Source organism: Drosophila subobscura, chromosome U (assembly GCF_008121235.1).
Source record: "Drosophila subobscura isolate 14011-0131.10 chromosome U, UCBerk_Dsub_1.0, whole genome shotgun sequence".
NCBI classification, from domain to species: domain Eukaryota; kingdom Metazoa; phylum Arthropoda; class Insecta; order Diptera; family Drosophilidae; genus Drosophila; species Drosophila subobscura.
The window spans coordinates 10,781,052-10,923,414 of NC_048534.1; the positions used below are offsets into that span (position 1 = coordinate 10,781,052).

Sequence of the window (142,363 nt, forward strand, 5' to 3'; positions counted from 1 at the left end):
TATTTTATTTTCCTTTGTTTCGGTGCATTTTATTTTTAATGCTGCCCGTAGACTGCTGGTGGTGAGCGCGCGCACATTTATGTGCAAACTTTTGCTTAAAAGTTTAATTTTAAAAATGCATTTCCACGACAGAAAACAAAGAGCAGAAAAGAGGGGACAGCAGCAAAAAGAATAAAAATACATATATCTGATAAATTGACTTTCTTTGCTGCTAGTTTTGCCAGCAAGCAATTCAATTCGTTTTCCAACCGTCTTCAGCAGACTGGATTTAATTGCGAGACAGTGGCACGGCATTTAATTGTTCTGTTGTTAGGCAAAGATATAGAAATAAAGTCTGCAACCAGAAGAATGTCTGATTCGATCTCAAGGTGCAGCTGCCAATTTTCCAGCTGTCATATAAAATTCAAGCTGCCGCCGCATCATGGCCCACGCTTTTTAACACTTTGCCGAAATATGGTTTACGACCCAACCGTGTCTAATAAAACTGATGTGTCTGGGAGCCATAAAGCCCACAGTCAGAGCCAGGATACAGTTCCAGATTAATCTTAAGGAGAGGAGAGAGAGGAGAGAGCAGAGAGGAGCGAGAAAAGAGGCAGCCAACTTGTTGAAGTGTTTATTGTCTAGAATCCCGCGGCGTCGGCATCCGAATACATAAAACATTTCCCTTATTTTTCGTGTATAAAACATACTCAGACGTGGGCTGAAAGGCGTGGTCTTATCTAAACAAACAAAAAGTTGCAGGGTGGTGGGATATTTTGGGCGGAAAAGGACTCCTTCCAGTTATTAGATATTTTCTCCATAGATACGCAGGAATCAAAGCAATTCCTTTCAACACCGTAAATATTTCACAAGCTATTTTACATTTTATTTCAGCAATGGAAAAGACCAAAGCAACGAGGAAATCTTTGGGTCGCGCCTCGCGCGCTTCGAAGAAGAAATCTTCCTCGTCCACAATGAGCAACAAAAGCTCCACCGTGGACGCCTTGGTGCAGCCAAAGCCGAAGCCGAAGCCGAAGCCACCGCGGGTCTTCCTCTATATCCAGCTGAACGAAATTAGCATGCTGCCAGAGTCGCGGCATCCGCTGGAACTGCACTTGTACCATGCCAAGAATACGCTGCAGAAGATGCAGGAGCGCTACACAACGGAGACGATTATCCACCAGCACGAGTTCGACCTGCAGAAGCCCGTCTTTGCCATGGGTGTGATGCAGGACGACATCGAGGATATGAATGCGTTTAGCGATAATCCCTTGGTGATCACACTTTACCGACGGGTGCCCAGGCTTCCGAAGAGCGCGGCGCAGCAGCTGTCGAAGCCAACCGATGCCTCGACTGGGACACCACAGCCAGACTTGATTGGGGATTCCATAGACACGACATTAGCCGAAGCCGAGGTCAGTCCGGCTACTCAAAACCACCCAGAGGGTCCACCTGGCGAGTTAATGTTGGATGAGGGTGACGGTGAGGAGGGAGGCTTTGCGGAGGAGCATTTAGAGCTGCTCTCCCGCGGTCACTGCGATCTGTTGCAGCTGTTCCAGCGGCGCCGCTTCATCAGCGACATCAGCGTCTATCTGTATCCGGAGCTGCAAGGCGCACCCGACGGCAAGCTGACCACCTGCACCATCTGGCACATGTACTCCATTCTGCCCATCCTCAAGGACTTCAATTTCACCAATCTGGCATTCGTGACACTCGAGTCCATCTACAATGTGCCTGAGCAGCTGCACGACAAGGCCTCCGAGCTGGGTCTCAGCATATCCTTCCGCTCCCGAGAGCCCAACGATCAGGCTGTGCACCAGTTGGTGCCCTTCTGCAGCTTCTACGGCTTTGGGTCGGAGGTCATCAGCGAACAGAACACGAGCATTGTGTGGGAGAACATCAAGCGGGATATCAATCCCTTCCAAAACTTCAGCTTCAATCAAATGGACACCAATATCCGCGTAAAGCTGCCGCGCGTGTTCCGCCTGGTGCTGTGGGAGAAGGATGTCGACTTTAGGAGCAACGCCATCGATATTTTCTCTGACCTGGCGCTCATCAACAACTCCATGCACCGCTATGTGCTCAACGAAGAGATGCGCCACCTCCTTGAGGCTGCTGTTGTCCACAATAGCTACGAATTGCTGCTGCAACTGTACCAGGAGACGCCGTCCAATGTCCTGTACGAGGGTGTGATTAATCCAAGCATCTTTGGTTATCCAAATGGTAAGTATTTAAGGTTTTAGTTGAGCAGACTTACAGCTGAATTTCCTTTACTTCTTCCAGTCAATTACTGCCGCTTTGCCAGTACTCTGCAGCCCTTTTCGAGTGGCTCTAAAATGCAATCAGCACTGCGGAGCAGCCTTGATGTGGGTCCCATGTTTGCCACTGTCAAGATCTGCTTCTTTCAGTCGATTGCCCAACGCAATGAGAACCTGGACAAGTACAACGAGAACCTGCTCAAGAGAGCCAAGCTGCTGCGCTGCTTCGACAACACGTTCCTCAACGAGCCCGAGGACGATGCGAATCTGATACTGGAACTTTATCGCGCCTTTGACGATCTCATAGCGGACATGATTGCGTTCATTGTGAAGCGCAACTTGAAGAACATTGCGCAGGGGCAGGACTACTTCTGCTGTCAGCTGGCGAATCTCAGCAATCTGATGCTCAAAATTTGCGGCTGTGACTTCAACATTCGCATGCCAACCAAGACGAACATTGAGTTCAGGGTGGGTTCCAGACTTGAGCAGGAATTTCAATGATTATGTATCCCCTTTAGGCGATGCTGACCCACATGTACAAGGAGCTAATGGAGCGCATCGAGAAGATTTTGACCGCCTGCAGTTGGGAGAGTGTCTGCAATTGTGTGGTCAACTTTGAGTACGAGCAGCTGCACATGATGCACCTCATGGAGGAGCTGCGTCTCATGTGCCTCATCGGGGAGCACTGCCTGGGCGCGCAGATCTTCGAAGACCTCAGGGACAACAACTCCCATCCGCTGCTCTTCAATTTCTACAACTTTCTGAACAACCTGGAGAACTCCAAGTTCAAGCAGGCCTCGAGATATTTTAAAAACCCCACAGGCGGTGGCTGGGTTGGCGAATACTTTCCGTGAGTCAAAACCAACATAAAAAGTGGAGTTAATCCTGAGAGAAGTATCTGCCCCACCAGTTCCCTGGGCAAGCTGTACATTGACTATATGTTGGAGCTGAAATCGGAGGACGAGGAGGTCTCTGCCCAGGCATATGCCAATATGATCGAGAGTCTGCGGGTATTTGTGAGCAAGAACAGCCTGGACCTGGACGCCTATGTTCTGCTCTACTGCCACTACAAGAGGAACGACTATTTGCCGGGCATGGAGTTTACCCGCTTGAGGTTCGAGAATCTCTATTCGGTGCCGCGCAAGAATCTCGCTGGCACCCCGGTCTCACTCTTCGAGCTCTTCCTGCCCGAGGACTTTGAGCTGAGCACCATGAGTACCATGATGAACCTGAACTTCTATCCGGTCTTCACGACGTTTGCTCGAATGGGTGCCTATGGCTTTGCCGAGGTTGTCTTCAGCGACATCCAGCACTGTTTCACCGCAATTGAAGTTTATTTAGTGACGACAACGCTGAAGATTCTTCAGGGGAAAATAGACAACGACTTCAGTGTGCTCTCCTTTCCCACAAATGAAACTGAAACTGGAAAGTTGATGGTGAGATTTGCAGGAGATATTTTGTCACGAAATTCGCATTAACAAACCCATTCCCAGCGCTTTTATCAGGCCCACATCAATGGCAATGCGGAGTACTCTCGTGGACGCTTCGACGAGGCCATGCTCTACTTTAAGGAGCTGCTAACCATGGATGGAGAAGAGGAGCATGAACACTTTAAGGTCAGCTTCATGCGGCTGGCCCACCTGGCCTTCGATCGAGGGGAATATGAGCTGGCCCAGCAGGCCTACGACATGTGTCCGCCCCACTGCAAAAAGATGAACTTCCTCCTCAATTATGGCCAGGGTTTGACCCTCTACTATGTAAGATATGAACAGGCTGTAAAGTGCAATAAGTTCTTTGACTCTAGAGTATTTTATAGCTGAATCGGCTGGAGGATGCCATTGAGTATCTGGCTCGCTGCACCGAGGTGCAAGTTTTTGTGCCCGATGTCTGGGGCTATCTGGCCATCATTAATTTGCGTTTGGGTCGCAACAAGAGTGCGCTGGACTGTTGGAAAATGGCCAAAATGGTAGGTCTCTGATGTCACATAAACATTGAAAATATTAATCAATATTCTGTTAGTACCCGGAGCTGTTCCTCCACGATCGCATCTATGAGGAGCTGGACAAGATAAAATATTCGGACGTGCATCTGTTGGTCGACGATGATGGCAATCCCGCCGAGCCGATGGAGGAAAGGGACTTTAATGTTCTGTAAAGACACCTCCAAAGACGCTAAATACACAATCTGAAGCCGGGCTAACATATTTTCCAAGACGTCAGAGCGGTCCTAAGCAAACAGAGAGAATCTGTCACGCCTTTCATCAAGATTTAGCCACATTTGTCACTCATATAGACAGAGGCCTGCATTAGTATAAATTAACTTTATGCATATGCATATATGAAAGGCTAACAAGGTATTTGGAGCCCCGCTCCGCTGTCCCCCGCTCTGTGGCGGATGGGCGGGCAGTTCGCTTGTCAAAATTGTGGCCGCAGAGCCGCAGCGGCGGCTGCCATGTGAATATGCTAACAACAACAATGCATTTTTGGCCAAGGGCAAACCCAGCCACAGCAACAGCAATACCAACAGAAACAAAAACAAAAACAGAAACAAGTGAGATACGTAGTTAAACCCTTTTGGCCAACACTCGACCCATGACAGGTGTTTGCTTTTGAGTTTCGCGCCAGAGTCTAGAGAATTTTGCAGCTAGTTTGTTGTGCAAATAATATAACTCTGATTGGAACACGTTTAATACGTGAGTTTAGCCATCGATTGATGCTTTGTGTTCTATGTTTTACCTTTGTCGAAAGAGCATCGTTCTGTCGTTATTTGTGCGCTTTTTGTCCCCTGTTGTTGTTTACCTCGCAGCGAGTGCTCCAAAATCCGCTTTGACAGCTCGCCTGTCAGCTGAACTCAAGCCTTCCCCCAGGTCCGAGGCACACACTCGTGTGTGTGTTTGCTGTGCCGTGTAGGTGTGGCCGTGGAGTGCTGTACACTTTTTTGCTTGTCTTGTTGGGGAGCCTCAACTACATATGCTAATGACGAGGCTGCCTGTCCAACCGTCCGTACCTGAGACTGGGAGACTGGGCGACTGGGCGACTGGTAGCCTGTTGGCCAGCCACTCAGCTGGGGCTTTTGAGCTAGTTTAAGGCCAACTCTCGGCTGCTGAGCACACATTGGCTTCATCAAAATGAAATTTGTGAGCAAACAGCCACAGAGCCGAGCCGGGGCACTCATAAGGTGAATGAAGTAGGCAAAAGGCATGGCTGGGACACATGCTGGTAATGTTTTAAGACGGCCTTAAAGTGCGTTCGAGCTGGGGCACCATGGAAATCAGGGCAAGGGAAGGGCCAGGCTGTTGTCGCCTCTGATGCAACAAAATCAATTAGACACATGCATTTACATACACTCCGATTGGGGAGGCTCTCCCCTGCCTCCTACACACAGCAATTGCAATTTAATGTGCTGCCTCTGCTGTGCTAATGATAATGTTGTTATGTGCCTATTATGCTCGTTGTTTGTGGGCTCTGTTTTGTTGTCTGTGGGGGGCTCTGGTCTGGTCGGGGCTCGGCTCGGCCCAGAGCACATGTCATTACCATTTGCACTATGGCAAAGCTGGTCGGTGTCTGACAGCACTCAAAGTGATGCAGTCTCTGGCGCACAAATGAATTTAAAGCCCAACCGAAACAAGACCAAAACTGATGAACAAAACCAGCAGCAGCAGCAGCAGCGGCAGCAGCGGCAGAGCCTGGCTTCTCTACTGAATTTTATATGCCACGTTATGGCCACATTCCCGGGCAAGGCCGAATGCCATGGATCAGCCTTGGCACTAACCTGAAGTTATTTCTAATCAAATGATGCCATGGACAGGCTAATATGCAAATACCTTGTGCCCTGTAAGCTGCTCAGATGCAAAGCAGCTCAAACCTAATACCGAAATAGCTTAAGCCCGCACCCACATTACCGCACAGAGCTTCAGAGCCAGCGAATAGTGCGCCATGTGGAAAAAGTTGTGGATAAAAAAACTACAACATCTGCCGTATGCCGGTCTCAAAAGCATGCAGGAGATTTTCCCTGGAATTAAGTTGGCAAAGAGCTAACGTGAAATTTACACCAAAATGAATTCTGAATAGGCATCCAGAAGGGGGGGGAGGCGGCATGTGTGTGACATGAAAATTTCATTTGAAATTGAATATGAAAAAAGCTGGGGCCCGTGCGAGTCGCTGCGACAGCTGCTGCAATTGACAATTATTATTATTGTCAGTGCGAATGAAAAGCCGCCATGGGGCCAGTGGCAACCCGGCCCCATGACGTGGTGGCATGCGGAGAGGAGTTTGGTATTCATATGACACCCATGTAGCTCATAACCAAGAGCCGAAAATGCCTCGACATCCGTCGCCTTCAATAAAATTCAATGGCCGCATTAAAATCATTTAAATTCTATTGTTTTGTTGGGGTTTGTGTACCCTCTCAAAGGGTTGTTAGGGCAATGCAAATGCAGAGAAGTGAAAGAATATTTAGTCATTCCCATAACCACAAAGATCCGTTCTTTATACCTTAAGTGATTCATCGATGTTTGAAGGTATTTAAAGCTGCGACTTTTGTGCGTTTCTCTGTTTGATTTTTGCTTTTTACTTTGCTTTTCGGATTTGCATTTATTTTCTTTACGACTGTCAACCGCACACTTCGCGGGCGCCACTCACCCTTTACGCGATGCGCAGCCAAAGAGAACCGCAAAAAGAGAACGCCCAAAGAGAGTGCACACACAAAGAGCGAGGGAGAGCGAGAGAGAGACACGCTCGGGGGGGCGACAAATGCCGCATAAGCTGTTTTCGTTTGCGGATTTGGGCGATATCAGCAAATGCATATTTAATGGCCTCCCGATCAAGTTGATACGCCCCGCCTTGAACAATTCCCGTCGGCGATTAATGCAGCTTGAATGGCAGGCGGTGCTTTAATTTTTGGGTAATGTTTATTGAATGTGATTTAAATAATCTCTGGGATGAAAATAACTAATGCAACTAACTGAAGTGTTTCCCTGCTTGCATAAATCCACAGAAATATATCGGATGTGCCAGCTCCAACTAAATTCTTTGCAAACTTTGGACTGGTATCTGTTGAGGAAAATGTTCTCCCGTGTTCTTCAACTGCTGATAAACTTTGGTGGCATCTTCAGAAATACTTGCGGAATATATTCGTTCCTGTCACTTCAAAATCATAACTGCCAAAAGTGCTGCGTGCCCCTCCAGCTCCCCTCCGTTCGTTAACACACACCTGTGACCCAGGTGGCCCCGACATGTTCCAGTGTTTGCAAATTCTCAGCTTCAGAAGCGCGAGAAACAGACGCGTTGGGAGCGCACGGCACGCAGATGGAGATGCCTGGATGATGCCTGGATGGGGGGGAAAGGGTTCTTGGTTTCTGCCAAGGATCTGTCTTGTTTGCATAATGCCAGGCAGTCAACACCCCAACCCCACACACCGTTCGAAGAAGAAAAGAAACGTCACGAGCGGTAGCGGTTTTTATTTCACAATTTCATACGTTGTCCTCCGAAAAAGCAAGTATTTTCTGCTGACAGCAGCTCGAAATCGTTTTGAGGAGGAGAAGCTACGGAAAAGGATTTCGGCTTTTGTCGCGTTGATTTGTTTGTTGATTTGCGTAAGTGTCGCCCGGGTGTGCCCTGTCGAGCTGAGAGACGGAAGTAAATCCCTTTCAAAGGCGATGTGGATGAACTTTATGGGCAAGTTTGTCATTTGTCGTTTGTCGTTTGTCGCATTTATAAATTATTTAAAGTGGCATCACGCCAGTGTACGCGATTGGCTCAGTGTGTGTGTGTGCATTGACCTCATGACCTCAAAAGCATTGCCACAGAGATGAGCGCTGGCCGGCAGCACCAACTGACATGGCAGCACCATAAACAGTGGCTAAACAAGGTGCTTAAATTATGCCACAAGATCCGAGAGCGGGCTGTAAATAACAAGCTGCCCCCACACCACGTCCCTCCACCGCGTCCCTCTCCGTGCATTCATATTTATGGCTGTCCATCTGTGTGGCCCAACCCTTGGCACCCATCCCACAGCTGCTGCTCTGTTGACAAGGCCATGCGTCGCCTGCCACACAGAACCGTAGCCACTGCCCCAATGGCCCACTGCTCTCTGTGTCTGTGTGTCCCTTCTGGTTGTTGCTGCTGGCTTGTTGCTAGTTGTTGGTCTCATGCCTGGCTGACTTTGGTTTTGAGAAATCAACGCGTAAATGTACATACATATGGGATGTGTGTGCTTGTGGGTCGCCATATTTGTTGGCGTGCTTGTGGTTGCTCAGCGCTACTCAGCTGCCTTCTGTTTGCCCACACATATATGAATATCAGCGGGCAGCGTTTAACTTTTGATGTACAGCGACACTCTCTCAGCTATTTATGAGTGGAAACCATAGAGAAGTCCGCTCTGCAAAGCTCAGAAGTATCTGCAAGATCTTAACATCTTTAGACTCTTCCCAGCTTGCCCCCTGCCTGCCTTCAGCATCACCGATAAATCCTCTCCGCCATCAACTTTCGACTTGAGCAAAAGTTCAATAAGTTCTGTCTGTGTGTGACACCGTCTGAGCCGCAGCTGTAAATGGATGTCGACTTCCTTCCTGTGGCACAAAACGATTTTAATTAAAAACGGATTCGGATTCGGATTCGGAATTGGCATCGACGATTTCCGTACATTTAATTGCGTGCGGCTGCAACTTTGTTTGCATTTTCTGTAAGCCATTCAACGTGTCTTTGGTGTAGAGGTTCACACACTCTCCAAGCAATAGCTGTCAGGTTGTAAACGGCAACAAGCACCAAGAGAGAGAGACAGAGACAGAGAGAGACAGAGAGAGAGAGAGAGGCCCGGAGCAATGGTGGCAGAGATAAAAAATAATAAAAATTCATAAATGAATGCTTGAGCGCATCTTGACACACGGAAGTTAGCCACCGGATGTGGATGTATGTGTGTACATATATTTATGTATGTCTGAGTGTGCTTGTGCGCTTGTGTGGGTTGGTTTTTTGTTGCTGCCACTTGAGCACAATTGCTCTTGTCAGTGCTTGCATCTGTGTGTGTGTCACAAGCCGAAAGGCAAACGCCCTGCTTGGACGTTGGCAGTTCCGGCTTTAAGGTCATCATCCGTTCATAGGTATTTACTCTATGCTCGGACATACTTTGACATACCGAAATATTTGTGACCATTTTTGTGCGAATTGAATTGAATTGAATTCCCTGGAAAGATGTCCGCAAGCATTCCCCCAAGTACGAGCACTCGACAATGGAATTGTTTATATGAGAACTTCAGCATTACAATTTATGAGGACACAGACACACTCCCACACGGACCCGAGCGACTGCTCGACCGCCTGACACATCCTTTATCCCTTTCCGTTCTGTGGGGCAGCAATGAGGCAATAATAAACAGTTTCCGTCACTTGTCTGACATATCTACAAGGCGCAATCAGCAGTAGCTCTCGCCTGTGTAATGATATGTACAAAAGCTTGACCAAACATTAACCCTTTTCGGTTGTGTGTGTTTGTGTGTGTGTTGAGTGGACAAATAGAAAGCGTTTGTGCTGCGGTATTGCTTGATTAATTTCCGGTCAAATGGCTCTGGACACTAATGACTGTTTAATGTTACTATTTACACTTTATTGATTCGCACATATCTGATTGTGTTTGTGTCAGCATAATCGAGGCATTATGTCAAGCTGTCGTGGCCAGACATTAAATTAGCTATCTGCACGGCACTTAAAGCCGGCGCGTGTACTCCGTGCACTTTCCTGGAGCTGCCACACAAAAGAAATTAACCAAGTTGACAGCCCAGCAGCGGCCTTTTAACGTGAAAGCGCTGCAACGAATTTATGCAGCATTTTTCTCTATTTCCCAGCGCTTCTTGATTGTTTTTCCTATTTTTTTTGTTGCTGGCTGTTGTTGTTGCAACAGCAAGAGGAAACTGGGAAAAGTGGTTTGCATTTTGCCTAATGCGACGTTGCATGAAAACGAAAACAGCAACGTAAACAGAAAATAAAATAAGAATTACTTTTAAGGCTAATAAACGACTATCCGATGCTCTGGAGAATGCCAAATATGAAGTGTGATAGCATCAGGTTTATGGTTGCCAATGAACACTTTAAAAACATTCAGAGAAATCATTCCCGAGTGCTCGCTGGTAATCCAAAACGAAGCTGCAACTCAAGAGTTCTCTGAGGAAGTTTCAGACTGTGCTTTAAAGAATTATAACTGAAGGTTTATTGCTGTGTCTATATACCCTTGTGGCTGGTGTATCGGCAAGTCGGAAAATACTTCTAGCAAAAGCGAATATTTTGCATTTTGCATATGCAGAAACACAGACGCTTTGGACTTGACTGGCCCCTGGGGGCTACGGGTCCCCGGACCGGCCCGGACCGGACCTGTCACAAAATTTGCAGCCAGACAGAGCGCAACTTTTGCACTGGCGGCTGTGTGCAATCCCAGCAGGGGTATATGAGTTATTTTAGAAGGTATGCCCGGGACAGAAGAGGAATGTTGCTACCAACTTTGACCGGAGATGTGTCCCCGCTGCAACGAGGGCCCATGTGGATGAGGGTCCTCTGTGGTCGGACGTCGGAGTAGTCACAGCCATTATTTTCTAGCATTATCTCATCATATTTTGGACGTTGCATTTGTGGTTGCAAAATGGCAAGAATTTCCACAGAAAACATGCAAATAAACGTTTGCCGACAAGAGTGAGAGTCCATCCCGATGCTGTTTATGGCAGAGGGAAAGAGAAATGCCAGCTAATTCACAGAAAGTGCTCAAGAATTATGCTTTGACTGCGGGTCGCTATGGCTTATCCCTCAGCAACAGTCCCTCCATGCATAGTTCATCATGTGCCGAGTGAATTTTGGTTTCCATATCACGTATTTTATTACATCGTTATTCATGATATTGGCTCCGGGGGCTCAGGCCGAGCCACTCACCCAGCGCTCGGAATATTCAAAATGCAGTTGGATAGATTTGCCCGCCATAAAGAACACATTAAGTGGCTCAAGTTATCCCGCAGCAGCCGACTGGGATCACACAATTAAATTGATTTCTACGGGCTCCACGACGAGCATGTGTGGGCCTTATGGTCATGTGCGATAAAGCCAATTTGAGTGAATTGAAAAGCGAGCATGCAGCCGGAACTGTTGCAGAATTGGCAGCATAAATTGTGTATGCATAAATGATGTGGCAAATTTATATGCTTCTGCCGCCGAACAGCATCCTCTTTGGGACGAAACATTTGAGGCATTTCGAGAGTAAAAAGTTCTGCCCCCAAAATAGCTTCCTCTGAACTCCTTATGAACTATTCGCTTTGTGCAGAGATATCCCGGTGATTCCCCCCGGCAGCCTATCGCTCTCTCTGGGTGCTTCTGTTTGTGCTCGTGCTGACTTTGCAAACCCCAAAATCCCCGACTGCATAAAACTTCATATCGGAATACCAAAGCAAATATTTATTCTCCATGTGTGCGCCAGGAAACTCTCAACGAAACTCAAGTCGGGCCACACCTCAGCAGGGAAACTAAAACGACAAACAGAGCAACACTCAAGGCAGGGCTCTCGACAATGAGGTACTCTGGAATTTATATGCTTATAGCTCTTCTTCTGATGCGGAGAATCTCTATCTCTGCAGCCCCCAAGCACACCGAATACCCTTTCACATGCAGACTAACCCCAGTCTAAGGCAATTATTTCTGGCATTTTAATAAACAACAAGAGGCGGGCACCACAAAAATATGCTGCAAAATATTCTAATAAACATTTTCAAGTGTTTTGAATACTCGTTTAGAAGTTTTCATACATTGCGGCGTATGCGTAATGGAATCAAAGCCATTACGAAAACTTTCCCACCAGAACTAGACTTTATGCCAAATGTTAATAATTCTGCTGAAAGTTTCAAAGGTTCTGCAAAGGCATTTGCATTTCTTATGCAGTTTGTGGCATATTTCTATTAATTACAAGTACCAAGCCATATTTTCATACACATTAATGAGCTTTTTGCGCACCCTCGTAAATGCCTTGCTGTGGGCCTAATTTCGAATTTTTACACTTGAAGTTTTCCCTGCAATTGCAGCGCATTTGGCGACGAAACCAACACAGAAAAATAAGATTGTGAAGTGCTAAAATTAAAGCAACAGCAGCTAATTACAGGGCGACCTAATTTTGTGCGAGAGCTCGGGGAAAAAGAAGGCAAAATGGGTGCTGGATGGGGCCAATAAATGGCAACGAGGCCAAGCACCTCCCGAAAACAAACACGGAGCCACGGGGAAATGTAACATTCGCTCCCATTCCAACTTGCAACTTCCTCTGGCGCTCTCTGTTGCACACACAGTCTGGGCTTTGCAATTGTAGCTGTGTGCTTGTTTTTTGCTAATTAGCGAATAACCGTGTTTAGATTGCCAACACTCATGCCGGCGAAAAGAAATAACAGACGCCGGCAAATTAATTGCCAAACAAGTGAGTGCAGAGTTGGCAACTGGAAATTGCCGCCACTGGAAACGGTGCAAATGGTGAAAGTGGTTGAGACCCAGACCCGGGCCTAATGTCCGCCAAACAAAAACACAAACCAAAGCCGATGCGAGGGTTCCTACAACGATGGGAACTGGCACTGCCAGAGAGGCAGTAGAACATTTCTCTCACCCCTCGATGCGCTGCATCACGCACTTTTGCAGCAGTGCAACGGAAAGAAAGAAAGGTCCTGACCCCCGGGCAACAGACGCGGCAACTGACGACAGCCGCTGCGAAGGTGACGCTGCCACAGCTGCGCTTAGTTAATTAGTTTAGCAGCATGTCGGGCCGCCCCTGTGTATCTGTATCTGTATCTGTATCTGCTGACACTGAATACGAGTGAGTGGAAGGCAACTCCACTCTTTGTCATTTCAGGCCACTGCAAATGGGATGGGAACGCGGACTGGGTTTGGCATTGTCAATGGAGTTGCGCGTGTTTGCTGTTTGTGGTTGATCAGCAGCATGTCAGAGTTGTTGGCTCTCTGGCGCTGTTTGCCCATATCCTGTGCCCAGTGGGACTAAGGCTTCAATTACAGACGAGAGCCTCCGCCAGCTGCTGTTTAAAATCGCTTAGCTGGCAATGGACTTCGCGCGGGATTTGTTTGCAGTGTCGCGTGGACCAATGCTAATGAGTAACGCCATCAGGCAAGGGCACAGCTATGGGATTTTCTTTGAGCGAAATAGTGGATAATTGTGGGACAGCAAGTGGGAAAGATTTCCTGGGTTTTTGTATGCTGCAAAATTTAATTTCACTTCTTAAAGCCCAATAATATCGGCATCAGCCGCCAGCAGTACAACGGCAAACAGGGACAGCCGGAGAAAGTGTGAAACTTTTATGTTGTTTGCTAAGATACAGCCTTAAGGCCCTCTGGTTGCTTGGTCAAGACATGCCCACACACACACACACACACACACTGCCACACAGCTGGGAGCCGCAGCCCGGAGAGCCAACAAAGTTGGGACCATTCCCTGGGGTGTATTTTCAAGTGAGGAGCGAAACTTTTGCCCATCGCCCACTGAGTAAGCATTAAAAATTGATGAGTTCTTAATTTGCGTTGCGCTGCCGCTGCCGCTGCCGCTGCCATATTGAAAATAGATTAAGTTCTATTATTTGCAGTCATGATGTGGATTGGCACGGACACTTGGAACTGGAACTGACTGGCGCCTCGAGTGCCCGGCACAAGGAAGTGTTTTGCATTGCCCGTTGGCTGTTTGTTGCCCTTATAAACGTCATCATTAATCATGCTGACAAGGGGCTGCTTGGATTTTCACTCCGATTTTCTATCCCTTTGCCAATATCTGTGCGCCGAAACCCTATTTCGATTGCTGCAGCTTCGGTTGCCAGGGTCCGCGGCAATTTTGTTGCCTTTTGCGTTCGGTTTGTTTGTATAATTTATGTGCCTAACTGATGCGCAGGCCAGCTGTCCATAGCCAAACTCTTTGTACACCTCTCAATGAGGAAATTGTGAGAATGGATGGCAACTAGGCAAAGGGCGAGAAGTCATGGATGGACTAGCGGCCCACTTTTAATTGATTCAAAAATAGATCTTCTGCTGACGAGGTATCCCCTAGTCCACTCTCCCTTCAACACTTTATTTGCGCAGAGCGGAAGGCACAGCCATGTACAATTTTCAAGTTATTTATGTTCGGCGCGGACTCTAATTGCAATTTCCGCGCAGTCGCGAAATGTTGCAAAATGTATGGAGGCTCTGGCTAAAACCCAATAATATTTGCCACCCACACGACAAACACCAGCGCACAGTGGAATTATTGGACAAATTTTGCAATGGCGATGGGACATCCGAAATGGTAACAGCCGCAGTGTTGGACCTTTGTCAGCAGGTAAAATTTATTTATGGTAATTTCATCAAACTGGAGACCGTCGGCACTTGAATGGCTGGCAAATATAATAAGAGCGGGCAAACAGCATGTCGAAAAATGTGCAGAAGGTAAATTTGACAGATTGCTCTGCGGCCAGCCCTGATTTTGTCCCCAAAATAACTACACACACACGAGAATGGCATTTGGTATTCTATTTAATGATGCACAGAGGCAGTTGATTTGATTTGCCGCTCATCGGGCGACGGAGTTCATTTTTGGAAAATTTAATTAACAATTTTGTATCGCTTTTATTGAGTGCACAGCCAGGCGGGTAATTATAATGGGGCACCGCGGGACGTGCAGCATCGATTGTTGCGTTTTTGTTTTCATTACACAAAACCTTTTCGTAATTAGCTTGGCTCGTATTTAAATTTTCAAAATTAATTAGTGCGGCTTTTTTCTACGTATTCATAATGCTGCGCTGAAAGCCGCTGTGTCTCCTGTTTTCAGGCTGTGAAAATTATGAACAGCTTATTTCAGCACGGCCATTAATAATTTTATTTACTTTGCTACTGCCGCCGCCGCCGCTGCTGCTGTCCTGTCCATTATTTATGAAGAGCCGCTGGACATGTGCTAAAATATTAATTTAATGTTCAGTGTAGTTAAATATATTTAAATGTTTCTGATTAATCTCTGATTCCTTTGACAGAGATACGCGAACTTTAATTGTTGAAAATGCCATTCCATAAATGCTGATGGTGGGCTGCATCAGACGTTGGTTTACTGATTTGTTCCATTGATAGACTATAATTCGACAGATTTGAAAGCTTTATTATAAGTTAAAGTATATTTTAGGGATATTAATAAATATGTTGAAGCATGAAAACGGTTCAGCATTAGCTGGAAAAGCGAGAAAAGGCAGCAGTAACCCAGACATGCGGCTATTTACTTTTCTGACCATTTAAATACGCAACACTCAGCCCGTCATCGATGTCACAAGTCCCCTGCCATATGAAACATTTCCTAATTAGACAGCTCTGCACATCCTTTGCCCTGGCACACACACTCACACACTCACACACACACACACTCACTCACATATCTGCAGGATACCACCCACACACACACCCAAATTGGAATGAACGTCGAAAACTTTCAACGCCACAGTGAGGCATTGCGTATGGTTTAAGCCTTATTTATTTGCGGCCATAAATAACGCTTAACGCATCTAAATCTTGAACTTTGTGCGAATGCGATGAGAGAGAGGGAGAGAGGGAGGGAGTGGGGCGACCAGAGAGTTGTTTACCCGGACTAAGGCTAACTCGACATGGCTTAAACGGCTGCCGCCCCAAATTCAAAAGCCAAAAGTTAGAAGACAATACCAAAATTGTAGGTATTTCTTTTTTCGAGATTTATGAGCGTCCCTTTTCTGCGCTCCCTCGAAGGGTAACGCAACGCTTTATAAAATGCTTTAAAGTTAACATCGAATCGTGGCAGATTCTTTTATACCCCGTATGTAACGCACAGAAGGAAACGTATCTATATTCTTGATCAGCATCAATAGCCGAGTCGATTAAGCCATGGCTGTCCGTCTGTCCGTCCGTCCGTCCGTCTTGTTTGTCGGCTAGTTCTCAGAGACCATAAAAGCTAGAGCCACCAAATTTTGGCACCAAACTTCTGTATGCTCACGCTGTTACAAGTGTATTTAAAAAATGAGCCACGCCCCCTTCCGCCCCCGAAAAAGGATGAAAACCTCCCAAATCTACAAAGAAGATTCAAGAAAACTAAAAACGCCATTCCGTAGGAATTGACCATATCTATCAGATCACCAAATTTGGATCCGATTAGATCATTATTATGGCCACAATGAAGAAATTAATTTGCAGTGGCCAAACCCACCCCGTCCCGCAGCTTATATTTGTTTTTTGCACATTCTCTCATTCTCACTCTGCTTCGCGCAGTGCCGCGTCGCTGCCTCTGACACGTCTCTTGCTCTGCCTCTGCCGCGTCTCTGCCTCTGCCGCGTCTCTGCCCTGACTCTGCAGTGTGTTGCTCTAGGGGAGGGTGGCGAGCTAAAGGAGCGTGTTGGACGGGGGAAGTGTTGCTGATGTAGATGACAGATGAAGAAAAAATGTAAAATTTGACAAATAACCGCTAAGGTGCAGATGTAGTACTGAGTGCCGGGTATAACAGTTGTGACGCGTAAGAAGCGTCTCACACGTCCCTTCTCGTTTTTTCTTAAGCGTGTCAAAGTTTTCTTTTTATTTCGTGTGTTTTCTGTTGATCTTTTGCCATATTTTATAGTTGTTGCAATTGCTGTGGTGGAACATAACAAATCAAACAGGGAGCGACAAGTGAGTTGTGTGACTCGAAGGTTGAATACGCTTTCAACGGGCTGCTATGATATAATGTTAAAGTATTTCTAGAAGCGCGAAGAATCTGCTTATGCGATAATTCCTTCTCCTTTTCATGCAAACTCTTGGCTAGCCTTCATTCTGGGCAGAACACACCAAGTGCTGCCCTGCCTTGTCTGTCATGTTGTTCTGGCTGACTGAAGGCTTACAGCTGCCAAGCAAAAACTTGTGTCCTGTCTGCCCACTCCGTGCCGATATCCCACGCACCCAGACACACACATTGGCCTGGCAAATGTCAGTTTTGGCACCTACTCTTGCTTTGTTCAACTTTCTTTTTTCCGGTGTTGCGTGAGTGAATATTTTTGTTTGGCAACGCAAAACTCTGGCGAGCGATAGTAGGAGAGAGGGAGAGGGAGATGCAGAGACCTGGCAGGATGGCCAAAAGCTTTCACACACTTTTCCCCGGGCGTTGTGGATTTTGCTTACGAATTAACATATAAATTGATTTTTCGCACAGGCAAAGTGTTGAGCTTTTGTGAATTGACAATTCGGGGTCGAAAAAGTGTGTATTTAAATTTGCTTGTTCTTTAAAAATAAACATGCGATAACTTAGATAAAAGCACACAGCGATGGTCCGGCTGCAGTTACACAAAAAATATTTACAATTAAATTGGTTTGCCGATACAAAACAATATCAGGCATAAGCATCAGGCCTGGCTGAAGCTCCTTGGCCAGTAAATCCTTTCAGCGCTGAGGCTTGTGCTAGAGCCCTTAACTGGGTCAACCGGAACTTATATAAATTACGATGCCCTCAGCCCACCCGGAAAAGAGGGAAGGGAAGTAATGCCAGCCGCATGCCGTGCTTGGACTTATTATGGTGCAGATAAAGCTGCAATGGTTATCTCTCGAATAACCACAAAATCCATTTAAATTATTCAACAAAGACTCGCAATAAGCAAACAAAGGCTTAGGTAACGCCTTGAGCTCCGGCCTGCGCCAGAGCCCAGTGAAAGTTTCTGGCCAAGTTAATTACACTTAAGCCGCATGGAGAAATCAACGTGCGAGCGAGTGTTTGGAGCAGAAACCCGTTTGGTTATTCGGTGATTTGTGTTTGGAAAATACTCAAAGGTTCCACACACTCGGTGGAAGGGTCGAAGCATGGCAAAAGCAACTTAAATTGATTAAATAATGTACAATGCGAAATGGAACTGGATTTCAAGCACCGAATACTCGTAGCTTCAACCACAAGCAAGCCTTCTCTCGCTTGTCAGTTGGACGTGTGACTATTAAATATTTTGGCAAATATTTAAGTCCAATCACCAGGCCAAAGGAACAGGAGCTGGTGTAGCAACAGCTGACAAAATTATTCTAATTGCCAGTCAATGGACGTTGCCTGGCAAAACAAATTTAAAATTCCATCAATTTGGCAAAATAGTCGAAGAACTTGAGGCCTTGAAGGTAGAGCCATGGCATCCGAATCAAATTATCCTAAAGACGTTGACATTGCTCTTTGTGCTAAAACTTTTCCCAGTAGTCCTTTGTTCGTTTCATTTGCTGCAGTCACAGAATTGATTTGTCAAGCAGCCACATTAAAAATTGACAACTAGACAAATGCGAGCTGAAGCTGCCCGTGTACGACTCCCACCAACCCACATCAGTCGCTGGATATTTTTGTGCCAGCTGCCGGACAGAACAGAACAGAACAGTGGCTCTGTTTATTGTCAATATTTTATGAGTTTGAATTAATTTGAAGACATTTCTGCAGCTGCCCGATGCGTATCCAGGCACGTTTCGGGCTCTCTGTCCGTTGTTTGTCATCCAAGTTTTGCAGTTTGACATATTTCAGAGTCTCCTTTTTGCTGTTGGAGGGCCGGCCACTCGAAGTTTTTTGTGTCCTGTTATTAGTTATGCAAATTAATGTGCGTGCATGCGTGAATGCGAATATTTAATTTCAACTTTACTACGAATGTGTGACAGCTGATGGAGATGCCCAAAATGAAGCCAGTTCCCAGTTCTCGTTCTCTTTTGTGTGCCAACTATTTTTATACCCGGTACTCGAAGAGTCAGTAGGGTATATTGTAAACAGTGCTATGAAACCGCAATTAATTTTTCAGTCGCCAAGTAACTAAAATTAATTGCGGTTTAATAGCATCCAGCTTTTGACACAGTGAAAACAACATGGAAACCAGTTACCTTCTACTGACTTCTGTTCGCCTGGTACTTGGTCTGAAAATTTTCCAGTTTTCGGCCATTTCAGTGAAGCAATTTCAAAAGTTCACAGTGGCGTCCCAACACAGATCGGCCAATTCTCGAACTACGCTATTTTAGTTCCAGAAATGACCGTCTTCATCGCGTGGGCGCCACTGTGCAAAGAGGTGACTGTCAAAATTTGACAAAAATAACAGGAGAGATTTGTTTTGTTGTTTTCTCCTTTATTTGTAGTCCGTCCAGGATGTGCCACGCCCCTCGTGATCTTCACAATGTCCTGGATCCTTTGCGACCAGTTCGGGTGCAAGGACGTTAAGGATAATGCCATTTTCACGTTGTTTTTTCTTTTTAATCTCTACAAGGCTATAGCTCAGCTGTTTCCTGTCGAAAAAGGACATGTCACGCCTCCTCGGGATCGGGAAAATGTCCCGGATTACTTCGGGTGCTAGGACATTAAGGATAATGCCATTTGAATATTGTTTTTCTATATAATCCCCTTCAACGCTATAACGCGGCTGTTTCCTGTCGGATCAGGACATGGCATGCCTCCTGGCGAAGGTACGAGTCTCCTGTATCGCTTGAGTCCATCAAGGACCACAAGGACTGCAGGATATGGCTGTCCTACGCTATTTTTTAATTGGGAACTTTTCAGCCAGAAAGTATGCTATACTTTTGAGAACAAAAGCAGCCCCCAAAAGATACTTCAGTTTATTGGCCTCTGCCCCTGACACGTCTCTGCCGCTGCCTCTGCCACGACTCTGCCCTGACTCTGCAGTGTGTGTTTCTAGGGGAGGGTGGCGAGCTAAAGGAGCGTGTTGGACGGGGGAAGTGTTGCTGATGTAGATGACAGATGAAGAAAAAACGTAAAATTTGACAAATAACCGCTAAGTTGCAGATGTAGTACTGAGTGCCGGGTATAAAAGTTGTGACGCGTAAGAAGCGTCTCACACGTCCCTTCTCGTTTTTGCTAGTCTTTTTCCACTTGAAATTTGAAACTGAAGCAGTTCTGACTAATGTGAGTCCGTCTGTTGCCAAAATTATAGTGAAAGTTGAAAGTATTCCAAGTTTTAATTCGATTGCATTTAATATTTAATCAAGCGTAGTCAGCGCTCTCTCTTAATCGCCTTGGCCCAATGACCGACAAAGTTATCCACGAATCACCTTGAACACGGCTTAATTCATGTGAAATTAGAGCAACAAATGCATAATTCTGATTTGCCTTCCTCCGGCCATAAACCACACACACGGATGGCAGAGTATCAGTCTGCTGGGGTGGCAGCTTTTATTTTATGCACAGTCACTTCCGAGCTGCACGCCAAAATTGTATAACAAACATTAAGTTTGGTTAATAACTTTATAAGAAATATCCACCATGTGTAGACATCGAACGACTTGGGCAAACATCCGCAGCGATAGATATGTTTATGCCCCCACATTCGACATGTTCTTGGGCGGAAGGGACAGAGAGATCTCTGTGATGGAGAGCTAAGACAGTTGGGTGGAGTTTGGCATAAAATAGAATTGAAATAACCATACGATAAGCTCAATTTGTGCGCAGCTTTAGTGGCGCATTAGCCATACATAAGGCAGAGATAGACGCCTCCATATTTGTGCGTTGATGTGCGTCACTTCCGCTTGTAATTGTAGCTACAATGTCACAATCACCAGACCATATAAGCGAAGCCAAACAACCAGCAAGAGACGGAAGGAGTCTGTGGCAAATGCCACTGCCACTGCCACAGACACACTCGCACATAAACAACCCACACAGCCACGAGCACACACTCGCAGTGCTGGGTGCGGAGTTGGCTTTGTGTGCGCTTTTAAGTGGCTCTGCGTCTTGCCCACTCGGCTGCTCCACCACCAAAGTGAAACTTAGAGAAGGTACAGTGGAAAAAGTACGGCAAATTGGGCACAAAATGTAGCGACTAGTGCCCAAAGTGGAATTCTGGGTGCGCGTCCCACTGTGCATGCCATGATATCCTCTGCCGACAGTCCTCGTTCCTACACGTACTTGCTACTTTGTAAGTAGCCACACCAAACAGGCAAAGGCAAGGCACATCAGACACACAAATACGAGCCCCCAAAGACACTCCCCATGCGAGTGCGTGCGAGTGTGCGTGTGTGTGTGTGTGTTTGGGGGGGGTGGGGGCACTCTTATGCTTCTACTTGGATTCTGCATTGCCTTGGCAATATTTACAAGTCACTTGTTTTTATGCCTACATTAATTATGCGCGCCTCTGACTTTGGTTTTTGGTCGTGGCCGGAGCCGGAGCCGGAGCTTGGTGCTTGTCTTTGATTTCGATGCCGTTGCCACAATTTCTGCTTGGATTTGGTCTCGTGTTTCGTGCTTCCTCGCGCTCTCTGCTGCTGTCAGCGATGTGGCTGCTTGCTACATGGCAGCCCTTTCTTGCTCTTTTTTTGTGCAGCTCACACCCACGCTGAGGCTCATATTTTGCTCGGCTTAAGTCGCCTCTGGGCATGGGCTTAGGGCGCTTCCAATCAATTTCGACACTCATGTGGTGCCGGCTGCTTTAAACCTTGCTTTTAATTGCTGTGCGTTTAAGAGAGTCTCTCGCCTGAGGGGAGCTATCTGTTCGACTGCTGCTGCTGCTGCTGCTGCTGCTGCTCATAAATGTCAGGTCGAGGTAACAACTGGCTGCATTAACTGACCCAGTTGTGCTTCCCTTTTGGCACTCGCTCCTCGTTTTCCTTTTGCGCCTTTTAATGACATTATTGCGCACTGGAACGTATAATGCGCCAGTGTGAGTTGTGCTCTGCCTCTGCCCCTGCCTCTGCCTCTGACGCTTCTCTTTGAGCTGTGGCCTTGCCTGGCTGTCGATCTGGTTGTACGACTGCTGTGCTCATTTTGGGCAGACAACTGCGTACGCGTGATGAGTGCGAAAGTTGTGCGTCTTGAGGCACTCGACCTTGTGGCGCAACGAGTTGATTCCTTCGAGGCACAAGAGACCATTGTTTTAGAGGAACTCAGGAGAGAGCACACAGCATATGCACGCCCACACCTTAAAGGTATTTTTGAGGCATTTTATGAATATTTAACTCTCCCTCATTTCAGTTTATATTGCCATAAGCAACGTGACAAAAAAGTACTTTTAACTAAACATTTTCTGTCAATATTCGCTTTGCGAACAGCAGCCTCATTTATCGTCCTTTTTTCTAATTTATCTCAATTAATTTTTCTTGCATTTTTTGCCCTGTCCCACCTGGCATTCCACTTGAATATTTTGCATTATTTAGCCAGCAGAAAAACGGCTCCAGCGCTTTTGCACACTCCTCGAAATGGATAATAAAGGGCGGCATAATTTGGTTTTTATTAAATTCTTCAGTTTAATGCGTTTTATTCGGTTTAATTTCCACTTATCCTTTTTACACTTTGCCTCTGCTATTATCATAATGCATTTTAATTGCAATTTAACTTAGAAAATAAATTAATAACTAGATTGTTTGTTTTTCCTTTGGTTGCTCGTCTGTTGGATTCTCTCTTTTGTTTGTTAAATGTTTTGTGTCCTTTACTGCCTTCTCATACAATATTTTAATTTATTCATACATATATGTTTTGCATTGCCTAACAACTAACTTAGTTCATAACTTTCCACTCCTTTTTTTTTGCATTTTATGTAATAGAATATTTAAAATTATTTTTACCTTTTGGGCAGCTGCCAGAGGCCTGCCAGCAAATTCCGTTGTTAAATATTTCTTTGTGTGTTTCTTGTGTCGAGATTTAAACAATTTTTACTGCTTTTGTCTAGGCTAAAATGTATTTATTTTTGCTGCTCTTCTGTTTTCTAAATGTAGTTTCTGTTGCTATATTCCTTAAGGTGCCAACTAGCTCTTTTGGTGTAAATAAAACTTAACCACTTATGCGGAGTTCCTTCCTCTGTGAGTGAGTGAGTGAGTGTTGGGGGAGAGTGTGGGGTTTGCCGAGTCCTTAGATCTAATGATTTATTTATGCAATTTACAATATTCCATACTGTGCTTAAATGATTGCTTTCTTCTCCTCCCCGTCTTTCCCTCTCATATGCTGTTTTTGTATTGCTAATTGTTTTTTTCCTTTCCCCTTCGGCATTGACTGGATCTGTTTTGTGTGGGAAAGCCTTTGTGTGCCGGGAATTAGAATAGTTTTTGCCTCAAACGATTCTAGAACTACATTTACACACAAGTCGCGAACTGTCTTTGGGTTTTAGCCTATATTTAGTTAGTTCTTACCTAGTTAGACACGTTGTTTAAGTACTAATTTACGTTATCTACTGTAGATGTTACCCGGAAACACTTGCCTCACTGCTGCTCGTCCTCTCTTGATATACCGAAACTCAGGATTGAACATTCAAGATGTGTTTGTCTTTGGGGCAGGGATTCGGGCAGGAAAAGTTTCTCAAGACTTTGGCTTAGTAGAAAATAAACGTCATAAATTATTTAAATGCAACATTGGGGGCGGATGTGGCCCAAATTAAAATTTCATAAACTAGAGCACACTACAAAGGGGGAACCCTTAATGCCACTCGCGATTTTCGGTGCGGAACACTCGACTTGCCCCGAAGCAGGCTCGGACTTCCTGGGTCCCACTCGAGCCAAAAGGCTCCCAGTCGGAGCTGAGTTCAAGTCCTTTGTGTCAGGTGTCGCCATGGTGAAAACACATGCCACTTGCCTCTGAAGTGTGGCACCGACTTAGAGCTGCCACTGGAATGGGGGTGGCCATTGTGCGGGTTGGCACTCCGGCCGAGTCAATTGTCAACGAGGACCCGGAGGAGGAGAATGGAGGATGAACAACTCAATCGACAAGCCAACAGACCCACAAACACTCCACATGTCTAGTCGTAGGCCCTGTATTTCTTTCTAAGCTTCTACGACTCCCTCCTCCTCTGTCTCTTTGGGGTTTTTGCACCATTTTTCTCTGCTTTATATGGCTTGTGTCGGCGTCGAGGCAGCAGAGAGAAAGATGCTGAAAACTTTATATTAAATGAAAAAGTTTTTCAATTACATCAGCGGAAATAAAACGCTGGCAGGCACTGGCACTCGAGGCAAACAAACAAACGGCGACAAGAGCCTTTTGTTTAGAGGCTCGTCTTTGTTTTTCGGCTTATTAGGTTAGGCCCCTCCACTGGCCCATTGTTCCATGCTTCAACCTAATCTGGGCTGCCACTGAATGCTGCTCGAACACACTGCCCGAAAGTACCCAAAATAATCTAGAACTCATCCATTTCGCATAGAAAATTCAATAGAAATTTCGAGCTTTTGCCACACTTTTGCGGTCTCTACATGTTGTGGGATATTGAAACATCTTGCTTTGGGTCTGAGTATTCAACCTTCGGTTTGCCTGTGCTTTGGGTTTTCTTTACTTGGTTTCGCATTGCTGGCTGTGCCAATTATTAGGTTAAACTTGGGTCTGCCTTTTGTTTGCTTCCTTTGCGGAGGAGTCGATGGATACACACGGAGTAGGAAAGGAAAAACAGAATCTAAGGCTAGAAAAAAAGAGTAGGGCAGAGTAAGCCAAGTCTTGGGGAGAGTTCTAGGTATATGTTTGTATGTTTGTGTGTATCTATGTGTATGTTATCAGCGTGCCTATTTACAGAGCCACTGAATCGTCTAAGGCAGCATCAGCTTGCGACGGGCCCCCGTTGGGGGGGCCTTGTCAAATGTCGCTCGTCTCCTGGCCATCGCCCACGTAGCCCTCGTCGGGGCTGTCTGCCAGGGGACCGTTCAAGTGCTTCAGCTTCGAGGTGTCTCCACTGGCGCTCTCCTCCGCGGCAGCCGCGTCTGGGGGCGTCGCGGCACTGCCACTCGCACTGGCCCCTGCTTCGGAGGACGCTTTCTCCGGACGCGGCGAGGACATGGCCTCGCTCTCGTCCAGCTCTGGAATGGTGCCAGTCCCTGTGGAGGTCGATGCTGTGGCAGTGGCTGCTGCTGCTGCTGCTGCTGGCGGCGGTGGTTGAGGCGGTGGTGGTTGTGCTTGGGCTTGGGCTTGGGCTTGGGGTGTGGGCGAGATGGCTGCCTGGGTGGGTGACTGGGCGTAGCGATAGCCGGGCAGGCAGCTGGGCCACTGCTGGAACGGAGCCGGCAGCATCGATAGATCGCTCTTATAGCCCTCCGGGGGAGAGGGGAACTGCTGCTGCTGCTGCTGCTGCTGGAGCTGCATCTGCTGCTGCTGCGGATAGCCCTCGGCGGTGAATCGTACATTGGGCATCTGGTACTTCTCATAGCTGACGGGGCCCCGCTGGATGAACTCCGCCTCGAGGCTGTAGCGGAGACTCGAGTTGGGTGCGGCTGCGCCCTGGAACTGCTGCTGCTTGTGCAGCCGATTGTGTGGCAGCGTTCGATAAAAGTTTGCGGCAGGCTGCGGCCCAGCTGGCTGCAGCTGCTGCTGCTGCTGTTGCTGCTGCTGCTGCTGCTGCTGGGGCGATTGCTGCACCAAGTGGGCGCTGCTGTAGTCGTAGGCGAAGCCATCCTGGCCCAAGAAGCAAACCGGATTCAAGTGGACATCGACTTGGTGGGGCGCTGGCTGATGGCTGCCCGCCATCACCGACTTGAGTTGCATGCCCCGCGGCAGCGTGGTCATGGCCTGTGTGAAGCGTCCCATCAGTGGGTGCGCGTGCGGATGCTGGTGGGGATGGGGATGGGGGTGGGGATGCGCTGCGGCCAGCTGGTAGCAGCCCTCGTACTGCCCACAGTCGCTGGACGTCTCGTAGTCCCCGGTGCCGTCCAGGGAGACGGCTGTCTTCAGCTTGTGCTTCACGCTCTCCGCATCGTTGACCAGATCGGGGTTCTTCTCCTGGTAGTTGCGCAGGGAGGCGGGTGGCGAGCAATAGGCGGCCGCCAGGCCATGCCCGTTGCTCAGCAGAAGTGGCGGTGAACCCGCTCCACTGCCCATCAGATTGACATTCAGCTGGAGCTGCTGCTGGCCCGCATTGGGTGTGGCATACAGCAGCAGATTCTGCTTCATTTGTCCGCCCAGGATGATGCCACCGCCAGCTGCTCCATTGGTGGCCTTTGTCGGAGTCATCGTGTCCCCCAGATGCATGCCCGAGTTCCCGTTCATGCTGTCGCCGCCATCGTTGAGGATCGAGGCGCACTTCATCATGCCCATGCCCGAGTCCTGGGTGCTGCCCGTGGAGGAGTCTGTGCCGCCAGCAATGCTCGTCACCTGGTCGCACTTCTTGCGCTGCTTGGCCGGCTCCGAGGTGCGCTTGCACTTGACCACAATGGTGCAGAGGAGCACCACAAAGATGATGCCGCCGCCGGCGCTGCTGGCCACAATGTAGTTCATGTAGTCGCGCGGAAAGGACACCTCGTTGACGACCGGCGGCTCCTTGATGATCACGCGGAGCGTGTAGTTGCTGAAGGTGGTGCCGGCAATGTTCTGGCCCACGCACGAGAAGGTGCCATTGTCCTCGGCTCCCACGTTGTAGATGAAGATCTCGCTGCGCTTCTCCTCGGCCCCGCTGCTGCCGATGCTCTCGTCGATGTAGTAGAACATGTGCAGGTTGTCCATCAGGCTGTCGTTGCTCATCACCTGGCCGTTGAAGAGCCACAGGACCTTCGGCTCCGGAATGGCACGCACCAGGCAGGTGATGGACATGTTGCGACCCTCGCTGACCTCCGTGTAGCTCGACTGCGGACTCACCTCGGGCAGGCAGGCCAGCTGCTCCCGCTGCAGGCCCTTGATGACCTGGCCCTTGAGCCGGGCCGGCTCCATGCACTTGGGCTCCTCGGCCAGCGGAGTGTTGTAGTTGACCAGCCAGGCGTGGATGTCCAGCAGGCGGCAGTCGCAGTTCCAGCGGTTGCTGTGCAGGCTGATGCCGTGCAGGGACTTGGGCAGGATGTGGTTGCCCTGGATGAAGCCGATGCGATTGCCGTCGAGCCGCAGCCACTCCAGATTGTCCATGCCCACGAAGGCCTCGTTCTCGATGCGCTCCACCTGGCAGTTGGACAGCTCCAGGGTGGTCAGGAAGGACAAGTGGCGGAAGGCCGAGGTCTTCAGCTCCCTGATGGGATTCCCGCTCAGCGAGAGGCGCATCAGGGAGCTGTAGTCCTGGAACGTCTCGCTCGGCACATGCTGCAGCGCATTCTCGCTCAGGTCCAGCTCCACGAGATTCGTCAGCCCCCGGAACGCCTTCTCGTGGATGCGTATCAGCTGATTCCGGGACAGATAGATCTTCTGCAGGTTCAGCAGATCCATGCGCAGGAAGCGCTCCGACTGCAGCACCTGCAGCGAGTTGCCACTGAAGTTCAGCACTTGTGTGCCCGGATCCATGCCCTCCGGAATGCTGGCCAGCTGCTGGCCACCGCACTCCACCGTCTGCTTGCCGCCCTTCCACTTGCAGATGCAAACCTCCGGCGGACAACCGGCGATGATGCTCACCAGTGGCAGGAGTAGCAGCAGCACCATCAAAGGAGCAGACATTTTCGTTCCCTCTTTCGCTTCTTTTGGGTTTAAATTTCCTTAGGTTTTTCCTTGCAAATTTTTCAAGTGTTTTCTGTGCCGCTCAGCCGGTCACGTCTGCCTGTCAAATTATGGAATGGCAGTTGCTCCGCCAATATGATTAGCACTTTCTGCTCTGTCGCAGTTGCTTTAGTATAGCGCTGATCGGACTCTTGTCACGTCCTCCAGCCACTCCGTCGCTCACGCGCTCGCTCTACTCGACGAGTGTCGCCGCTCTGTTGCATGGCCCGCATTGTGGCTGGGCCGCCATTATAATCAGAGTGATGCTCATCATTGTCCTGTCCTTGTCACTTTTGTCATGGCTGCCACTTCTACTTCCCCTGCCGCTGCTTATACTCCTTGCCTTTTGTATTAATTTCATAAAAATGCCAGCCTCTTGATTTTTCCCCTGACAGCGCACAGAAGTAGGCAACGCCTTTCGCTATTGTCGCCTCGTGCGGCTTTCTGCCTTCTGTCTTGTGGTTTTTCCTTTCTTCTGTCTGCTTTGCGCCTTTCTGCTCTGTTCGTTCTCCTTTCTATCTTCCTTTGAGCCCGTCTCCGATGGCAACGTTGTTTCACTGCTGGCCAAGAAAGGCTTTTTATGTCCTTAACGAAATGGTAATGTAATGCATTTCCTGTTCCTGTTCGTGTCGCTGGCACACTGCAAGAAAGTTAAAGAGACCATAAAGGTGGCATTAGTTGGTGGGTAAATTGTAAATATATTTATAATTATCTGCCTGCAAATCCATCACTCCAAAGCCTTAAATTTAATGCACAAATCGATGAAGCCATGGATGGATTTATCTCATGTTTTTGTTCGCTATAAATGGTAAATAATATCGCTGATTATCTGTGTGACATAGAGGCATAAATTGCAGTGTGATCAGGTAATTAATTCCCGATAATAAAGCCATTCGATTGGCTGCCAGTCTGTATTTGGGAATACTTTTTGTCCTGCAATGCCACACATTGATATGACGGATATGCAAATACTCTCGTGTGCAAGGATCTCCCGGTGAAAGGATAATGACATGACACAGTAAAAACTGCGTGGGCCTTGTCGTTGCCTTAATTGGTTGTTATTGCATTGTAATCCCAATTATTTGTCTGCCCATTTGGGTCAGCTCGTTATATTTCGCCTTGTCCTTATTATTCGCTTATTATTCATATGCCTCAAAGTGTCATTCGGCCACAGACAGCTGTGGGCGGCAGTGGTCTTTAAATTGCCCAGGGCCGGGGCAGGACATTTGTATTTGTCGAAATTAATCAAAGGACATTAGGCAGGCCGAGTGAAAAACAAAAGACATGCCCGAACCAGTGACAGGAGGAAAGGAAGCGATGGCAATAAACAGTTGAGAATGTCGGGCATAAATCATGCAACACATTGCATTGTCCGGACAGAGCCTCTAGTTAAATAGAAAATAAATTACAGTAAAATTAAGTTAAATGCAAGTTTATTGTGCGGCCCAACGCCGGCTGGCCAAATACAATACCATAAAACAAAAGCCCCGCCAGATCTGCGTAACCAAAGCCTCGGACCGAAGCGAATAAAAAAGACTCCAGCATCTGACGCGCCCTTCATTAGCCATCAGCCACGGTGGCAGTCCGCCGCCCACCGACTGACAGGCTGAATGGCTAGAATTTCGCTGGGGAAAATCTTTGAACAACAGTCTGGCGCCAAATGCAAATGCGTAATGGATACTCGCATACTTTGGCCAGCAAATTGACTTGATTTGCTGCCACGGGTCCATTGTCGTTGGCCGAGCACCTGCAGAGCTGCCTCCTGGGAACGGAGACATTATTAATAAGCAAACATTAATCATTGCGAGGGCATTTTCTATGGCCTAATGCTGCCGCAGCTGCGTTGCTTCTTCCCCAAAATGTTTGGTGCTCAACATGTAATGGAAGCCGAGATTGAGATTGTAAGTGAATGCCCGGACAGGTGAGTCTGGGCAAGTCTGCCCAAGTCCCTAACTTATAGGAATTGAACAATGTTAATAAGGGAAATGTAAGAGCATGTGCTATGGTTTTGCTTAACAAGAATTGATTAAAATCAAACTAGCCATTAGAAGGTTTATTATTATGAAAATAATTTGACAACAATGGACAGAAATTGTCATACAAAAGGAGACTTCAGATTGCTTATTCCTATTTCAATTAAGTGCTGCTGATCTCCAGCTGCTTTTCTATAATTATTTGCAATATTCTTCGCAGTTTATAAAGGATTGAAATGTTTTCAAATCTCTTTTAAATGTTCATCTCAATGCCCACAAAAAGCAATCTGCCACTCAATGCTATTTGTCATTTCTTATGGATTTTTCATTACTTTTCCTACTAATTGGAGACCTCCTGCTATATTCTGTGAATTTAAGTTTAATTCTTCAGACTTTACGTTTGCAGAGAGCATTTTTTAATTAAATTTTGAGCAATATTCCAGTGCAGAACTTTTACGGAATGAAAGACGAAATATTCTCATTGGGTTGGCTTGTCAGCAAAACATTTTTTGACATTTTCATTTGTCAGTTATGAAGCAGACAGCCAGAGAGATAGATGTACGTAGATGTGTGGAGTATCTGTGTGCGCACATTTGTTATATCCTTATCACAAAATGATTTGACAGTCGAGACCAAGAGGCATTTGAACTGGCCTCCCTCTCCATGCAACATTTCCCATTTTTCCGCTTTCTCTCTGTCTCTCCTTTCCCTTTTTTTCGGTATCTATCTCGCTTTTCGTTGCTGGCCGCCTGTCTGGCAGTTTTTCTATTTTGTGTGATTTAATAAGATGACAAGGAAGCCTTGGGCCAGTTGAGAGATTTGTTCAAGCTCTGCTGGCGCTGGCGCTGCTTCTGGTGCTAAAATTATTCGAGCAGGCAGCCTCTGCAAATAGATAAATATTTATTTTATTTTTGCACATGTCCCAACATTGACACGTCCCCTAAACTGCTGTCATTGGACATCATTTCCATTTCATTCCATTGCCCCACCTCCAGCCAAATCAATAGGCATTTACCCCCCGTAAACCTTTCTCCCTGACAATTTCATAAGAAATTCATCATGCCATTAGGGTTGTCTCAATCCCTTCGGAATTTTGCAGCTACAACCCATAGATTTTGATTGAAATGTGCATGGATGGGGGCCAAGTACTTGGAAGCGCAAAACACGCCAATTTATTCGCCATCAAACGGCAAGATTTGCACTTTCTGTGACGTCAAAGTAAATGCTTAAGCACTGTCGCGGTTTTATGGCCGCCACCTAATAAGCCCAAACTTAATTAAAAACTTATCAACGGCCACGCCAAGCGGCAGTTTGGCAGGCATTTCAGTTGCCTTTGGCAACGCTCAGACCACAAGGGCAAGTGCTGGTCTCGTTGTGGTAATATTTTCTATAAATTGCCCTAAATTGAATAACAACCAAAAGCGCAGCTCTCGTTTTTTAAAGCTTTCCTCTTGCGTGCTTCGCTGGCGAGCGGATTTAGTCATGCAGTTCGGGGGAGCTTCAAAGTGGCGCTACGAACATGTCATAACATGTGAAAATTACAATTTACATCACAACTTAAGCGACGTTCCCTGGCACAGACTCTTGTCCCGGCTGGGCGCTTTCTGCCGCCTTCTTGTTGGCAGGCCGAGCACTAAATTTGGCACATTGCCGTGCATATTCTGGCCGGGCCAAAGCCAGTGAGTCGACGACAACAATTCGCTCAGGTGCAGCCGCAGTGGCGACAACACACGGCCGGACACGGGCTGGGAAACGGGCAGCGACGAGCAGCATTTTGTTGTAAAATGCATACATTTTTTACAACCTGCCTGAGCAGCAACCAAAATCGCAGCAATGGTCATAAAACTTATACCTCGCCCTACGAATTACGAGCCCGCAACCAGCCGCAGCGAGTGGGGGCACGCCCGGGCGTGGCAGCAAATAAAATTACGCATGCAAAGGCAAAGTGAAATATGCATCAGAAATAAGCTGCAGCTGAGTCCGAAAGGTGCAAAAAAATGCCACAATTTATGGCGAAAAAAAAGGCCAAGACAGAGGTAACAAATCGAGTGGCTGGACTTTGAGGTACTCTGTGGAATGTGAAGTCAGTCCATCTCTGACAGAGACAGGTAATTTATCATATGATTTATTTTTGTAATACCCAAAAATATTCCCTTTATCCTTAATTAATTCCAACAGTTTCTTCCAGGGTACTCCCGCTTCGGTTTGTCATTGAGGAAATGCTCCTCCACTACGCCCTGCGACTTCTGCCTTCATGTTAATTTCCACTTTACGCTTGCCAAAGCAAACACAAATACAAATATGAATATGTAACAAGAGTTGGGCGAAATTTCACTTAAAATATTTGTATTTTTTTTTGAAAACTTTGCCAGCTGGCGCTGAAAGCTTTAAGAGCCCCACGCCCTGCGAGCAGCGCATAAAAAAATCAACTAATTTTCATTTTATGCTGAGAATATTTTTAATTCAAGTGCGCCAGACACGCACACGCCCACGCCCACACTAACAGCCTCTAAAATTTTAATAGCTCACACATTATAAACGCAAATAAACGCCAGCCCAAGGACTCGTCTCGGGCCAGGCCCCGCGGCTCCTTACATTCCTTTTGAGCACTTGGAACCCGCTGCCAGTGAGCATTTCGATGTGGCATGCCTCTGGTGCCGGTTGCCGGTTGCTGGTTGCTGTACAATACATTTGCCTAGCAGCTTAAGCTGTTTGTGGCATGTGCACTTAGAGGCACTGAACGGCGGAGACCGACACGAGCTGGCGCGGAAGGGGGGGAAGCCACAAGTTTTCCCAACGTCCAGCGCACACTTAAGGGGATTTCTCTTCACTTTTTTTGCCTTCCTTTTCTGATTTGCCCACACTTGCAGAGAGTACTTTGATTTTTGCTACAGGAAAGTTGCTGATTTTGTCTGCAGAAAGTTAGCCACAAGAAGTTCCTTTTAATTATGATATGGAAACGGCCAAAGAAGCAAGTCTGGCTGAGAAAACCTTTATTAATGCTAAGAAAAATCCCTGCAGATATAGATAAACTGTAGCTAGAAGAGTATCTAGAGCTTCGGCTATCAAATGTGGAACCCCTTTGCTCCTGCAGCTTAAAGGCACTAAAGTTGCACAAAATTAAGCATACTTCCCGGCTCTCAGCATCATATTATGCTTATCATTATGTTTATGCCACGACCATGAGTATATGTTAGCCCCTAATGTTGTTGCCTTTCTCCTGGCCACAGCTGCTCTCCCGAAAAGTTCATTTTCCCCTGTCTAAGGAGCCGTGAGGTGAAACTTCCATGGCAACGGAGGTGTCGCTGGGTAGAGAAAATCCTGACATTGCGCAAACTTCTTAATTGCTTTTCAAGTTTCGCAAATATTTCGCAAAAAAAAGCAGCTTCGATCTCGAACTAATTTACCGTGGAGACAATATTTCGTGCTGCTTTATAAATGTTTATTAATAATATATCAATAAATAAGAGCAGCGAGCACTTTCGCTTGTTTATTAGCTTTTTACATCCCCTTTTTGTGTGCAGATTAATTGCCTTTTAATATAAGCCAAAACTTTTCCAGGCACAACAGCTGCCAAGGGGCAACATTTTTGCATAGAATTGAACGAAATTTGTTTTCCATTTTGCTGCTCCCAACGAATATTGACCGCTCGAATAAGTTGTTCACGAAAGTTTCAAAGTTGCGGAAACAGAACTGAATTATTTTGCTGATTTTTTCGGTGTAATTTTGCTCAAGTTATTTCATTTCAAAAGTTTTGCCTACACAAAAGGTTTGGCTGCCAAAAGGTTTGCTTTTATGAATGGAAAAGACCAAAATACATTTAATTTCTTACAAACAATTGGCATATAAGCATTGTTCTTGGTTAATGCTTGAACCCTTCACATATGATTGATAAAGCTTATTTTTCTTATGCCCACAAAAACCTTTTCCCCACGGCTTTCATCTCTTTTTTGTCTGTCATTTTATTGCCTTTGCGTAATGTTTAATTATACTCGAGCTGATGATATCCTGATAGCTTTTCCCTGCCTCTTCTTTGGCGCATAAACATAACGCAGTTTATATTTTATTTATTTTCTCCCCTTTTTTGCGGAGGAACAACAAAAAGAAAACCCAATCATAAAACCCTGCCGAAGCGCAGCGTCTGCCAAACGGTTTTATGACATTCCCTCTGCCCTGGGACGCCCCCGCCGCCACTCCCACACACATGCGGCTGTGCGGGGTAATTTGCCATAAAAAATTGGAGCACAGGCTCGTATTTGTGCAATTTCACAGAAATTGTCAATTTGCACTCCCCCAAAGTCTAAGCCGGAATGGCGTCTGATGGTGACGAGCAGTGCGGGGAGGCCCGAGTGGGCGCCCGCGCGGGGTCTAAGTAGATAAGAAAGGAGCCACTGGGACTCCTCGGGAGTCGGGCACGCAAATACGCGTTGATATTTTTATGTGTCTGCGTGCATTGGAGAATCGACTGTTGGCATTTAACGCTGCAAACTCTACCGCATTTATGTGCTCTGCTTCGGCCCAGACTTTATTTGATTTTCATTTAATTTCACACACTGGCACCGCCTTCAAAATTGGCATAACAATTACCCCGGCGAAGGGGCAGTGGGCGTGGGAGGACGCAGGAGTGGTCCCGACTCCGGCACTGGCTTCGGCACGGGATATTTGCTATCTGCAATGCACTAACAATGGCCGCCTCAATGGCACGTAATTGCAGTGCACACAGGCGCACCACGCACAGTGGGACAAACTGATGATAAAGTGGTGGGAATTGCATTTGCTCGTCTGTCTATAACGTTTACACTATTTTGTTGTGGATTGTTATTGGATGGCAAAAATAAATGTAGCCACAAAACGACAACTTCGCTCCACAGTGCCGGCAACTACTGTGCTCTATGGCAACATATCCTTGCAACTAGCGCTTCCGTTTCCGTGCGTCAAGGGGAAGACTCTGGCACTCGCTCTTGTGCCTTTGGCCGGGCCTCTGCCTGCTGCTGCTGTTCCTGCTGCTTCTCTTGCTGTTGTGGATGCCACTTCAGACCGCCTTTGTTGTCGCTTGCCGTGTGAATGAGTGCAATTAGCAGTGCCACTTGCTCTCAACGATGCCGTTTTGTTTGCTGTCCGGCCGGCACTGATCTGCGCCGAGAGTTGCATTAAAAATTAATTGTCCCCTGTCTGTGGCAGCGTCTCTGCGAGTATTCTTGCAGCTCTCCACATTGACATTGTTTCGGGTCGCGATTGTGCAGCACAAAAGTCGATTAAACAACGAAATTTGTTGTCCGTTGTCTTGGAAGTGCTCGCTTCACATCATCAAAACTTCATCCAACGAGCTGACTCCACTTTTACTTGTAATTTGGTTTGCTCTTAACGAATCCAGAAATATGGCTAAGGTTGAGCTTCGGTGAATCTTTGTTTGCAGGCCAGTCAGAGTTCGGCCCAGCCTTCGCCATGTATTGGGATTTGCTAGGCTTGAGCAGTTTTTGATTAAAATTACATTTGTGGCGCGCCTTTGAAGTGTCCGGCTGCCTGGAGCTCAACAGTCTCGAGAGGGTCAATATTTTGCCAGCTTAGGAAAGGGCAGGCAGATGAGCCGCAAGAAAAATGGGAGTGGGAAGAGGGAGCATTTCCACCCAACTCGTGGCTGGTCACGTTCTGCCTTCGCTGCCTTCGCTCCGTTTCCTGTTTGTCTTTCTACCTTTTTGGTTTTTCGTTGTGTGGTGGTCTTTGGGCCACGTTGAGGTCCTGATGGATTGTTTGACTAATTAATTTTGCTACAAAATTTCACAAATTGCATTGGTCCGGTCCGGGCCGGGCCAAAGTTATTAAATTTTTAATGGCTGCTTAAAGGGCCGCAGGCGCTTTATGTGTTTTTATTTTCCAACGGCCAGCTGTTTAGCATTTAAAGTGATTTTAATTTGGATTTTCCCTTAATGCTATTATGTTCTCCCTGCCCCAATTCCCTCTGCCCCACTCGCTGTCTTCTGTTGCTCCATTCTTTTGGCTCTCAATTATTTAGCCATTGACAATTAGAGACTTTGGCAGCTGCTGTCGCATCTAATGCGATTTCGCCTCATTATTCTGTACAATTGTTCAGTTTCCGTCGATTTTCCAAGAGCATTCAATTTGATTCATTGAGTTCTTTGGCACCATTTTCGCTCAGCTCCTTAGCACGTGAAGAGGGCACAGCCCTCTCTTCTCTTCAGAGAATAAATTCTATTCCGAATAAACGAATAGTTCTAAAAATCCAATTAAATAGTTCCAGTTTACAAATACATTCTTAAACAATTTTGCAATTTGAATGGAAAGTTCCACAACAATTTGCAGTTTCCCCAAAGACTGTCGCCAGCCCCTTTGATCTTTTGCGAACGGTTGTGTTTTCGTTTAAATTCGGTCCGCCTGAGTGCAGCGGGGAAAATCCACTGAACCAAAGGGCAGGCGCCCAAGAGGGACAGAGGCTCGAAAGCAAAATATCTGAGGACCTGCCCGTCCCCGTGGACAGGCGAAAACCTGAAGGACGGAAACCTAGTCGGTCCCAAAGTCAACTGTTTGATCTGTGCCCCGAGAGCGCATTGTCAGACCGGCGACTAATTAGCGCTAATTCCGTATGCCTTGTGCCATATGTTCCCTGGCCTTTCCTCCACTGTTATGCTGGCCCAAGTTGCACATGCGTTTAATTAGGCGACAATCTGCTCAGCTGTCAGCTGAGAATTGGAGACGAGAGACTGCTGTCGATTGACTGCGAAAGATTCAGTTGATGAACTTCTATCTGATGTTTCCAGATAGCTCCACAAATTTGTCACATTTTGCCATTTGAAATGGATTTGTTCCAGTGTTAAAATAATCAGGGAGGGACATGGCTCTATGATGCTGCTGTAACTGTTGGTGCAGACCTCACAGAGCAAGTGCCAAAGAACGGTTGGTACTCCCAGCAATTAGCAGCAAAATAAGTCAAATCTGAGCAACAATTGATGTACATTTTTGAACACTTCTTGCAGCGAAATGGTGTCGACATGGACCTCTTGTTATTTGGCGGCAATCATTTGCTTTGCATTGGTCTGCAGTGTGAGCACAGGGGCTCCCGCTCCCTTCCATTGTCCACCTTGGCCAAGATGTACATACCTTAAAAAGTGCTGCCAGCGTGCACAGAATCGAATGAGATCGCAGTTGGTTTCGCTGCAAGACAGAGAATATTATCCAAAAACGAAGCCAAAGTATGCCCAACGCAGATGAATTTCTGGCGGCTTTGCCACTGAGATCTGCTCCTGCTCTCTGATATTTTTATTAAAGCGAAGATTTGTGCAACAAAAATTGTTGTTTGTATCGCGTAACGAAACGGCTGTGAAGCTGAACAATCGCGTTGCAAAGTGGAACAAACTGATCCACTGGCAATCCATTTTGCTTCACGTTTGGGCATTTCATTTACTACAAATAATGCTAAGAAATGTTTTCGAACTGGAAGTGCTTGCTTATTGCGTTGGTTGTGTTTTTCGCATTGATCCCTCCTCATTCAGGCATGGACGAATTTCTGTGGAAGTTGTGCCCGCCCTGGCCGAAGTGTCACAGGTTAAGTAAATGCTGCCAGCGCACGGGGCGCTTGGGAATCAGATCTGTAGAATCCAAACGAACAATAAACTTTACTTAACTTTTGCATAAGCATAACGGGAGGGTTGGATGCCAGGTACCAGCTGCTGTTGTCCGACAACAATCTGTCCCCCGACAGGCAGTTGCCTGCCCCAAAATTTGAGTTTATGCATGCAAGTGCCTGCGGTCTGGACGGGTTTTGGCCTAGCATAACAGTTACGCTGGAGGGACTGTTTCTGTTCCTGTGCTAATTGTGGCGCATGTAGCTTGCAGCTTCCAGCATCCGACATTGTGTTGTGTACATGTGCGACTATGTGGCAGACTGGCAGCTAATTTTTGCTAGCTGTCAGCGCTCTTCATATAAATCTTTCAAAGTCAACAGCATTGCACCCACGTGGCACATCAATTCGCGTGCTTGTCTGTCGCACGCACTCTCTCCCAGTGTCGCATCCATCATTTTGCAATCGTCAGCGGTGTCACCGCATGCAACGTCGCTTATCGCTCAGCTCTGTAATGATGGCAGCAGACCCCAAAGTGTACCCATGTACACATGTACCATGTACCCATGTACCATCCATCTGCACGAGCTTCTGTTGTACATTTTTCATAACGCAATTCATGTTATTCATGTGCCAGCGACGGGACTTCTCACCCCCCAAAATCATCCAAAGGGCAAAATGCGGCACAGTGGGTAAAGATTGGTTTTTTTTCGAACTAAGAATATTGTTTGAAAGATTTTTAATCCTTTGCATTCCACTGGGAAAATCATTAATTTAAGGCACAATCTTTTTTGTTTAACGATTCGATATTTTGGGACATTAATAGCTCATGCTGCTCCACTGTGCGCTGTCATAAAAATTGTCTCATTAATCATCACACGACGCGCTGAAGCTGCAGCTCTTTCTTCTGCTGTCTCTTTTGGGGCGTTCGTGTTCGGCTGCTATTTCTGTGCTGTTTGCAGGAAACATGGACTTAGTGTGAGAATCCAGCGAGCAATTAAATTGGCTCCCCTCTGGCGCAGCATCGATGCAGTTCCATGCCCGCTCTTGACTGAAACGGGCAAGTGCAGGGAGCATAAATCAAAGGAGCGCGCCTTCCCCCCCCCCAAAACCAGACGATGGAAATGGCAGTTTTATTTTTATATTCCATCCATGGACGTGGCATTATAAATTGTCTGTGCCGCATTTAAAATAGCAACTAATTAATTTATTTTTTCACGCCATGGCCGGGAAGTGCGCATTAATAAACAATTAAGTCGTTTTAATTGCAGTTTGCCTTGTGGATTATAAATTGCCGAGTGAAAATCAACCACCCAACATCCCACCCAGCATCCATAATGAGCGAGGGGCGAGGACTGGTTCTCCTCAGCTTCGGAGCCAACTAAAATTCGTTTATTATTGATCAGTCTCGGCCATAAGCTGCTTAACTTGGCCTCGTGCTCGCTCCCCAGAGCGGGCTCCAGCGTCAGGTGTTCTTTTGGCAGGCACTTGGGCGGTTCCTGGAAAATGTTTTCTGCTCTTTTGGCTAATCCAAAAATCCGCACATGGCACGAGCATAGACTTGGTAATTAAATTTGTGATGCATTCATAATGGAAAGCCCGACCAGAAGCTTGTAAACATGTTCTAAAAGTATCGAAAATTGCCGCCATCTAGTCTTTGTCTTTGTACAAATTCAAATTTCAAAGGCTCCTTTCTGTGAAATGAAATTTTCCACTTGTAAACTTTTGCCTATGCCGAAGGTTTGGAGTAATTTTCAAGGAAAGGTTCTTGGAAATATAATTCATTTGCTGAGCATCCATTTACATACCTTTCTGGAGTTTAGCTTCAGTTGAAGAAGATCTGCAAGGAGACAGAGAAATAACTCATTTTAATATTATAATTAATGCAGTGAAAAGTCTCGCTCAATTTTCGCAGAATACTCGAGCTCCAGGCGAGGCTGACACTCCATTTGCTTCCCCAGAAGCTTCCTCTCGCTGTCATCTGGGCAAAGTTAATATGTAAGGACACGTTAAGCAGGCTTGAATGATGTGTATCAAGGACGAAGGGGAGAAAAACTACCAACTGTGTCAGCAGAAAATGAAAGAACAGAAGGAACAGTGCTCAATGCAATGTCTGAGCAAAAAGGGGAACAAGGCCGAAAGGAAAACAAAAACCAAATGGGAATGACGATAGACATTGAACACGAAAAGGGAAACTGGAGCGAAGACATTAGCCTCGAATGACAGCAGCAAGAGAAACAAGATAGACACTTGCCTTATATCCGTATGCTGGCATCCCACATTCCGTAACCATCGATGGCAGCGGCAGCATGCAACCGAAAGGCGTCGAAAGTGCGTGCAGCAAATTGAGGCAAGCTCGGTGCACAAATGCCAATTGACAGACAGATGTACGAATGCTTTCAATGGAAATTCTGGCATAGAAATTCTGGGATTTCTAAACAAGCAGAAAAGCAGAAAATAAAGGAAAAAAGTTCCAATAAAATGGAGGAACTTTCTTGGTTTAAAATACATTTTTAAAGCATTTTATCAATTCATTTATTAGCTGCTGAATGCTGTCTTTAATATAGTTCTTGGCGTGCACACAGCGTTCAAGAAGAGAATCCAACATCGTCACCGTGAGCTCATTTCAGGCTTTATGTTCAGCCTTAGTCGGAGCCTGAGCCTGAGCCAGAGCCTGAGCCGGAGTCTAGTAAGCAATCTGTAACATGTTGCCCGTTTGAGTTGTTCTATTGAAAAGCGTTTTTCTGGCGCAAGGACAGATGGCCTGCTCTGGGCCTGGCCTACATCCCCAGATTCATCACTCACTCACTTAGCCAGCGCGCTGCCTCAGAGGCTGAGGATCGAGTGGGTGGCGAGATGGTGTGGCTGTGGCCAAAGACGATGCTCCTTCGTCATCATCGTCTTCTTCTTGTTGGGCAAATACACCATTGCCAGCCGCCATCTGGCAGAGGGCTTTTATTTCCCATTTCTAGCAGAGTCCTAAGTGCAGAAGAGGAAAGGAGAGAGAGAGAGAGAGCGAAATGCCTTTCATGCCTTTGCCTTTAGTTTAAATATTTATGCAGGCGCGGGCATTTTATGAGAAATATTTCGCAATTGCTTCTAAAGGCGGCTCTCAAGTATTTTGCTTTTATTATTATTGAAATCCGGGGCCTAGGCTAAAAAACGAACTTATGGTAAGTATTTTCTTCATCTGCTGCTGCTGCTGCTTGCACTTTGGCCTGGCCTGGCCTGGATATCTATAGGATTCGCCTTGAAGCTATTGCCTTTGATTCCGAATGCAACGATAAATCTCCACTGATGGCATAATAATCATTTGGGGCTATGCAAATTGATTGGGAATTGAAACAGGGAAACTGACACCATCGTTCAATTAAATCATTGTGGCTGCCGTTCCACATCCGAAACGAAATCCACTTGTACAAATTGTACGCACTTCCAGACAACATCCAGCACACACACAGTGCGACTGCCACTGTTCGTGGTAGGGCAATTTTTCAAAAGATAAAATCAAGACCAAACAAATCAAATCAAATGCAGACAGACACAAACAGATCCACAGACAACACAATGGAAACTACAAGCAACAAAACGTGTAACAGCAAACAGGGAAAGTAAATTAATAGAAAACAATAACCATTCCCTTTATTATTATTACTGCAGTGAGACTTCCAAGTGGGTCTCTGGATTCGAATTTGTTTTTCTTTTCTTTTCTTTTTTGTTACCCTCACAGAGAGTACTTGCATTTTGATGTGCAGAAACGTTTGCATACTCGAAATAGATTTATTCCGTGGCGGAAGCCAACTAATAAATGTTATTATAGAACACATCACCATTTGCTAGTAAGAAATTAGTTTTATCCACCGCTTAGTGAGGGAATTGCCTGCGAGGGTATGCAGAGTTTCGGCAGTTTCTTTCTTGTTTTTGCTGCTGGTAAATGCCCAAGTTTTGCTTGGGTGATGTGGGTGTCTGTGCATGTGATTTACACAACGGTATGTTGGTGAAATACAAATCATGTTGAGCGCATTCGGCCTTGCCACACAAACACAGCTCCCCAGTGTGCCCCCTGCCTAATGGCTGATATCTGGGGGGAGTATCTGAGGTTTTGTCCTGCCAAATGCTAGAGTGTTTCTCTTTTTTATAAACTCCCTGCAACAACAGCAGCACGCACACCTGCCCAAACGTACACCAAGAAATCAGGCAGGACTACAAAAAAAAGAGAGAGAAAAAGTAAAGTGGGATAAAAGTCTCACAAGGAAAACTTTTGCCAGGTGTTTGCCGGTGTGTGTGCGTGTGTTCTGTATCTGTGTGTGTGTGTGTGTGTGTGTGTGCAAGTGTTTTTGTGGCATTACGTGCATTGCATGTCGAATGTTGGTAACAAAGTCTAGAAAAACATCAAACACAAACATCTAGCTGCGGCAACTTTATCTAAAGTACAATGTTGTTCCCTCAGCTCTTTGGTAACTGTAGCCCCAAAGCAGTTTCATGTTGTAATACCCTACGCAAAGGGTACTATGATTTGGTGTGGATGCAGCCAAAGAGAATATTGTCCAAGGGTACCCAAAGGTCGACCCCATCCTTTTCTCTTCTTGGTTTTCCAGCCCGAAAGTGGGAGTCCCACATCGTGTGAGCTCTTTATCATTTCTTGTTGTTTTGGCCAAGAACTCACCTGCTTTAAGCCGAAAGCGAAACTGTTGTTGCTCGCCCCATCTCATGTTGGTATTTTTGCTATCGAATTGTATTTACTTATCCCCCCACGGCCCCGTTCGTGTCGTGTGTTTGGCCGCCTTGCAAATGGCACACCAATGATTTTTAATGCGATTTCAAACAAAATAAAAATAAACTTAAAAAGCATTACATGAAGCAGTGCGCCCATCGATGTAGTGTGTGTGGAGCCATTCGAGCGGCTTTGGCCTGACAGGGCAACCTTTTTTAAGTGGCTCTCTGGCTGCCCGGCCCATGGAAGTGGCCCGCATTCGGTTTCGGTTTCGGTTTCGCTTTCAGCTTTTTTTCGGGCTGGGTCTCGCTCCTGAGATAATGTTCTCGATGCCCGTGTGGACGTGGGTGCCTGGAGAGTGACTTTATTTAATGCCATTAACGCAAATTGAAAGTTTTACGCTTTTAAGCCGCTTCTCCCTGGCCCTGGTCGTTGCCGTTGCATGCGCAATTGACTTTTTTGGGTCTCTGATTCGTAATGCGTTCTTTATGACATTTCGTCGGATAGAACTGGAAAGCGAATTCCTGCACATATAAAGGATTTGCCGTAGAGCCATTCATTGGGTTGTATAATTCACTTTTGCCTCACTCATTATCCTGCCCCACGCAGTGTGTGCTCGGAATAAGCCAAATCCCATCACGAGCCGCCTGCGTAATTGTGTTGCCAGCGAGACATCTGCAGTGGGCCAAAAATAGTGAAACTAGCTCAGCCCATTCACATTTTCTATAGCCTCTCCATGGCTGACAGCCGCCAAGGACGCGGCTAGAGCTTTATTGCCAACACTTTGTCGCCGCTTGAAGCGCAGGCGACAGTGGCAACCCATTACAACTACTTAGGGCATGTAAATAACCCAGAAATAAGCCAAGGCGAGCGATGAGCAGGTAGCCAGCACACCCGCTAGAACAGAGACCCACTCCAGCCGCCCCCCCAGCCTGTGAAGCATTAACATAATCGTTATGGTTATGCGCGACGTGTGCATAATGCCCGAAGCAGGGAAGAGAGGGACAGAGAGAGAGAGAGCGAGAAGAGCTCCCAGACAGCGACAGCGACAGCGACAGCGACACAAGGATAAGGAATAAAAAAATAAACTATGTTAAGTGCGCCGACATTGTGATATATAGTTAGCTCCACCCTTTGCAGGGCAACAGCTACTGCTGCTTTTTCGGAGCTATTCACTTGTTGGGATTATATTTTTTTCTAAGTAAATTACACTGAGAAAATGCTGCAGATTCTACAGAGTTTTAGCTTAGAAAAATACTTTCTTTTAAGGTTTGTTTTTTTCGCATGTTATAGAGACAATTATTTGGTTTTCCTTTAAGCGAAATTGAGCTCATAAAATAATTATTTCTTTGCACGATTGCGGGTTTCCGCTTCAAGCTAATGGTGCTATAAATCTCCTTTCTAGTTGCACTTTCTTTTACTTGTACTTGTACTTGTTGGGCTTTAAAGTTGCCGACTCCCGTCGAGCATTTTTGGAGGCCATTTGCCATGTAGCAGGTGGCATACTTTTCGGTAACACTGTAGCATACCACTAGCAAACAAACAAAAATACAAAATACGCGTAGCCCACTCCACACGGACACATACTCGCATATGTGGGCTGGGTTTTGCCAACTGCGATCCCTAGACAAAACGCCAAAACGAGCAAGGGCGAATTCGCGTCACGGCGAATTCCAAACACGAGAGCAAACGCAAAGAGAAAACAAAAGAGAGTGAATTAAGAGCAAGAGCGGACAACCGATCGGCGAGAGAGCGCCTTCGACGTAACAGGTTGTGTGCGAGAACCAGACGACGAACGACGCAGAAATCTAATTCTTGTCCCGTTATACCAGATTTAATCACTTATTCCCCTTTACTTATAAACAATAAACATAAACCCCCACATATGTATATGCATATAATAAATTATAAGAGCACACAGACACTCCTCTGGAAATCCAGACGAAATGAGCAGTCAACCTTGGAATAGTAGAAGAAAATGCGAACTTAAGATAGAGAAAGAGAGCCAGAGCTTAGTCTGTAAGATGCTTAAGATTCCACGTGCATAACTTATAAAGTAAAAATTAAAATTCCAATTGCAAACGGCAATAATAAAACATTTTTAAGTGCTGCGCCTGCGTCTGCACACATTGCCGGACCCAAAGGTGGCGCAGGTCAGGTCAGGCACAGTGGAGCAAAAGACTTTATGTTAAGCAAAAAAAAAAGGAAGAGCAGAAGTAGCTGAAGAAAATGCCGAGCAGTCAATCTTCCAATACAGCAAGAGCCAAAAATAAAAACTCTTAAGCCACAGCAGAGCATCTTTTGAAGCCACATCCTTCCACTGTGCGGCAGCATTGGTGTTCCCTCTACGTATACTGTACATATGTGTGTGCGTATTTCTGGGTGTGTCTCCGCCAGACCCACACATACATTTCCAGAAGATTATTAAAAATTTCGCCCAAGAGGCATCCATCAGTTATGAGACTCACCCGCCGCGACACTACGCGACTCATTTCAATGAGCTCTGGAGCAGACTTTCGGTTGCGGTGTGCAGCACCCTGTGACGCATATTCTTGCCAAAATGGTGCCTCTTTTGCCGCTCTCCCTCCCTCCCGCTCTCTCAGGGGCTCTGGCTGTAGAGCTTTCGGGCCGCCACATCATGTAATTGGCATTCCGCACACTGACCGAAATGAAAATGCTACGTGCTTTCATTTCACGTTACGACAGTCGGCAGTCGGCAGTCGGCAGCCGGATAAGTCAGCAGAACGCTCCATTGACCACCGATGGGAAAGGAGAACTTCTTGCCCGAAAGTTGCCGTTGTCCTTTCATCGTGGCACCCAAAAACGAAGCTTATTTGCCGTGGTTGGAGCCCCCTCTCTTCATTCGTTTTAATTTTTTACGTTGCGGGCATACCGAGAGACTGGCAGAGGGAGAGAGTAGGAAAGAGATTCGGTGATTCTTAAAGTCAATCACATTGCACGAGGACATCAAACATCAAACAGTCGACAAAGGCTCTCGAGATGATGGCAAATATTTACTTGGCCCGCATCCCGTATGCCTCGCGGGCCTAAAAGGGTGCGGTTGGAGCTCCCACGAAAATGGATACGCATATTGAACACCTTCTGGCATCACTCCCATCCGCAGAACTCTTTCACTTGCGTTTTATGTGCATATTGAAAATACATACGGAACAATTTCATTTAATTCCGATTTTTTCTTTGAATACTTTTGCGTGTCGCCTGCCGCTGACAGTCGGCAAATTTCGTTGTCAACCTCATGCATCTTTCAATGGTTTGTGCTCGTATTTATTTGCTGATAGGTTTTCCAGCCATCTGCTGAGATAACCGATTGAATGTTTGTTTAAGTGGGTCACCAAATGGCTGAAGTTTCCTTTTAAAGAAATCATGGAGAGGCGCCTGAACTCTGGCTTTGTGCAAACAATGATTTATGTGCCATATAATCCCTGGTCTCTGCTGCCTTGGTGTTACTCTTACCCACCAATTTATAAGCACCCAAAATACTTGTAAATTTCTGTGGGCTGTATGCTGCCACTCAGTTCTTAGCCATCAAATTTATGAGCACTCGTCACACTAACTCATAAAAACCGCCGTCTATAAAGGGGAAATTTTAAAACGCTGCCGTTATCCGGACAAGGATGGATACACGAGACAACACTTTGCATGTGAAAGGGCTTTGTGGTGGAGCTGGAAGCCCGCAGCCACCGATGAGATTTATGTACTCTAAAGCTTAGACCGAGCTCTGGCCTGTGTTTTGTGGTAAACAGCCAGTCCTGCCGCCAAATCCTGCCACGCACTTGAGCCAGCCGCCTGCCCGAGGACTTGTCGCTATTTATTCTACTAAAAACGCAATAATATATCATCTACAGTTTATCATTGCTACGACGCCAGACCGAAATTATTATCCAGCGAATTTATTGCCTTACAATAAACGCAAAGTGCATGTGTGTGTGGCTCTCCCTCTCTCTCAGTCTGTGAATTCCTCTCTATTTGTGTTTGCGTCTGAGAGAGGGAATCACTCTTTGTGAGCGGCAGGAGCCTGGCAGAGCTCCAGAAAATACAACATTTTGAACGTAAACTGTTTTGACGATGCCTCAAAACACACACAGAAAAGGGAAGCTTCAAATTATATTGGGAATAAAAGATACCCTGGGATGGCTGCAGCATTAAATGTGTCAAAGATCCAGGCATTCACAGGAATAAACATCGATTCAGATATTAAATCGCATAAAGAATTTGTAAGCCTTATGGGATCCCACCTCAACCAAAACTGAACCTACCCCACTTACCCTAGGTCCTTCGGGTGAGGCAAAAGATATACAGGACCATGGCAGGCATTTGTAATAAAATTGCTGGCATGTTTGCTCACCCATCTCTCACTCGTGTATCTCTGCAGGCCGAGCTCAGTCTGCTGCGAGTATGTTTTCAGTCGGGACACAGGCACATTTCTGGGCTTATATATTCATGGCAATCTCGAGAGCTGTCACAGACTGACTCTGTTCTGGGCCCAGTCGAAGCGCGCATATTTTTTACTATTAGCCAAAAGCAAAAGCACAAAATTTGTCAGCCAAAATCAAATTGCTCGTCCTGTCAACTTTTTTGCGTAACAATTTGCTCCCTCTCCTGCGAGTTGTATTTTTTCGCAACGAGACAAATAGCAGAAGTTTTGCTAAATTGTCAGCTGCTGTTGGCCTCATTCCTCTAGTCTCCACCTCTCCCACATTTAGCCATGCTCTCCATTATATTTGTACCCTTTTTTCAGCATATATTTTTACGACAAGCAGCGCCCAACACACATCATGTTTTTGTCCCAGGGCCTCTCGTCAGATGCTAGTTTCCTTCTGGCAACTGTTTGTCCAAATTGCCACACATTTTGTGCATAAATGACAAATGCCTTTGATGGCATAAAATATGACTTTGAAAATTGTTTTGTAGCAAATAAAACTGGGCGTTGGCATGACTATGAATGAATGACTGAGTGCTCTGGCTTGGCTGTACATCATGCATCAAAGTGGAGTGGCGGCATTGAGTGTGAATCGTTTTGATTGCCGAGAGTCCTCCCGAACTAATAGAAAATGATTTATTTGGATATACGTATGTAGGTTCTACTATTCATTTGATCGATTACGGGCTGCTTATTGCAGAAAGAAACTACAGAAAGTCACTACACAAATTTACAACTTTCAGGCAACAATTTACACGAAAACCTGTCGGCGGCATTCCAGTTGAAGTCGCAGAACTTTCAGGGCCGAAACAGACTAAAGTCTGTGGCAACTTTCGAAATAAATTAATTGCCGCTTTCGCCTAAAAGTTTGCCCAATGCTAACAATTCTGCAACTCCACCAAATGCTGCCTTTTACACAAAACTTTCACTTACAAGCGACGCCATATTGGCGGCACAACTCTAACTTTGCGACGAGTACAATGACACTGGGAATGTGTGTATCTAAAGGGTTGGAAGTGTCAGACCACTTTCCGTGGAAAACTAATCAACTTTTCGGCACATTTCCATCAGTATCAATGTCAGTTCTCACTTGACACTGATATCAATTTCCCTCACTCACACACGAGCTGGAGAGCCTGCAATTTGCGCGTTTCTCAATTAGCTGACGATTGACTTGTCAAAACATCAATTATCACTGACACTCGTCGAATGCTTCACCCCCCAAATGCCACACATGATGGCTGGAGAAAGCCATTTGCATTTACAAGTCGAAATGTGAGTTTCTTGTTTTCGAAGCCCCCAACTCCACGCCCTCTCTAAAGCAGTTTCTCTCCCCGTATTTTGCATATCGAATGCTCGCATAAACATGGCCAATAAATGGGCGCGTTAAATATTTAATTGGCATAATGCTAATCATTCAATGGATGGCAAAATTCATTAGCAGCCACTGCTCCACATCTGTCGGCAGTCGAACCCTCGGAAACCTCAAAACCCCACCAAGAACCCCGTCAAAGCGGGAAAAACCATCCCATAAAAGAAGAGAACTACAAACCCCGCGCCACAATGTGGCGCACGTGCGTCTGCCGCACCCTTCCTCCTGTCAGCTGATGCTGCTGCCCCTGTTACTCTGCTGCTGCTGCTGCTGCTGCTGCTGCTCTGCTGGTAAGCAAACATTACACAATTTTGATTGTATTTCCGTTCCGTATACGCAGCAAGGCAGGATACAACAGGAAAGAGAGGGGAGCGGCGACAGCAACCGGAAGTTTCGCTTATTTCCGTTTGTTTACCTGTACGCTGTGCCTTGATTAAATGTCAGGTTACCGGGGGGCTTCGGGGCCTCAGCTTATGTAAGAGTCCACGAACGAGCAGCATTGCTGGCTTTGGCTCTGGCTTTGGCTTTGCGGTGCCCCAAGCTCAGCCACAGCTGAAAGTTGAATATTTTCAGTGGCTGAATACAATTTGCACCTTATTTTGCTGCTTCTTTTTGGGACTGCTAATGCGCATACGTCAGCGTAATCTTATTAACAACGAAAGCATTCTAATGATGCCAAACACTAAATGTCTCTTAGCCGGGCAAACGAACACGACAAGGCACATCATTTAGGGTTTAAGCAAGGAGCCAGCATCTGGGGATCAGTCGGATTAGAAGCGGTTTAGTGTGGGTTTTTTGTGTGTAGAGGGAAACAATCGCGAAAGATTTATGTGAGTGCATCTGTCCCTTTTTGGAGATATAATTTAAGTACTTTCTATAAGTTTTAGAATGAACTAACATTAACATATGCAACTAGTTCTCGCCCGACTACTGTCACGACAATTGCAACTGTAAGCCTGGCGTACAAATGCTTAAAGTGTCGCGGACGCCTTAAATTGCCTGTTACCGGACACGGACACGGACACGGACACAGATCCAAACACATTCCCGTGCTCAATGCCGGACACGAGCGCGACCAAACCGCGACTGCAGCTAATTAATTGCCCGCAATTTGCCGGCGCTTGCTAAGGAAAATGAAAATTTGCTCCGCCATTTTGTGGGTCAACAACAATGGCGTTCAATTGTTGTTGCTGTCTGCCTGCCTGCCTGTCTGTTGTTGCTGCCGGCCCATGCTCTGGCATAATTTATGTTCCCAAAAAATGCTCGCACATAACTGCCTTATTTACTTATTTTCTTACATCATTTTAGGGTTTTTTTCGCCACGAAAGTGTTTTATTTACCGACACAAAATGTATTTACATGTCTGCTCGGGGCATTTGCATAATTGTTAAACAAACAGTTGCACAATGCACAAACATGTCTGTAAATACGCTGGGCATTAGCCAAATTGAGAAATGACACAAAATTGTGCGAATTTGTTATAATTTCTGGGTGCTTAAATCAATTTTAGATTTATTTAAGATTTATTCCCATTTTTTCTGCTTATTGAAAGAACCTTTAATGTCCATTTACTCGCTGCTTATTAAATTACTGTTGCAATCTATTAAAGATTTAACTTATCGCAGCTCTAAATCAATAAGTCCATTTATTAGCCCCTACCAATACATAGATAGACACACAGATGCACACGCACACTCGTGCACATAAAAAGCCATTCAAGCGTTTCATAATGATATGAGAAAAAGAAGAGCGTCGAGAGCTGGGAAAAAGTAGCTGGCCCAACACATTGCCTCAACTCATTTTCGCATAAAAGGACGCCAATGTGTCGGGGCTGGCAAAAGGCCAAAAATGGTGTGCACACACACACACATACACACACACACACTCATACACACTCGTGTGCTTAGCGCTCTCTCTTGGCCTTCTTGCTATATAGAGCCATTGGTACATGGCAAACAATAAATGTACGAGAGAATGCTGCCAGCACGAGAGACCAACTAAATTATCAGTAATATTGGAGCAGCAGGATAACGCTGTGTGTGTGTGTGTGTGTGTGTTTGTGTGGGCGTGGCAAATAAACACATCAGCTAAAATGCTTTTTACTTAAATTAACACAACGCCGAGCAGCTTGGCTCGGTTTTTGGACTAAGCGGTCTGCACCCAACTAACGGCAAGTCATTAACTTTCATGTGTGCCCGCTGCATATTGTCGGCAGTCTACTAAACGAAATACATTGAAAAACTGCCACAGCAAGAAAATCAATGTGGCTACAAGTCAATGAAAAATGCAGAGAATAACGACTTTGGGATGCTCTAACGCGGCGAGAAATGAGCAAAATCAAATGGAATTTTATTTAGATATTTTAGCAATTTTTGCGGCAGTAAGAAATTGTATTGCTCTCATATCTCCAGCTCATTTATGGCCAAATTTGGACACTAACTTATTGAAAATGCCAAAATAAAGAACTATTTCCCACAGATATTTTTAGGAGTGAATAAAAAATCGTAGAAAAAATGTTGGCAATGATTTTTCCGCGTAGAGACATTCAATTTTGTACCTACAAACATTTAGGCAGTTTTTATTTATCATCAAATTAATTTAGATTTTATTTCCATGCGAAAATTGTAACGTTCACAAATCTTCCTCCCCTCTGAAATTACCTTCCCAGCTATGAAACTGAGATTCGACTAAGAACTGGATTGGTTATGCAGGCGCACATCAATAATTGAATTTGGCCACATTTTTGGATGGCATATAAAATTCCAGCTACGTGCAGTGCGTGGCGCACACACAGAATTACGTAATGGCATCATAATACCCAACTCGCTAGGGTATAGCAGAGGCAGAGGCAGAGCTTCAGCTGCGCCCCAATCCTTCCTCACTTCTGCAGGCTCCTGCCTGCCAAGGCATACTTAAGCAATCGAGGCAAATGTTTTATCGTCACTTTGCCACACGCACACACACACATATAAGTGTGTCTATATACTCACACTGTACATATATGTATAGATACATAGGTCTATATATGTGTGTGTGTGTGTGGCATACAAAATGGCGCCAGTTGCCTTGTGCCTTTGGGCTCTGCATCTCTCGGTTCGCCTCAATCTCAATCGTCAGAAATGTCTATCAACGCACGAATGAGGGGAGTGGGAGTGGGAGTGGGAGTGTGGGGGCGAAATGGCAGAAAAGGGATTGGCATTGAGGGTGCAAAGATACGGCCAAAGACAAGCAAAAACTAAACAGAAATGCCAAATACTTATTGTTCCGAGGAAAATGTTTAATAACGTCCCAAGACCTCTCTCCTCTGGCATTACGCATACGACCAGTTGTAGCATTGTAAATTTAATAAAGCTGTTCGTAAGCTCAAGGGTGCGGGTGGAAATCAAGAAGCCAGCAATTATTTGGTTACGCAATTACCACAGCAACACAACCAGTCAGGTTCAATAGGCTTAAATAATTCTCCCTCCGTCCTCGCCCTCGCAAAACAAACAAATAAATTCAATGCCAAAGGAGGCAACAACTTTCCGGCCCAAAAACACAAACACAAATAGTGAAAGTTTACAAAATGATACTGAGGCCGCCACTCGAGGGCCGGAATGACTGATGGAGTGGGGTCTTACGTGGGACTGGGACTGGGGCTGGGGCTTCAAGTCAAAGCAACAAAAGCCGCCTTCTAAATTGCCACAAAATTTATGATTATTGTTTTATATAAACAGCAAATGCGCGAAAATAAAGCTGGTTGAATGGCGGAATGGGCATTGAAGTTCTAGTTGGGGGCAGAGTTTCAATGAACAATGAATGTCGGTACAGAGAAACACAGAAATGCCTTTGTTCTCTTGGTGATGCCCAGACGAAAAGCGAAATAAATAAATGAGTTTGTCTGCGCCACTTCAAAGAGCAACAAAATCAAACTGTTCAATGGCCGCAAAAATGTTGCCAGCTCCACACAATGGTGGGAATTTTCATTGGAAAAGTGCAGAGAGCGCACTCGCATTGAAATCATTTTATTTTGGCGGTTTGCCCACGGAAACTAAACAAATTTCAAATAAAATAATAACACAATAAAGGATACCCAACATACACGAACTATTTGTATTTATTTATTGTTTATTCACTTGTCACCAGATGATTTATGCCAACATTTGTGTTGCCCTGCAGCGGATTAAGCCATCCAGGCCATGGCCACGGAACGGAACGGCAACTCAATCACAAACACTTTAAAAGAATTTATATTTATTGCTGATCAGATCAACGCAGCCCCAATGTGTCCATCAAAATATGTGAATAAATAAAGCATAAACTGCATTTTACATTAAATCAATTCGCGTTGACTTGCTGGCCACAAAAAGCGGCACAAAGTTCCATCAATCAAATGCAAGACACGAGCAGAAATGGCACAAAAAACAGCGTTCAAGCACAATACTGCACATGGGTTTATACATTTAATTAAAATGGTCTGCCACCAGACAGTATTCGTCAAAGTGATTGGCCTCGGCAGCGGCTTAGGGAACTTAAGTAAATGAAATGTTATGGCTGCGGATGGGTTGAGTGGGCTAAGCTGGAAAGCCGGCAAACCTCAACGACAACGGTCCTTAAAACTCCACACAAACCGAAGCGCAATAAATACCAACACCCAGGCGCGGGTGTGTCTGCGGGCGCATGCTGGAATTTGCATATTTTAAATTACTAGTGGGGGTCTCTGGGCTGCGATTGCTTTTGGGGTTGACAATGGCAGCGATGCCAAGACAACTCCAATTTATATGTAATTTGTTGGAAGTTTATATGAAACGGTAGTACCCCTGAGCCACACACACACACACATAATTGCACTCATAAAATGCCAAGAGCCTGGGCTGGTCTTGCCTCGATGTTTATGTCAGACCAGGAATACCCATTGATAGCGAGGGTATGCCCGAAAGTGCGAGTGAAGTTGAAACTAAATTGAGGGAAAAGCAAACAAAATGAATTACATTTTGGCCTTCAAATATTTTCCAGTTATTTGTGGTCTTTGCCCACATTCGATGGCATCCCTGGGTCGATCATTTGGGAAGCTCAGGAAGTGCCAGCCCACATATCCTAATGCGCACAGACATGGGTAGCGGGCAAACAAACAAATTATGTGCTCATTTGAATACACATTCTAATGCGAATCACGTTGACAAAAATTCATTGATGCGTGCAGGATACGCACACACATCAAGGATATACGGATGAGGATACCTTGACTTTCGAACCGTACGGCATCCAATCAGCCGTGGCACTCAGGATGGGGAAGGCAGTGTGGGTCGGGCTAGGCAATGGCAAATTGTCTCCACCTCGGACGCTGACAAGGACATATTTATAAAGCGCTCATTGCGAGCTAAACACATAGTGGGACACCCACCGAGAGGGTGCCCCAATACCCAGTTAATCTACCAGGACATGCTGCAATGTGTAGAAAATTAAATGTGCTACGGCTCCAGCTCCCAGCCAGAGTTTTTCTTCGTATCTCGGGACGTGTGTGTGTGCCTCGTGTGTGTGTGATGTAAATGCAAACTAAATATGTACCAACGCCAGAGCCATACGCATTAAGTCGATTGCTTCAAGGACTTTCTCGCGCGCTCCAGGTTTGCGGGGGAGATTCCATGGTGCTTTGTCATTCACACCCTGTTACCCAGTCCCTCAGAGCTCCATTCCTCATTGTCTGCTCGATTCCCGCTCGCTTTTGCTGTTTCCTGAAGTGTAAACGAGTGGCAGATGAAACTCTACCATCCTTGGGCATGGTGCGGGGATCTCTACCACCATCTCCACCTGGCCATGCATGTGCTGGGTAGGCTTTTTAATAAGCAATTTATTTTTAGCTTAACAACGCTGCGCCCTCGTCCCCGTCCTCATATAATGAAATACGCGGTGCCTAAGCGGCAGCTTACAATTCACTTGCAAAGATTCACTTCCCCAGTCACTGCCGCACTCCCCGGCAGTGCCGCGGCTCGGCGTGTTTGCCAGCGATAATTAATTTTTTGGCCTACCCCAAGCAGGAAGCTAAGACCATGAGTTTGTACCCGCATTAAAAGGAAATTAAAATGTTGCCATTCTTGCCCCTGGCCTCCTCCACCCCGCCAAACAGCACCCGCACAGGCGGCCACATGTAATGAGCTTTTGGAGACAACTCGACCTCGACACTGCCTCAGCACGGGTGGCTGAGGTGGGCATAATGATGAGGACATCGCATCAAAGGGCACAAATGGAGCTGCACTTGAAATTTAAAGAAATATTCGAAAGAAGCATCAGTTCACTGAGCTGCTTGGAGGGAAAACAAACCTATTTTGGGTGAAGGAAAATAGCTGAAAAATAATCCAGAACAAAATAATTGTGTGGCATCCATCGCCACTTGTCCGAAGCGTTTGTAAAAACAGTGCTTTACTTTCATACGGCCACAAATGGCTGGCTGGGATGGCAGCACTTCAAGCCTACTCGTAAATCAATTTCGTTTTTATTGCGAATGCCGTTTGTCAGTGGCCATTTTTATGTCGTTCAGTTAATAAACCCCTCACCCTCACCCTCACCCCCACAAACACAAAAAACACCAAACAAACGGCCAAAAAACTCTCGGCTTTACTTTTGGCACCGCAAGCGCATAAATATTGTTTTAAAACCTCCATGAAATATGGCACACGATTTTGACGAGTCGGCGGCCGTATGTGGCTGTGTCCGCCATATAACATTTATAAATAAATAAACAAAAGTTAATAATGAATAAATAAAGCCAGACACAAGCACAAAGGAAAAACAATTTAAGCAAAAATTGAAAACTTACTTCAAAGCCAGGGCGCTGCTTTTGATTTGCATATTTAATTTGATTTGCATACAAAAACGTGAAAAACAGCAACGAAATACAGGATGAATTCACCTTAACCTTTGACTTTGCATGGGGGGCATCAGTGAACCAAAAGAAACGAGGGAAAAGCAGCACGGATTTAATGTGAGTTTCGCTGTAAACTTGATGGCAGGAACAGAATCTTTAAACGGTTGTAGACTACAGCCACAGATTCTCCTCAAGTGTTTGCAATCTTTTGGAGGGTATTCCAAAGTCGTTGCCCTGCTGGAACTTCTCTTAAAGCCTCAACTACATACCTTTTTATCGTTTTAATCATCCACGGCTTAAATGTCCGCCAGAAACCTGTAAAAAAGATGGAAAGAGACAATGGCATGAAAAAACGCACAGAAAGGGTTTCCATATTAGAAATGTATTCAACTTTTTGTGCCCTTTTGTTTTGTTGCTCGCTCTTTTTTTTGGATTTTAATACAAAATGGCTTTGGCTGGAAAATGTTGTTGGGGAATATGTAAATATGTGCTGGCTGCTGTTGGTGCCTTCACAGCAGCATGCTCGGAATTTAAATTTGTAGCTAAGCCTCGAAAAATGTGCCTTGGACTCGTCTCGATTGGAGAAAAAAACGCCTGACCCTTTTTATGCGAGGTACGACTTGTGAAGAGAGGCATGTTGGGGTCCTAGAGATGAATGTAACAGCAGGCAGAAGCATTTTCGATAGTGCAAAATATATTTTTGATCGGAGAAGCCTTGGAGATAACAAGCAGCTGTCTACAGGTTCACATTTCTTGTGTTGCCTGGGTATCCTTCAGTCGAAATATCATATTCAAATATGCTTTGTCTCCGTGTATGTGATGTATCTTCGGTGACACAGGCACAGAGCAGAGCTCGACTGGGATAACAATAAAATTAAATATTCTATTTAATGGCGCCGTAGTATGCCAGCCGCGTCGCAAAACTTTTCCCTGGCTGTCCTCGAAACTTGATGCATTCCTCCACGGACAAGGGCGTAGTTTGTCGCAAAGATTTTCGATGCTTCCTCGAACTTTCTTTGGCGACTGAATTCATGACTTTTACTTCATGCATGGCTCCATGTTTTGTATTCATATTCGTGTCCATAAAAATGCTGTAGGCATTCCCTTTGTTTGGAAATACCAAAACAAAGGTTAAATTGCACTCGCATTATTACAATTCTGATTGTCAGTTTGTGGGCCTGGGGGCCCCCTTGGATGAACCCAAAACCAGCCACGTCTCTGTCCTCGCCAGAAGCAGGCAAATAAAACAGATTTTATTGACGCTCGCTCCTTGGCATCCCTTTTGTTTCGTATTCTAATTTTTGGTCCGAAATTTTGCCTTTTTTTCGGGCTACGCAAAGACTTATCTACTCGGCGTTGGATGGGGCTTATGTTCTGCTTCTGGTTGGGTCTGCAACGCAATTTGGTGTTTCACATAAATTAAGCAGATAATATAAATTAGATGGGATCGAGTGTGCTTCTGTGATCAGATACGGGGGCGGGCTTTGGCGGGGCAGGCAAGTTGAAGTAAAAATCGATGACACAAATAATGCCTCAATTAAGCTGGGAAAAGCGTTTCTGCCGCGCCAGCAGCGGTTGCTGGAAAAAATGTAAGCAGCAAAGCATAATGAAAAACAAGCAGCAATATTTCCCCGATGCTTCAATTCCTGCCCCATCATATTCTCCACTCAATAGATATTTAATACTCAACAGAATATTTGTTGTTTGCCCCGTCCACCCCCTGGGTAACCGCAACCCAGCGTTGGCAAACAGAGTCTCAACTTTTTCCTTCCTTCGTCCTTTGTAATGAGTGGGGGGGCTCGGTCGGGGGAGTGATGAGGTCTGGAAGGCTCAACATTTGTTTATGCCATATTTTGGTGTATATTTTTTAGCTTTTGTACACTTTGTTGATGGTTTTTTTAGCACCCTATTAAACGTCTTCGTGGGTAGATCGGAATTGAGGAAATATCATGGGAAATAATCAAATAAAAATAGAGAATAAATTTGAATATATTTTCCAATAAAACATCCAGTCAGATCAAAGTCATAAAACAATAACCAATAATACTTTTGCTTCAAAACCATGGAAGTGCGTTTCAAAATACCCTTTAAGGAGTATCCCTTAGTCGATATTTTCAACCCCCCAGCTGGAGGCAAAGTTTGAAAGGCGTTCGCGCCCTTGCAGCACTTACAACTCACTTGGGGTGGGGTTGGGTTGGGTTTTGCATTGGTTTGGGGTTGCCTGGCTCCTGCTTCCTGGTTGAGTGGGTCGAGCGGGCTAGGCGGCATGTCCCCCATGGCCTCCATGCCCACACCCCGGGCCAGAGGGCAGGCATAATTGCGCCTCGTCTGAGGCACGCAAAATGAAAATATTTGAAGCTGCGAACTTCTCAAGTGTAAAAAATTTAATTTCCAAATGTAGGTTTAACGAACGGAAATTGCTTTCGCTCTCCGCCGAAGATGGAGTAAGCCCTGGCCGTTGTCGGCGCTTGGCTTTCCCCTCAAAATAATGCGGAGCCAGCCGAAAAAAAGAGAGAGAAGCGCCTAAAAAATGTATCTCATTTGGGCTTTCAGTTTACAATTTGTTTTTGCCAACTTTCTGATTGGGCCCAACAGGAAGAGAATGAAATGATTTAATATTTTACATAGTACAAGCGCCTCGCTGCTGCCCTTCCCCCCGACTGGCAGACTGGCAGACTGGCCGCGTAATTGCAATTGATTCGCCGAGCACTTTGCACGCCAATTTGCTGCTGGTCACGGCCAGTTTGAGTGGGAATGTGGTCAAGGTTCGTGGCAGGAAGCCAATGAGGCTGGGCACTAGACTGAGGCTTTGATCTTTGCATTTGGAAACCATATTAGCACCTCAGCAATTACTTTTTATAGCGAAGAAAACAGCCAAAAATAATTATAGAATTTTCGCTGCTTTTTCTACGCCATAAATTATTCCAATTCTTGATGTGAAAATGCTTTTCCTCTCTACAAACCTCTGCCCAAGGTTAATCCATCAACTTTGAGGCAACTTTGACTTATTAAGCAGCAACCTCCAGCTCCTATTCGGACCCTTGGCCAAAGTCAGAGTGCAGTTTGTTAAATTTTGGATAAATGCAGAAAGGTTGGGCGGCAGCACTCTCAGAACTTTATCATGCAAAACGGCTGACCAAAAGTGTGCAGCATAAAACACACTCCACACAATTCTCCTCCTCAAACACACACATTCAATATGGAAGAACTTTTAGAAAGCAGAACTTGTTGGCAAATTTCTCGAATTTATTCAGAAATAGAAGCCAAAGCTCGATAATCCGCCCGGCCAGTATATAGAAACATTAATAACATTAGCCGGGGAAATGCAAAACAAACTAATCAAAGTTTTGGCCCAGGATCCAACCGAAACGCAAAACAAATTGCTTTATTTTCTAATTCTCGTAGAAGGCATTGGCCGGAGTTTGCTTCCAAAGCGTGAGAGCAGGGGAAAAAAAAAAAAATCGAAAATCAATTTCTGTTAATGTATCTGTTCATGGCACTGGCAGGCGACGCCCACACTAGACGCCCCTTTCGTGCGTTTCCTGGCCATAGCATATTTTTGCATAAAGTTTATGCAAACATTTTTTACTCGAAACCCGCATAAATTATGGCACATTCCCCCCTGACTGTGGCTCCGGCTTCGGGCTCGGCCCCGGTTCGGTGCCCTAATAAACCCTATCTGGAGGATGTCTGAGGCTGGGCGAGTAAGTGGCCCGGTTGCCGCTGCCAGCTTTGCTTATTTTGCATGTCATTTGCGTCTGAGCACTCTCCGGCACAGATATATTGTATGCTGCTCCGGCAGCAGCCCACCAGGCTAACTTTCACAGTTTGTTTCCATTTTGTGTGCGGCAAATAAATCTTCCGTATTTATAGTTGCGACCATGGCAGAAGGGGAAATTTTATACCAAAACACCTAAGTACAGGACAGTCTGAAACTACCAGTTTCTAGATAAATTTCTAACAAATATTACTGCAAAACAAACCCAGAATCTGTGGACGTGCATCGCTGTTAATCTGCACTTAAAAATCCCATCCAATCCCAGCCACGCCAAGAGGCAAAATGGGGCTCCTAATCGGCTGTTAAAAATATTTTAAATTCGATTTTTGGAAGCTTTGACCAGTTCCAGATAATGTTAGCATGGAGGAGCTGTCAAAATTGTTTGATTGTACCGAAGAAACTTCTCCAGGTGGAAATATCAGTGGCAGAAATTCTCTAAGAATATTCCAAGAGATTCTTTGGAAGCAGAGCGCATGTTTTGCATTGTTATCCATTAGTTAGCTGGAATTATTCATCGTTTCCGCTGAAGAGCCAGGGTTTATGTTTTTTTTTGTGATATCCCCTGCCAATATTTTGAGACGTTTTTCCACTGAAGTTGGTCTTCGGGTTGCCTTTCTTTGTTTGGCGGCCGTACTGTGCAGACAAATTTCTGCGCTGTTCTTCTATTGTTTACTCGGTTCAGAGTGCGTCGTTCCAGCAGCCTGAACTCTCATAGCTGCTTCCGGTTCCGTTTCCGGCTTTGTTTTCGTTTCGTTTCGTTTCGCTCGCTCACGCACAAGGTTTCCGCTGCCGTAGATGCGGCAGCAGGACCTCCCTGCACCTCAGGGCTAGCCAGTCGGTGCTCCACATTTGGTGTTTATTTTATTGTACACTTGCTGCCGGCATCTCCGCCGAGCCGTGAACTGTGTGGCGTGTCATCATCGGCATCATCAGCCTCAGAATCACCATCATCATCGCCATCGCCATCGCCATTTCCATTGCCGTTGCCATTCGCCCCATCATTGGCCTTGCCATATGGGAGCTGAAATTTGCTCAGAGCCCATAGACACGAGATGGGAAGGAGTGGCAGAACGAGCCCCCGGTGCTGATGTCTGATGTGCAGGTTGTTATTGTCTTCTGGTTGCTTTTTAACGTGTGCCTTTCGTGTTATTTACTTAACAATTTGCTGAATAATTTAAACACCTTTTTGCGCCCAGATGTGGCGAGAGCAGTCAGAGTGGGCATATTAGGCTTTGGCGCACAAAAAGCATGAACTAATATTAATATATGAATTCAAAACTGAGTTCTCTAGTAACAAATAAATAAATAATTGACTAGTTAATGCAGATAAGCCATAAAAACAGTTGAGGAAGTTTTAAATATTATCAAAATGTTTTTTCGAAACTTTTCTAGAAATCTTTTGAAGCTTCCACACATTTTGTTGTTCTGCTAAATGACACTTTTGGGCACTGCTAAGTATCACCCAGTCGAACCAATTTTAATTGTCTTTCATATACTTTTGCCACATTTTTTCCTGTTGCCGCTTCGTTTCCTGTTTGTTCCGTTCCTTTCCGTCCAGCCCCAGCCCAGACGCCCCGTCAATGGGCGTTGAATTATGAGCCTGACTTTCCTTTTCGTGGTTGAAGGAGGCCGAGTGGGGCGGAAAAAGGGAAACTTTCACGTGTATGTGAGTGGGTGGAAACTATCACAGAGATGCTCTTCAACTTGTGTGTGTTTACTTTGTCGAGTCTTTGACTGACATTTAATGCGGTTATCAGGCGTACATATATGTACATATTTTTATACATAGTATCTCTGTGTCAGTACGGGTGTGTGTGTGTTGTGTTTGACTGTGTTGATAATGTGCATAATAAGCCTTAATTAATGTTAAATAATGAATTTTCTCATTTACACGCCGTCAGCGCTGAAAAGGCAACAGCCTTCGGCATATTCTCTGGCGCCGTGTTTCCATTTTAATTCCTTGTCGTCGAGGCAGACACACGACTTCTGTGGGCTGCCAAATATTTACAGGTGAACCCCATGGCCCCCTCCAAAATTGCAGACGTCACTGCGGAGGGTTGTTTGGGGCCTGGGCTTACGGTTTGGCAACCCCTTTGTTGTGGTCGATCCACCTTTTTTCTGCAAATTGACCAAAGCCGCAACACAAACATTTAAAAAATCTGCAAGTTTTACTTCTGGGCAGCTTGTGTGTTCGGTAATTAAATTGCCTTATCAAAAGGTTTTAATCAGAGTGGCTGGGCGGACCTGCGAAGCATTTGACATTCGTAATTAACAAGACTTTAATTGAATGTTTAACAAATGAATGACAGATAATTAAGGGATGGATATATGTATCCGTCTTAAAGGTAATTTATGCTCTTCTAGGGTAAAAGTCAGACAATAAATGTTAGTTTTGTGTCCAGTAAAAAAGGGAAAATGTGAGCAGTGAATAAATCAATTACTAATAAGCATTAGCAAGAATGGATGTACTTTTGCCATGCCCCAAAGACTAACTCCTGTAACTCCCTACATTCCCTCTCAATTCCTTACACACCTGGGTAACAAAAGTTTGGCCCGCCACAACTTTATTCCCCAGGAATTACTATTCCCCCAGTGAACCCAATCTTCACCCTTAAACTTTGCCAAGCAAAACCCTTTAAATCGAGCACTTTTATTTATTCACAAGCATTTAACTTAATTATACAAGCAACTTGCCCGCACAACGAATTTCGACTCGGGGTCGAAGCAAAACATTGAACTTATCCCAAGATGGCAACGGGAAATGGAAATGGAAATGGAAAAGGGACAATGCTGGAGCATATAAAAAGTTCAAACTGTCAGAACTTTGACAGCAATATTGTTGAGTTTGGTGTACAACAAGAAGGAATAACTAAAACAGTGCAGAAATTAGAAACAACATACCGAAAATGTCCAAGGAAACTTTCCCCCGATGCGATCAACTTTTTCCGGCTGCTGTTTAGCTGGTGGAAAATCAATGCCGGAATATTTTATCCTTTTTTATGTGCCGAGCAGGAGGCAATCGAATATCTATACATATAAATGCACGTATATATATATTACACCGAGACACTGATATAATGTGGAGGCCATGGGAACAAAATCTAACTGAGAGACACCAAAAAAATTTGTTGCCCAACTCAGCGTTTCTCTCTCTCTCTCTTTCTTTCTTTCTTTCTTTCGTTTGTTGTTGTTGTTGTTTTTTGTTGTTATTTGGTTGTTAGAGTTGTTGTAGTTGATTAGCCCGACTGATTCTGTGGATTTTTATTATATGTTTTGCGTTTGTGCTTTTTTTTATGCGGTTTTTATGGGCGCCGATTTGATTGCATTTTGTTTCTGGGCATTGAATAGAATTTTTTCCTGTTTTAGTGGCACTTTCGTTGACAGCCCTTGAGGCAATTATTTCAGTATTTTGTTGTTGTTGCATGCACCGGAAAGTGCTTCAAGTAATTTTTCGTAATATTTTGTGTTTGTCTTCGCCAACTTTCAACGGGTTCCTTTTGGGAGGGAGGCGTGTGTTATTTTTTAATATTTGTCCCCCATTTTGGGGATGCTGCCGCTTGGTGGGTGTTCCGCCCTCTGAGTGGCATGTCAATCAAAATCAATCAAAATGTTCTTTCACTTGACGACGAGTGCTGTCACTGTCACTGTCGCTGCCGCTGGAGGTAGAGGTGGAGGTGGAGCTGTAGCTGGCGCTGGGGCACTTGCCACGTTTACGCGCTCGTTAGCGTTTACACATGTTGTTGCACGTTGCTCGCGGTGTTTCCTCAATTTGCGGCAAATGGATTTTTCGTTATTCGCTGCTCAGCTCTCACTACTTTCCCGGCACACACACACACACAGCCACACACCGAGGACACCCACACACCACTCCACTCCACTCAGAGCCGGGACTGCTCTGGCGAGCGACGACACCGGAGCGCGTTTTAGTTATCCTAACAAAATGCTCATTGAGGCACGTAGCAGCAGCTCCTGCAGATCCTGTTCCACACTCACACTAACACTCGCACTGAAATCCGCACCCACACACCCGTACACACGCCCGTACACTCGTTGCACGCTTAGCAGCTTCCTGGGGGCCTGACCTACTGGCCGCTTTGTACGGCAACCATTTTGCATCGGCCCGCCTGGGCTTTGCCTTACGCTACTTAATTTGTGTGGTCAACTTTTTGCACGGCGCAAGCATGAAAGTGCATTGGGTTTGGGCTGAATCGCTGCTCGCACTGCACGACGCCCGCACACAGACTCCGTCCGGCGGTGTGTGCTGCTTGGAGAGAGGGTGGAACGTGGCGCCCGGCTGTGTCTGTCGGTTACGGCGTCAATTTTGAGACTGGCTGTGCCCCGCAACGCTCGGACGAGTTTCAGCAGCCAGGCGGCGTCAGCGGTCGTTGCCCAACTTCGGCTCGCCGAAAACTGTTATACAAAGAGAAAGAGCGCGTCCGATGCACACGCAGAGACGCCGTTGAGAGAGCGCAGCTGAGGAAGAGAGAGAGAGAGAGAGAAAGTGAGAGAGCGAAGCAGTGCGCCACGAGAGAGCGTGTTTCGAATTTGGTTTTTACTTTTAGTCCGGTTTATCCGTTTCGGGCTATGCGATGCACGATAATGTGGGACCTGTAAAGTGCATAATAAGTGGGATTTATCGAATGTAAATTGAATTGAAAAGACATAAAACGTAGTGTGAAAGTATCTATAGACATAATTATTAACTATTTATTTATTATATTAAGTAGATATTAATTCCAATAGTGGATTCATTCATTAAACTTAAGACACTTTGTGCACCAATCAAAGAAAATAACTCTAAAACATATTCAAATATTTTCCAAAACAAATTCATTCCAAGTTCCTGCACTTCTGTGTCCCCCTCCCACATTCATTGCCGTTGCTTTGTTGTCTATCTTGCTATTTGGATAAGCACTATCAATGCTTTTGGTTGTTTACCTGCAGCTTCCGCTTCCACCACTCCGCTTACTCCCACCACTCCTAGCGGTATAAGAGTTTGCCCAACTGTTCCCAGAAATATCCCGCCATTGCTCTCTTTCAGCGGATATAACAGCTGCACGCGACAATGCTAATCTCTCAGTGAGTCGGCGCCGCACTCGAACCCAACCTCAACTCGCAGCTGACTGGGGAAGTCGTTTAGAAGTCGAACTTTACCACGGACTCAATCCTGAAACTGGCAAAAATGAAGCTGCAGCTAGATGTTGGACAGATATCAGAGGCCACGCCGATCTCCTCCGGCCAACCCAAACCAGAATGTCTGATGTCAAGCAGAGTCCTCCCCTGAGGCGGAGAGAAAAAACCATTTTTTGGCAAAAACCAAAGACAAGAAAAATGCGAGACAAAGGATGGTTATGGCTGCGGGAGAGTATCGTGTCCCCTCCCCACTGGCAGGCCAACAGCGAAAAGTATCGATTCGGTTCGATTGTTGCCGGCCGCCCACAGCGACTTGTATATTGCTTTATAAGCAGCTTCTGTCTTCAGTCCAAAGGCACCTCCGCTGGCCCCGTCCCCCTCCACCAACATTTGGCCGAGGCCCTGCGGTTGCTTATTTGGCTGCTTTAGTTTTCGCAGTCAAGTCCTTTTCCTGTTCCTTTTCCTTTGCCCGAATGAAAATTTTGCATTTTGCGCTGTTTTTCTTGCTTGTTGTCGCCCCACTCCACGGTGAAATGAGTAAATAACCAATGAAGCAGATAGAAATGTTTATTGTTATTCCTTGGCACAAAAAACCTCCCGAGTGCCCCGGCGGCCATTCAAATCAATTCTAGAGGCGCACAGCAGCAGCTTGTATTTGGAGCTGTTTCTGTTTCTATTTCTACTTTCTGCTCTCGCTGTTCCATCTTTACTTAAAGGACAAGATGGTCGCTGCTGGAAGTACACGACTCATTGCACATTATGAATGCTGGACACTGCAGCGCTGAAGCCACCGCCCTAACAATTATTGTCGCTAAGTACACGCGCACCTTGGGCCGGAACATGGCTGCTCCTGCTTGTGCCGCATAGTTTGCGTCGCATTAAAACTATTTAAGTTCTTAATGCCCTAACAGCGATGATCTTGTGCCTGGCATATAAATTACTGCACAGCCTTTGCATTAACGCAACTTCAAAGGCTCTAGGAGCGCCTCCCAGCGCCCTGCCGCACGTTCTGGCCGTCAAGCCGGAGAACGCCGAGCAGAGCGAAGCTCCTAGATGTTGAGCACTTTGGCAAAGTTTTTACTTGGCTCGTTGGCAATTTTTACTTTGTTGCTTCACAGGGATTTATGTTTAATCGGCCAAAGGTTACATCCACTCAGATGGCACACAAACGCAGACACACGCAGGGCTAAGCGGGGTTTTCTTTTACCATTATCGAAAGACAGCGAGAGGGAGTCGCGTTGAGTGGAAATTATTTGGGACCTTGCATATCACCCATGACATAGTTGAATGGTTTCCCCCCCCGTTCAACCCATTCAACTTTACGCAGAGATTCCTCAAAGTTCAGCCAAGTTTCTCACAGATTGTTGAACCGCTAATGGCTGGGTTTATACTCTTAAGATCTTCAAAGAGTTGTTGAAAGTTCCTTGGAACGCGTTGACTTTATGGGTTGCCAGGGAGAAGGATCTGAGGGCTAGCAGGAGAATGAATATTGTTGATAAATCTCTGGGAACAGATCCTAAATATAATTGTTACTCAATGCTGAGCTAAATCAGATAAACGATTTGCAATTTAAGTTCCAGCTTGTTTCTATGCATTTTCAGGAGCTGTTCCTAGACCCCACCAATTAAGTGACGACAACAACTGCAACTGCATTTGCCGAATGCCCATCATGATGTTCATTAGTCTGTTACTGACCCTCCTGTTTACTTGGATAAACTGCAGCAATTGTCCCCTGCACCGTCCTTCCCAGGTACGGTCAATAAGGCGACGTTCCGTGGAATTTAATTGAAGGACTGGCAGCGACATCCCCGAGGTTGGTGTCCACCAATCTATGTTAATTAAAGTCGCCCCGGGCCATGATCTGCCATGCAACTTTCAGATATATATACCCATGGCATAGAGTCCTCTTGGAGGCGACTAAGAGACGCCTTCGACGTGCACCATACCTTTGGGCGCAGTTCTTTGATTTGTGTCTAGACGAAGGAGCGCGTGTCGCCGCTGCAAAAAGTAGACAAGAGCCAGAGAGAAGCCCTTGGCTTTGGGGAAATTCGTAGTTTATTAGATGCTCTTTGCTGTCGCTCTGTCTGTCTGTATCTATCCGCGTTTGTGTCTATGTCCTTTGTGTTTGTTGCCTTTGCCACGCTGGCAGAATTTTAATTTCCGCCAGGCGCGTGTGGCACGTGGCCGCACTGTCAAGGAAGTCGCTGGCCCGAATTGACAAAGCCAAAAGGCGCCTTTTGAATTACAGCCAAGTGGCAGGTCCTTTGTGCCGACGCACCGTAGGCGTTCCGCCATCAACTTGTCCTCTCTGTCTCTGTAATTATGGCCCCTGCTCTAATTAAAAGTCAAAATAGTTGACCTTGCCGCTTGGCCCCAACTGCGTGGCAAAAAGTTGCGCAAAAACTTGCTAATATTCATGGAAATAGTTGGCGCTGTTTTTTATTGATTTCTTCTGACGCATTGAAGCGTTCAATGCACTTTAAATATTTGCTCAAATATGGCCACCCCTTTCCCCAGCAACATTCCCTTCGCTTCAGTTCGATTCGATTCGATTCTGTTCTGTTCTGTTGCCCCTTTTTAATGCTATTGTTGTGCAACTTTTGTACAAAATATTTGACGCCCCACAATTTCCTGGAAAAATCTGCATCTACATCCACATCTACATCTTTTTTGCACCATTTTGGTTGCTCCTGTTTAGACGGAAAGACCCGCAGACAGAGAGTCCGACACACACAAGCAAACACATTTATGAGAACGGCTATTGGCATGGAGCCATGGCCCAAAGCCTTCGTGATGCAGTTGGCTCTTTTGCTTTCTTTTTCCCCATTCGGCATTTGCAGCTTTTGTTTCGATGCGCAGGCACAGCGGACACATTTCTATTACCAAAACTTTGTGTGTACTCTACAGGGATATGAAAATGTATATAAATCGGTCGCCATACCCAAGAGTTAACGTAAAGTACTGCAGGCGCAATGAGAGGCTTTGCAGGAAGATTCCAGACTTCCAGGCATGAAATTGCCTTTGATCTGGGATGGGACGAATCAGAAATTAGCTTCGATAAATGTATGCAAAATTAATGCAAATATTCTATTTGTTTCTTTAGCTTAGATTTGTTTTTAATATTTGTTTCTTTTTGGAATCAAAAGTTTGCCATAAATAAAAAGATTTCCATTTCCTGTTCTTTTCCGAGATTTTATCTTGTATCTGGCCCTTGGTCTTGCATCTAAATATAAGAACTCATGTTCCATTTGCAATTCCACAATAGAGCAGTGGCCATTCGTTGCTGTTTGGCATTCGAAGATTCTTCCAAATTAATACTTAAAATGCGCTGCGTTGTCAGGCTGGGATTTGTCTGGCTGCACTGCCTGCCAAATGGGAAAAATGTTCGCTCCGCCGATTCCATTTTGGCACGGATTGCATAACAAATGCTCGAGGATTGGGCATGGGAATGCCAATGCGAATGGAATCATAGCCGGCTTTGGCAGTTGCCAAAGTTTGAAGCTGGCCAAAAGGTGCCAGATCTAACTGGTTTAATGTGAAAATGCTCGCAATTAAAGAAACATCATGTGAGCACATCTAGCTGAGAAATGTGTGCAGGATGCTTCAGAAAATGAATCATCTCAATGGAGTATTCAGACAAGAAGATGCCTCAAGTGGCGGGAGCATGCAGGTGGCACTTGAGCTGGTTTGGCAACTCGGAATATAAACTGAAGTAGGCAATTAGCAGCCCTTTAACGGGAACGCATAAAGGCCAGGTTAAATAGCTCAGGAAAGTGCTCGGAGTTCTGGCTAATTGCAGGCCATTGAGGCTGAAGCAGCAGCGGGGCCGAGCTGGTTAAAAACTTTGCACATTTGGAACGGAACGGTAGTCGAGTGGCCAACAATAAGGCCAAACAACATTTCAATGACTGGCACACATTTGAGGTCTACAGATAGGCACACACTCGAGCCGAGATATAATCTGAAGATGTTCACAAGAGTGCCACAACTGCCAAAAAGACATGAAGGTTAATTGCGTTGCACTATGGCTCGGGGCAGAGCATTGTATCTTGTATCTTGTATCTTGTATCTGCATTTGAGCATCTCCCATATGAGCTCTCTGGCATGTGTGCGGTTGTGGAAAATAAATTACATTTGTGCTGGCTGCCAAGAAAATTGAAAAATTCTGCTTGGCTGGCATGCATTTGGCCTGCAGCCGCAACCAGTCACAGTTTTCCAGTCACACAAAAACTGTCGCCCTGAGAGCTGCTGCTGCTGCTGCTGCTGCCTCCTCTATATGTTTCAGCATTCACCTTAATGCATACATGAATCGACTGTGAGGGAAAGTGCCACTTTCAGCTGGCCTGGGCCACAGCTTCTGCATAATTCGAAATGTATTTGCAGTGTCTGTGCGACAGTTTTCCATTCGCCAGTCTTTGACACAAACTATTTTACACAAAGCAATTAAAACAATAAAACAAAAATGGCAACATTTTTGCCAGCACATAAATACACTTGAAGTTGCAGTTTTGTGTGCAGACTTAGGCGGGAATTTAGGACTGCCAAGTCCTCTCAAGAAGGATGCTTCCTGCCCTCACATTTGGTTGTTGTTCTTAATGCCTGTTGGAATTGTTGCTGCATTTGAAAAGTGTTGAGCGAAGTTTTGGCTACTAAGCTTAAGCCTTTATTTTATGTTTTATTTAGGAAAAAAACTGAAAGCCGCAAGGAGAATTTGTGCATTGAATTTTGTGTAAGAATTTCCTTTGGTGGAATGCATTTTGATGGAGTGCTTGAATGCCTTTTTCCTGTTTGTACTTTAAGCTGCTTTCAATCCCAAAATGGAGTTGAGTGAAGCACTTTTTCATCCGGCTTTCGCACCTTGCGAAATGATTGTATCGCCGTGGCTGTTAATCGATTCTCGAGCATTGCACAAAGTGTTGCTCTTTGCCACGTGTCTGGCCACTGCAATGTGGCTCGAAAATAAAATGCATTGTTTTTTAAGCACCTGCCGTGCATTGCACATGCAGCACTATAATTTATACTTAACACTGGCAATTTCTTTGCTGCTCTCACGACTCGGGCGGGTTCGTTAAGGGCTGCGGCGGTGCACGTCGCTTTATTGGCCATTCTTGGGGCAACTATTCCGCACTTTGCAGAAACTTTTGATGCCACTTTTATCTGGCGCCGCGTAAATATTCGTTAAAAGTTGAAATTTAATTTTATACCCTTGGCAATGCTGGGCGCCTCTCTGCTGCAAGTCCGCGCTCTTTCGTCAAGTGCAACGCCGGCGATGGTGCGAAAAATCAGCCAAATAAATTTCACTTGCACCTAGGACCTAGGACGGGGCGTCTCACAGCTCAAGCCCTGCATCAAGACCCTGGGTTCCGGCTGCTTGTTAGCATTAAATTTATGTCTCAACATAAATAAAGCTTTTCTAAACAGTTTACGCGCTACGTGTACACTCTCCCGGTGCCCCGTGAGCAATGTGAGAATGTGAGCTGCGGATCCTCATCCTCATTCTCATCCTCATCCGGACCCGGATTAGTTCGTTCAACCGGCGCATCTTCATTTGGCTGGCTCTTCGGGGCCCTGCAATTGAATACGAGATTACGTCGTTTAGATAATTTCATTGAGATAAATTCAAAGCAGCTGTAATGGCATTTAATATTTATTATTATTACTATTATTATTAATCCGCATGCGCAGGACTCTGCCCGCCTTGGACCCTGGATTTCTTTCCGCATTCTGGGCTCGCTCGGTCCCTTCTTTCTTTGTCTAGGAAGTTGTCGTCGTCATCGGTTCAATGACTTCATCTCTGGCAGAATAGCTTTCCATTATTGATGTCTTTGTCTCGTTTATGTGTCAACAACAAGCGAGTTCGCATAAGCAGAAATTTCATTATGTTTCCCATAAAAATTGCTCGGCCTTGGATAATGATCCAGGCCGGGACAGAAATCAATTCTTTCATTACTTTTCCAGGGCAACCAAGAGATGGAAAAACTTTTGCCATATTCGTTCATCTCGGTTTAATTCGACATTAAGTTCTGTTCAAGTTTCGTTTCGTATTTTGTTTACAACCAACAGAATGATGATTGATGGAAATTTCATATGATACATGAACGATTTTCTGGCAAGTACCAAATGGTGGAAATGGAAATCAGGGGAAGCCAATGGATACAGGGAAAGTATTCCCCTGCCGCCCACAAATCTATTTCAATCCTGAGCACAGTCGTAACTTTTTTTATGATAAAACTTCATCTGGAAAATTGTAATTCCCAAAAATGTCCCTTATTATGGCACTCCATTTGAAGTTAATTACGGCCCGGCCACATGCCGTGTTTATCATTTTGAGAAATTGTCATAATTGATTGTCATTTTGCGAGGCAGTCTAATGGCAGAAGCCACGCCACTCAGGTCTTCAAAAAGTTGCTGCCATTACCATTTTCCATTTCCATTTCCATTTCCATTAGCAATTTTGCAGCAGTAATCGCAAACGTATTTCAGAGTCATTTCAGATGTCAGAGCATCAGCTTTTTTTTCTTTTGGACCCAGCTAATTAATATTGGAAATGGAAAACAAGCGGGGGGGAACGTGTTTCGGCTGTCAAAACTTGTGCAATTTATATTAAATTACGATCGAGTGAAAATCAATTAGAGAACGTTGCATAAAAGCGGCTGGCCACAATTTCCATTCTTTTGCCTCTACAATTTGTTTCCATTTCGTACTCTCCGCCTTTTGTTGTGTATTAGTGGTGGAGCCCCAATGAATGGCAGGGGCCACGGTCGAGGGCGAGTTGTGGTAAATTATTTGGCGCTGTTCTAGGTGCAAAGCAAAGCGGTTCCAAGTGCAAAATATTTTTATAATTTACAGTTGACAGCCACAACAGCAGCAGCAGCAGCAACAATGAGGCAAAATGTTTCGAAGAAGCTGCCACAACGCGCCGCTCAGCTCAGCTCTGCTCTGCTCCTCTCCCCTCAGCTCCGCTCTCCGCGGCTCAGCGAACAAAATAAATAGTTGTGCAGGTGGTGTTAATTGAAAAACTTTTACAACACTAATTAAAAGTTTCTAAACAAAATGGCATGGCTATGCCGGGCTCTTGGGATTATGTGTACGAGGCTGTAAGTCGCCCAAGAGCTAACCCTCCACCGCCAGGCTCCGTCGCGGAATGTATCGGTAGCAAATGTTGTTGTTGCTGTTGCTGTTGCTCCGATTCGTTGTTCGTATTTTTGTTTCCTTATTGAGCAAATTATGTGAAATGTCGAATGTGACAAGCCAAATCGATTGTGGATTGCCCCGCACGGGGTGTGAGATAATTAAAAGAGCAAAGCAATACTCGTACATTATTGATTGGGTGAGACAAAGTGCCATTCTCCCCATTCTTTACGATTGATGATTGAAGACGGTTTGCGTTTGATGGAGATTCATGTACTATTTAATGATTAGTTTTGTGTACTCAAGGGATGAATATTTTCATGAAACTTAATTACAAGAAAAGGATAATTTTAATAGGAACTAAAATTGGATAGAAGATTATGTGTAGATTATATAAATTATTTGGATATTTACCTGCGGTCCCCAGACTCTCATTTGCTCAGTCTAATTGTACTTTGTTAAGCTAAGAAAGAGAGCTGAGAAGCTTCGAAGAAACAGTTAGATGAGTCATTAGGTGCAGAGATTTTGTGCCGGGGGACAGCAGTTCCAGCCTAACTAAGCGCAGACGGGCCGAATTGCCCGTTCCCCAATGCAAGCAAAAGCGACAGATCGAAAAAGCGATAAGGAAGGTGAAGCAGAGGCGAGATTCACGCCTGGCCCGCTATTCGTTTGTCAGCAAGTGACCGAATATGTGCGTACGTATGTATGTATGTATGTACATATGCGTCGACAGAGCAGGGCAGCGACGCGTCGCTGCGACTTCAGCGCGAGAGAGCGACAGCAAAGCAGAGGCAGCAGAGGCAAGAAAGAAAGGCGCGAGATAAAGAGACAAAAGAACGCTTGCACATACATATGTACATATGTATGTATGCATGTACATATGCCTGTACTTAGATGAGAATTTGGTACAGTGGGCAGCATACTCAACAAAAATAATATTTGTGTACTTAAAAGGGAAATATTTCCCTTGTAAACCCGTCGTACCTGTCGTACTATTTATATAAATAAACTAAAATAAATTAAATGCATTTCATTAATAGGTTACCATGCCTAAATTTCTAAAGTTCGTTCGCTCAAATTCCTTAAAATAACTTAAGCTCATTTCCTTCACACACATTTTCGTGCACCTTATTCTTGCTCATTTGCCAACCCAAAACTGCAAAATCAGAAGAACAAGCAGAGAGCATTAGCCAGCAAAGAAAAAGAAACATAAACAAGGAGAAACACGAAGAGAAACTCCAAGTGTTTGTCGACAATGCGTTTAATTTCCTCAACATCTTCCTGCACTTGCCACAGTTCCTGCTTGGCTCCGACTGTGGCCGTCACTTTCTGGCTGGGTTGTCATATTTTCCCTGGGCGACTCCGTCAGCTCCGCCCCGAACTGACCAGATGAAAATGAAACGACAGAAAGCGAGAATGAAGTACGGAAAATATTTTATTTCAAGCGGCAGCCAGCCATTGTCCAGTGTCCAAAAAGGAGCAGCCGCGTTTCAAGTTGAAAATAACTGAAATGTCTTGAAGCAAGTGACTGTTGGTTGGTGCTGGCCGCGCTGACAGGCGTTGAGTCATGCCGGAAGTCTGGGGCAATAATAGAAAACACACCCAATTTACCTAAAAAATAATTCACTGGGCGCAGCATGGGGCAGCACCTGGCTGTGGCTCCGCTCTCAGTCCGCTTCCTGCGTGTCCTGAGAGCTGTGTGAACATTTTTACCTTTTTCCCCCTGCTGTCTCGCTGGTTTGTCAACTTTTGTTGTGGCGCGTGCAAGTCAGAACAAAAAGAGAGGCTGAAAACAATTCAAGACATTTTTATTTTCCATGCAGAAGCGAGGATAGCGCAGGTGTATGCACGAATCTCTGGTGTTCCAAGCCACCGAAGGTTAATTGAAGGTATAGGATTGCAGGACATCAGCAAGTCGTAGCCCATGCTGAACATTTCGTTATTTATTCCAGGCTAGTGCTAGCTTCACAGGGGAGTACCTGAGCGCTTTGAAGAACATTTCCATGCCGCTCGAACTTGAAATGATAAGCTAGGTAATGGCCAGCCGTTTGGCCGGAAATGACTTAGTGTTTGCTAGGAAATTAAGCGACAGGAAACGCAAGGACGCACCACACCAGCGAGCGGAAGGAGGTGTAATGAATTTAATTGAAAAGTTCGTATATGAGTGCGGACCTCCGTCATCATGTTTGGGGGAAATGTCAGGCCATTGTTCAAAGGCCCCAAAAGTGGCTAAACTGCCCAACAGCAAATGGCGGGCACGCGCCACAAATTGCCGCACAGGGCCACAAATCGCGTTGAATAGACCGCAGGGAGTGCTCTTTTTTCGGGGGTTGTGTTGTTTTGTTTTCCAAATTACCCAACAAAAGTGTTCAATAATAATTGCTCGGACCAAACAAACAAATAATTCTGCAAGTATTATAATTAATTAACGAGCCCCGGCGATGACAGTTACATGGGGAGATCAAACAGCACAAAGCGAGAGAGACAAAGAGTCCTTCGGCAGCGTTAGGGTCGTGTGTTAGATAAATGTTTTTTCCGATAGTTCCCTCGAGTGCCGTTGAACATGTGCGATAAATGGGGACGCTGCCTGCCACTGGGGACGAAAATACATTTGTGTTAATAATAGACATTGGCAGTGTCATTTTTCATGCACGAAAGTTGGAGTCTGGCGGAGCGACAGCCTCTGGCTGAAAAATTGAGCCATGAAACCTCGCAAGCTCTCAGTTTTTGTTGTTTTGTCTGAATAGGTAAATGATGGTGAGATAAATTATACGATTTATGAGTATCACAGCACTCGCAGGCATATTTATGCATGATAATCTATAAAATAACGAAAAACATAACTCAGGCAGGAGTCAAGAGGTGCAGAATCATAGAAATATGGCTACAAGTGGCAAATTGTGCTCATTGCATGATGTGTACGAAGGTAATTGAAGCTCATCACCAACTCAAGAGCGAACGCTTAGACTAGAGCAAAAATAAAGAGCAAAGCAAGACGAGAACTCGCCGGGCACGAGCATAAATTTGGCCATAAAAGAGCATTTAAGATAAGCTTGCATTTATGGTCGTTAAAACTCGAAATGCCATTTAAGCGGAGAGTCGCAAACAGCATGACTTCGCAGACGCGGGATGCCAGGTTGCAACGGATGCGCCAAGTAAAGGAAAAAACGCAAGCCATTTACCTAATACGCTAAATATTCAAAATCACATTGGACCTGGGGATTGAGATTGGGATTGGGATTGGGATTGGCTGTGGTTATGACTATGGCGCTGCCAGCCAGACAACATTTTATGTTTGCCAGCAGAATGAAGCATCGTTGGCTGCCTGGCAACACCTGCAAATCCCCACACAGACACAGAGCCACACATCGGTAAGCTTTATGCTGGCAGCGATAGCAGTTTAGTGTCGTTGATGTTAATTTTTGTAGCCACGATGTAGGAGCAGGAGTGGGAGTAGGGTTCACCTGGCAGAAGTGCCACAACCAAACATCATCATCGTTGCAGCCTCAATTTTTGCTGACTTTTCGCTCGGCGCTACGCTCGATTGAGTGCACAATTTCATTAACCGTATGTGCCTTAAAGGGGGTCACCCAGCCAAGCCGCCACACACATGGAGAGACAGTCAGTTGGGGTCTGGAGAGTGGCATCCAGCAGAGGGCTTGGCAAATGCAGTTAACAGAGTGTTGACAGCTGTGAGTCACTCGAGGCGGTTTCGAGGCAAATGCATTACTAAAGATACACTCTCCTGGATGGAGGATCATTGTGACTATGCAGGAGATTGGGGCATACACATTCTACGCAGTTGGCCATTGCAATTCCTTCAGAAAGATCCACGAAAAGTGGGCAGAAACGCAGAAAGAGTTGCCTGGAATAGCATTGGAAAAATCTTACAAATTACATTGCAAAACAGAAAAAGAAACGGCAAAAAAATCAACCTCAAATTGCATAATCAAAAAAGCCAAAAGATTAAAATATTTTTTTGTGGCTTTTGCGGTCACATTGCGGAATTGGTTTGTAATTAGTTTTTGCCGTACGGGTTCAATGTACGCCGGCCCTGTCACTCAGTCAACCAAAACCCGGAGTTTGGATTCAGAGCCAGACGTAGAAAAAGTTCTGACGCCACGGCATCAGGGCTGTTGATTTCCCTCACAGTTTTGCACACAAAAGTATGCCACACACTGCCTTTGAAGTGCTTCTGAATGGGTGTGAATGCGAGTGCGAATGTGAATGTGAGTGCGTTATTCATGATGGCAATGCCTTTGCTGTTTGTGGCTTTTGGCATGCCACAAAAGTTATGCACTAACCGATGCTCGGGCTCGGCACTTTACAAATTTATGCTCGGCTCTCTGCTCGTTCGACTGTCTGGGCCAGCGCTCTTAAATGTATTTTTTGGCAAAGCCCAAAACTTGCTGGCAATTGAAAAGTTCTTGCCGGCGGTTTCTACATATTCGTACATATGATGGTCGGTCGGCCACTTGGCCAAGAACTTTTTAAACGCTTTGGCAGGCGCAGTGGCAACAACATTTGGTCACAGCTCAGCAGTTGAAAGTCTTCAAAATATGTCCATGTGCCCGAAAATAAATAATCTTGGGGCCTGGCTCGAGTGTCTGTGTGTAACTCTCTGTTTGTGTGCGAATCAACACCATTTGTCGTTTGTCAAGTGACAATTGAATGCAATGACTTTTGCCAAATTGATTCTCGACAACAGCAGCAGCAGTAACATCAAGAAAAAGCAACAACCAAGGCGACAATGAATTCAACCATCGACTGCAAGACAGTTTTCCGTCTGCAGTTCCACAGACTCCTTCAGATCTCCAGTCTGTGTCCTCCTGCTGGGTCGCATCTGTGTGAATGGGTTTCGTTTCATTTCATTTCATTTCGTTTCGTTTCGTTCGCTTAGCCCTGAGTTGTGCCAAATAAATGGCATATTAAGTATACGCTCACTGGCACCTGTGACGTGTGCCAGCAAACACTGCCCGGGATTCGAGGCCAGGGTACGAGCACATAATATATGCATATGCATAATGGATAATGATATTAAAAAGAAATGGATTGCTGACTCTAAAATAGAAGCAAGTTCCGGGACAACAAATATACAAAAATAAATCAAGAAGTGTTAAGGCAAAAAGCACAAAAAAAAACGCATAGAGGGGGTAGAAAAATAAAACCAAACTCGTATTTGCAGCGCCAAGTAAATCATTTAAATGTTCTCCATATGGAAAGCATTTGTCTTTGCAACCCTTTCGAGCTACTTGCCTTGCCATGGTGCATTATTAAACTGCAATTAATATCTGTTCCAACGACTATGGCCATAATTACCAAGAAAAGTGCATGGGAGGTGGAGCACAAGTTTCCAAGTGTTCCAAATAATCGAATTAAAAGCGAGAACTCTTCCAATTTGCATTTGGCCCTGGTAAAGCAACTCTGAAGCCCGCACATATCCACTCGAAACTTCCTAATGAAGTTAAAGATTCCTTGAGCCGAACCAGCAGTAAGACAGCATTCGTCTGTCCCTGCTTGAGTGTGAGTTGGAGAGTTTGCCATACGCATTTCATTAGTGCCATATCATGTGGCCATTAAGGGATTGCTTCGGACCACAGTAAACACCTCAAGATTTTAAATAAACACTCGCCATTTAAATGGCAAGCTGCAGTGGCACGAGTTGCGACCTTCAAGCAGCCACTTGGCAGTTGGCAAGGCTCCGAGCATGGCCCCGTCATTACCGGTTGCATAAATATTTGCCAGGTACATAGAGCATGCCACATACAGTAGCTCCTGGCTGCTTCTAGTGCCACACTTGGGCTCATAAATTGAGCGAGTGGCAGTGGCAAGCAAGGCACAAATACGAATGCAAACATGGCCTGACATCGACACGGATGACGAGGCTTGGGCTGGGCTGGGCTGGGCTGGGCTGGGCCGTGGCGGAGCTCCTTTGAGATTACCATTTCGCGTGGAGATGTTTAATCGCGTTAATTGCCGAGAACTTGTTACCTTGGCATCATCCAGCATCTCAGCCAACTAGCAAATCTGACTTTCTTTAATTGCCACGCCTCCGGGCCCAGCAACTTCTTGAGGCCAACTGTCTATTTCGACGGCAACCTAATACGTAATTAGAGGCGCTCCGCGGTCCTCCTCTTCAGTTCTCTTGCTCCCTTTTGGGCAGGGGAACGGGCGACTTGTTGACTTTGTCGCGGTTTTTAATTGCTCATGTGTGGGGGGCCTCCTCGAGTAGACACTTGTGCGCGCCTCGAAGTTATTAATTAATTTTTGCGGTCTGGCGCTGCTCATCAATTAGGGAATTAAAAATTTATTCCGATTACTTTCCTTCCATTGTAAAATGATATCGCTGGCACCGTCCCTTTTTTTATTGCGTCGATGGAATGTCGCTACGTGTTCTATCGTGTAAAGTATCGTTTAACATGAACTTTGGTTTTCCCTCTGCCACATTAAAGTGGCCTCAACTGCCTGCAAAGCCAAACTGTGACTGGCGCTCCGGCTTATGTTTGAGTTGGAGCTGGAGTTGAAGGGGCCACTCCGTCGCTGCGACATTAACCAGAGTTGACAAGCGCCCGCCGCATCCCCAGTCTCTCATTAACTTCGCTTTGCCCGAGGCATAAGCCAGTAGTCGTCCGGCCACTCCGCCCCCCCATAACCACGTCCACTTATTGTTAATCCTCGGCGGCCTAATGTTCAAATGTTGGAAAATTGAGCCGACAGCACGGGGCTCGGGCGGGTAAAAAATGAGGCACAAACAAAAAGCTCGACAGAAAAAACGCAACTTTTGAGTGATGCTTGCTGTGCGATAAGCACCATCCGCTAACCAGATTCAGCCTCAAACGGAGACGGTGTCCTGGGAAAGGCTTTCGCCTGGGACACTGCACTGCACAGCTGTACAGCAAGAGCGGATTCTTGGCATATTAAAGCCCAAAAGTGTAGGGTGTAGGGTGTGGGCTCTCCCCCTCGACTGCCTTTATGCCGGGAACTTGTTTGGAATAAATTCTTCTTTATGTTGTTCTGCTTCCCATACCATGTTGTCTAGTGTTATTAGAGGAAGTGAATGGCGGCGAGTCTATGAGTTCGCGTGGGCTGGAGCATTGCCGTTCTCTGTGCGGATGGCTGGGGGGTCGGAGGTCAGTCCACGACAAGCGGCACAAAAGTTTGTTTGTTCATTTGATGGTAATTATTGTAAATGGCAGCAACGACGCAGGTGGAAGTGGAGTTTCGTCGGCACTTTGATAAAAATGAGCCAGCACTTGGTCCTTGGTCCATGGTTCGCGGTCCTCAGTTCTCGGTCCTCGCGGCACGGGAAAAGAAAAAGCCAAAAGCAGCAACAACATTAAAAGCGAAAGCGCTTTGGGCGCTGATTGAGCAACCAAATAAATGCGCCAAACTTTGACAATAGCTGATGTTGTTGATAATAGCATAAGGATGATGTTCCCAGCACCGGCTCCGGCTTGCCTTCCACTCCACCGAATCAGCAGGATGCTGATGATGCTCCCAATGATGATACTGGCAATGATAATGATGCTGCTGCTGCCCTTACCCTCTCTCTCTCTCTCTCTCCCTCTCTCCCTCTCTCTCTGCTGTTTATGGTATTCATGCTGCTCGTTACGTCGCGTCGCGCCGGCTGGCTAGGTGTGCTCTTTGGTGTCCTGTGCGCCCAGCGGCTAAAATGTGAAAAGTTGTCTCTACCAACTAGTTAATGGCATTTGTGTGTTCCGTCGCCGTGACGGGATTTCCCTGTCTACAGTGGTTTCATCCTCAACTACTCTCTCAATCTGCTGTGCCTTCAATTCTCAAGTAGATTTAAGTTAAATTCGTCTGGCGTATTTATAATTGTGAGCAACATTGAGCCTCTGCCCGTGCCCTAAAGCAAGCGAGAGCGACAGATCGAGAAAGCGATAAGGAAGGTGAAAGAGAGGCGAGATTCATGCACAGCCCGCGATTCGTACATATGTATGTACATATGTCAGCAATTGACCGAATAAATGCGTGTGTACATATGCGACGAGAGAAGAGGGCAGGCGGAACGAATTCCCCCTACCCTAGTGCAAGCGTCAGCGACTGATCGAGGAAGCAATAAGGAAGGTGAAAGAGAGAGAAAGACATGTCAACGTTTGACCGAATAAATGCGTGTGTACATATGCGACGAGAGAAGAGGGCAGGCGGACTGAATTCCCCCTGCCCTAATGCAAGCGACAGCGACAGATCGAATGAGCGAAGGGGAAGGCGAAAGAGAGGCGAGATTCAGGCATGCATAGCCTTTGCGATGAGAGCGCGCGAGAGAGCGACAGAAAGTACGCGAGATCGATAAAGACAGCAGCGGCCAGAACGAAAGGCGCGAGATAAAGAAACGAAAGAACGGGCAGCGTATACGACAAAAAATGTATGTGGCTTTACCGTTAGGCTGCACCAACATGATTGAGCTGATTTAGCGGATTTTGAATCGTATAATATTTGAAGACTTTGGGAGCGAATGAAATATTTGCACAGTACTAAAGCTGCAAAGATGATTTCCTTACCAACAATGGCCGGCAACTGAATGTTCAACAAGTTTAATTAGATTAGTTCGAGTAAATTGAAAATGCCTCCGCAATGTCTTAGGAGAATGTGTATGGGGGGAAAATGCAATAAAAGGACATAATTTAATAAGCAAACAAATTAATGGGACTGACCACACAAAACATACCTAGCCCACCTCCAGTCCACAGTCCTCAGTCTCCAGTCATAGTCTTGTCGTGTCCATCCAAGCAAATTGCCATTGATTGGACCCCCAGCATGCACATGAAAGAGCCGAAGAATGGGAGGAAATATTTTTCTAATTTTGCGAACATGCCTCGAGGAGAACACAAACAGACCTCAGAGTGGGGAGTGTGTAGTGTGTGTGTGTGTGTGTGTGGGTGGGCCTGGTCCATATGCAAAGTAAAGAGCTGGAAAATCATGTTAACATTTCACATTACAGCTGCGGGGAACGAGCCAATACCGAAGATGGAGCCAAGAACCGACCGACATCCAAACAGGAACTCATTCAATTTTCGTTGCAAAATAAGAGAATAAAGAAATCTTCTACTGGACATTATAATTTTATAAGAAAATTGCAACGTTCGTAGAGAGAGAGTGAGGATGTCCGGACAGCCGGAGCACTCCATCGTATTGAGAGTCATTGAGGCAGACTGTAGATGGACAGGCAAAGGTGGGACTACAACTAGCCAGTTTAAAGGGCAAAATGTCGTAATGGAAAATGGAAACTGGCGGCTCGGGTTGAGGTGCTACTCCTACTTCTGTGCTCTGCTGTGCTCCTGGTGTCAGTTTTATGGTTTTATATTTTCATTTCCGCTCCTCTCGCTCATAAATGGAATATACGACTTCCGCTTTAGTTTTTCAACTGCAATTTTTGGCTCTGTGGTCTGCGGACTTTGAAGGTGAAATGAAAGTTTTGCCAGCTATGAAAACGGTCATTGCATTGCAGTTAAACTAACGCCAACGCCAACCCCACACCCATCCCCAGGTCCCGCTTGACCAGTGTCAGCAGCCCCTTGGACAGCAGGTTGGCAGCAAAAAAGTCAGACACATCATTTTGGCTTAGCCCTAAATACTCCAGCGAAATGCGTGTGAGCCACGGGAATGTTACCTCTTTGTGTCTCTGTTTGTGTGTGTTTGTGTGTGTGTCTCTGCAGGTATCTTTTTGTGTGTGTGTTTTTCGCTTTTGGAGGGTTCGTTGCTGCTGCTGCTGCCGTTGTCCTCAGTGTGCATTGTCTGCATTCATTTTCCGAGCTATTGGTTTTTGTGAGGGTTTCTGTTCGCTTTTTGTAAGTTTTTTCTTGCTTTCTGGTGGTCAGACATGGAAACAAGTTGAGAAAATAAGCTGAAGTCTGGCTAGCAGGAAAGTTGAATGCGCTGTGGAAGGGAGGATATTCGTTATAATTAAGAAAGCAAGAAGTGGCCCGAAACATTCCATTTGAAACTACTAAAACTTTTCCTTGAATCATCTTTATTTATGATACAAATGTTGGATTTTCTATATGCTACTTGTATATGCTGTAGCGCACTTAGTAGTAATCTTTATGGCATAAAGTGCATATAGAAAATATATCCCACTGAAGCTCTAAGGTGAACGGCACTCTAAGACTCTAATGAGCAGCGCTTGGGTGGGTTTTAGTGCCAGTGATTTGTTGGCTTGCAACTGATTCCCGTATCCATTCACATGGAAATACACTTTAGATTCCCTATCAAAAAGTAGACAACAAACAGCGCAGAGTTAGCCCTAATTTATGGCGCGCTGATAAAAAGCTGCATAAATTATTGACTAATTAGCTGTCGGATAATCAAAACTGTTAGTCTACAACTAATTTGACATATTTGTGCAATTAATTCAATGCCGATAAAGGGATTTTTTCTGTTACAAATGTTTTTCATTCAAATAAAAGAGGAGTTCCGGCATGCTGCACTTTTTGTTACACTTTTGTCATCATTTTCTACGTTCGAAAGGACCTTCGGTAAGAGTAGCCACAAATATAATTAATGCACAATAATTAACTGGCATAATTTTAATTCGAGCTTTGGCTGGTTAAGGCTTTATCTCTGTTAATCTGTATTAAAAATGTGAATTAAATTAAATCCGATTTTTATTCGTTTCTAACTTGAGAGAAATGAAATCCTCAACCCTATTCAACTCTTAACAAAAGCAAGGGCAGAGGGCAAGTTTTTAATCTGATAAAAATAGCCAACAGCCAAGCACAAATTAAATGAAAACTTTTTTCTTTTGGGCCAAAACAAATATCGAACTGGCATCTAAAAGGGAAGAGAGAGCGAGTTTGGGTAGCAACAAAAATTGTATTAAATCAACACAAGTTCCTATCGGCCTTGGGTGTGGGGCCCGACGAAGTCTGCCATTGGACTCTGCGAATCAAAAGTGATAAATCTAAGCGGGACGTGTGCGTGTGTTTATATTGTATCCAACACTCCACACTTGCAGAAATTGCAAATCCAAAAGGACGTCAGTGCAAAGGCAAAGGCATCTAGCGCTGAGCTGCCGAAACTATAAATTTTATTTTCGTTGAGGGGCTGCCAATTTCAATGACACTTTAATTTAAATTCGCTCAAACGCAATTGCTGGCCACGCACCCAGTGACAATCAATGGCAGCCCCCTCACAGCTCCCCCCCGCAACCCAATCCGCACCACTGATGGGGAAAGTGGGTTTGGGTTTCCATTGAGCAAGTTGTCAAATTGTTTGAATTTATTTATTGACTTGGCGGGGCGGGGCGGCATTTGCATTCCATTCGCCGGACACTTTTGACTCTGTCTTCCTGTCTTCTGGCAAGACCAATGCCAGCGGCAGCGGCAGCGGCAGCGGCAGCGGATGTGTAAGCTCACGCTCTCCCAATTCCAGGCTCGAACTTGCCTTTTGGTCTGCATAATGAAAGGCGAAGTGCTGCAGCACATTCTCCCAGAGAAGGGGAAGACATTGGGCTCACAGTGGTTCAAAATGATATTTGTTGTGTGATGGGAAGTTGCAGTGCGGATTGCCGTAAATGCTTATTAGATGTGCTCTGCTCATGGCTGGATTTCCAATGGATCAGCGAGGATATCTTTAATAGCGATATCAATTTTCCAGAATTGTTTCCCTTGAATTTTTTCCCATTTGTCTTCACAAAAGTTCCACTGTGCGCAATTGAATGGCAAACGGAAAAGCGAACAGAGATACAAAAGGGTCAGGGGTGTCATACTATGATGTGTATCAGTGTCCGTGTGTGTGTGTGTGAACCTTTTAACTTTATCGCATGCAACACACACACACACGCACACGAACGAGTGTATATGCATGTGTGAGTTAAGTAAGACTGAATGTGTGTGTGTGTGTGTGTGTCACGCACGTCTCAGTTGGCCACAGCCCTTTGCTGGTGTTGGAGGCGACTTTCAGTTGACTATTTAATAAATCCCCAGTTTTGTGGTCAGCATACCAAATTAATGCGATTTACTTTACCCCCAAACCACACACACACACACACACACACACAGTAGAGAGAGAGAGAGAAAGTGTTGCCAATATAAAGAAAAGAAAGGAAAAATTCATTTAATTTATTCTAAAGATTAGCCATTCATTTCAATGTTTTGCCCCCAAAAAATGCCACAATGTTTTTGTGTGTCGATGGAGAATTGTTACGCCCTCTGGAGCATGGGGCAAGTGCGGAATTTAAATTTTCCCTCGCCAGTTAGCAGGTGGCACGAGTGTGGTCCGGAACAGAACCTGGCAAGTTCTTCCTGGCACGTGTTTGACTTATGCACAGGACAAGCAGCAGAGTTTCAACTTTGCCCAACACCGGGCTGCACAAACAAAAGGTTTTCAGGTGCTCCACCATAAGCGACTGGCTGATGTCCTACACCTAAGGTATGGTCTCTATTCAGGGTCTTTCATTTGCCTTTTTTATTCGTTGAAAAATCGTATACATTTTGCATCTTTCCTATGCTACATGAATGGCTTTTCTTTGCTTTTTTGTATGTCGTTAGAACGGCCCTTCACACCCAAACAACCCTCAGCCCTAATGCTCCCAGGGTATGGTAACAGTCTCGTACTTTGAATCTCAATGCACAATGGTCAAAAAGGAACAAAAACAAAAAGTTGTCCAAGTACAATGCCCACACCGGACACTAATGCCCAAGATCAGGTCGGGTCGGGTCGGGTCGGGTCAGGGAGCTGCGGACAGTTGTCTCAAATCCTGGCCCATATGCTAGCAAAAACACAGACGGGCACTGGGCACTCTCTGTGGACACTCGCAACACCCAGAAATTATGCTAATTCGTTGGAATTCTTTACACATTTATATTATTTATTGTTTTCCTTTCTTTCCTTGGAGCCCTGCTTTCTTTTCTATTTTGTTGGAGTTGAAAAGAAGTGTTCAAAAGTATTTAGAGTCTTGACAGTTTTTTCGTTTGTTTGCTGCGGGGGGGGAGACTTGCAAACTTTTTGTGACTTTCATTTATACTTTTGCTGAAGGGGAAATTATGGTTTGTTGATAACTGTGAAACAAGTCAGAGGGAACAACAGAGGCAAGTAAATAGCAAGAAATAGGGTTTAAAAATGGCCTTCAAATTGTTAATTCTAATTTAATTAACCAACCAGACGACTGTCAGTCTCGTGTGTCATATTTGTGATGGGGAAAAGCAATCTCATGTCTCAGCAGCTGACTGCTCATCAGGCTGCGGTCTGAGCACTCAACAAAGCTGTCCAACAGACAGACTTTGGACCTGGCCAAGACCAGACAGCCGCACAACGGACCAAGACAAATCAATTAAAATAATACACAGACACAGACGGAGGCAGATCAGCACGCAGCTTAGGCCAAAGTCCACTCCAGTCAAACTATTACATAATTAAATCACAGCAACGCACGCACACACACATATTCTTTGTCGTATGTGTGTGTGTGCACTCATAATAAATGGAGGATTATGTTAATCAAGCAGAAAAACAGACACGCACCCAGAAGCGAGACAGAGAGAAAGCCAAATAAATGAATGAATAAATGAAACATTTTATTAATGGTTTACTTCGTTCCCTTCTTCATCTCGTTGTCCCCAGAAGCGGAGAGAAAAGTTTTAAAAAATGCGCCCAGCATAGGAAGAAAAAAAGGCAGAAAAAGCAACAACAAAAAGTTATGCGCATTTAGCTTTGTTTTCGTTTGCTTAAATAATTCATTAAATTAAGTGTGCCGCACAATCAATCAAGTCGCATTCAGTTTTGTCGGCCAACGCAATGATAATGGAATCCAAAGATTTCCTTTTGATTTTCCGCTCATTATAACCCAAAAGTTTTTCTTCCCAACATTCCCTCTGCTTCTCCTCTCCTTTCCTGTTGGCCGAGGACAAACTTGCGCTTCTTTTCTCAAGCTGAAACATTTTTGTTGTGTGCTGCACTGCGGCCTTGGGCATCTTATTGTTACGCTCCAACATACGAGCAAGCTCCAGGCAATTATGGAGCAAAACTTCCACCAAATATACAGAAAACAAATCTTATAAATATTTACTGGCATTTTGTAACCTTTGGGCGAGTGTTGCCTTTACTCAAACAGCTCGCAGAGCTCTTGCGTGTGGGTCAAACCATATGCACTGCAGTTGAGCGAAAAAACTCCCAATTACACTTGAATATATTTATCCGAATATTTCTCGGAATATGCTTCGCTCTCTTCGCACACATTCTGCCACAGACACACCACGGATAACTCCAGGAAGACTCTCGTTTTGGTTGTCATGTCCTTGTCGTCTCGTAAGCAGTTGCAACTTATTGACGCAAGATTTCCCCTGACATTGACGTCTGTTGCAGCACAAACACAAACACAAGTGGGAGTGCCTGTATCTGTGAGTGCTGCTGGCGCAAAATTAAAGCCATGCGGACTTTATGGAATGAGAAAGACATTTTCGACATTCGAAATGTGAGAGTTTTGTATGAAGAATTATGCCAGTTCCCTTTAAGGTCAGGCTACCATACGTTCTGCTGATTCAACAACAGCAGAGGGATGGGAAGGTGTATCCAAAGCTGCAGCTAGAAGTACCTCCGAGTGGAAAAATACCCATTCCGAAAGTAGTTCCTTCATGTAATAAAGTGCGACTGGAAAGGCGAGCGCCGACGGCAGGAACGTAGTTTAAGTCCTTCATCACTGGGGGAAGTCATCTGGGGGGAAGCCAACAAATATGTGAAACAAATGTTTGCCTTGTGCAGCGGCAGCTTCTTCTCCTCCCCTTTACTTGCATTTTTAGCAACATTTTCACAAAAATAATGTGTACAACGGCCATTTTGGGGTGCCTTACTTTCGTTAAGCATCAAGTTTTGGTTTAGTTTATAAACGTTAACAAATAGTTGCCCATGGTCCATGGTCCAGGCTCGGTGATTTTTCAACAAACTTATTTACTGTGCAAATAGTTGCACTCGTTATAAAGTTAGTTACTCGAGTGCCAAATAAAATGCCATGCCCTGCCATGCACTGCTTTCCCTTCTCTGGCATTTTCGGGCGTTTTACGTACACTTTTTTCTCGTGTTGCTCGCTTCACTCTCATCTTTGTGCATTCTGTGTTCTGTTAAATGTTTTGCGACTTTGTGGCCTGTGCTGGCTTTGAGCGCAAAACAAACATATTTCTGCTGGAAGAAGGTTCTGCTTTGCGGCACATAATTTCTGTTTAATGAATTAATTTTTGTTGCAAAGAAAAGTGGCATCCATTCATTTGCAACACAGACTCGCAGAGAAGCGACACCTGAATAATTCCATGCTTCATCTTTGGCGATTAAATAGAATGAATGCACATGAAGGTGCTATCCTGGTGTTGAGGGGATTACGGGATTGAGGCACATCAGAATTGTTCCACTTTGTTGGCATCTGGAGAAGCTTCCACATCCATTCCTCAACCCCCAAAGCACTTTATATCGTGGCTCTTTCCTCCTTGGTATGCGGCAGTCGAGTTCAACTTTCCTTTCACCATTCGCACAGTGCGTCTCGCATATATTTTTTGTTGGCCTGCAGCATGCGATTGCCGCTGGCAAGGCTTTCAATTATTTAAGGTCTTTATAATCGAATAATTAAAAATGAAAAATTAACGCATGAAAAATGCATTCTCAACTCAAATTTACACTGCCTCTTGGTCGAATGGGTGGTGGTGGAGCGGCACTGCAGGATATGCCATCAGCACAAATTTTATTTCATTTTTCCTTATTTGCCTTTCTTTGGCAACGCTTTTTTCCGGCTCTTTGGTGTGCGCCTGTTGCCCAAACACTTTCAACTGGCACGCACAGACAGGCACATGGATGCACATGCAGTTCACGGGTAAAAATAATTGGAAGATATTTCGCATACTTTATGGTCAGCCAGACGGAGAACAGGACTACCGAATAGCCAGAGACGGAAACGGAGACGGAGCAGAGCTCAGCCGACTCGAGCCGAGCCGAGCCGTGGCGGACAGGCGTGTTTGGTCAGCCAGGATGCGGGACCCAAACACATTTAATGAAAGCTGCCTGAGTAATTAAATACATGAGGACACAAGTAGCCATATATACATACGCTCTCTTATAAATATTTTATATAAATATATTTTTAACGTATTTTCTGCTGAGTGCAAAAAGGAAAATAAATAAAGCGAATGCTTGTACTCCCTCTAGGAAAAGTTTTGAAGGCGATAAAAGGTATTCAAATATTTGTATAAATATGCATAAATGTGTGGGTTTATGTTTATTGTTTATGAGTAAAGGTTAATAAGTGATTAAATATGGTATAACGGTATAAGAACTAGATTTCTGCGTCGTTCGTCGTCTGGTTCTCGCACACAACCATGAAGAAACCATAAAGGAGGGCCCGTCGTCGGCAGCGTTCCTCGGGTCGTTTCCCTCTGAGCTCAGTGCTTCAGGCGCACACTCCATTGTCGTTTCACTCACACTAACAGCGAGAGCATTGTTACGTTTCCCTCAAAAAAGCCGACGGGTGCTCCTTTATAGTTGCTTCATGCACGGCGGTTTTACGGCGCTCTCTCGCCGATCGGTTGTCCGCTCGCGCTCAATTCGCTCGCCTTCGTTTTCTCTTTGCGTTTGCTCTCGCGTTTGGATTTCGCCGTGACGCGAATTCGCCCTTGCTCGTTTTGGTGTTTTGTCTAGCGATCGCAATTGGCAAAACCCATCCCACATAAATACACATTTTGTAGCGCTTGCGAGCAAATGTATGCCTCAAAAGAGTGGCTCTCCAATTTCAATATATCGAGATATAAACTACAAAATCTTTTCCCTCGTATGTTTCGCCTTCTTATAGAGCATAATGACTCCTCCAACACCCGCGTAAACACACACAAATACACTCCACTGGCCATTTCATTTTGTTTAAAGTACATTGACAAATGAGAATTATTTATGGCATGCAGAGAGGCTGGTGACAAGGATAAGAGATAACCGGATAGCCATCGCGGCACAACTTGCGATGTTCTCTGCCGACTTGTCCGCTCTTCCCCGTCACATTATTGGTTAGCCATTGGCGGGAGGTTTTAAATTAAGGCCCCTTTGCCCCGCCCTAACGCGTTAAAGAGTTCGACTTAATGAGCGCCAAAAAGGGAGCGAGTGAAAGTCGTGCTCATGGCCCAGACTCAAACTATTTGCGACTTTTTCCCATGCCTTTTGTTTGAAATTATTTGTGCCGGATACAAAACGAGAGGAGCGGAAGGACAGAAATGTAAAACTCGCCAGGCAGTGTCCGGCACAAAGGCATAAGAAAAATTCCAAACAAAACTTAATTACTTTGTGCGGAAAGGAGTGGAAAGGACAATGGACAATGGAGAATGGAGAATGGACACCGGGAAACAGTTACAGGAAGAGGAACAAATTGGCCAAATTTGCTTGACTTGCTGGCAAGTTTGCATTCGTACTCGCATTTTGCCCTTCTTCGCTTATATTAACTGAGCAAGGGTGACATTTTTCCTTGTTTTTCATTTGCTTTCTTTTTTTTTCTTACTTTTCAGTTACTTTAATGAGGGTTTAAGTATTATTTGCTCAAGGGTCGCCTTTGGCCCTTGTTTAACCGGGGCGACCTCTGCTGTTCCCCTCCTAAGTACGAATACCTTGTCGCCGTAATTTAAGCGGGGAGTGAAAATACAGGGTAAAAAAAGGGTTTCTGCCCTCGAATTGTGTGTAATAATTTTTAATTTTAATTTTTAGTTCGCTGCGGCCAGAACAGTTTTCGCTTTTTCTTATTTTTTTAGCCACTTAAGCGAGCGTTGGGTCAACGGTTGAGGCTTGGGGCAAGAAAAACAAAATGTGGATCCGAGATAACCAAATGAGATGTCAGGGGGGGTGGGAACTTATGACAAAAGCCCGAATCAGAGTCCGTTGTCATTTGCCAGATTAGGCCACGCATTTGTGGGACAATTACAATTGAAATTTAGTGGATTTTCTTGGAGGAAAATGTGAAAGAATCTCAGCCTAGCTGTAGACACTTTAAGCCTGAAATAATTCCTTGGGAAGTTCCACCTCTACAGATAACATTTTCGATGGGAAAGTAAAGCAATTGCCTTACGATAATTCGGTGAAACTCTGACGGTATTTGTGCCTATGTTTTTGGCACTGTAAGGTTTTTTCCTTCATTTACAGCCCCTTGTCGTGCCTTCAATCAGTCACATGGAATCAATCTACTGTCCAGTGCCCGGACAACTTTCCCCAACGTTTAATTTCCCCCCAAAGAATCTGTAGGAAAGATGAAAGCCAACTGCTGTCGAGAATGTTATTCTATCAGCTCGGAGAATCTCTTTAATTTGTGTACGGAAATGAAGGGCTTCAATCAGTCGGCGTATTGTAATTTTGTGTTCGTTCCACGAACGTCAGTTCATTCACGCGGCCCGTTCTCGCCTTAATTTGATTGACTGTTTCTTTCAGCATAAATCACTCTGGGACCCTGTCAGACGCATTGGTCCATCGATTATTTGCACAATCTTCTGACTTGGTGAAACATTTCGATGCGAAAAGCCGCTCTCCACGGACACCCTCTCCGCGTAATTATCATTATGATGAGATGCGGAATAATTTGCCAACAAGTGCACAAAAGGACCAAAAGATTGTTTGACATTGCCGGACATGACGACAGCGACAGAGAGTGAAACCGAGCACAGGGCGATGCATAAAAGTAAATTCCATTTTTATTAATTGTCCGCTTTCTTGTTTGTCCTCGAATCGGAGTCCTTGGAGCCGCGCCATTGCATTGCACTTGACTGATGAGGCCCACAGTGCGGCTGGAGGAGAGGCTGCAGTGCCGCCGCCACGACTGCAATGGCCGTGTCGAGTGGCGACCATTGAAACACTATCGAGTGTCGGTGGTCCTGTTGATTCCGAGGGCTTGCCAATTGCTCTGGCCAGCACGCTGGTGTTGTCCCGGCCCTCGTTTCTCGATTCTTTCAATAATTTGTGTGCTTTAATGAGGCGGTGAAGGGAGGAGCCGCTTCTGGCAGCATAAAAATAATTTTAAATCAGCTGCATATTTACCCAAAGCCTTATTTGATTTTAATTGATTTTTTTCGCCAATGATATTTGCTTTTAATTTGCCAGCGCCGCAGCACAGATACACCCAGCAAACCCAGCACCCGAAGCCGGTCCTGATTGAAGTCGCAGCGGCTCGGCATGCACGTATTTGCCCATAATTCGACTGTTTGATCTGACACACACACACACACATAAATACTCCTGTGTGTGTGTGGGTATTTTAATTTTATTTGCTTTTTAAACGAAGCATCATTGGCCCAGGGCGAGTACAACTGATTGTGTCTCCGCCCCCGGGCATTCACAATCAGCTGGCTCTGGCTCTGGCTCTGGCTCTGGGTAGTTGCAATACATCAGCCCCCATCGGGGCACCACCATCCAGCCCTTATGCCCAAAAAGAAAACGCCAATCACAACCCCAACAAAAATTAACCTCAATGCAAGTTATGCGTGCGCCGGCAGCGTATAAATAAGAAACGAAATATCCACAAAAAAATACAAACTGAGAATTTCCATATACTTTTAATGGCGAATTATGAAATACACTGTAAGAAAAGTTGCATGAAAACAGAACGGAAAAATGCAACAAATATTTAAGCTTTTATTTTAAGTGTTTCATCTTTATCATCCCTTCAACGACTGTCTCCAAATGAACCATTTTTAATTGTTTATAAATATTTATTCTAATGCAAATTAAAGAGCACTTTGATTTCCCTTAAAGCTATTCCAACCTTTGTCACAACCTCCATGGCATAACCGCAATATACCCACACAAAAGCAAAATGTGTGTAACCAACAAAAAAAATAAAAGAAAATTTTATTTACTTTGTTTTGCTCTGCTCGCCCCGAGCTACTTAAGTTCTTGGCTTTTCCTCTGATTTCCCAGACTTGTTGTTGCTGCCTGCTGCCTGCTGCCTGTGTATCATAAAATATTTGCGTTATTATGCTAGTAATTTTTCCATTTTGGTTCTCCCCTTCGGTGAGGCTGTTGTTCCCGTTGTTGGATAGTTGGCGTTGGGGTTTTCAGCAGCTCAGTAGCTCATTTTTATTTCACCATGGCCCCGGGGTCGGGTATGACAAAGTCAGGGCTTGCATGTGAGCGGCAAGACGGTGTGGCATGAGTTCCACTGCCATCAGCCAGCCAGTATCTTGTCATACTCGTAAAATGTCAAGTATTCGCCACAAATACAAGAGCAGCAGCCCGAGAGAGGCTGCTGATAAAACTAAATCAAGCACAGCCAGCATCCCTCTGGGTTCCTGTTTTCTGCGAAATTTACAAACTTGTAGTTGAAGCAAAATGTTCAAAATAAAAAATCAGACATCTGCCAACTTACCTGGGAGTTGGAGCCAATTACCAGGGCTTCACAGAATTTGCCTAAGCTCACAAATCGGATGAGAAACTACATAGAAATGGGTAGCCCCAGGATACCAAAACCGAGGGCCATTTTAATGACCTTCAACTTTGACAAGAAGGCATAAATGGGCCAACAATTGGGGCGTTAACGGAAATTGGCTTAAAAAGCTATAAAAATAGCTTCACAGCATCGCAGAGAGAGGAGTGGAGAGGCGAGCTGCAGCACATTTATTGGTAAATAAAGTTTCGTTTAAGGTATAAAAGTTAATAATAAATTGAAACAATGAAGCAAATTTTCTTGATCTCAGCAGACGAGCAGCCCCAGACTGGCGAGAGCTGCACGTTGGGCAACAAAAGTTCACTTTTTATGGCCGGCAATAAAATTGGGTAATTGGCCCAGAAGGCATATCAAGTAGGCGCCCAAAAAGGGAGTGGATTTAATTAAACTCCAGAATGCAATCTGTTGATTAAGAGCCTACCTTGAGTAGATTTTATGGGAATTATAAGTTGTAATCTCTGCATTATGGGAGGATTGATTCGAGTGTTCTCTGTTGAAAATTGATTTACATTTTTGTTAGTTTCCTTTCACTTTCCTTTTCCACCTTTTCATAATTTCCACATTCTTTTTCCTTGAAAAGAGTTCAGGTTACGTTTTAATTAGCTCTCTTTTGGCCGCATGCCTTGAAGGCTTACGTACACGTACCAGAAAATAAAATAAAATGTAATGTTGAAAAGATTTCTAAGAATATCAGACATAATGAAATATTAATAAGGTTTGCCAATTAAGAGGCCACGCGAATAACGTCTATTCATGTCGCCAAATTATCCCATAAAGTGAAAAAGGTAAAAACTCAACAGAAATGGGCCTGGGGATAGATTGGTGTGTGTGTGGGTTGGCAATGGGAACGGTGGGGCTAAGTGGCAAAGGACATTTGCCCCGTAATAGATGACAATCTTGGGCGTGTGTCGTGATTGTTATGCTCGACTGGCAGCCCAGCCCAGCTCGATGCTGAGGCAGTGGCAGTGGCAGTGCGCATGTGACATAATTGAAAGCGACATGGCAGCCATGTATGAAGATGTCTGGCCCTCCCTGCCCGCTCACAGGTGTGTCTCCAGCTCCATCTCCAGCTCCATCTCCAGCTCAGGTGACTGTCTGTCTGTCTGTCTGTCGCCCCCTTCCAATAGAAGATTATAATGTACGCATTGCTTAATTTGAATGGTGCGTGCTGGGCCCGCCTCTGCTCCAGACTCCCCTGCCAGTGCCCTCTTGTCATAGGTTGGTAAATGAAATTAACGGCAGCTGACGCTGCTCCGCCTCATAGATGCCACTGCCACTGCCACTGCTGCTGCTGTGCAGTGGGTCAGAGATAACAAGGCACTCATGTTTTAAAAATTAAGCGCAAATAAGAAAATTTGCATAAATAAGCGACGCTAATAGGATTTCCTTTGTAATTATCAAAAACGCACAAACGAAATAAATATAAAAAATGGTGAAAAACAAATTAAAGAATGGCCCCAGCCGCGTCAGGCCTCAGCGACCATTTACCCCTCGTTTGCGGTAAGGAAAATGTATAAAAAATTCGCCGATTTACACACATGTTGGCACCTGTTTTTTTTCCAAGCGTTTTTCTGTTTTGACGCCTGGTCTTGTTTTGTGGGAAATTTATTGGCCTGCTCGCCAAAATCGATTTCGCATTACTCACGTACATCAATGCAGTTGCTAATTTGCTTAAAAGCATAATTAACACAGCTCCCACTTCAGACACAGACGCGCGGACACACAAACACAGAATGCTCGCCATTTTATAGGTGCACGTGAGTCGTAAAAAATGCGCCAACATGCGAGCTGCAAAGAGCGCAGAAAAAACAACTGTAAATCAGGGCTCGGAGCAGCGCGGCCAACACAAAAAACAACGGCCGCAATCACACACACACGTCGTATACGTAATGGAATTTTCGTATGTTTTGTTCGCCTGTTTTGCGGCAACAAAAAAAAAATAGAACTACAACTGGCGTGTGGCAGAGATTGGCAGGGAATGTACCTGATTCTCTCACAGACACATTAATAATTTGCTGCAATAATTTGATTATTATTTGATGGGTTAAGTGTGAGGCTTGCAAAAAATGTTCTTGCGAATATATTTTAAAATCTATACACTGATGAAGTCCCGCAATTAATTGGCTTCATTTTAATACGATTTAATAATTCACAACTTCTTTCTTGTGTTATTTCCTGAGTACCATTTCCGGGTCATAAATTAACAAAAACTTTGGGACTTCGCCTGGGGTTGAACAATACAATTTTACATTTTAATAGCAGACATTACTTTAAAAACCCCTCAACTTTGCGACTGACTTCCGTCCCCAAGGGCGAACCCAAAAGGGTTTCTCTCTCCCTCCTGTCACAATTTCTTTTGTGGACCAATTAAAAGTGATTAGTTTCATATTGCGCGGCGGTTATACAATTCTTATTTATCCGGCAAAGCGTGCAAGCCTTTTTGTAAATTCTGTGGCAATTAATTAGCCCCTCCATTGCTGCTCTTTTGGAACTGCACGTAAGCGTTTACCTATAATTTTATGACTTTACGATGAGAGCACGGGGGGGCAGGAGCACATGGTAATGTGAGGCGGGCTGGGCTTTGGCTGTGAGCAAAGTTTTTGTTGGGGCCAAAAAACTTTTCTAATTATAATCTACATAACTTAAATTTGCAAATGAGACGCGAGGGCAAAGGCACACAAAGTTTATCGCTGCCAAGGCATGTGAAATTAAATTATGTCTGTGTCGTTGACTGTATCTGCGCCTGTGTCTGGGTCTGGCCTCACACATACTCGCATGTGAAAACAATAAAAAAAACAGCTGTTGAAATGAAAAGTAAATACTGAAAATGCGCACCATACAGAAACAGAAACAGAAACAAAATTCAGCACTCACATTGAAAACTTCAACATTCTAATGGAAAATGTTGCAGCATTTTATTGATTGCTTCATTTAAATGTGCGCACACACACACACATACGCTGTAATATATGTACAAGTGTGGGTGTGTTTTAGGCATTTTTTCTAGGCTCCAGGACTGGCTCCGAAATTTCTGCGCTTATTTTGAAAAATCATCTAATCTTCGCTAGACTTCATATTTTTCTTCACGCTAAGCTGCCTGCCAGCTGAATGTGTGCAGGACTTTGAAGGAGGTTCCAAGAAAGGAAAACGCCAAATATTGGAAAACATTTTCAGGTTTTTATTACCCATAGTTAAGGGAATTTTTGCTGTCTCTACAATGGATGAAGATTTAGGTTTAAGGAGATTTTGGAATGCTTTGCAATCAGGCATGAACAAGTTCCAATTATTTAAGTGTTATACCAGAGAAATGGCATTTGGAGACACCAAACTGCCTCTGTGCGGTTGAGGGCGCTGCGAGTCCTAGGCCCGTACACCCTGGGGCATATTTTAGAGGCTCATGTGACAAATTGCCTAAGCACGTGTATCGCATGCTCATTTCTTGAATATGCGGGGCTACTCTCTCTGGTTGGTATCTTTTAGTTGTGTCACAGAGAGATGGCTGACAAATCCAATTCATTTCTTGCCGCCTTACGTGGCGTATACGTAATGTGGCGGCAACTAAAGGTAATGGCATGGCTTCTACCTGCCTAGTGTCTGATTTGAGGCATCAACATGCATAATGTATTCTGCATAGACACATATCCACATGGAATTGGCCCACACTTCAATCATTTTCAGTTGCGGCTCTCTGGGCTGGCACTTTGTTTGGGTTTTTCATTTCGAAAAACCATCAAGTGGAAAGCAATCCAAAAATTGGCGCTGCACAACAAAATGTTCAATGTTCAATGGAAAAGAAATGCCTGGGAACGGGATGGGACGGGACTTCACTTCAGTTCAATGATATTGTTGCCGCGTCAGTCGAGCATCGGTATCGGCCAGCAACTGGCAACAATTACGCGATGCCTTAATTGCCACACACTCGTTAACAGGCCGATGCAACGGCAACGGCAACGGCAACACGATTGGCCAGACAAGGATCTGGCTGGGAGCTACGTAACGCTACTGTGTAGAGGGGTGCTGGGACTGGACCCTGGCTCTCTCCATCGAACCTGAAATCAAAATCATTGGTGTGAAAATAAACTAATTGAAGAAAAATTTCATTTGCAAGAACGGCAACAGCAGCAGCAGCAGGAGGAACAGCAGCAACAGAAACGGCACTCAACGCACCGCATCTTGTTGCATTTGACCCGGGGTCAAGTTGCAGCATGGCAGGCAGGCAGCCAGGCAGCCAGGCAAGGGCACACATGCGTGCCCATCCAGTGGCCGGGACAGGAGACACGAACCACCAAAAGAGTGGGAAGGAGTGAGAGAGAGAGAGAGTCTGATGCCTCCGCCTGCGCTTGTTTATCAGTTAAACCCAGACACACGCACAGTGGAAAAGGATGAACGTTTGGCAAATAAATAAAGGGATTGCAGGGAACAATAAGCAACTTTGGTTATAGCTAAGAAACTTAACTAAGAAATCTCCTTTTCTAGATCACAATGAAGCCGACCATCTGCCCAGCAGCTTTAAATAATTTTATTTATTTATTTTTATGAATTTAAACTTCAATCATTTCTGGAATATTTGAAGCTTCTATCAAGATTCAACCCTGTTTAATATTTGTACACAAAAATCCCCTGAATCTTCCCTGTTATTTACTCGAACCATTTCCCTGGTCCACTGTGTTCCCCGAGGGTCCTGTAATGCCAAGCTCACTTCTGTGCGCTGTCCTTTGGCGGGGCAATATTTTCAGTGAGCTGCCGCCTGGCTAACTATCAAAATGAATGCATGAAAAACTACAAAACGGTAATGTGCAGTTGCCATGCAGCAACAGCAACGGCAACGGCAGCGGCAGCAGATGTTGCTGATGGCGCCGCCCCCTGCTGTATGCTACACTTTTTGCACAGCGCTTCTCGCTGGTGTGTGTGCGTGTGTGTGTGTGTGTATATCCTTGACTGTTTATTTGCCACTGCCTACAAGCTGCTAGAGGCTTACGCTCATCCAATGTTCTTCCAATTGCTGTTGCAAGAAGGTTGTTGTTGCTGTTGCTGTTGCTGCCACACACGCGTTGCCAGCAGCAACAGTTTGCGTGTGTGCCCCCAATAGATACTCCTCGATGGCCAGATGGACAGGCAACTGGCGTACCCCTAGATACGGCGGCTTGTTTGCGTGCTGATAAAAAAAAAAATGAAGCGCACACTCAGCCCCACAGGTTTTTAGCAATTTTTCTCCTAATTGGCAGCCAGCCGATTGTTCCTCGAGTGCGAATTGATCGACTGAATTAGCCGTATTATTGATGCGAATGAATAGACCGAATAGACTACAGATTATGTGCGGAAATTGTGTACGAAATGCTTGAAGGTTTACAAGTTTTTTATTACAGAAAACAAGTGGAGGGAAGCCCATCAATTGATGTTCTTTTAAAGGCATCGACAACCTAAATTGAAAGCCATTTAAAGCATCAAATTTAGCAATGTGTTTGCTGCTGTTTGTAAGGCATTCAAAATTGAATATTTTCCCTTACTTTTTTGTTGTCTTTCCTGGCCACAAATCAAGTTTTTGATTTTCACTTTCGATAGCGAAGAGGATGAGAGAGAGTCCGCTGCCTGAACTAATTTCTTTCATGTTGCGGCGTGAGTTATGGACCCAAAATTGGCCTAGCCTGCAAGCCGCACCGAATCGCTAAATTTGCATGTTTCTCCCTCTGGTGCTCGGCATCTACATAAATGTGGCTTTTCATTAAAATCTAAGAGCATAAATCTAAAAAGTGAAACCAACAATGCCAGCAGACAGAGCCACAGCCAAACTCCGGCGGACATCTGCGGTGTGCAGGCGGGCCCCAGCCGCCATCTCTTACAGGATCTGTGGACCGACTGCTTTATGCCTTGCTTCCTTCCTGTCTGGTGTGTGTGTGTGTGTGTGTGTGTGCCAAAAACTAATTGAATTTTGGATATTCGAGTTGAAATTAAAAAATTACCAGCAGCCGCTCGCCGGAATAAACTGTGAAACGGAAATGTATTCGGCAGGTGGAAATTGAAACTGATTGAATTGTAAAGTGAGGCATAAAATGATTTTGTTTTTCGGCTGCTCCTCGTTCTGTGCGTTTGCCTTTTGTTTGTGCCATTCCAGCTGCTGTCACGCCCCCTCCCCACTGCCACACGCCTACACATTCCCTTCCTGTTCCTTTTCTGTTGTGTTTTTTTGTTGATAATTTATGGTTTTCGATTTTAATTTGCGCACTTGGGCGCGTATTTTATGGCAGTTTTCACACAAATTTTGCATATTTCTGTGCGCCTTCTGTGTTTTGTCACAGCGAAATGTGGGCATGATGTCGAACGAGAGCGGCTTGAGGAGTTGTTTGCCAAGATGGAAAGTACGCTTTGGAATCGCATCTGAAAATTACAATAATTGCGGCTTACATTTCTGCACTTTTAATCACAGCAGCACATTATCGCAGTGCACATTATCCTCTCTCATTGCCCATTAGCTCACAACGATTCCACACGTTGACCCACAGTTGGCTGGTTATTTATGTGGCTATTAGTTGGCGAGCGACCCTCGCTGCATGCTCGCTGGCTGGCATGCATTATGATTAGAGTCGTAATTGAAGTTTAACTGCGCGTGTAATAAAAGCGATTTTTAGCCATTTGCAACGCATTAACAGCATAAATATTCCGGCGGCGAAAGTGTACAAATAAAGACACGCGATATGTTTGCGCCCATTTCGCTTAGACCTCGTGCGTGCGAACAGAAATCCCAAACATTTCTCAAAATACGAAAAAATACGACAGCATTTTGATGAGCAGAGGGGCTACGTACCGAGTACCATGAAGCAACTATAAAGGAGGTCTCGTCGGCAAAAACTAGGGAAACTTGCGAGTGAAAAGTGCGAGTGAACGGGCTCTCGCTGTAAGTTTGAGGGCAACATTTTGTCGACAAGCAAACGAGCACTGAAAACTGGGGAGAGTAGCGAGTAACTCTGCCACCGACGAGATCTCCTTTATAGTTGCTTCATGCCGAGTACTTGGCTAGAAGAAATGGGCGCGAGAAAATGTGCGAAATGCGATATTGTACAAAGGCATTATAAACGTGCGGGCATTACTGGGACACAAAAGCGACTTACACACATTGATACACTATGCAAAGGATGTTGGGACTTTGATTAAATGTTTGCAAAAATTAACGAAATATTCTCGATGGTTTATGGGAATCAAAAGACTTTTCTCTACTCCTCTAATTACTTTCTAATAATTCGGAGCATGGTGCATAGCTAAAAAGATAGTTCTTTATGAGTCAGGATTTCTCTCATTTAGGTTTGATAAAAAATCTCCAATTAAATATACAAAATATCCCTTACAAGTGCGCACTTGCAGCAGCCCTAAATCTGCTAGGGTATCCCCTGCTTCGTCTTGGCATTTCCTCTAGTAAGAGACTGCTATATGGATGTTCTGTAGACCGCAAACAAACGACGGCGACTTATTCATTGCGCTTGCCATTAAGGTGGCTCACGCTGCCATTTGGCCATTGCCTTTGCCTTTGGCGGTGTGTGATATATAACACGCTCATAATTGGTCATAAATCTGACAAATGTAATTTGTCATCACTCAAGCAGCCAGCATCGGGGTACAGGAGCAACCCACACCCCTGGCAGCATGCAGGATGCCGTACAGACAGCGCTTCCCCTTTGGGTTCTTGTGGACCTGGTCATGCTATGCCGAGTGCCAAAATGAAAAAGGTGCTTGACACAAAATGTCAGCTGGATATTTTTTATTACACAATCACAACACGCACACACACACACACACAGACACACACACACGTGCCTGACACCTTGGCCAGCCGAAAGTATGGCTCGTCTTTTGTTTTTGGCCCCCGACACTCGTACAAACAATATTTTTCGGGTGAAGTGTTGCAGGGCTTCGCATCCTCAAGCACTTCACACATAAGCCACAAAGTAGTTACTTTTTATGCCCTCCTCTCACTCAGCAACTCGAACTTGGACTCGGACCTCGTCTCAAATTTCCAGCCAGAGCCTCGCCCTGTCCAGGGATTGTTTTCCTCTACGCTCAGTTGAGCTCGTAAATATTTTATAAGTTTTCTTTACTCCGCTCCGGTTCCGTTCTGTTTGTCTCCAGGAACTAATTTTTGCTTTTATAGATGACATACGACCACCTCGACCCCACGCCCGCCGGCGATTCAACATCTACATTTCATTATAAATGACTTTGAAAATGTCCTAAACGTTGTAAATGGAGCAAGTGCGTGTTTCTGGCTGGAGATCTAGCTCTTGAGTGGATGGGAGCGGGATATCAAAGGACTGCACTGCTTCAGCATTAAGTTTTAATGGTGGCTGGACCTGCCTCGCTCTCCCACTCTGGACAGCAATCAATAGACCATGAAAATTTATGACGATTAAGTTGGCCTAATGCACAGCAAGTTGTCCATGAATATGACTTAATAGTCCACTTTGATTTTCAAACAAAATAATGGCAAGAAAAATAGATAAATAAGTTATTTTCGGGGAAATGTTTGCTCAAAATTAGCGCGAAGTAAATATTTGTGGGCTGAGTTTTGCAAACTGCGATCGCTAGATAAAACACCAAAACGAGCAAGGGCGAATTCGCGTCACGGCGAATTGCAAACGCGAGAGCAAACGCAAAGAGAAAACGAAGCAGAGCGAATTGAGCGCGAGAGCGGACAACCGATCGGCGAGAGAGCGCCGTAAAACGTTGTGTGCATGAAGAAACTATAAAGGATCACCCGTCGGCTTTTTTGAGGGAAACGTAACAATGCTCTCGCTGTTAGTGTGAGTGAAACGACAATGGAGTGTGCGCCTGAAGCACTGAGCTCAGAGGGAATGACCCGAGGAACGCTGCCGGCGACGGGCCCTCCTTTATGGTTTCTTCATGGTTGTGTGCGAGACCAGACGAAATCGAATTCTTGTGCCGTTATACCATATTTCATCACTTATTAACCTTTTTATTAACCCCCACATGCATTTATTTATTTATTATTATTATTATTATTGAAAGTCAGAATATTCACAGAGAAAAATAGAAAAATATTTGCAAGGAAAAAAATCTATAAATCCAAGCTCAACATTTATTTCACTTCATTTATGAATAAATTCCTTCAGACATTATGCAGCGTGGCAAAGGAATGCACCCAGTTATTGTGGGTCATCCACTGAAATATCATGTAAATAATAATCACAGCCAGCAAATAGAAGAAAAGCGACATTCGAAACTCGTAGCCGCTCATGGACACATGAAATAAACTAAAGCCAAACATGAGAAACAGAAAATTAATGCAAGTCTCTGTTGGACCTGTGACAATGAGCTAAAATTCGCAATTGATTAGATGTGGCACAAATCTGTGTAGGAGCATAAAACTCACGTGGGAATCTCTATTATAGCAGCCATGCCAGAGCAGCAGTGGGAAGGCCAGGAATATGCCATAAGCGACCATGCTCATGACCACACCAAAGGCAGCATCGAAGAACTTCCGTTGGATCAGATGCCACAGAATGATTGCCTCGCAGAAGATCTCACCCAGGCCGAAGCACATCAAGGCAACCAGATCAGGCATCACATCAAACCTAAAGCTGACAAACTGCCAAGTGAGATTCTCCACCTCTTGGATCAAGTATCTCAAGGCCAGCGAGCTGAGGCTCAGGCCGAGGAGCGCATACGGCCACACACAATCCGGCTGTCGCAGGGAGTGTGTTGACATAAAGACCAGCACAGAGCTCAGCCAACAGATGACGACTAGCAGGAGCCAGGCCTCCGGCCCAATGCCCAAAGGAATGCACAGGAAGGGCAAGAACACAAGACTGAAGCAGTTAATATACTTATTCCAGCCATACAATGGACGATCAGCTGTTAGAACAGGAATCCAATGAGCAGCCAGAAAGTAAAATGGGATCTATAAGGGTTTGTTAAAGTACTCCATAAAATATACAGATAATAATCTTACCCACCAGTAGCATACCTAAACACCTTTGGACACCTTTCATATTCTTAAATCCATTCACCGTTCGCCACCAAATTCTGCAACTTTTCAGCCGCCTCCGCTTTGGATATCTGCCCAAGACTTCAGCGTCACTTTCCAAATTAGAGAAATCCTCAGGTTCGTAGTCTTTAGGGGGATTCAAACGCCAAAAGTTGGTGTTAGAGACCACAAAAACCACAACAAAAACCATGAACAAAACACACAAGAAAATTAACACGCGAAACTTGAGCAGATAAATATCCTGATTAATTTTTTCAAGCTGGTGATAGACATCGTACTTCTTGCTGGTCACAGTTATTAGGTAACCAAATCCGAGTAAAATAAAAACCATACTTGACCAAATGTTAACCCCATCCACGCGATATCCGCGAAAGCACAGGACCATGACACCAGTGACAAATTGTCTCATCAAATCTCCCGTCATTCGAGAAAATTGCAGTGCACTCAGATGTTCCACCTTGTCCACACAACTCCTCCAAATGCTCAGATAATAAGGCACAAAGAAAGAGATGCCAAAGAACAGGTAACTGAAGCCAAAGTTTGTCAAGGGAAAAACATCCATGAGGGTAACAAAGTTTGGCATGAAGCTGACGGACACCAAGGAGAATATTATTTAAAAGGAAAAATCATTAAATAAACCCACAAATATTCGGCTAGCATATAAATCATGCCAAAAAGGGCCAACAGCAGGAGAAAACTAATCAAGACATAGACCGACACAAAAGGCAAATGAAAGCTACAAAAGGCAATCTTCAGGTGGTTCACAAAGTGCACAAACAATCCACAGGTGAACGTGGTCCTCACAAGCTCACAGGCCTGACTGGCATTGTACAGCGGCGAGTGCAGAGAACAGCGGGTCTAAAAAAGGCCACTTTAGATGATAAACAAGAGCAGGGACAATAATCCTCTAGAGTACTTGCCACATTTGAATGATCCACAAAGGACATGGTGACGCGAGAGTTTTAGCAGCGGGATTTTATTTTATTTTATGTGAGCGACTTGTCTAAGCCTGCTTTTTCGTTGTCTGAAAGATTGTCTCATTATTGAATCAAAGATATACTAAGGAGCGCAGCCTCCAGCCTCCTCTCAGCGATTTCATTACAGCTTACATAAACATTTTCGCACAGATATTAGCGCTCGCATCTGATGATTTCTAATGGCCTCTTCAAGGTGCACATGCAAATGCCAAATGCCTTTGAAATGGGTCAACATATTGTAAGGTTCATGAGCGATCGCCGTCATCATCGTCGTCAACGCGGCGTTTCAACTCGTTATTTTCCTTCAAGTAATGCAATCCCCCAACTGGCAACAGCCCCAAAAGATTTCAGATTCCATGTTCTTGTCGTAATGAAACCTGATGCGACACATTTGGCAAATTGTCGCAGTAGCACCAGCAGCCATCAGCATCGTTTGAGCACTTGATATTCTGGCGTTTTGTGTACGGGCAAGAGAGAAAATCCGAGAATTTTTTGAGTTCGTCTCAATTAGAGGCAATTGAATTATTACACGGCGACACTCATTCAATTTTCAGCGATAGGGGGAACGCGCATATACGAGTGCGAATACGACGAGTCTGTCGTCGGGGCAGACGAAAACAAATTGTCCGATAGATGAAACTCATGTGCCATGCGCTAGATGAAAGGATGATATGAATACCCTACGGCAGGGGAGGCTTTCAGGTGTATTCCCCAGTGCACTCTAAATTATTAGATTTCCAATATTCAACGAGAAATTTAGGAGCAAACTGGCATCTCATTGGAGCTTCCTTTTGTTCTCTGTTTGTGCCTGAGTCTGGCACTAGCCTGATATGCCCCATGCTCGTTTTTTGTAGAGCAACGTCCCACGCATTTATCACTTTCCATGGATATACGCGTCGTGGCGATCCCGCAGTGCCTCCAGTTCGTCCGTGCCTATCGTCGCGTTCAGTTGAGATTGATTCGTGATCATCACTCATCATGAAATCCTGTTGCGCTGTGTTAATGCTGCTCCTCATTGCCGTCACCGTCCTGCATCCGAGCGAAGCGCGCGGTGGCCGTGGTCGAGGCGGTGGCTCGTTCGGAGGTCTGTTTGGCGGGTGGCGAAAGTACAAGAAGCCCTCGTCGTCGGGTGGTGGTCGTCGTGTGGTGAGCGGCTCACCAGTGCACACGGCCATGTCTGTGCCAAAGCCTCCACCACCACCGCCGGCCCCGCCGAAGGCAATGATGCCGCCAAAGCAGCAGGTGCCCAGCTATCCCCGCCAGCAGATGCCAGCGGGATACAACTATCCGGCACATCCGGCACAGGGAACATACTACTCCAATGCACACTCTTTGCCCGCGGGAGCCGTGTACTATGCCCAACCGCCCATGTCCATGAACCGAGGATTGGGTAAGTCTATCAGCAGGAAGGGCCTTCCTTCCCGAATGATAATATCCTGAATATCCACCAGGAACTGGCGACTTTCTTACCGGAATGCTGGCTGGACACATGATGAACAACATGCTCTTTGGCCACCGTCATCATGTCTACCACAGAAATCGTGAGGGAGAGGAGCAAACAGCCCAGGGCAACGGTCGCCAGATCATAATCATCAACAATGGTCAGCCGGAGGGAGCTGCTCTCAACGAGACAACCATTTCGGAGGAAGCTGGCGCGGCAATAGCTCCAGAGAATCCACTCACCGAGGAGGACGAGAGCTCCAGTGCCGCCTCCAGCGAGGAGTCTTCTGATGTCGAGGGTACAGCCCTGCCCCCACCAGGAACCATCATTTGCTTTCCCATCACACTCAACGAAACTGATCCCGAGCAGCCCGAAATGATGCGAGAAGTGGAGCGAGTGGTCTGCTTTCCGGCACCCTCTGCTTCAGAGTTGGCCGACCCAATGGAGGGCTCCGAACTGGGCAGCACTACAACAACCGATCCACCCATTGTTGCGGGAGATATTGGAGGTGATACTTCGACTGAAGGTAGCGAGGCCAGCGAGCCTGTTGAGGTGGCCAGCTATGTGGCTGGCAGAGCTGCCAGTGTCGATGCTGACGCTTTGATTTAGTAGCCTCAGGCTTAGGATTTAAGTGTTATTTCAAATAAATATTATTTAGTAATGAAATTACTATTCTCATACTTTTTCCTTATCAACATTTGAGACCCAATGAAGTCTTTGTGAGTCCAGAAGATACATGAAGTTGTTAAGAAAGAGAAAACTCTCAGAATTCCGATACATTACTTCTTAAACCCTACCTTCACCCAATTTCCCACACTAATTCCATTAAAAAAAGGCTTAAAGGTCGATAAGGGGATCCTGTAATACTATTACCATCATAAGCAAGCAACAACAGGCGAGAGTGGCGGTGCAGAGCGCGAACCCACGTCAAGGCCCCCTTTGAGCTCCATCAAAATTCGGACAGTTGTGGATGGACATGGTGCCGCACCCCCACACGGGCACGACTGCCCCCAAGAACAACAATATGCATCGCCTCAGCGCACAAGCACAACAAATATCATAGCGAAAGCCAAGGCATATTTTAGGTAAGGTAGAGCCCAGACTCAGACTCGTTCCACTCATTAGTACGCGGATGACATCGCATGTGTGGATGGGGCGATGAAAAAACTAGGCTAGCCGCAGAACAGATCGAGGTACTGCCTTACCTTCTCACAATCTACCTTGGAGACGGCTGCGTTGTTGTAAACAACGCTGACGCTGAAAAGGTTGGATGGAATGGGAAGGGACGCGACGCGACGCGCGTTCAAGTCCAAGCAGCGACACTGGCTCGAAAACACCTCCACACAAAGCTTTTGTGTGGCATTGTGTGCGTGTGTGAATGTGTGCGATGATCCAACAACAGCAATGAAGCTCACTTGGCGCTCATTAAATCCAGCAACACCCACAACAACACCAACAGCTACAACAGCAGAAACAACAGTTACAGAGCGAGCCGCCAACGTCAGGCGATGAAGCAAACGAAAACAAGAAGCAGGGGATGAGAGAATGATGAGAGACATTGAGAAGCTTCGGCTAGATGTACTTCGCGATATCATTCACACAATTATGGGCCCAGTGGCGCTAACAGAGCGACGCTATTTCAAGTTGGAGAATTAAGCATTTACATATGGATATTTCAGCACATATATTTTGCTCAGCCAATCCCGAGCTTATCAATGATTCAGCTAGCCCATGTGAATGAGATTATGAAGTGAATAAAACAGAAGCATCACTGACAGAGATACCAGAAATCCCCATCCAGAGCGGCGCCCCTCCAAAAGCAAACGACAAAAAAACTAAAATTTAATAAAAACATAAAGCACACACAACATCAAAAAAGAGGGAGCGCGAGAGACCCCAGAGATGACAAATACTTGTATAGCGGCGACAAAAGCCACAACAAGTTGGTGCGGCGCTCTCGCGGTCAGCGCTCTGCTCCGCTCTGCTCTGCTCGGGAGCAAAAACGCGTACAATTTTTCAACCGCATTTCAGTTGCTCGAAAAACTTTGCACGGAACAAAAGCACAAATCGCACGCGGCAGAAACAGACCAACAAATAAAAAGCACAGCTAATAAACCACCAAACAAAGTAAATATTTAACAAGTAGTCGTACACACGGTTTTATCATATCCAAAATTAATCCTACTACAAACTCGTAGTGTTGTGGGTGCTCTAGCTCCAGCTCCAAATGAAACACCAACATATGCAAAATACTTTGCTCTAAACAATTGTGCTAAATTTGTGTTTATTGGCCATAAAGTGGAAACACCAATTGCATTAATTAAGCCCCTAGTATTGCGGTGGGGCTTTGTTTATATTTGAACTAATTCAAGGTCGAGTCACGCTAAAAGGAAAACAATATTCAAACACATGTCAGACATATTCCAAAAGACAGTTCAAAGTGGTTTTTGGAGCCCTTCCAGGTCCACTTGTGCAGCAACATTTTTTAAATATTTCTCAGCCTAAGATATCAACAGATGTTGTATCTAGTTTTTCCATATCTGAAATTTTTCTATCGATGCCATCTGTATGTCTTTCAAAATCCGAACAAAGAACATCCAGAATCTATTTTTATATTCAACTAAAATTAGGAAATTCCCTGCTTTTAATGACGTTCTAAGGCGTCAGTGCAACAGAGAAGGGAGGAGTAATTCTATGAATAAATGTGAACGGTATTAGCATGTTATTACTTCATTTCTGGTTACATTTATTTGACATGTAACTTTACGAAAGAAAATCGAAGTTAGTTTAAGGTCCAAAGTGCTGGAGAAGTTTTGCTGCTCTACAATTATATCATTTCCAAATAGTTTCGAGTGTTGAAACAGCTGTGCCAGTGTTATGTTTCGTCTATACATTCGCTTAAATATTTATCAACTGATTAAATAGAGAAAGCAAAGCAATCCAACCGAATATGGTTTTCAAGAGTAGACCACTTCAAACTTCGTTGCTGGTAACCGGCTTTTGCAGCCCAATTAAGTTTATTTTTATATCTTTTGAATGGTCCCTGAGTTGGCAGCCGTTTTTTCACTACTATATAACTCTTAAATAATGAAAAAACTCTCTCAAATAGTCACTCAATCAATGAATCACATTACGAAGTACTTTGAATTGCGTATTTTTCTGGGATTTCACAGCTAATCTGGAATCGCATTAACATTTGAACCCAATAGCGATAAGCTGACAATTTCTAGACCGAATCTCGCAGCTACGAATATTGTTATGCCCCAGTGGACAGCAGCCTTAATATGTTTTCAATTCTAAGAAATTCAGACAATAAACCAGCTTTCGCATTGAACGATTTCCCGATTGACGTCACAGCTGCGCATGCGCTGCAGTCGGATGACTCATGGAGTCATGGCTAACAAGTTTGTGGCTTTGCTTTTCTGGTTTTGCAGCAAGTGCAATCTCATCTGTATACAATTGCCGAGGTGCCTATTTGCATACAGCTCTTTCGATCTACATATTTGTTTGTTTAGGTTTGGGTCAGCATTTAAATACGATTTATGTACCTTCATTTATAAGTAGTTCCTTCTGGTTTAAAAATTGTGTACTTAGAGCTTTTGTTTTTGTTTGAAGAGTGAATCAGAAGTCTGTTTTAAGGAGTATATTGCCAAATTCTTTTTGTTTTTCCATCTTAGCACGTCATTTAGTTGAGTTCCAACTCATTCCAAAAGTCTCAATCGATTTCTAAAATGTCAAAAGTCTGCAAGTTCTCTTTAACAAATTACAAACCGAGTTTGAAGTCACGCAAGCACTGACCCTCCCACTGCGCTACTTATAATCCATTCTTTGTTTGCGCTAAATACGTTTCAGCCAAGTGTTAATCATTAATTGGGTAAATAACTTCCATGCATATAGAAAATAATTGTATTTGTTGCGGTCTATTAAATCTGCGTGACATATATAAATTCCCGACAATTCTACGACATTTAGCTACTGAAATATAGAAACATTTGCGGTTTTTCCATGCTTATCAGAGTCAATCTGAATGCATTTTCTTATTATAACACTTCACACTTCGCCTTTAGCACTCAGGAACTCAGGAAAGACTTGACCTCCAAAATGTTGTGTGTTCTTACACTCCCAAGCGGCAGACAGGGTGCGCCTGGAACTCAAACGAAATGAAAAGTCAATCGAGTGTAGCCACGCGACAAGCCGACCAAAATCAGCAAGTTAATTATCATTAAGAGGGCGACCAAGACACGCATAACGCGCTTGGAATCCTCCTCCCAGTCTGGCAATCAGGGCGTGACATTACGTCAGTGTTCGACCCTGTCCTGCCCTGCCCCGCCCTGCCCAGATCGGCGAAACTTTTCGCGCAAATATGGGATATCAATTAGGGCTGGAGAATGTGGCAAATGGAGGCTTCTAGGCTTAAGGCTCGCTGAACATTGTTGTGTTTTATTTGTAGCGCTAATTGAATCAATTGTTTTTTTACATAAACATAAACTAAATTCAGGCCTCGCGGGCAGATGATGACTGACAATAAAAATGAGAATGGGGTGCTGCTGGGATACCGAACGAGAGCAGAAGGTTGGGCTTGAGGCCGCAGCTGGAGATAATCTTACGCTGGTAAAAGCAATGGAATCTTCTAGGCTGTGGGATAGGGCAGATGATAACTCAGTTGGCTTTGCATATAAACTATATAAATAACAAACCCAATTTGAGATAATTGTGAGTAATTGAGTGTTGGTGTTGATCTCTTGCAGCATGTCGCATACGCCACTGAAGCGACTGAGTGGCAGCCTGGTTGTGGTCCTGCTGCTCCTGGCCCTAACCGCAGATGATGTGCAGGGCAAGCGCTGGTTTGGCGGCGGCGGCAGCAAGAGCCGCAGCTCCAGTTCCAGCAGCTACTCGCCGCGACGCACTTCCTCCTCCTCATCCACGTCGCATTCACACGCGAATCCCTCGTACTCGCACTCGGACATCAGTCGCCTGAGCTATGGCGGCGGCACCCAATCGCAGCCCAGTAAAGTGAGCATGGGTCAGTCCCAGGCAAGTCACAGCTCCGCACCGATTGGATGGAATGTGCCCAAGGCACAGGGTCCGCCGCCCGCATACTCCGCCAGCAATCCGGCCGGCGGAGCACACACCAACATCCACGAGCGTCCGCCTGCATACAATCCGGCCTACAAGCCGGCAGCACCGCCCAGCTACGCGGCGGCCACCAACACCCACAGCAACAGTCCCAGCAGCAGCAGCTACAACGCAAATTCCCGACCAGCAGGAGCAGCCACCGGAGCTGGAGCTGGAGCTGGCGCTGGAGCGGCTAGCTCCCACTACACACCCGCATCGAATTATAGACCCAGAGCGAACTCCACGGGCGGTGGCTTTGGCAGCGGCTATCACACACCCATCTCGGCCAGCAGTGCGCACAATGTGCAGTCCAGCTATCCGCGTCAGCAGGGACAAGTGCCACAAGGAGCCACCTACTATCCGGCAGGACAAGTGCCCGCGGGCGCCACCTACCATCCGGCAGGACAAGTGCCGGCGGGAGCATCGTATCACCCGGCTGGGCAGGTGCCGCATGGCGCCACCTACTATCCGGCAGGACAGGTGCCAGCGGGCGCCAGCTATCATCCGGCAGGCCAATATCCTGCGGGTGGCAGCTATCATCCGGCAGGTGCCACTTACCACAGTCCCGGACAGATTCCCCAAGGAGCCACCTACTATCCGCAGGCACCCATGGGCGGTGGCCTGCCGCCGGGTGCCACCTTCCTGCCCGCAGGTGGAGCCCTGCCCGCTGGTGCCACCTACTACCCACAGGCGCCACAAAAGTCTGGCTCAGGTTTCGGATTGGGTGAGTTTACCCGATTTCGTTCTCCATTGCAAGATTACCCACGAATTTGCTCTCCTTGCAGGCACTGGCCTCATTGCTGGCGCTCTGGGCGGTGCCATTCTGGGTCACGCCCTGACGCCCACTCAAACGAGAGTCGTGGAGCATGCCCCTTCATACTCGGGCGGTGGCGGCGGCGGCGGCGGCGGCGGTGGCGAGGACAAGATCATTATTATCAACAACGGACCACCGGGATCCGTGACCACCAGCGAAGTGGGATCGGGCACAACGGTCATCAACGCGGGAGGAGTGCAGCAACCAGCCGGTTATGCCGCGCAGCCAGCGGCTCCGTTTGCACCTGCACCACAGGTACCGGGCGGCGCACCATTGGCGCCGTTAGCTCCGATAGCTGCAGCACCACAGGCACAAGCAATTCCTGGAGCAACAGCTGCTGATCCGACTGCCGCTGTGGCTGCTGTTGCCGCTCCCGCTCTCGCTGCTGCTGGAGCACAGCCGGCAGCTGCGGCTGATCCAAATGTGCCCGCTCCGCCCGCTGATCCCAATGCACCACCTGCTGCTGGTGGAATCATCTGCGTGCCAGTGAAGGTGCCCGAACCGGATCCAACTGATGCCACAAAGACCATTGAAGTGGAGAAGATCGCCTGCTATCCAGCACCGCCGCCAGAAGCGGCGCCTGTGAATGGAACGGCTCCTGCTGTCGAGGGTGCAGTGCCTGCCCCAGCTTCCGTCTCCAATGTGGCAGCCGCAGTTACCCAATCGCCCGACGGCGCTCATCTTGCACCATTCCAGCCGACGACGCCCTTCACCGTGCCCGAGGGCTCGGTGCCATTGGCTCCGCTTACGCCGGGCGCCAATCCCGATATCATGAAGATGCCGGGCCTCACATCGGCTCGTCTCTCCGCAGAGTCCGGACTGAAGGATGCGCACAATGTGGCGGACAATTCCTTCACGCACTTCAGTCTCGTCTCGACGCTGATGACCCTCCTGGTGGCCTACTGTCTCCACTAAGGGATCCACAGGGGGGGGCAAACCGAAAAGCTTTTCCCTAAATTATTGCCAGACTATCGGACACGAGCTGTGCCTTCCCATATATGTATCTAACCCCCCCAACAGTCGGTTCTCTTTATATACTTTGTAAACAAATCGAATTTTTGATATATACTCGTACGCGTAGTTCTGTTAGACCTCAAGTAAACCACCAATAAAAGTATCCTAAACAGGAACGAATTAATTATAAACAATTATTCATATTAACAATTTAAATTGAGTGTCAGGCCCTGGTAGCTTCAGCTTTTTATCATTTTTCTCTCCAAACGTAAAGCTCCTCAAAGTTCAGTTTCTTACCGATAGCGGTCGCAAGTTGACTTGCAACCAACAGCCTTAGTCGGTCATAAAGCGCCCTCTTTTGTTGGTTTTTTGCGTGTAGTATTGTGTGCTGCATTTTAATAACAACAGATGGCGCTGTAAGCTCACTGAAGCAGAATCTCAGGAATGCCTTTTGAAGGGGTGGACCAGCAGAGTTCATTCGGAGTTCGAGGAATGTAACTTAAGTGTAAAGTGGGAAATTACAGTGGGCTCAATTAGCCTTAGCTGCAGTCTTATCCGATTTTGTGGAGCTTGTAGCTTTCTGGTGCATATTTTGTTCCAGCTTTTGCTCCATTTTGGGTTCCTTTTCCTGGCCGAAATTGGTCACGACCTTCTCCACATCCTCCGTAAAGTGCTGAACGTGGCTAGGCACACGATACAGCATGAGGAAGCCTTTCTTAACGGCATCATTCCAGGAGTCCACGAAGGCGTCCCGCCATGGCTTCGGCTCGAACTCCTCTTCGCATTGCTCCGGGCTCTTCCAGCAGCAGATCCTGTGCTTCAGGCTCTTCGCGTAGGGCCGAAGATTATCTCTGGCATTCTCCAAGAGCACAGCCGAATGCTCCGAGCTCTCCCAAACACCCAGCTGCTTGGTGGCAAAGGCCACGCCAGCCACCACGCCCAGTTTGGCAAGAACCACATAAACCATGGCCAAAAAAAAGCGAAGGAATTGTTTCAGAGGGAAAAATTAGTTAATGTTAATTTTTGAAATTTGAATGAAAAGTCGTTGAATGCTGGGAAATATTTCCACGCCTTTCCATTCGCTCGACTAGCGTGGAAGTGCGAAGTTGGCTGCGACTTTCTCTATGTTTCTCCAGCGACATTCGACGAGTCGCTTCGATCGCTGTGAGCCGCTCCAGCAGACTGTCATGCTGCGCCCTCAGCGCTTCAATCTCAGATCGCTTTCTGCCCGCAGCCTCCACCGTCTGGTCATAGTCTGCCATGAGCAAAGGATACAACATAATGCCGCCCTGGTGCCGGACATTCCCGAGCTCACTGAGTAGCTTGTTGTGCCTTTTGTTGCAGCGATACGCCTTGACCCTCAAGGCTTTGAATTGCCGCTTCAGCGACTCGAGTAGGCATTGGGCCGCCGTCAGCTTGCGGCTCAAAGTCTTTCGACGACACCGCAGATGGGACACTGAATGGATTTTGCTATTGATGAGGTTCGACGCTTTCAGAATGCTCAAGTTTCTGGCTGAAAGGGGTCAAGTTTAAGCAAATTTCTTGCTTGTTTATTGAGAGAAAAACTCACAGTCCAACGTTCTGTCCAAAATCTCAACATGCGCTGCGACTGACAGATATTTTTGCATGGTTAGGCTCTCGGAAATGGTGTCCATTTTATCTATTTTCTGTAAAGGAATTTGTTTACTTATCTTCCATGTTTTTTGATCTTAAGTCCTACCATTTTAATGTGCGAATAAGTGTGTTGCTTCAGTATTAAATTCAGTCGTGCCTCCGACAACTCGTCGCGCATTTTGCTCAGCCTTCGAATTGTATTTCCAGCCAACTTTGGAGGTATACTTGCTGGGAATTATTTATGCATAAACTAGTTCTAAGATCTGCACTTACCATTTTCAAATTATCCGACACGTTGGGGCATATGAGTAGCGTATCATCTACAAGGCGCTCCAGACGCTGCCACAGATTATCGTCTTGGGTTCGCTTTGTGTTCTCCTCGATGCCAAGTCGCTGTAGCTCATCGCGTGCTGCTTGTTTGGAGAGCTTCTCCCGCTTCAGCCAATAGTCCAACTCATTTAATGCGAATCGACAGCGACGCTGATTGTTCGTATTCATTTCTGCAGTTTTACTGGGCGTCACCTGGGAGTACTTGCCACGGCGCACCAGAATGTCGGTTATCCTTTTTGTTAAATATTGATTTATAAAGTGCTCGATGCGATGCCCATCAGCACCTTGCAGCAGTGCAGCCATGAGCTTGGCTTTATCCAGTGTTTGGTTGAGCAAGCGTTCGGGTTTTTCGGCTTTGGCAACGACTTTGCCAATGATTTCGTCCAGAAAGTTGCAGATCGTTGGCTTCAGCTCAAAGGGAGCAATTTTATGCTCAGCGATCTCCACTTCATCTGAGTCGAAGACGAGATCAGCTTGCTTGAATGGAGCTTGCTCGTCCTCGTCCTCAGCATCATCTGCAAACGAATCGCTCTCCTCGATCTCTGAGGAGGAGACTGCCGCCAGACTGTGTGCACTCAGCTTCAGTGGCGAAGGCTGCGCCTCGGACACGCTCTCATGGTCTGTCTCAGTGTCTGCCATGCCTGTCGAGCTGACAGCCGACGGATCTCTAAGGGATCCCGACATGTCCGCTGCCTTTTCCTCTGCAACTTCCTCATTCAACTGTAGCTCATGCCAGCTGGGAAAGTCGCGGAGCTGGTTGAGCATGTCCACATAATTCTTCAATTCAACATCCTCCCTTTGGCTGGTGTTTTCTTCATCATCAGAAACTGTTTCATTTTCGGAGCGAACTGAGATGGCCTCTGCTTGGGGTTTCAATTGAAATTCCACCACCGGCTTGGGGCGTCGTTTCAGTTTGTTTATGTAGAAGAAGTCCGTCGCCTGGGACCGAGGGCTGCTGAACGTTTCTTGCGATGTTTTGGTCTTTTTGGGGATGGACTCAAGCGATTTATGGGGATTTTTATGGAATGCATCATGGAATGTTGGAGTAACAAAGCCGCTTTCTGGCTGGGAGTTTGTAAATCCTTTAATTAAGTCATTCTCAGGGGATTGCTCGAAATTCACTCCTTTGCCAGGATCAATGTTTGTGCCATCTCCAGGATCGATTGAAACTTCTTGAAGGTTCTCCGATGTGGCTTCATGACTGCTCCTAGATTCTTGCGTGTTTGCCTGAATATTTCGAAACTTTTCGCTGAAAACTGAATTGGAAGTCTCGGCTAAGGTTTTCCCTGAACTTTTCTTGGTCTGTCCCTTTTTATTTCCTTTCGATCCGGATCGAACCGAAGACTTGCCCAATGTCTCACTTTTGGATTTGGATTTTTTGGGTCTTGCCATTACAAAAAAGGTAAAAATAGGTCATGAGTCAGTGTGGTATCAAATGTGTGCAGAAATTGCACAAGCTAAAACGTGTGAAATTACAAATGAACAAGTAACATTTAAAGTAAACAAAAAAATCATATTTGAAAAGTAAAACCCCTCAGCATTGTTCGAAAAAAATCGTTTCCCATAAAGGAAGAGTGCTGAAGGCATTCAAACCAAGAAGCTTCCTCTTCCGTCATCGAGAACTCCACCCCGTCCTAAGTAACTCTGGAAATCATAAATCTCTTTCTCTGAATGCCAAACAATTTTATTTTGGTTAGTCCTGCGGTTTCCCTCCTGCTGGCACATAAATATTTATGAGGAGCTTCGCCGGGAATGGAATTTCGCACACAATCGAATTTGCATAATCGATTTTTAATTGAATTGGGGCTGCTGACACAAAACATTTGTAGTGCCAAAATAATAAAAGATTCGCGTTGATTGACCAACAAATTACTTTATTTTTGGTGGAATAATTATGTTTAACTCCTGCAAGTGGAAGCTCAATTAAAGAGATAAATAAAGTACCTTTTGGCATGAAATAAATCATGTTTCAACGATTATTCTCACAGCCTCAACCAGTTTACCGACTAGAATGGTGCAAGTTCCAAGAGAAGCTCCTCATTTAAGGGCAATGTGTTCTGGTTGTTCTGAGTTCCAACAGAACTCAACGTTTCCTCTCACTGTCTGCCCAACTTTGTGTGTGTCACTTCACAGTCTGCCATTTATAAATGTGTTCTTTCAGTGGGTTGTTTGGAACACTTTCAGGCAGTTTTCCATGTTAGGCAGCAGCTGCTCGGAGTGCACTTTCCATCGCCACAAACCCATCATATAAATTAGAAAATCTTAACTGCTTGGGCATCAATCAGCAGCGAGTCCTTCTCAGTGCCAAGTGTTAGTTTTCCCTTTGGGTGGGAAACTTTTATAATTAGCTTCAGAGGCGGACGCGATGACTCACTCTCTAATCAAGCGTTTAAATTAAGAATTGACTTTCATTTCAATTATTTGCAACAAACTTTCCAGACATTCCCAAATAAAGTGTTGCAGGTGGGTTTTTTAGGGGAAATGTACAAAAGTTTGTGTAGTTCGGTTCACAATTGGCCCTGGCCAATGCTAATGATTCCCTTGAAGTGGCTTTCCTAATTAATTCAGGACTGTCTGCCACATGAAGCAGCAGAGTGCCACAGACTGGAGCATGTGATTAGTAATGCAATTTTATCGATTCCTCTGCTCATTTTAAATCCTTTCAGCAACAGGAAACAGGAAGAGCGTCTACCCTCGTCGCAATTAATGTTGGAATATTCCAATACAATTTATTTCTGCCAGGAAATTGCCATCAATGCAGCTACTCCCCCGAGGTGCAGGGTTTTGTTTTAATTTATCTCTTAAATTAAATTAAGTTAAGTTGGAGTCAGTTTTCCCAGCATACTGTGGCAGATTTTGTAGTTGAATTCCATTAAAAACAAAGTACAAACCATACCAAGAAATCATGGAATAAATTGAAACAAAAGCATGGACAGGAAAACAATTGCATCAACATCCATCAATGGACGCCAAAAAAAAACAGGAGAGAATGCAATGAGAGTGGAAAAGAGTGAAGAAAAATATTGGGAAAACAATTAAACTAATTGACGGAAATTTGTAAAAGAAAGTCGAGGACAAAAAGGCAACCGAAAGTGAGTGGGAAAAGGAAGTTCAAAGAAAAACCGAAAAGCTGAAAGTTTTGCACAGCATCGAATAGTAAACCGCTAATATTGAGGCAGTGGGAGGGAAAGCAAGTTTAAAACCAATGAAACCACATTGAAAGAGTATACGGCAGCAGCACCACCGCCATTGCCACACCAACTAATTGACACTGTCGGCTAAGGAATGCAAATAAGTTCACTGCACAGAAAAATTCGGATTCCACCGCTCATGCGACGCCCGTAACAGACATGCTCCACTAACATGAAGATTACAGACATTGCTGCAGACTGCTGCTGCTGTAATCCAACGTAAGCACCGCCACCGTATGTATGTACATACATATGTACATATAAGTAATGCGTGGGAATATTCCCGTACTGAAATTCACTGTCGCGGCTGTTAGAGCGAGAGCGAGCACGAGCGCTGTCGGAGAGCTCTACAGGCTGTTAGCGGGCAGCGGCAACAGGCTGTTAACTGCGCTGTTAACAGTGCTAGCGTCCCACCAGCGCCATATAATATTTATGGCATTTTTGTTTACCGTGCAGCGGGTGTGAAGTTTAATAAATGTTAAACGACATTATTTAAGGCCGTAGCTAAAATTTCAATTATTTTGTCTGCGCGAATTTCTAGGACGAGTTTTTTTCGGCTGCCCTGGAACTTTGCAGATTTCTTGGCATAAATTGCAACTCTCTTGCGCGAAATCCTTCTCATAAAAGGGCACTGAAAGTGGAAGCTCTGAGCAGCTGAGAGCCAAACAACTTTTCTCCAACTTTCCTGGACAGCCAAAACCTGAAGCTCCTGCAAGCGGTGCATCACGCTGTTTGTCTGCCGATAAATTGCTTGGCGTGGAGAGAAGTCAGCTCAAATGTAGACCCTAGGATTGAATTCTCAGTGTTTCGTCTAGTAACGATATCAAATCTCAATTAGCTGGCGTGAAGAGCACCGATCCTGACTCGGCGAAAAGCAATTTGTTCCTGACCTGTGGGACCATGTTTAACGATGGAATCCACTCAGAGTTCTCAGCTCAGCTTTTTCCGAGTTGCCACCTGAATACGTGGCCATGGCATAAATCTCTTTTCGCGTTCTATCTACCAGCGACAGACTCTAACTCCGACCGCACAGCAGCGTACCAGAACGCTCATCCAAACGCAAAAGTTAAAAACTTTGCAGCAAAACCATTCATTAGCATGCAAATTCGAAAATTTATCAGCTGGTGGTCTCCGGTTCTAGTTTAGATTCTGGTTTTGGTCCAGGTTAACTCCACTATTTTGAGGCAAGACCGCAGCTGGTGGAAGCTTTCCTAACTGGCAGAACTCGCATGAGAAAGTTTGCTGCGCAAATTGTAAACCGATAGGAGAAGAGCAGCGCTGGCCTTATGTTGGCAACTGCCTTGGTGGAACGGTTTGGTAACATCATCATTTGCTGTGGGAACAATATATTTATCGACATGACCTCAAAATATTCTGGGGTGCAGATTCCTCTGTAAATTGTGGCGATAGTTCTATTAAGCTCGAGAAGTTTCTTTCTCTAAATTAAAGCCCTAATTGAGCAACACTCCAACTCGATTTCCCACCGGCATAAGCGGAAAGTGCAATTAGCGGGCGGAAGGTGGAAGAATGGGAAAACGAAAAACAGTAAATGGAAATGTCATTAGCGCATGGAAAGCGCAGTCATTTCAGCATTAAAAGTTAATCAACAAAACAAATATGGCTCCCAAAATGAATAAAGGAACTCCATTGTCAACGGACGCCCCCGATTGCCGGCAATAATAAATCAGTGGGGAAAAAATTGCATTGCGATGTCAGTTTTTATGCTGGAACCTGGTGTACAGCGGATGAGAATAGGGGAAAAAAACCAGAGAAAGTCCAAAGTTGTAAATGGAAATGACGCGGAAGCGCTAAGCACAATGACGGATGTCGACGATGTTGCTGCTGGACGTTGGCCATCTTTCAGGTGCCTCCGCGTGACGGAAACGACATTTCCATGGAGGTGACACCAACGACAACGACAACGACAGCCGAGAGCTTCGAGCGGAAACGGAAATTCAGAGGCAAACCAAATGGCAGAGCAAAATGGACAAAAAACCGACGACTGCTAATCACGATGGGAAGTGAGCAAAGTGCGAAGTTCTTGGTGGACTACCAGAACACTTAGGGAAACATTTCAGAAATATTTAAGAACATTTTTAGCTGCAAAACTGTGCAGTCTGCATTAAAAAGTAAATGGAAATAAAGCAATTTACCATCCATTAAATGGAGGGACAAGCATCACGTAGATCGAAAGCCTCTTTCCAGTCCTTCGAAACTGAAACAGAACGTGTTCCTCGTGGCAAGTCTTTTGTGTCCTTTATCCGCCCCAGTCTTTCGCTTTGGCAAACGAAACACGTAAGCCACGCACAGGGTTGGCCAAAGACATTAGAGCGAAAAATGTACTCTTTTTAAAGGAAGACGTCAACAGTTGGTTGAATGCTGAAGCAGCGAAAAGTACAATTCAATTTACTTATTGCTGCTGTACCTCAGGGGACTAGCTGCATTGATGGCAATTTCCTGGCAGAGATACAACACTCTATTGGAATATTCCTACACTAATTGCAACGAGGGTAGACGCTCTTCCTGTTTCCTGTTGCTGAAAGGATTTAAAATGAGCAGAGGAATCGATAAAATTGCATTACTAATCACATGCTCCAGTCTGTGGCACTCTGCTGCTTCATGTGGCAGACAGTACTGAATTAATTAGGAAAGCCACTTCAAGGGAATCATTTGCATTGGCCAGGGCCAATTGTGAGTCGAACTACACAAACTTTTGTACATTTCCCCTAAAAAACCAACCTGCAACACTTTATTTGGGAATGTCTGGAAAGTTTCTAGCAAATAATTGAAAAGAAAGTCAATTCTTAATTTACACGCTTGATTAGAGAGTTCTTCGCGCCAATTTCTTACTCTGATTAAAAAGGATTCTCTTGGCACACTTCTGAGGCTAATTATAAAAGTTGCCCACCCAAAGGGAAAACTAACACTTGGAACTGAGAAGGACTCGCTGCTGATTGATGCCCAAGCAGTTGAGATTATCTAATTTATATGATGGGTTTGTGGCGATGGAAAGTGCACTCCGAGCAGCTGCTGCCTAACATGGAAAACTGCCAGAAAGTGTTCCAAACCATCAACTGAAAGAACACATTTATAAATGGCAGACTGTGAAGTGACACACACAAAGTTGGGCAGACAGTGAGAGGAAACGTTGAGTTCTGTTGGGAGGACATTGCCATTTGGATGCCATTTCCAGAATAGCCAGAAAACATTGAAACCCTTCAATGAGGAGTTTCTCTTAGGACTTGCACCATTCTAGTCGGTAAACTGGTTGAGGCTGTGAGAATAATCGTTGAGACATGATTTATTTCATGCCAAAAGATACTTATTTATCTCTTTAATTGAGCTTCCACTCGCAGGAGTTAAACATAATTATTCCACCCAAAATAAAATCATTTGTTGGTCAATCAACGCGAATCTTTTCCTATTTTGGCACGACAAATGTTTCGTGTCAGCAGCCCCAATTCAATTAAAAATCCATTATGCAAATTCGATTGTGTCCGAAATTCTATTCCCGTCGAAGCTCCATAAATATTTAATTGCCAGCAGGAGGGAAACCGCAGGACTAACCAAAATAGAATTTTTTGGCTTTCGGAGAAGTTACTACTGGATGTGGGAAATTTTTCGCTACAACTTGGAAAATATATAAAGAAAGAGAATAGTTTCATGACATCGTTCTAGCTCTATGAAAGTTAGTCTGACAACTGTAATTTTTGGATAGAGAGAGAGAGAGACAAAGGGCATTGAAGAGCCTGTTGAACAAGCACTTAAATTTTGTATGCAGTTTTCGGCAGCTCACAGGAAGCATGGAAGTCCATTCAAAAAGTGGAACAGACTTTCGGACTAAACGGAAATGTGTTTGTGCGCTTGACGGACCGGAACTGCAGGAAAGGATAGTTGAGTTCCGGACTGTAAAGTGGAAAATTGTTTGGTATAGATTTTTGGAAGAGAATTAAGGCAGGTGAACAAGAAGTTTAGGTACCTAAAACACACCAAAAATAGTTACGAGCAGTAGAATTTTCCACAGAGATTTGTCTACACATTCTTTCGATGTCTTTATAATCCCGAAAACTCTTTTGAGAATGGGTTAGCAAGCGGTCAGCGTTTCCCCTTTGACATTTTAATCGAAGAAACTTAATAAAGTTGTGAGGAAAAATGTGTCCCATCCCCTGGGAACATGTCCATGGTGTCCCATTCACACCATGAGCCCTTAAAATTCTTAAAATCTTTGGGAAAGCAGCCTCTGTTGGTCAACAGCTGTGCGCTTGACTTGCCACAAAATGTAGCATGCCTTAACAGGCCATATCCTATATCCCTGCCTCTCCCCAGTGAGTTTATGGGAGTTTGTTTGAGAAAAAAAGCAAACACATCCGCCTGGAACATGCTGTGAAAATTCTCCACAAGTTGTGTCAACAGGAAGGATCCTGCCACACGAATATCCATCCACTCAGCAGCCGTTGCAATGGAGGAAACTCTGCCTCCGGTTGTGGAACAGCAAAAACCATACTTCGACTGGGCAAAAACACTTTTTCCCTTAGCCCTGACTCCTCTTGTTTAGCTTGAAGGGAGTCGTGTGTGGTGTGTAAATATTTTCCCCACCTCTGGGGGGTCTAAAGATTTCTGAGGCTTTTTCCGAAATTATTTTTACGTTCTGCCAACAAGGCAAGACGTCTAACGAGCGGTTAAAAGGCTGCAAAAATCTACACAAATAAGGGAAATATATTTTAGAATGGAGTCAGAAATGAAATCACAAGCTGATTGCAGTTTGCATTGTTTGATTTCTAACGTAAGAATTGACAGCGGAGGCAGTGCAGACCAGACCTGAATTTTTCGTATTGTTTTATTTCCTGGCTCACTGAGGCACCATTTACTTGCTTTCGGTGCTTAAAGCAAACCCCCAAGCACCGAAAACAAACAACAGATTACGCCCGTAACTACTGTAAAATTGTTTTGACCCAAACACAGTGGAAAGGGGAGGCGTGTTTTGGGGAAGAATGACAGACCCGACAGGTGACAGATAACAAGGACAGTCTATGGTCATTTTTTCACACCCACACCAGGGACACAGTCTGCATCTCTGAAGGAAGAAAACAAAATAAAATCCGCCCGCAGCTGCGGCTGTCAGTCGGCTTAGGAGGGTGAAGGGTGCGAGCATTGGGGCTTGGCCGAGGACAGTTCCCAACTGAAGTTTCCTTTTATCTATATTTATTTATCTGGAATGTCTGAGCTGTCGGCCGGACTGTCAGGTGCTCTCCGAGGACACTGACTAAAGCAATATAAAACTGCAACAAGTTCCAGTGTTCAATGGCAACTGTTGGAAAATGAATGGAATTGCTTTTTGAAATTCAACAAATTTGATTGAAAATATGCTGAAACAATTGCTGATGGACTGAACTTAGGGGAACTAAATTCCCCTAACGTTTGTATATGAAACATTTCCATTTCGAAATTCCCTTTGAAGCAAATATTATTTTTAGCAATTTTCTTCGCACTTCTAACTGCATTTGGTGCTTGCTGCTTGCTTTGGTATTTCGCGAGCTGCCCTTCGAGTGCTTGTGTCAAGCCAGAGCAAGAGGCACACAGAGCTGTGTTGACATGTCGCCCCTTGGGTAGGCGGAGAAGGAAGAAAGTACCCGCCAGACAGCACAGAATGAGGCTGTGCCCATAGAGACGGGCTGCATTCAAGTGAGAGCAAAGCTGCCTTTATTTTTGGATGCATCGCTTGTGTTTTTTTTATTTTCTTTATATCCCTTTGCCAGTCGTATCACAGCCTGCATAAAGAGAGGGGCCGCAGTGTGTTCCTGGCTTAACAATGTAAAGGCATCTTCAAAGCTAAGTGTGTAAATAATATTCAAATAAAAAAAGAATAAACTAGAGCAAGAAAAAGGCAAAGCAAAAAGTAAAAAGTATTAAATGCTTTTGTGATCTTTTGATGGGATTTCTAAAGCATTTTTTGCGTGTCTTTAGACTTTGGTTAGGTGTTTCCTTTGGCTTTTGTTTGCATCTGGGAGATGATCTTTGAAACGTTGCTGGAATTTTGTGAATTTATCTGAGTCGGAAAGGGATAAACTCATAACCTAAACTAATAAAAAACATGCTCGTATGAGCTAATAAGGACTCTTGCTACATAGGGAATGCGTTTTCCAGACTAACATTTCGTAAGCATTTAATCCGCAAATTCTTTCTCCACTGTGAGGCCAGCACAAGCAGCGAGCAGACAATTACCTCTGTATTAAGGGATTGTTATTAAAAAATTCCTACACATTTCTGGGTTTATAAAAAAGGAAAACGAGACAAGATAAGTGTACATAATTCGTAGGAGAGTTCCACTCGGGTATTGTTGTTGGTTTTTGCTTTTGTTATGTCAGGTAAAACTTTCCAGAATGCGGCCATAAAGATTACGCGAATAAAAGCTGAGGGAAAATGAGAACAAGCACTTGTTTAGCTGTTGAAAGGAAAACGGAAACACGAAAGGCTTAACTAAAAATGCCAAACAAGGCCAAAGGATAAAGACTGATGCGGCTGATTATAGAGCCAACATAATGGAGCAAAATGTGTATGTAGATCTTCAGAATGCATTTACAATAAAGCAATATCCATCGAGTGAGAGACAGAAAGCCCGAAAATGTATTTATTCAGTTTTCAAAAGTGCATCAAAAGTTGGAAATAAACTTTTATCTGGACTTTTCTCTGGGACTTCGTTTGCATATCCGTAACGTTGCTGAAGTTGCCTTGAAGTTTAGCTAAACTTTCCTCAGCAGCTGGACAGTATTTTTTGTGTGCAGAAGAAACTGATTTATAAGACGTTGGGTTGACTGAGCTAAACAACTGTACAAACTGCAAAAGAATGGAACCTGAAAAACGGGAGGAAAGGTAGCTCGAAAACACATTTATCATTGATGCGACATCAAAAACAAATATAACCACAACAAGTAGATCAGGTAAAAGGATTAGGGCACAAACCACAGGAACTAGACGTCAGTTTGTTACATATTTTTTTGGTTTTTTATTTCAATACTGCGGTTGCATGTTTTCCTTGGTCACCGTTGCTGTCAGTCCACTGACAGCGTATCGACATTTTATCCATCCGGTTACTTTTTTGTTGCTAGTAGCAAGAGCCTTCCTCTGCGTGGCTTCGTAATGAGTTGGTGGATTATTTTCTTTCTTTTTTGCACTTATTTTTCCCTTTCTTCCACCTGCCACAAAATCTAGCTACTGCCCATCTGTTTTTAGTTTTGGGGATTTGTACAGGTCTTTTTGTCATGTGCACATTCCGTGAAAAATATGGCCACTGGCTGTGCATTTCTGACAGCTCCATGAAGGATAACAAAAGAACAAAACAAAAGGAGCGAAAAGCAACGTATTACGCTCTCTGATGACACACCGTGTGGTGCACCTTGTTGTTGTAATGCAGCCTGCGCTCTGGAGCTGTTTCATGTCTGTGTTCTGCCGTCTGTGAAGTTTTTTGGTTTATATTTCCCATGCGAATATCTTCTTTTACTTAAAGTTTGAGCATGCGCGAGCTAATTGAAGTTCATGTAGGAGTTTTTCAGTTATCTTTATATTTGTATTTATCTTTTAATTATATGGAGTTATAAATTATCATTGTAAAATCCCATATTTTTATATTTAAAATGGCATGGGAAGTATGCCTACTAATTTACCATAAATAAAGGCAATATTTTATATTTAATCTCAAGCTACGCCCGTGCTTTGATATTTGTCAACATCGTCCCACACTATAAATTAGTGGCAAAGGCTAAGGAGCGCAACAGCCCGGAAATTAATTGTTATAAGAACGTTGGTTACTGCTATGGGGGGAGGTGGGGCTCGTGGTTGCTTTTCATACAAGTTCATGAACAATTTGTGGTCATAAAGTGTCTGTCTGTGGTTTTATTGCTGCCATTAATTTGAATTAATTAGCGAAATATCTGTGGGAGGATGGGTCTGTAGACGGATGAAAGGGAACAAAATTTTCAATTGTGTTAAATTTTAGATGAATTCAGGGAAAGTTCTAAGCGTTTCTAATATCAACATCGGCCTCCTTTTTGCAAAAGGCTTTTCTTCGATTATATTTCGATTTTAGTATCAAAATTCAAATAGAAAATATAAGGAGAAAATATTTGTAAGTTTACACAGAAATTCATAAGAAGGTAATTTCACTGACATTGAAAGTCAGAATTGTGCATGTCCGATCATGTCCGCGAACACCAACTCCCCCACCTGCCACACATTCGCGCACTCCCGCGTTTGCATGCACATCTTGGAACTCCCTCAGCTTCGCTCTTTTGAAAACAGCAACAACACGAAGCTGGTATCTCGCTACCTGCTCTCTGCTTTTGCTTCACTTCACCGAAGGCTCCAACGGTAAATATTCCATTGGAGCAGGTAGCGACAAACCAACGTTGTGTTGTTGTTGCTTTGCGGAGAGGGTGAAATGAAATGTTTGCAATTGCGGGAGAGAGTGCGGGAGTGAGTGCGGGAGGAAGAAGCAAAGCTCACGCATGAAATGAAGAGAGGGATTCAGAGGTTGCACACATATGGACATAGTATGTATGTAAATAAAGCAGTGGGTTGCATAGGCCTATTTCCAGAACACTTAAAGTCGCAGCCTGTGGGCCTTTTTTCTGCGATTGACCTTAAATGGCCCAGACTTCTCTATGCGTTTGTAATTACTGAATATGAATACTCGGCCCTGTTTAAATGTTTCAGTGAGAGGATTGTTGAGCGTGCGTGCTTCATGAGGTCAATTGCGACCACTGTGCCCTGGTTACCGATGCATACTTTATTGTTTGTTTCTGCTCTGCATCGTTTGGCCCAAAGGGACTAATTCGCATGGCAGGACTGGAGGAGAATCATGCTTGTTTTAATGGGCCTTTACATGTTAAAAACACCCATGGGATGAGAGTCAGTCAGATGAACTAATTAATAGGAAATGGCACAGAAAAATATGTGGGATTGAGGCATTTAAATTTAATTTCCACTGAAATGTCTGGATTATGAAAAAGGAAATTAATCACTTCAAAAGTATATTTAATAGAAAATTAAAGTGAAACATAAAATTATAATAAACTAAAAGTGCTGAAGCTCTATTTTTTAGAGCAATCTAAAATCATTCAGAAAACACGAACTCCATTAGACTTGCATATTTATTCAATTGTTTTATGCATCTGATAGTTCTATCACACACTTTAAATGAATGAAAAACACATACATATGTATGTACATATGTACATACATCTATGTACATATGTATGTATGTGTGTACGGATATTTATTGCTAGCGATTTCACTCCTCAATGCATCCATTGAATGAAAAATAAATAAATATTTTTTGAGCAGATAAATACTGTTAATGGGCCTCTTTTAAACGAATTGACTTTCCATTAAAATGATTTTTATCTTCGCTGCTTGGCACATAATCATTTGTTTGGCCACTCTGCGGTTAATTGCATTTAAAACATAAATAAATATAAATGACTGAATGAATTTTCAAACGAAAGCCAAGTGCGAAACCAAATTGCCTTTGGATGTTGATGCGGATTCGGATGAGGCCAAGAGATTTATATGGCTCTGAACTGAATGATTAGTTCTGAGATTGAGTTGAGAAACAATTGCTTAAATGGGAAATAGTAGTGTTGGTTTTTTGTTTTGGTGTTTTATTTAATGCGCTAAAATTCTGGGCGCCCTTGATTTTTTCTCATCGTCAAAAAAGGTGTCATATAACAATAATGAGATTTTGATAATGATATTAATTTTACACCGTTCGTCCACTGACAATCTAACAATTTTCGCCAATACTGGAATAACAGCCCAATCATTGGGTGTGCTCAATGCCTTTCCTGGGTGGCTGCTCCGCATCATTGTCGCCAGCAACAGGCAATGTTGTTGTTTCCCGTTTCGACATTGCATTCACACTGGAAGTGCCTCTCACACTCGCACCTAAGGCCATTGCTGTGGTAGCTCCTCCCACGGTTGCTGTTGATGTTCCTTCTCCACCTTTTGACGACTTGTCCTTAGCCTGCTTATCAGTCTTGAGATTGACTCTGTTTATTTAAGACGTTTGCCTTTTTCTGCCAATTCTGCCATGCAATCCAATTGTTGGCACTTCACTGGCAATTTTCTCCACTGTAACCAAATCAAAATCCATAAATGAACATCATTTGTTGTTGTTATCTTGATGGGACTCGACCCTGCTCTGCCATGACCTTCCCACCATTTGATTTTCTGTTTTGTTTTCCTTCTGGCTTTGTGGATTTTTGGTGCTGTAAAACTTTATGGTGTTGTTTGTGTGAGTTTTATGTGTGTAATTTGTCGAAAAGCTTTAGATCGAATTTTATGTGCGACATTTGCTCTCTCGCTGATAACATATTAATTAGGATTTCTAGGGCCATCAGGGGAATACACTGGGGTGGGCTTATAGCCTTCAAATGGCGTGTGACCCGACATAAAAAGGAATCTTAAAAGATTCTAGATATTCATTTGGATTTCATTTAAAAAAGAACTTTCTTCGGTGCGTCAAGAGGAAAACCAACTGGGAAAGAAATTTATTTTCTGCTGATAATTTAAATGTATTTTGGCTACAGTCAGCAATAGTCATAAAAATTTCAGCAACCACTAAAGAAATATATTTTCATATACAGACATCACTGGGCCACAATAGACTCAGACACGCCAACGCCTAAAACTCTCCACAGCTACCATTTTGCATAGTTCTGTAAACTTGTACAATTTCTATGCACTTTTTATGTGCAGTTGGAATTTTTATTCAATTTTATCTCGCTGCGCATTGCATTGTAAAGGGCAATACAATTTATGACCAAGAATATGCAGCAACAATGTGGATTATAAATTAAAGTAGTTAAAGTTTTGCTAAAGCCAGATGCACTTTTATGATCAAATGTTTTAAAGCTGATGAAGGAATTGCACCATAATCTCCACAAGAGCTACCAAAAATAAGATATTATGTGCAAATCCGAAAAGCATAATTAAATGATGGCACAAACATGCAGCTCCGTTATGAATAAAATATAAGCCAGGGGCATTTAAAGTAGCAAAAATTAACAGTAAAAACTTTTTTCAACCATGTTTATAAATGTTTATAAAAGAAGCCAAATGCTACTGTTAAAAAGTGCCGGTAACAAAGGGAAAAAGCGCACGAAAAAGAGTAAAGTGAAAAAACCCGGAATCCATTAACTAATTAAAAAGTTTTTCAATGAAAACTAGCTTTATCTGCCACTGAATGTACGGCAACACGCTGTGGTCTATTGAAGGAGTGCTGGCAGATGGCAGCCGGGCAAAAGGTCTGAGTGATGTGCCAAAAAAAAAGTTAGTAAATATGAAATTTATATATGAAATAGGGCCAACTGCAGAGAGACTGTGGTTACTGGCTTTTATTATATTTTTCGAGAGGTAAACAAAACGGGAGAACTCCAAGAAATAGAGGCACAGATGAAGGACACACTTAATGGCTAGCTCAAATATGTTTTATATTTAATACAAAAATCGTAGTTAAAAGTTTACTTAAAGAGACTAACACAAAACGTGTTAAAATGTAAGTTAGTTTTACATAAACCTATGGCAAAAAAAAAAAAAAAAAAAAACATAATTCAATTGCATTGCCAACAAATACCACTTGGGGGCGTACGAGTATATCCATGAAATCTTTCAATCTATCACTAGAAAGTAACGGGCCAAAACCCGAACGTTACACACTAGACTGCATAAATATCTGCTGTCACGAACAAATATCCCCAGGCATCGAGTGCAGCCTCGAGGTGAAAAGTGGAAACTGAAAGAAAAGTATTGAAGAAAGAGAAAAAGCAAAGTGTCTTAAGGAAAATAACTTTTGTGGCTAGAATTGCGGTTGCGACAGAATTTTCATAGTTATGCTCTTTCTACGAGAAGACTTTTTTCGTTTGCATTGCAAATGACATACAGCGTTGATTTGTATACTTTAAAAAATTGCAATAACACTTCATGTATGTTCCACATCCAGTGGCTCATGATTCGTTATTGTTGTTTATTTAACTTTAGCCTTAAATCTTTTGGTAAAGGGAGTACTAACTTTCCTTCCTACATAGAAATGTCATTTTAATGTAAGTCTCCCTCAAATAATTTTCACTTTGGGTTGGCAAGAATAATATCAGTGCAGCGCCTCAATTCCAATTAAAGTTTCACAGCGCCATTTGCCAGGGAATTATGACCGAGCCGAAGCCATTTCGCCGCCTTGCCACGTAGTTTGCCTATAAAATTGTAGTCTGTTTTAATTTCTAGCATTTATTCCCCAAATTTATGTTGGCGCACGTTCCTCTGATTGTCGTTCCTGCTTGTCGCTGTCTCTTGTCCCTCTCTGGCACTGAGCGAAGTCTTTACGCAAATTGGTCTGAGAACTTGAAAAGTTCAAAAGTTAGGCAGTATTTACTCTGAGCGCTGAAGACTTGGTTCCTTTGAATATCAATTTTGTTTTAATGAAGAAATTGTTTGTCCTGTTGTTGCAGTAAAAGTGAGAGACTGGAAAGGTTTTCAAGTATTTTACATATCCAAAGAAAGATCAGATTGGATCCTTGTCATAGCCAGAATAACGAAATTTAATGTCTAGTGCCTACCCCTCACCCCTTCCATCAGCTTTATGGTTCTTCTTTATGTTTGCTCATTCTATTTGCTCGCGCACTTTGCCTAGAGCTTGGCTTGTCTCTAAAATCGTTTGCTTGCACAAGTACAGTGCGCACACTAATGCACATGTAAGCGAATTCTATTTATAGATTTCTACGCTCTGGCGACCGAAATCGGGTTGGGTTCTTTGGCGTTTCGTTGTTCTTGCTGCGAATGCCACTCGAATGCACATATATATATATGTACATATGTATGTATGTATGAGCGCTTTACTTATCTTTGGTTTTTGTTGGGGCTCCAGCGGGGTGGAGCGGGGTAGCTGAAAGTTTGTGTTGGCGTGCGAAGTGTTGTGCTGGGCTACTTCGCTCCGCTGCAGCGCGCTGCTAGGCAGATTTCTCTTCCATAGTAAATGAAGAGAGAAACGGACTCTCTTCTGCTCACCTGGCAACGATATGTTTGACATGACTCATCATGCGCTCACTCCCATAGTCGCAGCCAAGAGGGCTTCTAATGATTCCAGCAGTTCATGGGGGCGCAGACATAAGCTTGACGATAAAATTCCTGCAATAAAATAAGGGAAAATCCAAATGTTGCTTTTAGTTTGAAGATGTCAGCAATTATCTTAATTCCTTGTTGTTATTGCTGCCTCTTCCCAGCATTTCTTTTGCCGAAGGGCAGCTCATCAGCTCTATCAAATTAGCGCTAATCTCAGGATTTGTTTGCAACGAATTAATTATTTTTGCACTTGGTCCTTGGGGTCCCAACTCCGCTCTCTCACAAACAGGACACATGTCCTTGTAGCCAGTATACGAGCCCTTGCTCTTCTTTGCCCTTTGAGTGTGCCTGTGTTCCAGTCTTGAGGTTGGATTTTGGTTTGGGGTCTGGCTTTGGTGTTTTGGTTTGGCAATTGGTCTGTTGGTCCGTTGGCTGCCTTTTGGTTTGTGGTTTTTTGGCTCGTGCCAGCAGATAAAATTTGGCAACTGTTCAAAAGCTTTAATTGTTTACGACTAAGAAGGAACAGATTTGTGTAACATTTTGCGTTTACAAACTGGAAGTTGCATGTAAATAAATGTATTTATTTAAGCTCTGCTTGAAGTTTAAGAATTTTCCCTACAAAACCTTTTTTTTTGTGTTTTTTTGCACATTTTCTTATTTGCATATTCATGATTTTACCGCATAAAAAACGATTCATCCGTGAATAAACCCCAAAGAAATTAAAAATTTTAAATCGGATTCACATATTTGAATGCTAACAGTGAGAATAATATTCAAAAGATATTTGTTCATTTGCATTTTATTTACCATCTAGAATTGCATTTCCATTTACCAAACATTTTATTCGTAAAAATTACAAACAGAAAATAACAAAAAATTTTGATTCATTTATTTTACAACAAGGATTTACAGCAACATTTAAAGTGTTTAAATTGCAGTATTTACTAGGCGCTTTGTTGCATATTACAATTTATGTTCGATTTCCCATTTATTTGCTTTTACCTTGTAAATTGGAAATAAATGGAACATTTATGTGTAAAGGTGATTTTTACCTAGTCTAAGTCGTTGATATTCCTTCAAAAAATATGCCAACAGTCCATAAATATTTTAATTGAACATTTTTCGGGGGAAAAGCCAGTAAACTAAAATAAAACCAGTTTACTTTGCTAATTATATGAGGGGTATTTGCCATTTGCAAAAACGTTTTGCTTAATTACCGCAGAGCGTGCCTCAATGTTAAAATCACATTGGCTGCGTTTGGGACGTTTCCATCATACACCGATGCCCACACGGTTGTGCCCACACGATTTTGCGGCTAACTGCATAAAAAACAAAGAGTAAATTAATGGAAAATAAAGCGCAAACAGCTACATACAGCTACATACGAATACATATGTGTAGCAGAACACCTGCCTATAGCAAAATCTATAGCTAAAACGTTTAAATTAAAATTTTGTGAAATCAACAGATTTTCGTCATTTATTCGCCAAAATAATCACTGAATAATGCGTTGAATCTCGTCAAGTATTTATTTGTGTTTTCTTGCGGAATCACTCACCTCGCAGTCATACGCAACTGCTCCGCGCTGTGCCGCCGCCTGTACCGTATATCCACACCCCCGCTCCCCCGCCAAGAAAAGCTCTCTCCACCGTCCGATTGTCGGCATCTGTCGCCCCCAGAGCTGGCACCGTCTCATGCTCGTTTGTGTGCGTTGGCTGCCTCGGACTGGCTCCTCACCTTGTTTAATGCATGAGCACGAATCGGGCTGGTGAAAAGTTACCCAACCCCATGGCCGGACACGCAGCTGACAGCGGGGGTGGAGGTGGCGCAATCACACGTCAATTTCGAGAAGGATTAGATGCTCGAGTGCTGGGCATTGACCAAAGAGCCCTCCCATTCCGTTTTAATCCTTTGGGGTAGGCTTAGTTGACACTTCATTCCGTTTATCCTGTCTTCCGATTTTCCAATTTTCACACCGCAGACTTTTCTCCTTTCCTGCAACTCACTTTGCGGTCAATCGTGGCACATTACTCATAGGCCTTGTCGCTCTCGCACAAGTGCTTAATGGCTGCTTCGGCGTCAGTGTGGGGTCAATGTGTGCGGGGGCTATGGTTAGGTTTATTATCCCTTTGGGCCCACTTGCCACTCATCAGTCCATCATCAATAAGGGCGTAACCGTACGTATGTACGTGTGGGAAGGAAGAGGACGGCTGCCTCTTGGGTCGATCGAAATCATTAAATCACTGCAGATGCGTTAGGGTCTACAAATCAGAAGAAATCAGAGTAGATGCATACAAACGCTAATACCAGAAAAATCATAAATTATGTGTAACTCGGTTGAAGGGAAATATACATTTTGGGTCTAGATTTTTCCTTGGATGTAATCTTTGCGCTTGTAACTATTTAAATCTGATGTTTATCCACTTATTGCTGTGCTGTGCCTTTTGCTTCAATTCCTTATACGGGTTCTTGCCTTATCTACATACATTTACATACATATGTACATATGTATGTATGTATGTACATATTATGTACATTTTCTGCTGCCCACACTTTGGGTCTGGCGCACTCGAGTGAGCGTAACAAAGGCGGAAACACACACAAAAACTTGCACACTTAAAGTTAACTTAAAGTTATGGCTGCCACGCCCACATCTATCTGGTCGGCCAGACAAAGAATACAAAAATGATATAAATCTTTTTTTCATGTTCTCTTTTGTTTGATTTTGTTGGTATGTTTTGGGCTCAAAGCTAGGCGTAGAGCTGGCCAATGAAATATTTCAATTTCAATATTGACAACGAAAGTTCTTCCTTTTTTCCATCAGATGATGTTGAGTACTTTCTCATACACTAACAAATAAATCTATCAATGATATTCAAAGCACTAAAGATGTGCCTGAGGCTTGAAGGCTGAAAGTTTCAAATTGCAAAATAATATTAAATGAAGTACAATTTCTAAGCGTTAAGAATGTTCAGTTAACCGCATGACAACTTGTAATTTTGACATATTTTTGCTGTCCATAATTGAGTTTACCACAAAAATAGTTGATTGCTGCACTTGTTGGTCATTTCATGTTTTTTCCTTCTCCTTCCCAGCTTTAATTGGAGCAGCATTCATCTGCTGTTCTGCTGCCACCATCTTTGAGCACTTGAAATATTTGCAGCTTGATTTTGAATACTTGAAACTCGCAAATGCTTTGCCTAAGTTAAGACCAAACTGAGCTTTGGCTACGCTCCAAAACAAGTCCCCACGTCGAGGAGCAGCTGCTGCAAGTGTCCTCAAATCTATGAGCATAAAACTGATAAAAATAAACTGATGTCGTGGTTGTCAACAAGCAGCAGCAGAAGTGACAACAGGGAAAGCGATGGCAGTGGCAGAATTGGCAACAAAGCGAACCAGCAAAGTGGCAACGAATTTCCGCTGTTCTTGGCTAAGCGGTTTTCAACCAAAATGTGAGTTAAATTTCTCTGGAGTTCTACGGCTTAAGTTTAAAAATTGTTAGAGTTGAAGAAGTTTTTCCTTAGCCAGCAAAAGGCTCACCAAATAATCTTCAAATCATAATTTTAATTACAAATTTGTTAACATTTTCATGCGCTTAAAGTTCCCCTAAGTTAGTGAAATATTTTGGTAAAGTTTTATAATTAAATTTATTTGCAATTCAAATTTCTGTTCCGCTATTTCACTTCTGCGTTTTCTGCGTTTTCCATGGCATTTGATTTGATCGGCTTGCAGTTGTGTCTCCAACTATAAAATCAATTATATTTTTGCCTTTTATTCTCCTCTGCACTTATTTATTGGCGTGGTTTTTACACCATCCAAAGGCATTTTCAACAAAATCATTGATTTTTAATATTTACAGACCCATAAATGCTGCGTCGGATATTTATATTTTCCACATATTATATTTATATATTCAAAACATTCTTATTTATTGCAGGTATTTGAACTTTTTATGACGAATGTTTTTGAGAGAAAAGGAAAAAGGTTTTTTTAGGTATCGAAAAATGTTTTACATCGGATTTATGCATTTGTTTTCCTTATTTTATAAAGGAATCATTTCGAGCAGATTTTATGTTGTTATATTCAAGCAGTGTTTTTTTTTTTTGAGACATTTCATTTATTTTATTGTGGCGCCTACAGACAATTGTCAGCCTTTCCTTTCAGAGAACCATTTCCCCCATCACTTCAACTCGTTGCACAGCCAAAGTGCTTAAATTAAACACAATCTTTCTGTACATTTTACCCCGCTTCGCTGCGCTGGACAATCAGTATTTATATTAGATTTAATTAGCATTTTGTACGCTTTGTCTGCGGACTGAACTGCGGGAACGTGCGCTAATAAAAGTCCTTTCAAATTACACAGACATTGTTTCTCAGCTTGTTAACTTCTGGCGCCATTTGTAAGGTTTTAATGAAGGCAAAGTAAAAAAAAAGTACTCGAGATCTCTGGCAGCGCGACACCAACCCATCTCTGGCACAGTTCAGCAATGGCTGATGATTTCTACTGAAAAGAGCTTTAAAGTAAAAAAAAAGGATTAAATAAAAACGATGGAAACTCCTTCCTTCTTCGTGTTACATTTTCTTTCATGGATGTAGGTTAAAGAGCTGCAAAATTAAGTAAAAAAGCGACAAGGAAACGGCCATGGCTCTGTGCGTGTCATAAAAGTGTCGCAAAAGAGAAACCGAAATTAAATTACTTCAACCTTTGATGCTGCACCATAACAGAAAATGCATTTTCTTTCGACTTCAGTTGTGTAAAAGAGATGAACCCATATTGTTTTTGATCAAACAACAACATCGAAATCAGCAAATAAACGCTCCCCTGCAAAAGTAAGTGTGGAACCTAATCAGGGAACATGTTAAAAGCTGTTTGAAGTCTCCAAAACCTTAACAGCGACCAGAGCGCTGTTGCAAGGGAATTTTCAGTGTGATGGAGAATGCTGCCATCGAACATGCTCGAAGTTGCAAGCGGACATGTCTCTCAATGGTTCGCTTGTGTGGAACAAACACAACTTCCACATTCCATGCGTTGTGAAACTAAGGCTCTTTTTTTGTTGTCTGCGGAAATGTGACCTTAGGCCTAACGAAATCAATTTGAAATTTTCATTGAGCTCTCGAACTTTTTCAGTGGCTTAGCAGCACTTAACGCTCTGGCGGAGGGACCCACAATCACACTCGTCCTTGACCAAGCATTTTTGAGGCCTTGGGGAATTTTGTGCTCCAGAAACTTTCCCATGCAAAAGGCAAAAGTTTTAAGTAGTAGCTTAAATTTTATATTTCAACTCAATTTTATTATTTGCAGCGGTTGCTGCCTTTGCCTTTTGCTGTTTGGAAAGTTTAAATGTTTGCAGAGAGAAATTTATTTCAATTATAAAATATGCTCGGTCCCTGAACGGCACTCTGTGGCCGGTTGGATGATGTGCAATGGCTGTGCGTGGCTGCTTTTTTAGCTGGATTTATTATTTGATGTACAAAATTATGGATCTGTGCCCTTGCGGTCACTCTGCAATATTCCGCTGCTGTTATTTTTCCTGCGCTTTTCCCTGCCCCCATGGGCGTACCGCACGCAGCCAGTCGGACCTGGAGAGTCTACATCCCGCGACCTAGGAATGCAGTACTTTAGGCTGTTGCGAGACTTGAGCGGAGTTTTTACAGGCTCAACATTCACGTCGACATCCCCCCTGGCGCGACGATTGCGTTTTCGTATGATGGCGTTTTTATCGGTTGTGACCACGCGCTCGTAGAGCTGCGACAGTTCCTCGGACAGCTTCGCTTGGTATGCGTTTAGGTTGTCCTGATGGGCGAGGCTGTAGACGAACTCTTCGATGTTGATGGAGGCCAGCGTTTGCAGCAGCAGTTCCAGGTTGACGCGACGGAGGGACAGTTCATTGAGCTGCTCCAGCATGCGCATGAGGCACAATCGCTGTTCCGGCACTAGTGCCGCGCTGAGGAACATCAGCCGCAGCACCTTGAACATGTTGCATGGATCCAACGGATCGATAGCCATGCCGCAGCGATCATACAAACTGTCGTAGATCTCCAAATCATGCACTTCGGTGTACGGTGCCTTCACCCGCTGCAACACTCTCCACGCGGGATCTCGCGTGAAGCCCCTCAGCGGTTGGCCCTGCCTGTACGCCATGTGCCAGAGCGTGGAAAGCATGGAGAGATTGGTGCAGCGGAAGAGGTAAGCCAGTGCCACCAGCAGGCAGCGATTCCGATGACAGTCACATTTTTCCTTCTTGCGGGATATGCAGAGGCGTGGCTCTGTGAGCACCACCAGCTTTTCCTGCTGACAGCGTGAAGGAAAGCAGCTGTGGCAGCAGGCGCACATTATCTATAATTTTGTATGCTCCAAAAAAGGGATTTAAATTTAAAAAAAATGAAATAAGAACAAGCTACTCAGTTTCTCTTATTTGTTGCCTTGTAAGCACTAGAGTGCAGACCTGCTGGCAGCTTTAATTTATATTCCAGCTGCTGTAAAGCGTTTAGAGAGCAACTAACGACAGCTCAAGTAACCCAGTTTCATTGGCGCTTACAGCTGTATAATCCTTGGAGACGTCATGTCAGTGGGTTGTCTTACCAACACATGCAAATTGAAGTGCTCAAGCAAAGGGCCAAAGTCTGATCCAATTTCAATTGCTTAATCCACCATGACTGACACTAAGAGCGAGCTTGAAAGATGGTTGCAGATGGGGGCAACCCCGTGGTTGCAACTTGTGGAGAGTGTTGGCCGCACATCAAATACTTGGGATTGCCATTGAATTACGCACATGAACCCATCTTTGTCTGTCTGTCAACATATCAAGTTACATTTCGCTGTGTGTGAAGATGAAGCTGGTCAAAAGCACTCCTCCTCTCATCCGGAAACCAAGTGCAGAAGATATTGTACAGAAAATCACAATGTTGACCCTTTTTTATAGCCAAAAAATAAATAACCTCAAGCTGCGTTTGCTTAAGTTTTCTGTGCGCACAGATTTTACGACGAGGGGAGAACCAGAACATGTACTTTACTGCCACATAACTCTTCAAGGATCGGCTTAGTGGGCTCCAAGCGATTGTGGATTGCACTTTAAGCGAAAAGACAGCCTTTATGTACACAAAAACCCCAGGCTGACATGCAAAAAGAACGAAGGAATAAAAAATCGAATGAAATTCATTAAAAGTCATTTAAGGCGTAATTGTTTTTTACACTCTTGCTTGAGGCTACTGTCCATATCAGATGCAGTTTGGGCAGCTCAGGGAGTTTCCATAAAGGTGAATAAATATATTTTTAAATAAACTCCAAGCAAATATTTGCCTGATCTTTTCACAGAGTGTTCCAGCATTCGTTGCATTAACCCCAAAACCCGCTGACTTTTTTTTGCTTTTTCGCTTACGTTTACCAATAAAGAACGCTGCCAGGGCTGCTGACAGAAGCGCAATGCGGTTTAATTAGTGCAACTGACAGCGCGAAAAAGGAGGAAATGGAGCGTTGCACTTTGCTTTTGTATGTCGCCCAGTCTGCTGCGGTCAGGATTGTGTTAAAAATGAAGAATTAAATGTGCAAACTTAAAGGGGATTGGTCTGCAGCTGAGGTTCCAGTACGGGCAAATGGCTTGTGTCAAACGTAAGCTGCTGAGAACAAGCAAACAAACATATCTGATGCCAACAAACTCATCTTGTTGCCTGTGGTGCGTGACTTCGTGGCAATGTAGCAGTTCCAGTGGAACTCCACCGCTGAGGGGCTTCACGCGAGATCCCGCGTGGAGAGTGTTGGAGCGGGTGAAGGCACCGCACCGTACACCGAAGTGCATGACTTGGAGATCTACGACAGTTTGTATGATCGCTGCGATGTAGCTATCGATCCGTTGGATCCATGCAACATGTTCAAGGTGCTGCGCCTGATGTTCAATTCTACGACCGTCCAGAACATAACAGAATTTCTCAGAGCTCTCCCTCACTGCCTATTTGACTTTAATGCATTTTTAATTCTTGCATGCGGAACTCTCCGACTGCATCTGTAGCTGCTTGAGTGTGAGGTTGTCTGTGTGTGTGAATGTACCGCTGGGTTACTTTGCAGCCTCCACGAAGGCCAGCGCCATCCGGAAGCAGTTAAGGGAAAATGGCGGCAGGCACCAGAAGGCTGAGCGTATTCCGTTTATGACTATTTTATGCCAACTGCAAATTCGTATGCACTTTATTTCCCCGTAGCTTAACATGCAAATTAATATTCCCACCCTGCAACATTCAGAGGGAATTTTATATGTGCTGGCGCCCTACAAAAAAAAGTCTTTCTTGTGGCGCCTTTTTTATGGTCTACCCGAGTCGGCCTCTCATTCTGTTGCTGTTTCTGTGGGTCCCTGTGTTGCATACTTACATTTTTAATTTGCTTTACTTTTGTTATTTCATTTTCATGCCAACTGTTAATTAAGTTACGCCTTTGTTTGCTGTTGCCAAAGTTTATTTTGTTTGACGTGTGGCTGCAGGTTTTTGCTGCTGCACCACAAAATAGTTGAAACTGCAACTTGGATGTTTTTTTTAAGGGGTAAATAGTTGTAAATTACAATTTATTGATTAATGAGAAGGGAAACATTTAAATTTACGTAATTTCATTTGTAATTTCCTTTTTGCTGCCATTAAATTCCAATAGAATTTCAAGACAAATTTAAATGGAGAATAATTTGAAAGTTACTTTCCCATTCCCATCGAACGTAACTGAAAAATTGTCTTCTCTGTTGTTTTAGTCAATCATTTTCCATCAGCTAATATTCCCAGCGGAAATAAGAAAATCTCTTTGGCTACTTCTGCCACTTTTCCACTGGTCCATCGGCAAGTAATTAATTTGTAATTGAGTGGAAAAAAACTTAAATTTCGAACTGTTTGATTTATGCAAATTACAAAGCAAATTTCACAATTTTCTATACAAAGTTAATGTCACGCACTGCAGTCAGGTTGCTCCTCCTCGCTCTACAAACAGCTTTTTCCTTGAAATAGAGCTTTTCGCAGCAAAGCTTTTACAAGTAAGTTGTCTTTGTGCATATTGAAGTGTGTGCTCACTGCAGTGAAGTGTAAAATGGAAAATGAGTTTGCACTTTAGATTAAAATTCGTAAACATGAGCCAGGGCTCGGATCCATTTGCCAAGATTGTTGCCTGCAACTAGATTAAGGTTTTATCGCTGAGCTCTCGATTAAGCCATCAGTTAGGGTTCCGAAAAAAGGCGTTATCTAGCGTGATTTCCCCTGATTACTGATAAGAAACCTCAAATTGAAAATGACAAGAAACGTCTATTAGCCAACGCCGCATCTTGTTTGATTAATGGAAATCGAATGTTCACAAGCTCAAAATGGACACGGAAATCAACCGGAGAGAACCTTTTCCACTGCATAAAGTCGGCATGGAACTGCCAGAATGTGTGGTAAGGGAGGCACCACAAACTTTAGCTACGCGGAGGGGTTCTTGTTCTGCAGGCATGCGAACATATTTCAGTTGTGCTTCTGGAGTGCTGGCAACAGTTTTGTAAATTAATAACAGTAATTTATGCAGCAGCAACTACAGCACTCATAATAAATTTAGTTCAACTTTTGTACATGCTCAGCAGCAACAATATCAGCAACAATTACAAAAAACAACAATGCCAAGTAAGTTGCATGTGAAGCCTCACAGGCAGCTCGCTCGGTAATTCTCATCAGCTGTGCCGCTGCTGACTCCCTACGCCGGGCAGGGGCAGAGAAAAAATAACTGTAAGTATCCATGTACATTTATAACCCACAGCCAGTCGGGTCCCGTTACACACCTACACACCTCCAAGGGTGCTGTGAGAAGCAGAATAACAAAACAGAAACGAAAAGTGTGATATTCGGACTGTGGGATACCCTGTAAACAGTTTACGCTGTTGTGGCTGTTCATATAAATTTATCTTTCATTGTTCACAGTATTGATAAAAAGTCTTCGTATTATTAGTGGTCGCATAAGTCTCAGCCTGTTGAATCTGTCTGATTTTGTTGCTTATTTGCATCATAATTTGTTGGCTTAATCAAGTATGAATCATACCCTTATTTTACCCGTGTAAAAATAACCAATCCAAAACTTATTTGTGAAACAAATCCCAGAGAGAAGTTGAGGAGATTTTTGCATGAATGAAGAGACGTTTTTTTCCTTCTTCGCCTTCGGCTGTGGCTGGACCTGCGACAATAACAACACGCAAATCTGGCAGCAGCTGACAAGTACAGAAATTCTGCTTGTTACGCTACTCGGAGGATACTCCATCGGAGCACAGCCCATGGCTCGGGGACAGTGGCAGAGGGCACTGGCACCCGAAGGCATTGAATTATTAATGCTAATGGCCAGAAGGAAACACATTTCCTCTTGGTGTTGGGCCATCGCCTGATTGTATTGCTCGTCGAACTTTGGGTGTTGCTTAGTCCCGGCAGCTGTGGACGCTGGCAGGCGATGAGTTTCCCCAATAAATTAATGAAAATGCAAAAAACACTTGCAACAAGCAATTTTCCTTAGTAGCAAAGCAGCAGCCAGCCACTAGCAAAGGGAAAAAGTGCAAAAAAATGTTCCTAGCCCCAAGCAGCTGTTTTTGTGTGTTTGGAGATGCTGCAAAAGTTCCCTTTTTTGTTCAGACGAATATTGACAGCTGTAAAGCTTATGTGCACTCGGTGCGGGGGCCATAAAGTCCATGAGTTTTGCCAACCAACCGCTCTGTCACGTGACAGAGACACCTGAACGGACTTAACTTACATGCCAAAAGCTAAGAACCTTCGACACTTATTCGACCAGGAGAACACAGGGTCATATGGTTGACAGAAGGGGAAGTAGCAAGAGGTAGATGGGCAGTTGCAACACCTGTAGGAGCCCTTACCAACGAATGAATAAGAAAATGTTCCTCCACTCGACCACCCAGTTGCCTTTTCTTCCTTTTTTTTGGGCTAAAGTAATTGAATCGTAATGCAGTCATGAAATTTTTATTATTTTGTGGCTATAAAAATTCAAAACCTGTCACCAGGCGCATCTTTTGTTGCAGTAAAAATTAGCATAAATTTACAACTGCCTTGAGAATTTGTCATCACAGGGGAACTACCACAAAAGTGTAACAGAGCAGCTGTGTGCCTGGCCCTACGGCTGAATGCACTCTCATGGAAGACATCAAACTGCGCTTCAAACTTTTGGCCCTTCTGCTTGCATCTTTTTATGTCCTAGTCATGTGGAAATGTCCCTTTACCCGTCCCTGTTGCTGCAGCCCTTACACGTCACAAGGTGTGCCAAAGTTTTCGGCGCCAAAACTTTGTCGTTTGGCAGAGACAAAAAAGCTAATGCAGGTCCGCTTAATGCAAGTCTCGGGTGATTTTAATGAGCTTTTCCTTGAGCACGAGGGCACAAAATACTATAATTAGTACGGGGTTGGATGTATCCCAAAAATCCACAAAATTTAGAGGGCTTTTAGTCGAAGTCGTATGGAAAATATTGCACGTTTGTTGCATATAGAAAAATATTTGCTGGAATATTTTCATGTATGCACAGGTCATCATATCATGGAGCTTCCCTAAACATTTTATTAACATAATTTAGATCCTCTAACGCTGAGCGAGAATCCCTTCCCCAGAGAACTTGCCGACAAGTTGCCGACAAAAATTAACAAGTGCCGTCGCGCCGCGCCGTCGAGGATGATTATGATTGTAAATGGATGAAACGCCACACCGGGGAGGCAATCGTTGTCTAATAGCAGGAGGCACGGACAAGTTTGTTTCGCCTGCACTGGAACGTGGCGAAAAGTTTGCTCTATGCAGCCGAAGCGAGTCTTGAGAGAACTTTTACATTTTTGCTAATTAGCTTCGTTTATGTGCATTGCACTTGCAGTTTTTGACAGAGCCACAGCCGTAGCCAGACACTTCTGGAGCAGCTGAAAATGAAGACCCTTTATCTGTGAATTATATTTAATTAATTTCTGTTGGTCCAGTTTATGGAGCACTTTGATTGGTAAACTTATTTTAGGTTTCCGAATTAAATATATTAACAAAATTGCATTGAATACTTGCTACAAAAATATGACAAATTTGAATTATTTGCCGCTTTATTTATGCGCCTCAATAATGTCACTTTGTGTGGCTGTAAAATATTTCTACACTTTTCATTTATAATTAAGCGTCTGCCGCGTAATTACAGTCATTATTCAGTAGTGAATGTGGAGCAGTGAAGTGTGTTTAATTTGTTATCTAAATGAGATGAAATTTAAGTTTTCAAAGACTTCATTTTCGTGGGAGTGTGAGTCCCATCTGTGATTGACAAAACCACAAAGGTCAATCAATCAAGCGGAGATAATTTGCAGTCAAATGGACTCCATCAATTTCTGTTTATTCTCCCAAAAAAGGGACAGGGCTTTGAGGATGGAAAGAGTCTTGAGATGATTTGAGTTTTGTTTATGGCACATTTGAGCAGTTAATGTGTGGGCGAAAATACCGATTTGCAGTCGGTTGAGAGACAATTTTAGTGTAAACTTTAAACTTGTAAATCACACAGCTAATTAGGGGTGAGCCCCAATCATACCCAAGGGGCTTTAGATAACCTGACATTACAGCCAGCAAAGCCTGTCAGAAGGTATCAAGTCGAGTTTGCTGTGGCTCCGGGTGTTTACGGGTGGCAAAATAATAGCCTAAGACCGGGGGCTCATTTGCATAATTCAGGGATAAGCTGACAGTTGAACAACAATTGACAGGAGCACAATTTTCGATAAATTATATACGCACATCAGCACACAGCGACAGAAGTTAATCAACAAATAGATCCATTTACACGGAAAATATTGGTTTAACTTTATTCGATGAAAAACTTTAAATTAAACTTGGAATGGTCACAGCAAAAGTACAGGATTACTTGCAGACAAAAAGTGCACCAAATGGCAGTTTTCAATCGTTTGTTTTCCTTGGATCCGGAGGATATTTTAATTTCTCCATGGATAAATGGCTGACAATCATAAACCGCACATGTCGCTGGCGAATAAAATTGCTCTGTTGGCCATTTTAAAAGTGATAAAAAATACATAAATAAATTACATGTGTTTGCTGTCTTTGTTTTACTTTTACAGCAATTTATTTATATTTTTTGCTGTGGTGCTGTCAGTCCTGTCCCTATAATTTCACATCCATAATGGTGCTACACCCTCATCATCATTGGCATTGACAGGAACATGGGCCTTGTTCGAGTGGTGGCTCTGACGCTGATTATTTTAATGCCAGCTTGACCTTTGAACTGTTTAAATGCACTTTAATTTGGCAGCTTTCAAGCGGAATGGGCTTCAAGGAAAAGGTCACTCGTGGCAACCTTTGTGGTCCGCTTTTCCGTCTACAGGGAAGTCAAGCATTAAAAGTGTTGCCAATTAGGAACTGATTTTGGGCAGCCAAATTCAGAAAATTAATCGTGGGGCAAAACAAAGTTTTGATTTCTAATTAAAATCGCATTAAAGCGAGCGATGGGCAAGTGAAACGTTGCTAAGCCTCAAGGTTCTGGTCGAATGGTTTCTCCTCAATCCATTGAATGGAATACAATTGATTTTGATTATTTTTCCTTGTCCAGCAAGGCTTTGCCACACAAGTAAATTGGTTTCTAATGCCCTCCGGCTGCCGACCACTTTTTTCTCCGTCTATTATTCGGACTCAATAATGTTATTAGTCGGGCCAATTTCTGTAAGTGTTTCGGCTCCTTTTGTTGTGGGGCTTTCTGGGTAGAAACACTTTCTGCTACTTGGGATTTTGGGCATTCTCGCTATTGTGATGGATCCATTCTGGCTTACCCCGAGACTCTTGTCATGCCGTTTACTCTACTGCAAAGAGGTTTCCAGCTTGAAAGGTAATTTGCATTGCCCAGAAAGCCACAGTTATCTGACTAGAATGCTTCGCTCCACTTTTATACAGCTC

General features: G+C 44.5%; 8 protein-coding genes across 13 annotated transcripts; 3 read left to right on the forward strand and 5 right to left on the reverse strand.

Annotated features, from left to right (window-relative positions):
• The first annotated feature begins 860 nt into the window (after window positions 1–860).
• LOC117901435 lies at window positions 861–4,439 on the forward strand. The gene is made up of 7 exons (XM_034812178.1): window positions 861–2,202; window positions 2,263–2,705; window positions 2,756–3,087; window positions 3,148–3,673; window positions 3,731–3,994; window positions 4,054–4,203; window positions 4,257–4,439. The coding sequence occupies exons 1-7, from the start codon at window positions 876–878 to the stop codon at window positions 4,389–4,391; spliced, it is 3,177 nt and encodes a 1,058-aa protein (XP_034668069.1). The 5' UTR covers window positions 861–875; the 3' UTR covers window positions 4,392–4,439.
• Window positions 4,440–22,722: 18,283 nt separating this feature from the next.
• On the reverse strand, window positions 22,723–82,532 carry LOC117901102. 3 transcript variants are annotated; one of them, XM_034811731.1, is made up of 5 exons: window positions 82,509–82,532; window positions 61,161–62,136; window positions 54,751–54,796; window positions 38,919–38,950; window positions 22,723–28,200 (listed from the first exon to the last, which is right to left on the reverse strand). In XM_034811731.1, exon 5 carries the CDS (start codon window positions 27,519–27,521, stop codon window positions 24,753–24,755), a length of 2,769 nt encoding a protein of 922 aa, XP_034667622.1. In that variant the 5' UTR covers window positions 27,522–28,200; window positions 38,919–38,950; window positions 54,751–54,796; window positions 61,161–62,136; window positions 82,509–82,532; the 3' UTR covers window positions 22,723–24,752. The 3 variants fall into 3 exon arrangements, with proteins under 3 accessions (XP_034667622.1, XP_034667623.1, XP_034667624.1); XM_034811732.1 differs by lacking the exon at window positions 82,509–82,532 and having other exon boundaries at window positions 61,161–62,577; XM_034811733.1 differs by lacking the exons at window positions 38,919–38,950; window positions 54,751–54,796; window positions 61,161–62,136; window positions 82,509–82,532 and adding exons at window positions 42,543–42,547; window positions 47,892–47,907 and having other exon boundaries at window positions 22,723–27,874.
• A 12,509-nt stretch (window positions 82,533–95,041) lies between these two features.
• Window positions 95,042–110,398, forward strand: LOC117900505 (nascent polypeptide-associated complex subunit alpha, muscle-specific form). 4 transcript variants are annotated; one of them, XM_034810899.1, is made up of 5 exons: window positions 105,366–105,466; window positions 107,906–107,911; window positions 108,088–108,980; window positions 109,038–109,178; window positions 109,240–110,398. In XM_034810899.1, the coding sequence occupies exons 3-5, from the start codon at window positions 108,089–108,091 to the stop codon at window positions 110,181–110,183; spliced, it is 1,977 nt and encodes a 658-aa protein (XP_034666790.1). In that variant the 5' UTR covers window positions 105,366–105,466; window positions 107,906–107,911; window position 108,088; the 3' UTR covers window positions 110,184–110,398. The 4 variants fall into 4 exon arrangements, with proteins under 4 accessions (XP_034666789.1, XP_034666788.1, XP_034666790.1 ...); XM_034810896.1 differs by having other exon boundaries at window positions 108,088–109,178; XM_034810898.1 differs by lacking the exons at window positions 105,366–105,466; window positions 107,906–107,911 and adding an exon at window positions 95,042–95,058 and having other exon boundaries at window positions 108,088–109,178.
• LOC117900508 lies at window positions 100,031–101,929 on the reverse strand. The gene is made up of 5 exons (XM_034810901.1): window positions 101,842–101,929; window positions 101,565–101,779; window positions 100,890–101,508; window positions 100,307–100,834; window positions 100,031–100,249 (listed from the first exon to the last, which is right to left on the reverse strand). Exons 1-5 carry the CDS (start codon window positions 101,866–101,868, stop codon window positions 100,043–100,045), a joined length of 1,596 nt encoding a protein of 531 aa, XP_034666792.1. The 5' UTR covers window positions 101,869–101,929; the 3' UTR covers window positions 100,031–100,042.
• On the forward strand, window positions 102,811–104,005 carry LOC117900506. Its single transcript, XM_034810900.1, has 2 exons — window positions 102,811–103,288; window positions 103,350–104,005. Exons 1-2 carry the CDS (start codon window positions 102,877–102,879, stop codon window positions 103,946–103,948), a joined length of 1,011 nt encoding a protein of 336 aa, XP_034666791.1. The 5' UTR covers window positions 102,811–102,876; the 3' UTR covers window positions 103,949–104,005.
• A 353-nt stretch (window positions 110,399–110,751) lies between the features above and the next one.
• Window positions 110,752–111,189, reverse strand: LOC117901182. The gene has a single exon (XM_034811835.1). The coding sequence runs from the start codon at window positions 111,187–111,189 to the stop codon at window positions 110,752–110,754; it is 438 nt and encodes a 145-aa protein (XP_034667726.1).
• A 49-nt stretch (window positions 111,190–111,238) lies between these two features.
• LOC117900504 lies at window positions 111,239–113,690 on the reverse strand. Its single transcript, XM_034810895.1, has 4 exons — window positions 112,110–113,690; window positions 111,943–112,047; window positions 111,793–111,889; window positions 111,239–111,735 (listed from the first exon to the last, which is right to left on the reverse strand). Exons 1-4 carry the CDS (start codon window positions 113,556–113,558, stop codon window positions 111,239–111,241), a joined length of 2,148 nt encoding a protein of 715 aa, XP_034666786.1. The 5' UTR covers window positions 113,559–113,690.
• Window positions 113,691–133,903: 20,213 nt separating this feature from the next.
• LOC117900509 lies at window positions 133,904–134,830 on the reverse strand. Its single transcript, XM_034810902.1, has one exon. It carries the CDS (start codon window positions 134,796–134,798, stop codon window positions 133,941–133,943), a length of 858 nt encoding a protein of 285 aa, XP_034666793.1. The 5' UTR covers window positions 134,799–134,830; the 3' UTR covers window positions 133,904–133,940.
• Window positions 134,831–142,363: the final 7,533 nt, after the last annotated feature.

Coding starts and splice junctions, on each gene's coding strand:
- LOC117901435 (XM_034812178.1), top strand. CDS start 876: ATGGAAAAGACCAAAGCAACGAGGAAATCTTTGGGTCGCGCCTCGCGC. Junction 3,088..3,147: donor TGGGTTGGCGAATACTTTCC/GTGAGTCAAAAC, acceptor CTGCCCCACCAG/TTCCCTGGGCAAGCTGTACA. Junction 3,995..4,053: donor AGGGTTTGACCCTCTACTAT/GTAAGATATGAA, acceptor AGTATTTTATAG/CTGAATCGGCTGGAGGATGC.
- LOC117901102 (XM_034811731.1), bottom strand. CDS start 27,521: ATGTCTGCTCCTTTGATGGTGCTGCTGCTACTCCTGCCACTGGTGAGC.
- LOC117900508 (XM_034810901.1), bottom strand. CDS start 101,868: ATGTCCTTTGTGGATCATTCAAATGTG. Junction 100,835..100,889: donor GGTGTTTAGGTATGCTACTG/GTGGGTAAGATT, acceptor AAACCCTTATAG/ATCCCATTTTACTTTCTGGC. Junction 100,250..100,306: donor GCTATAATAGAGATTCCCAC/GTGAGTTTTATG, acceptor TGCGAATTTTAG/CTCATTGTCACAGGTCCAAC.
- LOC117900506 (XM_034810900.1), top strand. CDS start 102,877: ATGAAATCCTGTTGCGCTGTGTTAATGCTGCTCCTCATTGCCGTCACC. Junction 103,289..103,349: donor GTCCATGAACCGAGGATTGG/GTAAGTCTATCA, acceptor AATATCCACCAG/GAACTGGCGACTTTCTTACC.
- LOC117900505 (XM_034810898.1), top strand. CDS start 108,089: ATGTCGCATACGCCACTGAAGCGACTGAGTGGCAGCCTGGTTGTGGTC. Junction 109,179..109,239: donor TGGCTCAGGTTTCGGATTGG/GTGAGTTTACCC, acceptor CTCTCCTTGCAG/GCACTGGCCTCATTGCTGGC.
- LOC117901182 (XM_034811835.1), bottom strand. CDS start 111,189: ATGGTTTATGTGGTTCTTGCCAAACTGGGCGTGGTGGCTGGCGTGGCC.
- LOC117900504 (XM_034810895.1), bottom strand. CDS start 113,558: ATGGCAAGACCCAAAAAATCCAAATCCAAAAGTGAGACATTGGGCAAG. Junction 112,048..112,109: donor TGTCGGATAATTTGAAAATG/GTAAGTGCAGAT, acceptor ATACCTCCAAAG/TTGGCTGGAAATACAATTCG. Junction 111,890..111,942: donor CTTATTCGCACATTAAAATG/GTAGGACTTAAG, acceptor ATTCCTTTACAG/AAAATAGATAAAATGGACAC.
- LOC117900509 (XM_034810902.1), bottom strand. CDS start 134,798: ATGTGCGCCTGCTGCCACAGCTGCTTTCCTTCACGCTGTCAGCAGGAA.